The sequence below is a fragment of the Mustela lutreola genome, chromosome 8 (assembly GCF_030435805.1).
Source record: "Mustela lutreola isolate mMusLut2 chromosome 8, mMusLut2.pri, whole genome shotgun sequence".
Classification (NCBI taxonomy): domain Eukaryota; kingdom Metazoa; phylum Chordata; class Mammalia; order Carnivora; family Mustelidae; genus Mustela; species Mustela lutreola.
Genome location: NC_081297.1, coordinates 12,229,627 through 12,332,069, shown reverse-complemented (window position 1 = coordinate 12,332,069; position 102,443 = coordinate 12,229,627). Strand labels below are relative to the sequence as shown.

Here is a 102,443-nt window from a genome sequence, read left to right as displayed (position 1 = left end):
AGGGACAGAAAGATTCCCAAGTAGGCTTCATGCTCACCATGAAGCCCAACATGAGGCTTAATCTCCCAACCCTGAGATCATGAACTGAACTGAAATCAACAGTCAGTTGCTTGACTGACTGATCCATATAGATTCCCCCTCAGTGAGATTATTTTAAGTGTTTTGACCTTAAATACATTTATTATTGAATACCAGCTATGTACCAGGCTGTACAAGTTGAGGGGTTAGGCTGTAGTGGTTGAAGCAGAAAAATGAGGAAACAACAACGCACTGTAAGTCACTGTTAGTGGTTCATATAAAGAAAATGGAAATGTTAGGTTAGGGAATTGTGGGGGAGTTTGCAGTTAGAATGGGGATGAGAACACGTATGGAATTTTGTTGGTCAGAAACAATCTCTTTGAGTGTGGCAAGAACTGCCAAGTAAAGGATGAGAAGGACCAGTTGTATGAAGGTCTTGGAGACCTTCTAGAAATTCTAGACAGACAGAACCGTGGATCACACGGTTCATCATTTCACTCTAATGTCTTGGAATGCCCAGGAAGCAGGAAGATCCACCCCATTGTCATAACCATTGGTATTATTGTTGTTTGTATAAATGAAAATGGGTATACTAAAATAAGTGCCTGGTACCTTTTAGGTAATTAATAAATAAATGTTCTTATTATTCCCTTATGAAAGCTTATTTTACTTTTTGGAGAGTTTCATACCTATATATAAAACTTTTTGCTATTATTTAAACATAATTTCAAGAAAACTTTTTCTTCCTACTTTGCCATTGCCTTTAACCATTATCCTGTCAATAAAGTTTCCAAGCCTTTGTTTATCCAAATGAAGCAGCAGTTACCAAACTGTACTCTTTATACTCAACATGATCTACTCCAAGGTTTCTTATGTCAAGTGTCCTATTTTAACATGGAAAAAAGTTCTGCTGTTAGGAGAAGTTTAAATTTGTAGCAAATATACTTATTAAAGAATTTATTTAATACATATTTTTAATATCCTTTTATTTTGGTGGGGAATGCAAAGGAGAGTTAGGTGTTTTGTTAGTTCCTGTGGAAATGTACATATAAGTACATATAAGTACATATTTACTCTGGCATTTGATGTTCAGTTTACAGCCATTGGCCAAATGAAGATTAAACATTATATTTAATTTAGAAAGCATATATGAGTTTTTCAAATGTTTGCTTTTCTTATTTGTGAGTCTGATTACTATTACTTATTTTCAAATGTATATGCTTTTCTTATTTGTGAGTCTGATTGCTATTAAAGTAGGAAATTCAGATATTTTCTTAGGAAAGGATTAGGTAATCTTTATGCAACTCATTTTTGTTGTTCATTTTAACAGAGTAATTCTGAGAGTCTTCCAGAAACATACGTTGTTCATTTACCTGTAAATGAACAGAAAGGGGCAAGTACATTAAAACAACAAGTAGAAGGTAAGACTTGTATTTTATTAAAAAGTCATTTGATAAAATACTGATGTAAAATGGGAACACTGATATATTTAAATATCCAAAGAGAATCACCTATTGAATTAGAGATAAAGAGGAGAAAGATTGAAAAGGAGATAAGTTGAAGTCTTATCAGGTGTCAGTGTCAGTAACAGATGAAATTGAGGGTGCCACAAAGGAGATTAATTAGTAGCTCCATTTCAAGATACTCTAAGACCAAAGGAACGTCAGGAAATAAGTGGAAAGGATAAAAAGAGTGACTGATGTGGAAAGAACCAAGATGCCCTTCAACGGATGAATGGATAAGGAAGATGTGGTAATACTCCATAGTGTATAATGCCTCCATCAGAAAGGACGAATACCCAACTTTTGTAGCAACATGGACGGGACTGGAAAAGATTATGCTGAGTGAAGTCAAGCAGAGTCAGTCAATTATCTCATGGTTTCACTTATTGCGGAGCATAAAAATAGCATGGAGGACATGGGAGATAGAGAGGAGAAGGGAGTTGGGGGAAATTGGAAGGGGATGTGAACCATGAGAGCCTATGGACACTGAAAAATAATCTGAGGGTTTTGAAGGGGCGGGGAGTGGGAGGTTGGGGTACCAGGTGGTGGGTATTATAGAGGGCATGGATTGCATGGAGCACTGAGTGTGGTGCAAAAATAATGAATACTGTAATGATGAAAATAAATAAAAAATAAATTTTTAAAAAAGAAAGTCAAGAATACAGGGAGTAAATGAAGGACAATAAGCATCTCTTAATGTGGAAGGTGGTAAAGTAAAACAATTCTTTATTTTTTATTTTCTTTTTAATATTTTTTATTTTTTTATTTACATATAATGTGTTCTTAGCTGCAGGGGTACAGGTCTGTGAATCTCCAGGTTTACACACTGCACAGCATTGACCATAGCACATACCCTCCCAATGCCCATAACCCCACCAAAATAATTCTTTTAAATGAGGAGCAGACTATAGGAATTGCAAGAATAATATCAGGTGAGCTTCCAGTACCAAAACCTGTTAGAGTAGGATACCAAAATTTTCCTGCTCTTACTTCTTTCCTCATGGTTGGGAAGACATTCAGGACTTCCCTGGTTGATGATGCAGAGCTATGTATGTGTGTATCTTAATGGCATAAAAATTGTGGTACTTCATAAATAGTATCATTGAGTGCAAAGAAAGAGTATTGGAAGGAAGAAGGGAGGAGGGTCAGTTCAGGAGAAATCAAGGAAACTTTAGCCATGGTAAAAAGTCCATTAGATAGCTTATGGCTTTTAAGACATTTCCACTTTCGAAGAATTGATAGTGATGCACATAAGGCTTGTTTCTAGAAGGTGAAGTTAAGGTAAAGGAATGTGGTAGCAGACACAGTATGGACTAGAATTTCTCCAACTTTAGTAATCAGAGACCTTACTAAAAATGCAGATTGTGAGCAGCAGGTCTGGGATTCTGCTTCTGACCTCTCAGGTGATGCCAATGTCTGTGGTCCCTGTGTCATGTGCTCTGTAGCAAGGGGTTTCTGTAGAGATATCTGGAAGGGCCAGTGGATAGTTCAGGACACCATGGGATCAAGAAGTATTATTTTGTTTTTATTTGTGAACATGTTTTTAGCTAGAGGGAAGCAAGGAGATGCAGAAAGAGAGATTATAGATGTGAGATACTAGTGCTAAATAAAGAGGAAAGAAATGGTGAAGATGAACCCTAGTAAAATGGGTGTAAAAGCAGAACAATCAAGACCATAGATCCAGAAATAATTCTGTTTTAAGGATTTCTTTCTTTATTTATTTTAGGGAGAGAGAATGAGAGAGACAGTGAGTGATTAGGGGGATGGGCAAAGGGAGAGGGAGAGAGCTGCCTCAAACAGGTTCACTTCTGAGACTAGAGCCCGATGCGGGGCTCAATCCCAAGACGGTGCCATCATGACTTGAGCCGAAATCAACAGTTGGATGGCAAATCCGCTGCCACCCAGGCACCCCCAGAATTACTTTTGGAGAAGAGGGACAGTGACAGGAATGATGGAAAAAGGAAGGGCACATTAGCTGGGAAATTTTGGAGTTGAGGAGGAAACTCCAGAGAATTCACTTGAGCCGGCTTGAGGGTATTTGCTCTAAACAGATTAAATCACAGAAGCTCTACAGAGAATACTGAAAGCAGATGGAGTGCTAGACATGGGGTAAATCATAGCCACGTATTCATCCTCCTCAGTTCTACTGGACATCAAAGATATATGTTAGATTGATATTCATTATTTAAATGAGATACAGAAGCTATAGGTTTTTATTTTTTTAACATAGGTAATTTATTGATATTATTGCTGATTGAAAACCCCTGCAAAAACTGACATTATCTGTTCATATCTTCTGCCCATTTTTTTATATGATTGTCTGTTTGTGTGTGTTGAGTTTGAGGAGTTTTTATAGATCCTGGATATCAACCTTTTGTCTGTACTGTCATTTGCAAATATCTTCTTCCATTCTGTGGGTTGCCTCTCTGTTTTGCTGAATGTATCCTTTGCTGTGCAGAAGCTTTTGATCTTGACGAAGTCCCCAAAGTTCATTTTCACTTTTATTTCCTTTGCCTTTGGAGACATATCTTGAAAGAAATTGCTGTGGCTGATATTGAAGAGGTTACTGCCTATGTTCTCCTCTAGGATTCTGATGGATTCCTGTCTCACATTGAGGTCTTTTATGCATTTTGAGTTTACCTTTGTGTACGGTGTAAGAGAATGGTCAAGTTTCATTATTCTACATATAGCTGTCCAGTTTTCCCAGCACCTTTTATTGAAGAGACTGTCTTTTTATCAATGTATATTTTTACCTGTTTTGTGGAAGATTATTTGACCATAGAGTTGAGGGTCCATATCAGGGCTCTCTACTCTGTTCCACTGGTCTATGTGTCTGTTATTATGCCAGTACCATGCTGTAATATAAAAAAAATGGGCAGAAAATATGACCAGACCCTTCTCCAATGAAGACATACAAATGGTTATCAGACACATGAAAAAATGTTCATCATCACAGGCCATCAGGGAGTTTCAAATTAAAACCATATCGAGATACCACCTTACACCAGTTAGAATTGCCAAAATTAGCAAGACTAGAAGCAACATGTGTTGTAGAGGATGTGGAGAAAGGGGAACCCTCTTACACTGTTGGTGGGAATGCAAGTTGGTGCAGCCACTTTGGAGAACATTGTGGAGATTCCTCAAGAAATTAAAAATAGAGCTTCCCTATGACCTTTCAATTGCACTCCTGGGTATTTACCCCATAGATACAGATGTAGTGAAAAGAAGGGCCATCTATACCCCAGTGTTTATAGAAGCAATGGCCACGGTCACCAAACTGTTGAAAGAACCAAGATGCCCTTCAACGGATGAATGGATAAAGAAGATGTGGTCCATATACACTATGGAGCATTATGCCTCCATCAGAAAGGATGAATACCCACCTTTTGTAGCAACATGGATGGGACTGGAAGAGATTCTGCTGAGTGAAATAAGTCAAGCAGAGAGAGTCAATTATCGTATGGTTTCACTTAGTTGTGGAGCATAACAAATATCATGGAGGACAAGGGGAGATGGAGTGGAGAAGGGAGATGAGGGAAATTGAAAGGGGAGGTGAACCGTGAGAGACGATGCAAAACAACCTTCTGAAAAACAGTCTGAGGGTTTTGAAGGTGTAGGGGGTGGGAGGTTGGGGGAACCAGGTGGTGGGTATTATAGAGGGCACGGATTGCATGGAGCACTGGGTGTGGTGCAAAAACAATGAATACTGTTACTCTGAAAAGAAATAAAAAATTAAGAAAAAAATCCTGACATTGTCTACCAAATCAAACTACTTTTGGAAACAAAAGTACTTATAGGGTTGGTTCCCTACATGCTAAAATTGCTAGTATCAGTAAATATGACACTGATTCTGAAATACAAAAGATTTTCAGTGCCTAAGTATTCTGTGGCAATTAAATAGCATTCTTCCATTTTGATAGTCATATTTCCATATTGAAAGCTTATTGTACATTGTTTCGTAGATGTGTTTTATATACCTTCTTGCATGAGTGGATCAAGAAACTTTAAGATGGGGACACCTGGGTGGCTCAGTGGGTTAAAGGCTCTGCCTTCAGCTCAGGTCATGATCTCAGGGTCCTGGGTTTGAGCCCCGCATCTGGCTGTCTGCTCCGCAGGGAGCCTGATTCCACCTCTCTCTCCGCCTGCCTCTCTGGAGGAGACCAGCTTCCAAGCCTGGAGGCAGATGTGAGACTCTATCCAGGGACCTTTCAATCATGATGGGAGCTGAAATCAAGAGCCGGATGTGCAATCCAAGGCTCCGTTCATGTGTTCCCAGAAATTACTTTTTTTTCTTTTTTTCAGTAATTACTTTTGAGGAAGGGGACAGTGATGGGAACAAGGGGAAAAAGAACGGCTCGTTAGCTGAGAATTTTGGAGTTGAGCAGGAAACTCCAGAGAATTCACTTAAGATGGTTTGAGGGTATATGCACTAGAACAGATTTAATCACAGCAGCGCCACAAAGAATACTGAAGGCAGATGGAGTGCTATACATGGGGTAAACCATAGCCACATATTCATCCTCCTCAGGTCTATTGGACATCAAAGATACAGGTTATATTGGTATTTATTATTCAAATGAGATACGGAAGCTATGGCATTTTTTGGTAAAGATATTTAATTTTTTGATTTGATAGCTGTTTCCAAAAACCCTTAAAAGATCGATATGATCTCCCAAATCAAACTCCTTTTGGAAATTATAGAATTACAGGATTGGTTCCCTACATGTTAAAATTTTTATTATCAGTAAGTGTGACACTAATTCTGAAATACATATTTTTTAAATTTTAATAAATAGAATCTTTTTAAAAAAAAGAATTAGGAGAAAATAATTTCTTTTAGGCTTTTTTTAGCATTTACTTTAGAGTGGGTGGCAGGATTATATTTAGATGCTTGTGCCCAGCTGGGAATACTAGGTAGAGGTCTAAAGATTGCTTATTGAAAACAAAGTTTCTTAGCCTTATTTTTATAGCTTTAAATTCACAAGTATTGGTCAAATTATATTCAATGTAACTAGAAAAAGCAGCTTCCCAAGCCAAATATTAGAATATTTCCTATATTCTCTATGACTTTATTTTAGCGTTGGCTTTCCCAGCCATAATGGCAATCACTGAGAATTTACTATATAGTACCGTCTTCTCAATTATGTACACATTGTCTATCTCCTTGTTTTATTATTTTTATTTTTTCTTAGAGAGCAAGAAAGTGGGGAGGGTGGGAGGGAAGGCAGGAGAGGGAGGGAGAGAACCCTAAGCAGCAGGCTTCACGCTTAGCATGGTGTCTGATGTGGGGCTCAATCTCATGACCATGAGATCATGACCTGAGCTGACATCCAGACTCAGACACTTAACTCACTGACCCACCCAGATGCCCCTTTATTATTATCATTATTATTATTGTTATTATTACTTAATGATTTTATTTATTTGAGAGAGATTGAGAGAAAAAGTGGGAGGAGGGGCAGAGGGAGAAACAGACTACCCACTGACCTGGGAGCCCGATGCAGGACTCCATCCCAGGACCCAGTCATGACCTGAGCTGAAAGCAGCCGTTTAACTGACTGAGCCACCCAGGCGCCCCCCTTCATTAATTTTGATGAATAGGTGGAATATTGGTTTTCAGGAGTACTATATCATTTAAAAATAATATTCTCCTGATACTCAGTCTATTGATTAACCATTTCTAATTTGTGCTCTACTTAATGTACCAGTTAACTCAGGGCCTTTCATCAGTCATATGATCAGATTGGTACTAATAAATTGTACAGTACTTTTTTCACCCCTGTAGTTTTATGTTCTTTCTTTCCTTGTAGAACTAACGCTATATTTTCAAAAGATTTTCAATTAATCTCCTAGAGTAGTGAATACAGACAATAAATTCAAAGTTATTTACCTATACAAGTGATTTGCTCCTGTTACTTCCTCATGAGCTTGGTGGATCCAAGAAGCAGGACTTTTAAAACAAAGCACCGGGCGCCTGGGTGGCTCAGTGGGTTAAGCCGCTGCCTTCGGCTCAGGTCATGATCTCAGGGTCCTGGGATCGAGTCCCACATCGGGCTCTCTGCTCAGCAGGGGGCCTGCTTCCCTTCCTCTCTCCTACTGTGATCTCTCTCTGTCAAATAAATAAATAAAATCTTTAAAAAAAATAAAAAAAATAAAACAAAGCACCTACAGGTTCCTGTAACACAGGAAGATATGGAACAGAAAAATTATAAAATAAATACATGCAACTTAAAACAGTTCATGTAGAATAATTCCCACTTGATTCCTTTTGTAAAGTAATGAGCAGAGTTGGTTGCTAAGGACCCAAGATTGTGTGTTTATTCATTTTGTATAGATTTATTCTGTACTGGCCCTGATAATTTTATATCCTCAATATTTCTAGAACGAGTCTGTCAGTTCAGGTGTGCTTCATCTTTATTTTGCATCAGTGCCTTCTCATTCATCTCCCATCTTATATTAAAATGCCCCTCAAATTCATCCCTCCCCACAGCATTGAGAGTGACCTGCCTCAAATGCAAATATTACTGTGAACCATTGCTGAAAATATGTTTGTGTCCAGGTATCTTAAAATTACATATAAAGCTTTCATAATTTTGAGTTGTGCTAAACTCTCCAACCCTTTCTACTGTCTGCCCTTTTCTCTGCCATTCTGAACTGCTGGTGATGTCTTCCTCTTTGATTCCTGTATTTTAGATATTTACCCTGTTGTGTGCTTCTCTCCCTTGTCTTATTACTGGCTTTTATACTCCCCCCATTTTCCGCCTTCTAGCCCCTTTGAGATGTTTGTATGCCTTTAACCTAGTGACATTTAGTATTTCCCAAATGGTTTCCTGAAATTTTTGTTAATTAAAAGTATTTCTTAAATTAAATTTTCATCTAAAGATTAAGTTTAATTTAAACTCTTAATTGATAAGATATTGTTTTCTATCTTTATGAAGGTTATAGCTTTTATCTAACCATTCTAATTTGTCCATTTTACTAAAATATATAGATTTTTCTGGAGAACTAGACTTAGAAATGACAACAGAAAAAGAGGAAGAAAGTTGTAATGAAAGTGAAAATAAACACCTGCAGGTATATACAAATTTAAATTTAAATTTCCAATTTTATATTGTTTTCCCTGCTTTAAGAACGTAACATAGTTCAATTGAAATTATCTTCTGAACAGAGCGTATTGAAGTTGATAGATTATAATTTAATATTTAGTTTTTATAAACTTTTACAAGTTACCAAATTTAAAATATTGTTAGAATTTATAGTCGCTTATAGTTAAACTTTATCCTTGCAATTGGACCGAAAAAAAATCCTGAATATTATTTGCTTCTTCCATTTTTGTAAGTTTTTACATGCTAAAAAGGTAACATCAAATACTGAACCATATGTTTAAGCAGTTGAAATTATGAGCAGTATAACAATGATGACTACTGACTTAGACTCATGTAGAAGGAGTGGTTCTTGGTGGTTCTTAATGTGCAGTTCTCAGTGGTTCAAAATGTGCAGTTCTGTATTGCCTGTCACTAATGCCAAGATTAAAGATTTATTTTGCCTTGTGATCTCTGTGTAGTTGACTTCAGAGAGTAGGGTCATAAAATCAACACAATTGCCTATTGTAGAATCACACCTTCCAGGATGGGACCTTTGTAGTTGGGTAATAAACAGGCACATTTTCAGTTATTTCATTTCAGTATAGGGAATCTGTAAATATTATTAACATTTTTTCTTACCTACTCTCAGAGGACATTACAATAGCTGCATACAGGCAGATAATTTATAGTGATGTATAATACTATCATAGTATATAATTTGAATTAAAATTTAGGAATTTATTTTTCTTTTCTGATTGATGTTTATTGATTTCAGTTCCTAATAATAAGTTTGCCTATTCTCTAGTTATTAATCTTTAAAAAACATCATCAAATGCACTATTGGGGCTCACTGTTTAAGGTATGGTAAGATAAAATGTTTTTAAGTTTGTAACATTGAAAATCATGTAATTCATTTTTTGGTAGATGTAACATGTGATGAATTGTTTAGCTTAAAAAACTGACAAAATTAAGTTTATGGATTTGTGTTTTTCTTCTATTTCAGGCTAGGGCAACTTATTTTTCGCTTCTTAGTTACAATCCAGTGACTTGGGAGCATCTTAACATAGATTAAGGAATTTAACAGTTAAATTTTAATTATTTTCTAATTTTTCCTTTGTCCATACTCGATTACTTAAGGATAAAGTTATTTTATAAACATGTATGCTAACAGAAGGGACATCTGAAAATGAAATACAGCACTTTCACTTTCCATTTTTGTATCTGTCAAAAATGGCCCAAGAACCAGGAATGAAGAAGGAATGTGATAGAGAGGATGATATATTTTTATATTCAGAACATCCCTCTGTTCAAAATTGTGAGGACATGTGGACCAAACAAGACAACTTAGAGTGGAAAAATAAGTTAAAACTCATCACCAGAGAGTTAAAGCAGAAGTTTGGTGAAATTTGTGAAAAACAAAAACAAAAACAAAAACAACATTACTGCTTATCCTAAGGAAGAATCCCTACATGGTCCCTTTACAGAAGGAGCAAACTTAACGGAATAACCTTCTAATTTGACAAATGATAGATTTGATTGCGAGAAAAAAGATGCATTTGCAGTGCCTGTCTTTGTCACACTTCGGGCATCACCTGAACAGAAAGAGTCTAGACTCGAAAATGTCGTTCTTTCTCATTCATCCTCGGATTGTAGTTGCCGGTCATCTTCTGATCTTTCCTTAAGTGAAAATAAATCAGACTCTGAAAATGATAACAAATCAGACTCTGAGCATATTTTTAACAAAAATGAGTTTTGATAGTGACAGAGAATATAAAAAAGTAAGGAACCCACGGGTTACATTTGAAGTGAAAGAAGACCAAGAGTTTGACATGCAAATGGCAAAAAAGTATAAATCAAACTAGTTATTTTAAAGATTTTATTTATTTGTCGGAGAGAGACTGAGAGATAGAGAGAGCAAGACAGCATGTTCACACAAGCAGGGGGAAGTACTGGCAGAAGAAGGAGGCCTGAACTCTGTCCCAGGACTCTGGGATCATGACCTGAGCCCAAGGCAGATACTTAACCAACGAGGTACCTATGCGTCCCAATTCCTCTCTTTTTATTGAAACAGAAATGAAGCAGAATTTATAAATATTGCAGTTACTTGTAATGATAAACATAAAATATTTTTATCAATTAAAATTATGACAAACTAAGAGTCAAATGATATAATTAATGAAAAAAGTTCTGGGATGCCTGGGTGGCTCAGTAAGTTAAGAGTCTACTTTTGGCTTGGGTCATGATCCCAGGATCCTGGGATGGGGTCCTGCATTAGGCTCCCTGCTCAGTAGGGAGCCTGCTTCTCCCACTGCTGGCACCTCCTCCTCCTTGTGCTCTCTCTCACTCTGATGAATAAATAAATGAAATCTTTAAAACATGTATAATTGATAAAAAAAAAAGTTCATTTTAATGAATAAACTAGTAACAATTATCCTTCGTATCAAACTTCTGTTAAAGGTTGAAGAAATGGAGAAGCACCAAAATGATGAAACGGCAGTATTAGAAAGCATATATTCTGCTGCTGCTGCTGGACTAATGCATCCAATAGGGAGTGGAAAAACTGATAACAACCTATGTCCTATTACGGAAAATGAAGAATCTCATGGGTAAGCCTATAGCAATATTTAAATAGTAGGTAATTATTATTTTCCTATAAAACAAATTCTAGTTGGAGCTAACATTCATGATTAACAAATTTTATATTTTTTAGTAAGACTATTTCATCTTGGGTACTAATCAGAAAAATTTAAATACTGAGATACCATTTTTTGCAATCATAATGATAAATATTTTATTAAGAAATTAACAGCAAATGTGAAGAAAAGGGCATTCTTATACACTGTTGTTAAATAAAATTGGTAAACCTTTTCTGAAGAGTTTAAATTAGCCCTCAGGGAGATTCAAATTAAAACCACATTGAGATATCACCTTACACCAGTTAGAATGGCCCAAATTATCAAAACAGGAAACAACATGTGTTGGCGAGGATGTGGAGAAAGGGGAACCCTCTTCCACTGTTGGTGGGAATGCAAGTTGGTGCAGCCTCTTTGGAGAACAGTGTGGAGATTCCTCAAGAAATTAAAAATAGAGCTTTCCTATTACCCTGCAATTGCACTCCTGGGTATTTACCCCAAGGGTACAGATGTCGTGAAAAGAATGGCCATCTGTACCCCAATGTTTATAGCAGCAATGGCCATGGTCGCCAAACTATGGAAAGAACCAAGATGCCCTTCAACAGACGAATGGATAAGGAAGATGTGATCCATATACACTATGGAGTATTATGCCTCCATCAGAAAGGATGAATACCCAACTTTTGTAGCAACATGGGTGGGACTGGAAGAGATTATGCTGAGTGAAATAAGTCAAGCAGAGAGAGTCAATTATCATATGGTTTCACTTATTTGTGGAGCATAACAAATATCATGGAGGACAAGGGGTGTTAGAGAGGAGAAGGGAGTTGGGTAAATTGGAAGGGGAGGTGAATCATGAGAGTCTATGGACTCTGAAAAACAATCTGAGGGGTTTGAAGTGGCGGGGGTGTGGGAGGTTGGGGTACCAGGTGGCAGGTATTATAGAGGGCATGGATTGCATGGAGCACTGGGTGTGGTGAAAAAATAATGAATACTGTTTTTCTGAAAATAAATAAATTGAAAAAATTAAAAATAAAAGTTTTAAATATTCTGACCCCTTATCCCAAGAACTTCATTGCCAGGACTAGATCCTACGGGAAAATGTGACTTGTGTCAACACACACACACACACACACACACACACACATAAGGACATTTATTATACATTTTATTTATATAAAATATGACATATGTTAAGGATATTTATTATAGCATTATTTTCATATTAAAAAGTTAGAGATAGTCTTAAGTATCTGTCAATAGGGAAGGAAATTTTTACCCCTGTAAAACAATGTAGTATGTGACTGTTGGAAAAAATGAGTTTAAGTCTACAAGGAACTGATTGTTTAACAAAGTATATTTAAAGTTTTTGGTTTGATGTCATGTTTTATGCAAATTTTAGAATACTTTTATTTACTTATTTATTTTTCTATCCCAGCATTTCTTCTTCTTTCTTTCTTCTTCTTCTTCTTTTTTTTTTTTTTTTTTATTATGGTATGGTAGTCACCATACAATACATCATTAGTTTTTGATGTAGTGTTCTGTGATTTGTTGTTTGTGTATAACACCCAGGGCTCCATGCAACACATTCCCTACTTAATACTCATCATTGGGCTCACTCAACTCTCCAACCTCATTACCCTTTAAAATCCTCAGTTTGATTCCCAGAGTCCATAGTCTCTCATGGTTCATCTCCCCCTCTGATTTTCCCCCCTTCATTTTCCCCTTCCTTCTAATTCCTCCATGCTATTCCTTTATTTTTTTATTAACATATAATGTATTAGTAGCCCCGGGGGTACAGGTCTGTGAATCGCCAGGTTTACACATTTCACAGCATTCACTATAGCATATACCTTCCCCAATGTCCATAACCCAACCACCCTCTCCCTACCCCCCCTCCAGCAACCCTCAGTTTGTTTTGTGATATTAAGAGTCTCCTATGGTTTGTCTCCCTTCTGATCCCATCTTGTTTCATTTATTTCTTTGCTACCCCTCAAGTCCCCCATGTTGCCTCTCAACTTTCTCATCTCAGGGAGATCATACAATCATTGTCTTTCTCTGATTGACTTATTTTGCTCAGCATAATACCCTCTAGTTCTATCCATGTCATCGAAAATGGCAAGATTTCATTTCTTTTGATGGCTGCATAGTAGTCCATCGTATGTATGTATGTGTGTGTGTGTGTGTGTGTGTGTATCACATCTTCTTTATATATTCATCTGTTGATATCCATTCATTCATCTAGAAAGAGCATGTAGGTTCTTTCCATCGTTCGGCTATTGTAGATATTGCTGCTATAAACATTCAGGTGCCTGTGCCCCTCCGATCACTACTTTTGTATCTTTAGGGTAAATACCCCGTAGTGCGATTGCTGGGTCATAGGGTAGCTCTATTTTTCACTTTTTGAAGAATCTCCATGCTATTTTCCAGAGTGGTTGCACCAGCTTGCATTCCCATCAACAGTGTAGGAGGGTTCCCTTTTCTTCGCATGCTCACCAGGATTTGTCATTTCCTGACTTGTTAATTTTAGCCATTCTGACTGGTGTGAGGTGGTATCTCATTATGGTTTTGATTTGTATTTCCCTTATATGGAGTGATGTGGAGCACTTTTTCATGACTCTGTTGTTCACATTTTTTGACTTGATTATTTGTTTTTTGGGTGTGGAGTTTGGGAAGTACTTTATAGATCTTGGATACCAGCCCTTTATCTGTAGTGTCAGTTGTGAATATCTTCTCCATTCTGTTGGTTGTTCTTTGTTTTGTTGACTGTTTCCTTTGCTGTGCAGAAGCTTTTTATCTTGAAGTCCAAAAGTTCATTTTCACTTTTTTTTCCTTTGCTTTTGGAGACATGTTCTGAAAGAAGTTGCTGTGGCTGATGTGGAAGAGGTTACTACCTATGGGCTACTCTAGGATTTTGATGGATTCCTTTCTCACATTGAGGTCTTTCATCCATTTAGAATTTATCTTTGTGTATGGTGTAGGATAATGGTTGAGTTTTGTGAAAAACAGAATACTTTTAAAATCTGATGTGTTGCAAAAGGAAGTTACCTGCTATACTGGCACTCTTATTACCAACAAAATTGCTAGTCACTAGGTTTTGGTTTTGGTTCCTAGCGCATGAGTGCTCAAATGTTGGACCCTCAAATTGATCTGAATATTACCAAGAGATTTCATATGGCAACTTGTCCCATGTTCTATACAAACATTTCATTTGATCCCTGTGCTATAAACTAAGATGTTGCTAATGTGTTGAATCTTCTTAAGGTATCATGCATGCATGCTATTATCCTTCCTTTTTAAAGAGAATCTATTTCTACATGCACCCCACCAAAATTTTCAATAGTAACTTCATATTATAGAATTTATGAGAATTCAATTTACAAAGTAGGAATATTTTCTACATTCTAAACCCCTTGTACTTTCCTTAGAGAATTTTAATCTGACTAATGATTTTGTATAGTAGAAGATATCCTAGAGTTAGATGATTTTTATCAAGCATGAAATACTGCTGTTGGAACTTAGAGTTTTTCTGTGGTCTTTCTAAGCATGAGAAAAATGATAATCAGGTTATATAATATATATATAGAAAATTTTTAAGGAGTCTTTTGCTTGTATAATTTCATGAATTATTTAATGCCTTGGTCTGGCTTTTTAAAAAGATTTTATTTGTTTATATTAGAAAGAGAGTTGGGTTTGAGGTGCGGTGGTGGGGAGAGGGATAAGCTGGCTTGGCACTGAGAGCAGAGCCCTGTGCAGGGCTTGATCTCACAACCCTGAGATCATGGCTTGAGCCAAACCAAGAATCAGAGACTTAACCAACTAAGCCTCTCAGGCGTACCCTTGGTCAGGCACTTAAAAAAAAATAGTGCTACATGTATGCAATTTAAAAAAATTCAAGATATTACAAAAATACTACGTCATCATTATGTAAGGATTGAACTAAACAAGAAAATTAAGTCATCTATAATCATTCCACTTAGCTATGAAATCCTTAAAAGAACCATGTACACTCAGTGATCCTTATTTCCATCCCATTCACTATTGAATTATCACTAGTAATTTTCACTCCCATTACTCCAGAATTGATCTTTCAAAGGTTACCACTGATTTTCATTTTAATAAATCTAGACATAATTTCTTAGATCTCATTTTATTTAACCTATCAGCAATCTTTCACCCATTGGAAAACTCTCTTCTCCAAAATTCTGTCTTCATTTAGCTTTCAGAATATCACTCACTCACCTGGTTCCCCCCCCCCGCCTTTCTAGTCTGTACATCTCAGCCCGATTTGCTTCTTTCTCTTCATTCTCCATGTCTTCCACATTGAAGTCTTCCAGGAATCAGTCCTTGATCTTCCTTCTCTTGACTTTTACTATCTTGTATATTCTTGTATATTCTAATGATCCTCAAGGTTGTATCTCCAGCCCACATCTCTCTGTGGAATTCCAGACCTACATATGAAACTGCCTATTTGATATTTCTTTGGGATAGTTATTGGGTATTGCAAACTTAACATGTCCAAAATTGAACTACTGATACTCTTTCTTATACCTTCCCTTCTTGTCTTTCCCAATTAAGTTAATGACAATTCTTCTAGTTGCTCTGCCAAAAAAAACTTGGTATCATCTTTGACTCCTGTCTTTTTCTTTTTCATACATATCCCATCTACTCTGTCAGCAAATCTTGTCAGGTCTTCCTTCAAAATATATCCAGAAGCCAAGCACATCCTCCGTGACCAAGCCACTGTCATCTGTTGTCTGTATAAGTGTAATTATTAACTAATTGGTGGTCTTGTTTGTTTGTTCTTTTGCCTTTTCTTTTTCCATTTATTCTAAACACAGTGGATCTTTTAAAACACAAGTCAGATTATGTCTTTCTCTGCTCAAACCCCAATTGTCTCCGATTTCACTCAGAGTATGTGCCGAAGTTTTTTCTAACACCTACAAGGCCTTGTATGATCTATTCATCTAGGGTCTCTCCCTATTGCTTACCACCTCTCCTTGATTTGAACTCCTATTTTCTGTCCTTTTCACTCTGTTGAGGCACACTGAATGTTTTTCTTTTTTTTTTTCTTTTTTGCTCTCTATAAACACTTTGAGCATACCTCTCTACTTGCTGTTGACTCTGGAGTGCTTTTACCATCAATGCTCTCATATGGCTTGCTTGCTACTTGCTCCTTCCTTTTTTTTTTTTAAGATGTGCTTAAAAATTAAGGCCTTTCGAGGTGCCTGGGTGACTCAGTGGGTTGAATCTCTGCCTTCAGCTCAGGTCATGATGCAGGGGTCCTGGGATGGAGCTCTGCACAGGACTCTCTGTTCAGCAGGGGGCCTGATTCCCCCTCTCTCTCTGCCTGTCTCTCTGCCTACTTGTGATCTCTTACTCTGTCAAATAAATAAATAAAATCTTAAAAAAAATTAAGGCCTGATACGCTCTAGTTCCATCCATGTTGTTGCAAATGGCAAGATTTCATTTCTTTTGATGGCTGCATAGTATTCCATTGTGTATATATACCACATCTTCTTGAGCGTATCATGCTTAGCGAAATAAGTCAAGCAGAGAAAGACAACTATCATATGATCTCCCTGATATGAGGAAATGGTGATGCAACATGGAGGCTTAAGTGGGTAGAAGAATAAATGAAACAAGATGGGATTGGGAGGGAGACAAACCATAAGTGACTCTTAATCTCACAAAACAAACTGAGGGTTGCCGGGGGGAGGGGGTTGGGGAGAAGGGGGTGGGATTATGGACATTGGGGAGGGTATGTGATTTGGTGAGTGCTGTGAAGTGTGTAAACCTGGTGATTCACAGACCTGGGGATAAAAATATATGTATATAAAAAATATATGTTTATAAAAAATAAAAAATTAAAAAAAAAAATTAAGGCCTTTCTTGGTTATCCTATATTTCAGGAAATATCCTGATTTCTTAGTTATCCTATAGCACATCAAAATTTGATTTCTCTGCTTTAGTTTTTCTCCTCTACTATTGGCTATTTCGCCTGTGTAGCTTATTGTTCATTGTATTTACTTCACTCATGAGTAGGATTATAGTTATCTGTTTAACAGTTTTAAAACAATAATTGCTAGCTTTCTTTTTGTTTTCAGTGCTCTTTGGGGCTCATGCTCAATTCCTAAATTAATAATCTCTTGTGGGAAATTTAGTCTTTTTGTGAGTTTATGTAGCTATATGCTAATAATATTCTCTTGCATGCATTTAGTCCATGAAAAAGTAATTATAATTTTGTATTAGTAAGTCTAGCTTTTATATTAGGATTAAATAGTAAGCTAAAAGTATACAAAAGTTACCAAATCATTTTCTTTAAGAAAATTAAAAAGAAATTATTTGTGACGAGAGAGTATGAGCAGGAGGGAGGGGCAAAGGGAGAGGGAGAAGCTCAGTGGGGAGCCTGATTTGGGGTTCGATCCCAGGACCTGGAGATCATGACCTGAGTTGAAGGCAGACCTTATCCGACTGAGCCACCCAGGCACCCCCAAATAATTTTATTTTCAAACAATTTAAGCACATTATTGCTATTTTTGACATCTGAGTATTGTTGAATTTTGTCCAGATTTTTTGAGGTATAATTGACAGATAACTGTGTAAATGTAAGGTATACCTGTATTACTTTAATATACTTTTATATTATAAAATGCTAATAGTGTTAATAGCTCTATCACCTCACATAATTATCATTTCTTTTTTAGCAACTCTTTTAGCAACTTCTAAATATATAACAGTATTATTAACTGTAATCACCATTCTGTACATTAGATCCTCAGATCTTACTCTTCTTGTAACAGGAAGTTTGTACCCTCTAGCCAATATCTACCCATTTCCCTCAGCTTCCTACCCCTGGCAACCACAAATCTATAAATGTGTGTGTGTTTTTTTTTTCAAGATTCCCTGAGTAAGTCAGATCATAGAGTATTTATCTTTTTGCATGACTTCCTTCACTTAGCTTAATTCCCTCAAGGTTCATTCATGTTGTTGCAGAGGACAGGGTTTCCCTCTTTTTTGGTGGCTAAAAATATTCCATTGTAAGTGTATACCACATTTTTAAATCAGTGGATCCACTGATGGGCACATAGGTCGTTTCCGTGTCTTGGCTGCTATAAATAATGCTGCAGTAAATGTAGAGGGACAGATACCTCTTTGAGATACTGATTCATTTCTGTCAGAATGTTCCCAGAAATGGGATTACTGGATATTCTGATAGTTCTATTTTTTCGTTTGTTGAGGAACCTCCACACTGTTTTGCACAGTGGCTGTACCAGTTTACAGTCCTGTAACAGTGTGTAAGGATTCCCTTTTCTGTACATCTTTGCCAGTGGTATCTCTTCCCTTTTTGATGTAAGCCATTTTAACAGGTGTGAAGTGATAGATATATCATTATGGTTTTGATATGCATTTCCCTGATGAATAGTGATGTCGAGCCCATTTTTTGGTCCTGTTGACCATTTGAATATCTTCTGAGGAAAGCTGTCTATTAAGATGCCTTGCCCAGTTTTTAATTGAATTGTTTTTTTGCTGTTGAATTGTATGAATTTTTTATATACTTTACATATTAACCTTTTTTCAGATAGTGTGGTTTACATATATTTTCATCCATTCTGTAGGTTGCATGTTCATTATGTTACTTGTTTCTGCTTTGTTTTTTAGATTTTATTTAAATTCAACTTAGTTAACATATATTGTATTATTAGTTTCAGGGGTAGACTTTAGTGATTCATCACTTGCATGTAACACCCAGTGCTCCTCACAAGTGATGAGCCCACCACACAGTTAGACCATCTTCTAATGCCCACCACACATTTAGACCATCTTCCCGCCCACCTCCCCTCCAGCAGCTCTGTTTCTTTTCTCTAGTTAAGAGTCCCTTACGGTTTGCTTCCATCACTGTTTTTATCTTATTTTTTCCTTTCCTTACCCTATATATTCAACGTAAATGGAACTAGAGCGTTGCTCATTTCTTTTGCCGTGCAGAAACATTGCTTGTTCCACTGTTTTTGCTTTTGTTGGTTGTACTTTTGATATCACATCCAAAATCATTGCCAACAATGTTGGCAATATCAGGGAGATTTCCCCCTGTTTTCTTGTAGGAGTTTTATGGTTTAAGGTTATATATTTAAGTCTTTAACCCAGTTTTGGTTAATTTTTATGAGTGGTGTAAGTTAGGGGTCCGGTTTCATTCTCTGCATGTGAATATCCAGTTTTCTCAGGATCATTTATTGAAGAGATTATCGTTTCTTCCTTGAGTGTGCTCAGCTCCCTCATCAAATTTTAGTTGACTACATCCATGGGTTTATTGTCCAGTTCTTGATTCTTTTTCTTTGGGTTTTGTGTTTTTTTTTTCTTTTTTTTTTAATGAACGGTCATCCTATTTTGATTTTTATACCTTTGTAACAGTTTGAAAACAGGAAGTGTGATGCTTCCAGCTTTGTTCTTTCCCAGGAATTATTTGCTTATTTGGGGTGTTTTTTGTTCTATATAAATTTAAGGATTCTTTTTACCTATTTCTCTGAAAAATGTCCCTGGAATTTTGACAAGGATTGCCTTGAATCTACAGATGGCTTTGAGTCATGTGGATATTTAATGTTGATTTTTCTAAGCTATAAATAATGAGTTATCTTCCTATTTGTGTGTCTGATGTTTCTTTGATCAAAGTCTCAGTTTTTAGTGTACATATTTTTCACCTCGTTGGTTAAGTTTATTCCTAAGTATTTTGTTCTTTTTGATGCTTTTGTGAATGGTAGTTTTAAATTTCTTTTTCAGATTTTTTGGGTTAATGTATAGAAATGTAATGGATTTGTATATGTGGATATTGCATCCTTCATCTTTGCTAGTTCCAACAGCTTTTTGGTGGTGTCTTCAAAATTTTCTATATGTAATATCATATCCTCTGCAGACAAAGACAATTTGATTTCTTCTTTTCTGATCTGGATGCCTTTCTTTATCTAGTCTGATGTTGAATACGAGTGGTAAGGTGAGTGCCTTTGTCTTATTCTTGAACTTAGAGGAAAAACTTTCAGTGTTTTGCCACTGAGTATGATGTTAGCTGTGGGTTTTTCCTATGTGGTCTTAATTATGTTCAGGTATGATACTTTGGTACCCACTTTATTGAAAGTGTTTATCATGAAAAGATGTTGAATTTTGTCAAATGCTTTTTCTGCACATATTGAGATGATCAAGTAATTTTTTTCATTCTGTTAATGTGTATCAAACTTACTGATTTGATTTGATTGATTTCTATAGGATAATTTTTCTCAGTAAAGTATTCTTGGTTGGCAGTTCTTTTCTCTCAGCAGTTTTTTTAAAGATTTTATTTATTTGACACAGAGAGAGGGATCACAAGTAGGCAGAACAGCAGGCTGAAGAGAGGGCGAAGCAGGCTCCCCCCAAGCAGACAGCCCAATGTGGGGCTCAATCCCAGGACCCAGAGATCATGACCTGACCTGAAGGCGGAGGCCCAGCACGTTGAGCCACCCAGGCACCCCTCTCTCAGCATTTTGAATATACAATCCTATTCTTCTCCTGGCATATAAGGTTTCTGCTGAGAAACTGCTAATAGCCTTATGAGGGCTCACTCGTAGGTGACAAGCTTCTTTTCTCTTGCTGCTTTTATGATTCTCTCTTTGATTTTGATTTTCGATGGTTTTATTATAATGTGTTTTGGAGAAAATCTCTTTAATTAGTTTTTTTGATGACTGAGCTTCATAAACTTGGATTCCAAATGTTTCCCCAGGTTTGAGAGTTCTCACCCATGACTTCTTTAAGCTTTATGTCTTTTTCTCCCTTTTCCTCCTTCTGGAACTGCAGTAATTTACATGTTGTTTCTTTTAGTGGTATCCCACAATCACATAGGCTTTTCTCATTCTTTTCTTTCTTTTTTCTTTGTTCTCCACTGATTGGATAACTTGAAAGTTCTAAAATTTGAAAACTTTAAATTCACAAGATTTTTTTTGATCCATTTTCCTCTCAGTGATTTCTTTTTTCTCTCTCTTTTTAAAAAGATTTTATTTTTATTTATTTGACAGAGAAAGATCACAAGTAGGCAGAGAAGCAGGCAGAGAGAGAGTGGGAAGCAGGCTCCCTGCAGGGAGCCTGATGCCAGGCTGGATCCAAGAACCCTGAAATCATGACGGGAGCTGAAGGCAGACGCTTAACCAACTGAGCTACCCAGGCGCCCCTTGTCAGTGATTTCTATTGCTTTTTTCTATTTCATTCACTATATTATTCAGCTCCAGAATTTTTTAGTTATTTTTTTAACTATTTCCAGCTCTTTTAAAAAATATATATTTTATTTATTTATTGAGAGAGAAAGTGAAAGAGATCAGGTTGGGAGTGGGACAGAGAGAGGGAGAGAGAATGTCAAGCAGACCTGGGGCTCAATCCCACAATCCTGAGGCCATGATCTGAGCTAAAACCAAGAGGCAGACACCTAACTGACTGAGCCACCCAGGTGCCCTTCCAACTCTTTATTAAACTTCTCATTTAGTTCTTCTAGTATTTTTCTCATCTTATTGAACTGGGGTTTTTTTTGTTTTTGTTTTTTAAGATTTTATTTATTTATTTATTTATTTATTTATTTTAGAGAGAACATGTGTGTGAGCCAGGTGAGTGGGGGAAGGAGAGGGACATGCAGACTGCACTGAGCATAAGTCCGATGCAGGGGTGCATCTCATGACCTTGCGACCATGACCTGAAACAGAATCAAAGGTCAGGCGCTTAACAGACTGAGCCACCCAGGCACTCCTGAACTGGCTTTTTGTGTTTTCTTGTAGCTCACTGAATTTACTTAAAATTGCTATTTTGAATTCTTTTTTGGATAAACTACTGATCTTCATGTGTTTGAGATCAATTATTGGAAGACTATTGTGATCGTTTCGTGGTATAATATTTCCTTGACTTTTTATATTCTTTGAAGTTTTACATTGCTGTCTTTGCATTTGAAGTAGTCTTTAATGACTACCTTTCCAGTGTATCCAAACCTGTTTTGCTTTGTTTTTTCTCTAGTGGTGTGCTGGAACTTTACTGTAAGAAATTTAGTTTTCCAAAAAGGCTCTCTCTTCAATGGGTGAATATCTAAGTGTGTTCCAAGGGCTCCCAGATGTGGTTGAGAGGAAGGGGCTGGAGCCAGTCTGTGGACTATTGCTGGCTCTATAGCTGGGACTTTAGTAAGTGTGTCTGTTATCTGATGCATGGGTAGGTAAGAGTTTTCCTAGGTCCCTTGGTTTATGATGCTTGGTTCCACAGCTCCTACAAAGAGGTCCACAGCTGTTTTGTTGCCACAAAGACATTGTATTGTAATTGTATATTTATCAATCTTTGAAGCAAGGGATGTGCTTATATATGGTTGGACTTCATAACTGTTCTGTGAACTAATAAATGAATTGAGATGGCTATCAGAATTTTACAAAAAACTGGTTTTTTATTCTTTACCAGTAAAATTATTAGAAAACATCAGTTTATTAAATCTTTTAAAAATATTTTAAAGGATTTTTTAGAATTTAATTTTTTCTCAGTGCTCCAATATTTATTGATTATGGACCACACCCAGCACTCCATGCAATTTGTGCCCTCCTTAATACCCACCACCAGGCTCAACCAACCCCCCACGCCAACCCCTCCAAAACCCTCAGTTTGTTTCTCAGAGTACACCACTCTCATGGTTTGTCTCCCCCTCCGATTTCCTCCAACTCACTTTTCCTCTCTATCTCCCAATGTGCTCCATGTTATTACTTGCTCCACAAATAAGTGAAACCATATGATAATTAACTCTCTCTGCATGACCTAGTTCACTCAGCATGATCTCCTCCAGTCCCGTCCATGTTGATACAAAAGTTGGGTATTCACCCTTTCTGCTGGAGGCATAATATTCCATTGTATATATGGACCATATCTTCTTTATCCATTTGTCTGTTGAAGGGCATCTTGGCTTTTTCCACAGTTTGGGGATTGTGACCATTGCTGCTATGAACATTGGGGTACAGATGGCTCTTCTTTTCACTACATCTGTATCTTTGGGGTAAATCCCAGTAGTGCAATTACAGGGTCATAGGGAAGCTCTATTTTTAATTTCTTAAGGAATCTCTGCACTGTTCTCCAAAGTGGCTGTACCAACTTGCATTCCCACCAATAGTGTAAGAGGGTTCCCCTTTCTCCACATCTTCTCCAACACTTGTTGTTTACTGTCTTGTTGATTTTGGCCATTCTAACTGGTGTAAGGTAGTATCTCAATGTGGTTTTGGTTTGAATATCCCTGATGGCTAGTGAAGATGACCATTTTTTCATGTGTCCATTAGCCATTTGTATGTCTTATTTGAAGAAGTGTCTGTTCATGTCTCTGCCCATTTTTTGATGCGATTTTCTGTTTTTTTGTGTGTTAAGTTTGAGGAGTTCTTTATTAGATCTTGGATATCAGCCTTCTGTCCATAGTGTCATTTGCAAATATTTTCTCCTATTCCATGGATTGTATATTTGTTTTGTTGATTGTTTCATTTGTTGAAACTATTTTTTCTTGAGGAGGTCCCAAAAAGTTCATTTTCACTTTTGTTTCCTTTGCCTTTGGAGACATGTCTTGAAAGAAGCTGCTGTGGCCTATGTCGAAGAGATTACTGCCTATGTTCTCCCCTAGGATTTTGATAGATTCCTGCCTCACATTGAGGTCTTTGATCCATTTCGAGTTTATCTTTGTGTATGGTATAAGAGAAATGTCGAGCATTTATTTAAGAGAGAGGGATAGAGAGTAAGAGACAGCATAAGAGGTGAGAAGGCCACTGAGCCAAAGGCAGTGGCTTAACCAACTGAGCCACCCAGGCTCCCAAAAATATTAGCTTTGTTTTTTTAAAGATTTTATTTGTTTATTTGACAGAGAGAGAGAGAGAGATCACAAGTAGGCAGAGAGAGAGAGGAAAGAAAGCAGGCTCACTGCTGAGCAGAGAGCCCAATGCAGGACCTGATCCCAGGACCCTGGGGTCATGACCTGAGCTGAAGGCAGAGGCTTTAACCCACTGAGTCACCCAGGCACCCCCATTCCTTGATAATTTTAGATATTCAGTGCCTTTGATAGTATCATGAATGGTTATGGATTTATTAGGGACTTTGAATTATCTGGTTATATTTACTTAATATTTGTTTAGATTCTGGGGGAAGGGGGAAGATTTTATTTATCAATCTATCATAGATTATTACTTTTGGCTTATAAAGTTCTAAATTACAAAAGCTGAAGATTCCTGTACCAACAGTGTCATTGACACATATATAGTATACTCAATAAGTGTCTGTTTGGGAATAAACAGTTGAATGAATAAATGAATGCCCATTGATCAGCTTCTGTAGAAGAAGCAAATCTTGAGTTGTTTGAAAGTAGATTTTCAATATTGCCTACATATGTAGTCTTTTTATTTAAAAAATGGTTAAGATTTATGAATTATTATTACAATTATAGCTAAAATTGGAATACTAATAGATTCACTTGCTATCCGATTACTTAAAAACACTTAAACATTACTTTCGCCATATGTTGTAAAACACGTGTTTTGAAGGCACATTTCCTGGATTTGAATTCTGGGTCTACTCCTGACCACCTGTACTAGCTTTGGGAAGTTACATTTTTCTGTGCCTCATTTTCTTCCTGTGTAAAATACCTAATATAATTACCTAGGTTTTGTAAGATTGTTGTGAGGCTTAAAATAGCTTTAAAACATGTGAAGTTTTCATAAAAATGCATAGTATTTACACAATAGATCCTCAAAATACTAATATCATGATTATTTAAAAAGGGTTTCTTCCATATCAGAATGTAACTTGAAGTTTCCAAATAGTTTTTAGAACCAGTAAAAGCTTTATTTATTGAAAATGACAACAAAAAATGTGGTATATTTCTTCGTATCAAATAATGCAAGTTATGTTATGATTTTCCTTTGCTCAGTTTGATCTGAATTTAGTGCTTTGTTAACATTATTAATAATATAGTTTAGATATGATTTAGATATTCCTTATATTTTAAGTATTTAATATTTGCCTGAAAAGAATTGTTTTTTTTTTAGATATTCAAAGAAAACTTCTAGTGACAAGGAAGAGGTAAATACATATATAGAAAATTTATTAATTTATTAATTTTTAAATTTTTATTTTATTATGTTATTTTGATAATGTTTATCAGGAATATTATTCCATGATATAAAATTACTTTAGGAAAGGTATAGTGAAAAAAGAGAAAATCTGCCTTTGTTGTACAGACATATACTTTGAAAAAGTTGTTCAGAAACACTAGCTATTGATAAAGGTCATTTTGATAAAAATCAGTCCTTTTGAAAGTACCTTTTTTTTTTGCTCTTATAAAGAGATATGTGTATTTATCATCTCTCTACACTCAGTATATTTTATCAATATTCAGGGAACATTTTGAAGTAGTATTATTTATTTATAGGTCAAAGAAACAATTGATTCTATGGATGACTTCAATGACTTAGCTTTGTCATCTGAAAGAATTTCGGAGGTTTTCCACATGCCTGACTGTCATCATATGGCTTGCATGTTGCTAATTGAACAGCATGGTATGTATTGTAAAGGTCAGACCATTGTGTAAATATGAAGCCTTTGTATGTACATTACTATAGTAATATGTGCACTTCTTGTCTAGTGCTGTACCATACAACACTGATGTGTTATAGAGCTACTCATCTCAGAAATACATTTTATATGAAAATAGAGAAATGTTGAATACTCTTAGCAAAGAGCCATAATTTCCACTATACTTTTCATCATGGGAATGGCACACCTGATGTGTGTTAACTCTCCTCTTCTGTGCCTTCACCCAAGGTCAGGTTACCACTATATTTGTCCTAGAATACTGAAACAACCTCGGGACTGTTTTCCTTGTCATGCCTCCTCCCAGAATCTTGGTCTACTCTGCAACCATAGTTACCATATATTTTTAAAAAAATTATATTTCATCACGTGACCCCCTTGCTTAAAGCTTAGCTATTACTCTCATCGTTCTGGGATGAAAGACCACAGTTCTCAGCCTCATCTTGGATTGTTTCATATCCTTCTGTCCATATCTCAGCCACTGTTTTAGATATTTTTCCTTACAATAGAGCTTTTTTCCCCTCAACAGCTTAAGTTAGGACAACTGCACATGTATAAAGTGTATAATTTGATAGTTTTGACATATGTATATGCATATGAAACCATAACTGTAATTCGGGCAGGTAAATAACCCTTAAGTCTCGTGTCTCTTTGTAATCTCCCATTATGAAACTGCCGAATGTTTTTCTAAAGTAGTTGCAACATTTTCAGTTCCCACCAGCAATGTCTGAGAGTTCTGATTTCTCCCTGTATATTCATAACACTTAGTATTGTCAGTTTTTTAAATCTCAGATGTTCTGATGGGACTGTAGTATATGTATCGTTATGGTTTTAGTATACATTTCCCTAAGAACTTATAATGTTGAGCATATATTTGTGGGCTTATTTGCCATTTGTATATCTTCTTTGAACTGTCCAAATCCTTTGTCATTTTAGAAATTGGGTTTTCTTACCTGTTGAGTTTTGAGAATTCTTTGTATATTCTAGATATAGTTCCTTTATCACCTGTATTTTTTTTTTTTGCAAAGATTTTCTCCCAGTCTGTGACTTTTCATTCTCTCAGCAATATCTTTTGAAGAACAGTTTTTCTTTTTTGATGAAGTTCAGTTTATACTTTGTTCTTTTATGAATTTTTGCTTTTGGTGTTCCTATATGAGAACTCTTTGCCTAGCACAAGGTCAGAGATTTTCTCTCTGCTTTCTTTTAGAAGTTTTGCAGTTGAATAACAAAGTTTTATAGTTTTAGGTCTTACATTTCGGTCTGTGATCCATGAGATCTAGTTTGTATTCTTTTTTTAAAGATTCTATTTGTTTATTTATTTATTTGACAGAGAAAGAGAGCATGAGCAGAGGGAATGGCAGGCTGAGGGAGATGGAGAAACAGTCTCCCAGCTGAGCAGAGGGCTGGACATGGGGCTTGATCCCAGGACGCGTGAATCATGACCTGAGCTGAAGGCAGCCACTTAACTGACTGAGCCATGCAAGCACTCCCATTTTGAATTCTTTTTTATTTATGATACAGGGTATGGGTCCAGGTTTATTCTTGAACTTAGTAAGTTTACTTATTAGTTTTAGTAGCTTTTTAAAAAATTCTGTCAGATTTTTCTACATAACCAAAGTATATCAAACTTTTTTTTAACTACTATTTTACTAATTTCTTAAGGTGGAGCCAAAGGTCATCAGTTTGAGGCTTTTCTTCTTTTTTAGTACATACATTCAGTGCTATAAATGTTCATGTGAGTGCTGCTACTGCAGGATTCCAGAAATTCTTATGTGTTATATGTTCACTTCCATTCAGTTCAGAATATTTTCTAATTTCTTTTTTCTTTACTTCTTTGACCCAGGGGTTATTTAAAATTTTATTTATTTGAGAGAGAGAGAGAGAAAGAGAGAGCATGAGCTGGGAGGGGGGAAGAAGACTCCCCTCTAAGCAGGGAGCCCAGTGTGGGGCTTGATCCCAGGACCCTGAGATCATGACCTGAGCCGAAGGAAGACATTTAACTGACTGAACCACCCAGGTGCCCTGACCCAGGTTTTATTTAGATGTGTGTTAATTAGTTTTCAAATATTTGAGTATTCTCCAGAGATATTTTTATTCTTGATTTCTAATTTGATTTCTTTGTGGTCATAAAACACACTCTTATGACTTCAGTTCTTTTGACTTACTTCTCCTATTATAATTTATTTTATGATCCAGAATATCGTCTCTTTCGGTAAGTGTTCCATGGATGCTTGAGAAGAACAGTTGTGTTCAAGTCTACTATGTCCTTGCTGATTTTCTGCCTACTGAAATCTCAGACTATAATTGTGAATTTGCTTGTTCCTCTGAAGTTCTGTCAATTTTACTTTATGTATTTTGAACCTGTTAATAAATGCATAAACATTTAGGTTTATTATGCTTCCTTTAGTTGACTGTTTTATCATTATTAAATGAACTTATTTACTGCTGCTAATGTTTTTTTGTTTTGAAATCTATTTTGTGTGGTATTAATGTAACCGCTCAGGCTCAGCTTTCTTTTGCCCAGTGTTAGTGTGGTCTGTCATGTTTCTGGCCTCTTAACACATTTGTAGTTTTTACATTTAAAATGCATTTTTTTAATAGCTGGAAGATAGCTGGGTCTTCCTTTTTTATCCATTTTGATGTCTGCCATTTCCTTGAGGCTTTTAGACCATTTTCATTTAATGTGATTATTGATGTAGTCGATTTGAATCTGTCATCATGTTGTTTGACTTCAATTTGTCCTTTCCGATCTTCATTGCATTCTCTTCTTTTCTGATTTCTTTCAGATTGAGCAAGTAATTTTTATGAGTTAGTTTTATTTATGTGTGTGTGGGTATGTGTATGTATGTATTTTTCTTACTAGCTGTAACTCTGTAGTTTTGCTATTTTGGTGATTAGAGCCTAAAGTATATGACCTAAGCATCATAGTCCTCCATCTAGTAATGTTATAACAGATCATATGTCGTTTAAGAAATTATAAAGGTTTACTTCCTTTTCTTCACTCCTAGCCAGATCCTTCTGAATCTGTGGGTTTGTAGTTTTCATTAAGTTTAGAAAGGTTTTGGCCATGTTTTCTTTTCTTTTTTAAAAAAATATTGTATTCATTTATTTGAGAGAGAGAAGGAGAAAGAGGGAGAGTGCACGAGCCAGGGAGGAGTGGCAGAAGGAGGGGGAGAATCAGACTCCCCTCTAATCAGGGAGTCTAACACCGGGCTTGATCCTAGGACCCTGAGATCATGAGATCATGACCTGAGCTGAAGGTGGACACCCACTGACGAATCCACTCAGATGCCTCCATCGTTTTTTCTTCAAATATTTTTTTCTTGTTCCTTTCCTCTACCTCTTTGGGAAACTGTATATTAGTTACTTGAAGTTTTCTCAGTTTTCCTATGTCAAATTTCAGTCTTTTATTTTGAGCTGTCTAATATGTGTTTATTCCAATCCAGTGTGTTTTTCATGTCTGACATAATTTACATCTCTGTAAGTGCTATTTGGTTTTTCAAAAATTAGCTTCTACGCCTCCACTTACCTTTTTATGCTTTATTTGGAGTTCTACCTCAGTTAATGACAAACAGTTCGATCCTTTCCCATCCTGCTCTTATGAATTGTTAGGTGAATCCAGAGTAGTGTTCAGCCTAGAGCTCATAATTCCCCACTGCTGAGGCATGACCTACTTAACTCTATTAATTGTGCTGCGGGTTATGAGTTTTTCCAGCATGGCTAATGGGGATAGATACTGCCCCTGGTGCCATGTGAGCTCCAGGAATGGTTTCCTCTGCTCTTTCTAGATGGATCTTTCCCCCAGTGGCAGGAGATTTCCTTACGGCCATGCATTGGTTATTACTCTTCTGATCTCTAGGGTTCTTTCTTGGTTTGGTTTCTCCTCACCAGGGGCTTTGACCTCTGATCTCATCTGTCTTGGTTTCACCAGACTCAGTTTCATCACCTCAACTCAGGGAGTCTGGTGGAGTCTATCGGTTTTTTCTCCTATGTCATGGCCTGGAAATTGTCCCAAGGCAGTGAGCTCAGGTATGTGTTAGGCTAACTTCCTGTGTTTTCAGGGATCATTGTCCTTCATTGCCTGAATTCCTTTTCCTTGAAAATGATTTTAAAGTGTATTTTACCTGTTTTTGTTTGGCTTTTTTCAGGTAGGAAGATAAATCAGTACCTGTTACTCCAACTTGGCCAGAAGCAGATTGCAATAGAACTTTGGCACATGCTGTAGACTGTCTTTAATGCTTTCCTTCCTCATTGCTCACATGCTTCCTGCTCCTCCTTCATTTCTCAGAATAGTTCCTCAGGGAAATCTTCCCTTCTTACTATAGATCAAGTTATGTTATGTGATCATAGAACTCTTTTATTAGAGGAACTATCTGAATTTATAATTGTGTTCTCCTTCCCTAGACTTTAAGCTAAATAAAAGCCAGAGATCTGCAGAGCTTAGTGTAATATGTTTTGCTTTTTAAAAAAATTTTATTTATTTAAGAGACAGAGTGCATAAACAGGGGGAGGGGCAGGGACAGTGGGAGAAGCAGACTCTCCACTGAGTAGGGAGCCCAATGTAGAGCTTGATCCCAGGACCCTGGGATCATGACCTGAGTTGAAGGCAGATGCTTAACCAACTGAGACACCCAGGCATCCCAGTACTATATTTGATATTGAAATCATTCAATATATATTTGTTTAATGTATGAATGAGTGAATGTGAAAGCATACAGTCTTTTATATGCAAAAAGTACTCATATGTTTTATTTATTTTTCTTTTTTTATATTTAATTAATTTATTTGAGAACAAACATGACTGGGGGTGTGGGAAAGAACAGAGCAGGAGGGAGAAAGGGTGGATAGAATCTCAAGCAGACTCTGTGCTGAGTGGAGCCCAATGCAGGGCTCGATACGACGACTCTGGGATTATGTATGAGACCTGAGCTGAAACCAAGAGTCAGATGCTTAGCCAGCTGAGCCACCCAGGTGCCCTATATATTTTATTTGTTTTTGTTTTTTCTCTGATGTAGATTTTGCCAGTTTATTGAAAACCCAGAATGCGGTTCTTTCAAATGAAAGACAAATAGAACGTAAAAAAGATCAATGTGAACAACTTAAAAGAAAAAATAAAGAAATGGAAAATATGGCTAAGGGACTACAAAAGAATCTATCAAAAACAAAAGAAATAATATCTAAGTTGGAGCTTCAAAAAATAAAATGGGAGGATGAACTCTGCAGTTTGAGGTATGATATCTTGGTTTTAAGGAAATACTTGTACTATTTACCTTGTGTGTGTGTGTGTGTGTGTGTTTTTAATAGGCTCCACACCCAATATATTTAGGGCTTGAAGTCAAGAGTGATATCAAGAGTCACATGCTCTACCAGTTGAGCCAATGAGGCACGCCTTGTATTATTTGCTTTTATCTAGAGATGCATAGATGTTTTGAAATTGCTAACTTACCTTGGATTTTATAGGGAAGAAAACTTCTTTAGTACTGTGAAGTATGAGATTCTTCAAAATAATATAGCAAGTTCTTAACAGTGAATACTTTTAATAATTTAATGAATATTCCAAAACATAATTTTAATGACCATATAGAAATCCACCATGTGGAAACCTCATTATTTACCAAATTGAATTTTGGGTTTTTTACCCCCATTTTTCTATACTTTAATTAATGCTGTAAGGAATGTTTTTTATATAAATCTGTTTCTACATTTCTGGTTACTCAGAATAAATTCTTCAATGTAGTGTTGTTAAAGTATAAAAATTTTTAAAGAACATCTTTGATCCTATTTTTAAATTGTTCTCAGGAAATTTTATATTAATTTATATGCCCATCAACAGAGTAGAAAATGGCCATTTTTCTCAAGACAGAAAAAATTTTAAGAACTAGTTTTAAACATATGCGTGATTAAAAGGTGAAATAGAAAATGATTACTGCTAAATTTTTCAGCATCTCTCTTATATGTTGATGAAATTAATTCAAAAGTCTATGCTGCAAGCACATATCACTCTTTATTATTTACTTAATATAGACCCTGTGTTATAAAAAGAGTTTTCAAATGATTTATTAAATGGATAATAGGGGAAACCAATAATACATTATATGTTATGCTGAGTGAAATAAGTCAAGCAGAGAGAGTCAGTTATCATATGGTTTCACTTATTTGTGGAGCATAACAAATAGCATGGAGGACATGGGGAGATAGAGAGGAGAAGGGAGTTGGGGGAAATTGGAAGGGGAGGTGAACCATGGGAGACTATGGACTCTGAAAAACAATCTGAGGGTTTGGAAGGGGCGGGGGGTGGGAGGTCGGGGTACCTGGTGGTGGATATTATAGAGGGCACAGATTGCATGGAGCACTGGGTGTGGTGCAAAAATAATGAATACTGTTATGCTGAAAATAAATAAAAAATAAATTTAAAAAAGAAAAAAAATGTATAAATGTGTAATTTGAGTGTCACCTGTGATGAGAATTGGCAAGCTGTATATTTGAGTATTCTGTTATCTAAAACTGAAAATTTGCTATAGACTATTTTCTCAAAAATAATCCATATGTTTATGTTATAGAGCTACAGTCCAAATTTGCATGTATAATCTTCAACAGAAGGCTTTTCACATACATTTTTAAATTAATTTGTTTTTTAAAATTTTTTATATTTTTAATTTATTTTTTATTTATTTTCAGCATAACAGTATTCATTATTTTTGCACCACACCCAGTGCTCCATGCAATCCATGCCCTCGATAATACCCACCACCTGCTACACTGACCTCCCATACCCCACCACTTCAAACCCCTCAGATTGTTTTTCAGAGTCCATAGACTCTCGTGATGCACCTCCCCTTCCAATTTACCCCAAGTCCCTTCTTCTCTCTAACACCCCTTGTCCTCCATGCTATTTGTTATGCTCCACAAATAAGTGAAACCATATGATAATTGACTCTCTCTGCTTGACTTATTTCACTCAGCATAATCTCTTCCAGTCCCGCCCATGTTGCTACAAAAGTTGGGTATTCATCCTTTCTGATGGAGGCATAATACTCCATAGTGTATATGGACCACGTCTTCCTTATCCATTCCTCCGTTGAAGGGCATCTTGATTCTTTCCACAGTTTGGCGACCGTGGCCATTGCTGCTATAAACACTGGGGTACAGATGGCCCTTCTTTTCACGACATCTGTATTTTTGGGGTTAATACCCAGTAGTACAGTTGCAGGGTCATAGGGAAGTTGTATTTTTAATTTCTTGAGGAATCTCTACACTGTTCTCCAAAGTGGCTGCACTAACTTGCATTCCCACCAACAGTGGAAGAGAGTTCCCCTTTCTCCACATCCCCTCCAACACATGTTGTTTCCTGTCTTGCTAATTTTGGCCATTCTAGCTGGTGTAAGGTGGTATCTCAATGTGCTTTTAATTTGAATCTCCCTGTTGGCTAGTGATGATGAACATTTTTCCATGTGTCTGATAGCCTTTTGTTTGTCTTCATTGGAGAAGTGTCTGTTCATATCTTCTGCCCATTTTTTGTTATGATTGTCTCTTTTGTGTGTGTTGAGTATGAGGAGTTCTTTATAGATCCTGGATATCAACCTTTTGTGTGTACTGTCATTTGCAAATATCTTCTCCCATTCTGTGGGTTGCCTCTTTGTTTTCATGACTGTTTCCTTTGCTGTGCAGAAGCTTTTGATTTTGATGAAGTCCCAAAATTTCATTTTCACGTTTGTTTCCTTTGCCTTTGGAGACATATCTTGAAAGAATTTGCTGTGGCTTATATCGAAGAGATTACATAGTTGCCTTTGGAGACATATCTTGAAAGAATTTGCTGTGGCTTATATTGAAGAGATTACTGCCTATGTTCTCCTCTAGTATTATGATGGAGTCCTGTCTCACATTGAGGTCTTTTATCCATGTAGAAGAATGAAACTCGACCATCCTCTTACACAATACACAAAGATAAACTCAAAATGGATAAAAGACCTCCATGCGAGACAGGAACTTCTCTTTTTAAATATTAACTAAATTATCTTTTCTAATGGAGGAGTAATTACGAGTATGTGGAAAAAACAATAATTTTCCATTCTTTCTTGAATAATATCAAAATTCCTTTCCCTAATGTATCTTCCAGAGATGTCTCCCAGAGATACTAGTACTAAGCAGCATAATGCTTTTTCATTGCTTCTTTTCAACTATATATATCTTTTGGAAGAGTTTGAAGTGAGAAATTACAAACATGAGCCTTAGAAAGGAAAATAATTGAGAACATAGAAATTTCATTTGGATAATAAACCAGCATATGTGGCACCAGATCATAACATGAGCTTTTTATTGTTTACAAAACAAATTTTAAAATAAGTACATTTATTTGCAGATTTACTCTAAAACAAGAAAAACAAAAAAGAATAAATGCTGAAAGCTTATATGGAAAGATTCAGGAGGAACTAACAAAAAGAGAAGAGCAGTATAAGAAAGAAGTTGAAATGAAACAAGAACTTGAATTTAATCTTAGAGCACTAGATATGGAATTGAGGACTCTAAGAAATCATGTCAATCAGGTAAGTCTTTGATAAAAATTGCATATTTCCATCACTATTATTTATAATATCCCTTTGATTTAATGTGTATTACTTAGGTATAAAATAGATAAAAAATTTAGTTTTATATTAATAGGAACTATGATATTTATAGCTAAAATCATTAATTTATTGGAATTCTTGGCTTCTCATATAAACCCTATGTGTATTTTCTGAATGAAGGGATGGAGGGTAAATTGAAATAAATATGCATGTTGGCTATTTTTTAAAAAATATTTCATTTATTTTTAGAGAGAGAGAGCATGAGTAGGGGATGTGTAGAGGGGGTGGGAAAAGGAGGGATAAGAATCTCAAGCAGACTCTGAGTGCAGAGCCTGACTCAGGGTTGGATCTTAAAACCTTGAGATCATGACCCGAGCTGAAACCAAAAATAGGACACTTAACCAACTGAGCTACCCAGGCACCCCAGTTTTGGATCTTTTATATTAAAATATAGGCTAAATCACCTTGAGACTATGATGGAATTAGTTAAGTGTTTTGTAAAGAAATTTTATTTCACATACTATATCTACCTGTATATCTATGACAAATTTAGCTGTCATTTTTATTAAAATTTGTGTTATTCATATAGGATAAAAATCCTTGTATTTAAAAAGGCTACTTCTTTTGAACATTTTTTTAAGTTCTCTTAAACTTTTACTTTGTTAATATATATTTATAAAATATAAAATTAAAAAATATATATTATATATAAAATATAGTATATATATGTTTATATATGTATATATGTATATATGTATATATATGTGTTTGTATATATATATTTTCTCCATGTATATATGTATATATATTTTAAAAGCCAACACTGCAAACATAGAGGATTTTTAAAGCATGCATATTTTGAAATTGAGATTCAATTAAGTGGATTAACTTGACAGCTCCAGATTTCCCAAGTGAACTGAATAAAAAGTACAGTATCTCAGTACTTTTTATACATATATACAAGTATATATTTATAAGTATAAATATATGTATATATGTATATACATATATACTTTAATATATGTATACATTTATGCAAACTATACATAGTACCTTTATATACATTTTAGGTTGGCTCGATTTTATTCTTATTTATATAAATTTGAATTTTTAGTCTGAAATCGTGTATCCTTATGACCTTTTAATCCTTTGAAGGCCCTTCCTTTTCATTAAATCATAATTTGGGGCAATTGTGATGAGCTTTAGCAAAACTATATTTGATTTAATCTTCCCACTGCTATTTATAATTTTTTAAGCAATTTTACAAAAAATTTTCTCATTTCAAATCTCAGTTACTATCATTTGGGCCTAAGTTTATCCAACAGAAAGAGAATTGTATCTCTGTAATTTATTAATTGGGCATTGGATCTCCATTTTCAGATTAATGAGGGGTGGCAGAATTCTTGTGTAGCAGGAATGGAGGTCAGAGAGAGAGGTGAAAGCCAGGTCATCTAGGGTCTTGAAGGCCATTAGAATGACTTCACTTATGTTCTGAGATAGTTATCTATTAAAAGGATTTGAGCAGAGGATTGAACATGTGAGGAACTCTGACATTAATTGAAGCCTCTAATAAAAAAGAAGGAAAACATTTCATACTGTAGAATTTACCAATGCTAGTCCCACCTATATACCCATTTCTTTTTGAGACTTCAGTCGATTGGGAAGCTTTGGGAAAATTCACCTACAAGGAAAGGATAGTGGGGCTGAATTAATTAACTAAGTAACATAATACTGACTAGGCAGATAACATCTTTTTGTGTATTTAACCAAATTCATTAAACAGCCATAATGTGTACATGTTAGGAAAAGGAGATGAATCGATGTTTGTAGTGAAATTTTCCAGGTACATAGGTTAAAGTTATATATTGTTAACATATCTTAATAGTAAGATGATTTATAAAACCAGTAACAGAAATGTCTTATTAGGTTTCTATGAGACAACTTCAAGAAGAACTGGCCAATACCCTAAAAACACTGTCTATGTCAGAGGCTTCACTGGAGGTGAAATCACGTTGTTGTACGAATTTAGAAGATGAGGTAAAAGACTTAAAGGAAAAACTGGCTCAGAGTAAGAATCAGGTATGTATGAAATGTAACATGTCAAGTTAATCTGTAGTTGGTTAAATAATATGAAGTGTTTTAGGATGCTTATTTCCATGGACCACTTCCTTCTCTTTTTCATTATAATTAATTTAGTATAATTTTAGTATCTTCACAATATACTTATTTCTTAAACTTTGACTTTCATTCTGTTACTTGTTTTATACATTTTTTTCTTATGGTAGTTACCCTTAGGAAAGTTAAATCTTATACATTATTCTTCACAGAAATTGGGACTTTTTTTCCTACTAAATAATAATTTTTAAAGACTTATTTATTCATTTATGGTGGGGGTGGTTGGAGAGACATAGGGAGATGGAGAGAATTTCAAGCAGACCCCTGCCCAGCAGAGAGCCCCAAGCTGGCTTGATTCCATGACCCATAAGATCATGACCTGAGATAAAATCCTGAGTTGGATGCTTGACCAACTGAGCCACCCAGGTGTGCTAAATAATGTTTTTTTTTAATGATCTCTCTGTTACCATCATGAGCTAAGCCATGTAAAAGCAGAAGATAATGTTTAATAGAATGTTTCAGAAAATTATCTTATTTCTCATCTTCATTTTTTTGAATGGATACAGAATCTGTACTGATTTCAGGATAACTTGTGCAGAAAAGTGATTTCACAAACCAGTTGAACTTAGGCATTTCCTTCATTTTCTTTTCCTTTTCAATATATAATAAATGCACAGAAATATTTAGATCATGTATACTATATATACCCAAAAGAGAGAATTAAGAAAATTATCTTGGCCTTGCCATTGGATTTTTTTAAAGCTGTATTGAGATGGAATGCACATTCCATACAATTCACCCATTTAATATTTGTAGTTCAATGTTTGGGTATATTGTTAGAGTTGGGCAACCATTACTGCCATCAAGTAGAACATTTTAATTACCCTGAAAAGAAACCCTTAATCTTTGCCCCCAGGCTCAGGCAACAACCAGTCTACTTTCTGCCTCTATAGAGTTGCCCATTCTGAATATTTCATATATGAAGAATCACACAATGTGTGGTCCTTTGTGACTAGCTTTCTTCGCTTAATGTTTTTGGGGTTCATCTGTCTCATAGCATATATCAGTGCTTCATTCCTTATTATCAAATGGTACTCCATTATGAGAAAAAACCCTTGTTCATTCATCATTTGATGCACCTTTGGGTTGTTTCCACTTTTGGGCCATTAATAATGCTGCTGTGAACGTTCATTTAGTTATTGTCTGGACATATCTTTTTATTTTCCTGCCATCACATTTTATCCTCTCAGTTAATTGGGTTGATTTCACCATCTCTCAGTCCTTTTTTTTTTTTTTTTTTTTGCTAGCAGATGACATAAATGGCTTTTCTAACACAGAGAAGCTGGTAGAGACTTAGATAAGATGAGAAAACATAGGAATTTATCTTAAATGAAAGAACAGGATAAAGCGATGGGTCCAGAGATTGAAGTGAGACAGATGTAAATATCACGGCTGATGGAGGATTTAAAGCAGTGATCATAGGGACACTCACTGGACTTGAGAAAAGAACAACAACATCATTGAGACCCTTACAACAGAGATGTAAGAGTTAAAAAAGAATCATAGTTGAAGAGTGGAATAAATCAGTTAAGAAACACACCTAATGCAATGAACAGCAGGCTGGAAAAAACAGAGGAACAAATTAACAACTAAGAAGTCAAAGTAAGGGAAAGCAATGAAGCCAAAGAAGGGGGAGAAAGAAAAATTATGCAAAATGAGACCAGACCTAGGGAACTCAGTGACTCCATCAAATGTAATAACATTCATGTTATAGGATTCCCAGTAGAAGAAGAGAGAAAAAAGGTGTAAGAAAACTTGTTTCTAGAAATATAGCTGAAAATGTCCCTAATCTAGGGAAGGCAACAGACATCAAGATCCAGGAGACACAGAAAACTATCAAAATCAACAATAGTGGGCTAACACCAAAACCTATTGTAATTGAATTTGCAAAATATACTGATAAAGAAAACATCTTAAAAGCACGAAAGCAAGTCAGTAACTTCCAGGGGAAACCCCTTAAGGCTAGCAGGAACTTTTTCAGCAGAAACTTTGCAAGCCAGAAGAGAGTGGTATTATCTATTCAACGTGGTGAATGGGAAAAATCTGTAGGCAAGAATACTCTATCCAGCAAGCCTATTACTCAGAATAGGAGAGATAGAGTTTCCCAGATAAAAACTAAACGAGTTTGTGACTACTAAACTAGCCCCACAAGAAATATTAAAGGGGACTCTTTGAGTGGAAAGAAGAGACCAAATGTGACACTATAAAGGCAGGAAACACAAAAGTAGTAAAAATGAACATTTATATAAAAAATAAGTTTAGGAACTCAGGAAAAAATGATATAAAATGTAATACTTTACCTAAAGCATGGGGAGAAGAAGAGAAAAGAATGGGCTCAAACTTAAAGACCAGCAGCTTAATATAGACTGCTATATGCAGAAGAGGTTATATACAAATTATATATCAAAACCCACTAATAGTGGTGCCTGTGTGGCTTAGTTGGTTAAACATCTGACTTGATTTCAGCTCAGGTCATAATCTCAGGATTGTGAGATTGAATCCTGCACTGCACTCTATTCTGGCCATGGAGTCTGCTTAAGGTTCCCTTTCCCTCTCCCCACTCCACTCAAGCCCTCTCAAAAAAAACAAAACAAACAAACAAACAAAAAAAAAAACACACTGATAAACACTCAAAGAGGAGAAAGAAATCCAAATATATCACTGAAGAAAACCAGTAAAACATCGAAGACACAAAAATGATCAGAGAAAATATCCAGAAACAACCACAAAGCAAGTAGTAAAATGACAAATACATATCTATCAATAATTACTTTGGATATAAATGGGGTAAGTGCTCCAATCAAATTACATAGGATGTCAGAGTGGATTAAAAAAAAGAAGAAGAAGAAAAAACAAAACAAGACCCATGGTATAAGCCACTTGCAAGAGTTTTATTTTTATCATAAGGACACCTGCAGATTGGAAGTCAGGGGATGGAAAAAACATGTATCCTGCAAATGGATATAAAAAGAAAGCTAGAATAGTAATACTTACATTGGACAAAATAGAGTCTAAAAGAACGACTGCAGTAAGAGACAAGAGCACTATATCATAATGAAGAGGACAATCTGACAGGAAGAAGAACTATCTATTGTAAATATTTATGCACCCAACATGGGATCACCCATGTACATAAAACAATTAATGACTAACATAATTGATAATAATACAATAATACTAGGGTCCTTTAATTTTATTATATATGTTTTAAATGAAATTCATTTCTTTTATTCCCACTTGCAAAAGTATCCATGAAGACAATGTACAATTCGGATATTTTAGGAAGGAATAGAAATAATCAATAGTTGGGTACTTTAACTCACCACTTACATCAATGGACAGATCAGAAAGTCAACAAAGAAACAGTGGCTTTATATGATGCACTGGACTAGATGGACTAAGGAGATATATTCAAAATATTCCATCCTTAAACAACAGAATACACATTCTGGAACATTCTGTAGAATAGATCACATGTTAGGCAACAAAACAAGTCTTTTTTTATTAATTTAATTTTTTTTCAGTGTTCCCAAATTCTTTGTTTATGTACCACACCCAGCGCTCCATGCAATACAATGCCCTCCATAATACCCACAAAACTGGTCTTAATAAATACAAGAAGACTTAAGTCATACCATGCACCTTTTCTGATCACAATACTATTTAAATTAGAAGTCAGCCATAGGAAACAATCTGAAAGACCACAAATACATGTTGGTTAAGTAACATTCTACTAAACAATGAATGGACCAATGAGGAAATAAGAGAATAAATTTTTTAAAATACATGGAAGCATCACCACTTCCTCATATCAGGGAGATCATATGATAGTTGTCTTTCTCTGCTTGACTTATTTCGCTAAGCATGATACGCTCTAGTTCCATCCATGTTGTTGCAAATGGCAAGATTTCATTTCTTTTGATGGCTGCATAGTATTCCATTGTGTATATATACCACATCTTCTTGATAGAAGAATAAATGAAACAAGATGGGATTGGGAGGGAGACAAACCATAAGTGACTCTTAATCTCACAAAACAAACTGAGGGTTGCCGGGGGGAGGGGGTTGGGGAGAAGGGGGTGGGATTATGGACATTGGGGAGGGTATGTGATTTGGTGAGTGCTGTGAAGTGTGTAAACCTGGTGATTCACAGACCTGGGGATAAAAATATATGTATATAAAAAATATATGTTTATAAAAAAAAAAAAAAAAAAAAAGAACATAACAAAAAAAAAAAAATAAAAAAAAAATAAAATACATGGAAGCAAATTAAATTGAAAACACAATTGCCCAAACTTTTGAGATACAGTAAATATGGTTCTAAGAGGGAAGTATATAGCAATGCAGGCCTACCTCAAGAAATAAGAAAAATCTACAACAACCTAACCATAAACTAAAGAAGCTAGAAAAAGAACAACAAATGAAGCCTAAAGGCAGCAAAAGGAAGGAGATAATAAAAATTAGAGCAGTAGTAGTAGTAGGTAGCTCAGTTGGTTAAGCAGCAGACTCTTGATTTCAGCTCAGGTCACGATCTCAGAGACCTGGAATTGAACCCTGCTTTTGGCTCTGTGCTCAGCAGGGAGTCTACTCGAGGATTCTATCACTCCCTCTCCATTTGACCCTCTCCCCGCTTTCTCTCTCTCTCAAATACATTTTTTTTAAACTAGAGCAGAAGTAAACACTATAGAAACCTTAAAAAGACAAAAAATAGGAGAGATCAATGAAACCAGGAGCTGGTTCCTTGAAAAAATTAATAAAACCGATAAGGCTTTAGCCAGAGTTATCAGAAAGAAGAGAAAAAGGACCCCAATAAAATCACAGATGAGAGAGGAGAAATAACAATCAACACCACATAAATGCAAACAATTATAAAAGAATATTATGAATGACTATATGCCAATAATTTGGATGATGTAGAAGAAATGGATAAATTCCTAGAAACATATAAATTACCAGAACTGAAACAAGAATAGAAAATTTGAACAGACTGACAACCAGCAAAGAAATGGAATCATTAATCCAAAAACTATGAACAAACACAAGTCCAGGACCAGAGGCAAATTCTACTGAGCATTTTAAAGGAAGAGTTAGTACCTATTCTCAAACTATTCCAAAAAACAGAAAAGTAATCTGAGGGGTTTGAAGTGGTGGGGGGCGTAGGAGGTTGGGGTACCAGGGGGTGGGTATTATAGAGGGCACGTATTGCATGGAGCACTGGGTGTGGTGAAAAAATAATGAATACTGGTTTTCTGAAAATAAATTAATTAAAAAAAACCTTCAAAAAGTAGGTTTAGAAGGAATATACTTCAACATAATAAAGGTCATATATAAAAAATGCACGGGTAATGACATCCTAAATGGGGGAAAACGGAAAGAAAACTTCTTAGGTCTTGCTTCTAGTTATGGGCTTCTTCTCATTAGCACTGTTTGTCATTATTAAATTAATCTTAGGGGCACCTGAGTGACTAAGATGGTTAAGTGTCTGCCTTCGGCTCAGGTCATGATCTCCAGGTCCTGGGATCGAGTCCCATTTCAGGCTCCCAGCTCAGCAGGGAGTCTGCTTCTCCCTCTCCTCTGCCACTCCCCCTGTTTGTTCTCTGTCTCTCTGTATCTCTCCCAAATGAATAAATATTTTAAAATTTAAAAAAAAATTAATCTTAACCTTTTCTACTTCCCACTTAAATGGAGACCAATTTCTAATATATAAATTATGTATCTTATTAACTCTTTTTGCATTCCATTTTTATATCTGTTTGTTTTTTCTTAACAAACTCCCCAAAGTTTAGTGGCTTAAATAAATAACATTTATTTTGTTCACAAATCTACTGTTAGGAAAAGTGTGGCTAGGACAACTTGTTCTCTTCCCCTAGCTTCAGGTGGGGCAGCTGAAAGGCTTGGGGCTGGAACTGTTTAAAGATTTGTTCACTCACATCTGGTGGTGTTGATGCTGGCTATTGTCTAGGACTATAGTTGGGGCAGGCAGCCAAAACACTTACACGGGCACACCTAGACACTTTGTGGCCTGAATTTTCTTACAGGATGAGGGGCTAAATTCCAATCCAAAAAAGCTGCCTGAGCTGCAGAGCAAGGCAGAAGCTCTATTGTCTTTTGTAACCTACCCTTGGAATACACAGAGCATCACATTCACCATATTCTGTTAGGAGAAAGTCACAAAGGTAGGCCCATGGTCTTTTTTTTTTTTTTTTTTAAATGGGATGAATATTTAAAAACCTATGGACACATTTTAAAAGCAGCATGATTTAACCACTGGCCACAATTTTTTGTAATCCTCCCACATGAAAAATACACTCGCCTCCCCCCTCCCATACCTCCCACAAATCTCAGTTCTCCATTGAGTTTGGGCTATCTTAATCAGGTACAGCAGGGATAAGGTGCCTGAAGTATAGTCCCTTGAGTGCAAGTCCCCTCCATCTGAACACTTGGGAATTAAGGAAGACAGTTCTCTACCACTCAAAATGGAACACTCTGGTAACCTGTTAAGGACTCTCCCATTGAAAGAAAATGGGTGGCACACTAGTCCATAGCAGTTTTGAAACACAGCCTGCAGCATGCTGTCAGTTCTTCAGTGAGGACTTAGTCCTAACCATGGGAATGCTTCTCCATGTTGTTTGCTTTACTTTTTGAGCTCTTGGTTCTGTCCTTTTCATGAGGAATGACCTGTATTTGTAGCTGCTTTTTCAGCCTGCTTCCTCCTGGTGGGAATTCTAAGACTCAAAGGCCCATTTTTAGTTTGTACTATCTTGGTCTCTTTTAGTCCAAGCTCGCAAACAGTGTTTTTGCTACGATAATTCTCTTAGTTTTTGAGTTTTCCATGATTATGGTTTGATTTCATGCCATTAGAAAGGCCATTCTCCTGGGTCTTTTGAAATAAGCTTTCACCTCAGGTTTCCTGTGCAGCTCTCATTTGACAATGCCTTTCAAATTCTCACACTCTTAAGATCCTTAAAGAAATTTGAGGCACACCTTAAGTCCTTCTCCAGTCTTAATAAAGGGTTTATAGTTTTGGTTTCATCTATAGGCCATGTCTCCCTGGATTTGCTTTTAACTCAGAAGCCATTTCTTTATTTTAGCATTATTTGAGAATATAGCATGTGGAGAGGCTATAAATGAGGAACAGATAGATGAACCCAGTAAGTCCTGGTTCCTTCATATTGAATAGTCTTTCTTTAGCTTATCTCTCTTACCAGTTTTACTTTCATGTGGTTTGTGGCACGAGTTCCTTTTCCGTCTAGTGTCATTTTCTTCACTTGTATAGAAGCCTTTTCTGTAAGCCCCTTCAAGGGACATCAGGTTTCCACTCACAGTCTCTTGGAAGCCCTTTTGGTTTTCATTCTTACTCTTCTCTACTTCTCACTCTTACTCTTCTTTCAGGTTCCACCCACCTCCTGGTTCAAAGAAGGTTTAGTTTCAGTTTTTTGGTTTTCTTTTTTAATGGCAGCACCCCATTTTAATGTCAGTATCTGTGCCAGTTATTTATTGCCGTATAATAAACCATCTCAAAACCTAGTGGCTGAAAACAACATTTATCTTGTTTACAAATCTTTGGACAAGGCTGAGTCAGACCAACTCATTTCTTCTTCATTTGGCATCACCTGGGATGACTGGAAGCTGGGAACTAGAATCATCTAAAACCTTGTTCATGCACATGTTTGGCTGTTGAGGCTGGCTTTTGGCTAGGATGTTAGCTAGGGCAGTCTCAGCTGGAATATTTGCATGAAGACTCTCTAGGTACCCTGGGCTTTCCCACAACAGCTGGATTCTAAGGGTGAGGTTTCCTAGAAGAAGAAAGTCAGATGGAAGCTATATCACATTTTCTAACCTCACCTTAAAAATCACACCGCAGCTCTGCCATATTCTGTTCACTAGGAACCAGTTACTAAGGCCAACACATATGAAGGGGAGGGATTGTCATGGTTTATAAACCCACCATATCCACTTGTCTTTCCAGTCATATTTAAAGGAAAGGAGTTCTTCCCAACTCAGCATCACTGAAACTCCAGCAAGTTTTTTGGTTGTTTTCATTGCTTAGTATATTCTCTTATTTTGTGGGAAGTAACAAAGGATTGTAACACTATCAGGTTAAAGTATTTTTTTTTTATCCAAAAATATATGAATCATCTCACTAAATTTTTCCCTACTACTATTTTTCTTTTTTACTGAGAGATGTGATTTCTTAATCTTGTGAATCATTTCTCCTCAGACTGAAATTCAAATTAGCATAAGACATTTGTAATTCAGAAAAAGGCTTATGGCAATAGAATCAGCATTTATAGATTCATTAATTAGAGTCTTATTTTCAATGTCTTATTTTGGTAAGAATTTATTGGCTCAGACCTACATAAGTCAATATGGTATTCCTAAAACTTCTTTAAAAATTATGGAGTACATGGGCACCTGGGTGGCTCAGTTAAGTGCCTTTGGCTTGGGTCGTGATCCTGGGATGCTGGGATTGAGCCACATGCTTGGCTTCCTGATCAGTGGGGTGTCTGCTTCTCCCTCTCCCTACTCTTGTGCTCTTGCTCTCTTGCTCTCTCTCCCTCTCAAATACAGAAATAAAATTTTTAAAAATATTATGGAGTGTTAAGATGAGGGAAGGGTTAAGAGTCTTTCTACTAAGATGTGACTTACAGTTATGGAGGAAAAATCTGAAACAATCAGAAAAATAAAAGTATAAAAATTAAATACAAATGTGTGGCAAAGAGGATGACAGCAGAGATCAATTTTAGCAACTCTTAGTGGTTTGAATTTTGTTCTTCATTTTCTGAGTTATTTGAGGTTCCGCATTCCAAGACTGTACTACAATATAGATAACGTTTTGTTGAAAATGAACTTATTTTAAGATTTGAACACCTGCCTGGAGCAGTCAGTAATGTATGTGACTCTTGATCTTGGGGGTGTGAGTTCAAGCCCCATATTTGGTGCAGAGATTTAAAATCTTTGAAAAAATTTTGGGGTCTTAGTTTTGCATTAGACTCTTTTCACTTTACTTCCAAGCTGTATTATTTTATTCATGCAGGTTGATGACCTTACTGCAAAACTGGAAACTGTTTCTTCAAGAAACCAAGTTCTTATTCAGGAATTATCATCTATGAAAGAATTACAAAGGAAATGTGAAAAGCTAGAGAAGACTAAAAAGAAGTTGGAACAACAAGTAGTAAAGCTCAGAAGTTCTGTAGAAGTCAACATGTTAGAATATAGTAAAATGGAACAATATAAACGGGATTTTGAAGAAACTATAAGATTGAACGTAGCAGAAAAATTAAAAGAAGTTGATCTATTTTTAGAGGTTAATTTATTTATCTATAAAATGTTTTAATTCATTTCACTGCAAATTACATTTTGGTTATATGCAGTGTAGAGTTTTCCTCTACTTCCTTTATAGCAATTTGGTAAATTTCTGGAAGCATTTGTTCCTTCCCTTTAAAAATTTCAGTTTTCATTATTATTCACACTAGTCGATCTTTCAGAATGATTCACAGTAGAAAGTAATTTTATTTTTTAAGACCAATTAGTATAAAACAAGGCTATTGAGAGGAAAAGAAAAAACTGTGCTTTAAAATTTTTGATCATGGGGTACATGGGTGGCTCAGTCAGTTGCTTGTTTGGGCTCCATTCTGGGCATTCCTACATAAAAGAAATGGTACCATACTTGGATTATTCCTTTTTTAAATATTAAATATCTTTATTTATTTGGAAAACACGAGTGGGGGATGGACAGGTAGAGAGAAAATTCTAGGCATACTTCATGCTGAGTAGGACACAGGGCTTTATCCCAGCACCCTGAGAACACTATCTGAGCAGAAACTAAGAGTGAGGCACTCAGATGACTGAGTCAGCCAGGCACTCCAGGTACCTCAATTATTCTTAAGAAAGAAATATACTGTAATTACCCAGGTTGTAACAATTTTAAAACTATGCTTTTGATTTGCTTTAGATGCAAGTAGCATTTCAAGACAGCTTAGCACAGGTAAAAGAAAATAATTATGCTTCAGTAAGAAGTCAAATGGAACTCAGAATTAAAGAGCTGGAATTTGAATTATCCAAAATGAAAAAAACTCAAGATGTTACTAAAACAGAATTGGACAGATACAAGCACCTCTACCTAGAAGAAGTACGACATCGAATATCATTGAAAAATGAACTGAACAAGTAAGTTAAAACAATCGTAGAAAGTAGAGTTAGCTTATTAATTTGCCTCTAACCCATAATTTTTATGGAGCCACGTTCATGAGATCAGTAGTAAGTGAAAGCCAACTAGATAGTATAATTTTGAAAAATGATGTTTGTAAATGAACTTATTGTCAAAATGCTAGTCCAAGTCAGTTTGCATTTCTCATTTTTTTGTTGTTTTAAATGATTTTATTTTTTTCCCTTGCATATTTTCAGTTAATCTGATCTCCTAGTCTTTAAATTAATTGTTGGAAGGTTTATAATTTAGACAGCATATTATTATAAAATTGTAAGAATTAACCTAAATAGAAATGAGTTTATTAATATTTATTTATTAATGTTAGTTTATTTTTGGAAGAGTACATCTTTAACCCAAAATGTCAAGATGGAAGTGGTAGATTCCACCCCCAGTACCCTGGTATCTGTGTTATAACCTAATTGCCTCTGGAGCTGTTTCAGTTCTTTCTGATCACAACTCTGCCATCTACTTGTCCTCTACCAATTGTTCGTCTAAATTTTTCCTCAGTGCCAAATGCTCAATCTCTCTGAGGTAATGTGTGAAACGTACAAGAATGGTGAAAGCCAATGCTTGAAAAATGTCTTTGAGGGATTTTTAAAATTTTTATTTTCCTTTAAAGATTTTACATATTTATTTGACAGAGAGAGAGAGAGCGAGAGAGCAAGTGAGCACAAGCAGAGGGGAGCAACAGGCAGAGGGTGAGGGAGAAGCAGGCTTCCCTCAAGCAGGGAGCCCAGTGTGGGGCTCAATTCCAGGACTGTGGGGTCCTGACCTGAGTTGAAGGCAGATGGTTAACTGACCGAGCCACCCAGACCCCCAGGATGGCTTATTTTTGCAGCTCTAAACTGGTTTACTAAATATAAGTATGTATCATGGCATCCCCAAGAATCTTTTAAGTACAACCATTCCAAAAGGCAGCAGGTATAACCTGTTAGGCCATGGACATCACTGATAGCCATTTCTCTCCCTCCTTAATTTGAATTACTTGTTATTTAGGAACCCTAGAAATATATGTACTTCTTTAGAACAGTTTTAAACCTATAATTATACATAGTGGGTCTTCTCTGTCACATTTACCATGTTAAAACACTATTTAATGGCACATTCTGTTTACTATTATGGAAACTTAAAAAATGCAAGTAATTTAGGACTAATTTGGGGAGAAATGAAATACTAAGCATTGTGTTTTGTTATCTGAACAGGACTAGTGCGGCCAATATGAGGCCAGCCCCATATCTGCCTTATGGTATAAATGTTAATAATAATAGCTCGCTATTCAATAGAGATGTTTCTCTAAGAGAAAACATGGTGATTCGTACCTCAAACTCAAGGCGTTCAAGTAATGACATCGATACTTACATCACCAAGGTTAGTTATATTATTTTTCCTTTTTTTCCTTGGGTTTCAGATTCCTGATATAATTTTTGTTTTTAATTTGGTAAAATTCTGAGTTGTTTAGCTAACTAATACACACTAAGTAAAAGTCATAATTATTTGTGCTAATAAAGAAATGAGACAGAAATTTTGATTTTTTTTCTTAGATCCTGGAACTCTTACTTTCAAGAGATACCTATTATAACCTTTATCAATAAATATAACTAAACTGACATATTTTATTTTTTTTTCAAGATTTTATTTATTTTAGAGAGTGTACAAGAGGGGGAGAGAGTGTGAGATTCTCAAGCAGACTTCCTGCTGAGTGTGGAACCCTACATGGGGCCCAGTCTCACAATCCTAAGATCATAACCTAAGCCAAAAACAAGAGTCAGACACTTGACAAAGTTACCCCGGCACCCCAAAATGGACACATTTTAAATTTCTTAAAAACCTACATCTAAATTCGATTTTAGAAAGTAACTATAATTGCTCACTAATGAAATGTATACTTAGATGCTTTGACTCAATTCCTGGTTGGCAATGGTTCATAACAATTTTAAAGTTCGCTATTACCCATTTTTCCCACCCCTATGTATAAGTGAACAATAAGAATCCAAACACTAATCACATATGGATATTTATTATTTAAAAGAGCCTATGATAAGTCCTTTTTATGAATTAAATAAACTTGTAATTCTAAAGAGATTAATTTTACTTTTTCAGTTGTGATTGCTGTCATTTTCTCACCTGAGAGTACATCCTTAATAGTTGTGTTACTTGGAGCATTTTTTAAAACTTATAACACTTCTATTTCAATTTTTACAAAATGTCCTGCTGAGCAATTGGTAGAGCATTTTCTAAATTGCTAAATCAAATCAAACAGATACAGGATTCTTCTTCTTCTTTTTTTTTTAGAGAGAGTGAGAGGGTGAGAGAGAGTATGTGCAAGCTGGCAGTGGGGGGTGAGGTGCAGAGGGTAAGCAGGCTACATACTCAGTGCAGAGCCTGATGCAGGGCTCAGTCTCAACAATCCCGAGATCATGACCTGAACCAAAGTCAAGATCAGATCCTTAACTGACTGAGCTACCCAGGTGCCCCACAACTGGAATTTTTAAAATTAAGTTCACATATATCTACCTTGCCATCACTTGAATGATTGATGACTAAGATGGGAATAATAGGGAGTCTTTAAGTAGCAGCTGGTTTCCATTGTGTATCATTGTTATTAAAATATCCATTTCAATCAATGTACATAGGTTTATGGTTTTGAAAGTATATTCATGGTCTTCCTAATGTAGACAAAAGTAGCATAGACTCATGGTAAGTGAGGCCTCAATCTTGTTCTTTCATTTGGTTTCCTTTGCTTTCCTTTCCTTTCATTTGCTCTCTTCCCTCCTAATTTGAGGACTTTCTTTAGTGTTATGCTTGGTTGCCTTTCTTTTCCTTTTTTGTATATTATAGATTTTTGTGATCACAATGAAGTTCATATATAACATCCCATGCATATAGAAGTCTATTTTAAGTTGATGGTTACTTAAGTTCAAACACATTTTTAAAACACTACATTTTTCCACCCCACCTTGTTTTATGTATTTGATGTCTTAGTTTACATATTTTTATTTTGTGTATCTCTGAACTAATTACTGTAGATACAATTGTTGTTACTACTTTTGTCTTTTAACATTCATACTGACTTTATAAAACTGATCTATTACTTTTATTGTATGTTTGGTTTTACTAATAAAACTCTTTCTTTCATAATTTTCTTATTTCTAGTTATGGCCTTGTCTTTCTTCTTTCTTTCTTTTAATCTATTTTTGAGAGCAAGCAAGAGAGAACACAGATGGGAGGGGAGGGCCACAGAAAGAGGGAGAAGCAGACTCCCTGAGCATGGGGCCTGGTGTGGGGCTTGATCCTAGGAGGTCCCTTAACCTGTCCTCATTTTAAAAATTTTCTTGTCTTTTTGTTTTTTGGCTTGGATGGCTTCTGCTGCCCTGTCCCATAGATCACTGATCTGTTCATCTGAAGCTTTGAATCTGCTGTTAATTCCCTCTGGTGTATTTTTCTTTTCAGTTATTGTATTTTTCAGCTCTGATTGGTTCTTCATTATATTTTCTCATTGTTGAAGTTCTCACTGAATCCATTCATTCTTATCCCAAGTTTGCTGAGCATTTTTGTGACCATTACTTTGAACTCTTTATCAGGGAGATTAGTTATCTCTGTTTCATTAGTTATTTTTCTGAAGCATTGTATTGTTCTTTCATTTGGAACATATTCCTCTATCTCTTCATTTTGTCTGACTTTCTGTGTTTATTTCTGAAATTGTTCTTTTCAGCTTTTTTCCCTCTTTAAAGTACGTTGCTTTGAATAATGAATGTTAAGTATAAAGTCAAGGAAGCAGAAACCATTTCTAAGTATTGTCTGATCATTTTTCTTGTTGAAACTATGGTGGAGTAGGTGGCAGATGACATTGCTCTTCTTTTTCTGAGTTGAGAACACAGGAGTCAGGCAGCTGGAGATAAGCTTAGTGACTTGAATACATACTAACAACTTGGAGGATGTGGCTTAGGTATGTAGCCACATCGAACTTCCTAATACTTTATTTCAAATTAGGCACTTCCACACAGAGTTGTAAACGGAAGGAACAGATGTTTGATGCCCATCCCACAAAGATGAAAGCAGACCTCAATTCATGTTACTATGGCAGGCATAGTTTTGCAAAACAGAGATTTGGAAGCACATAGGCACTGCTTAGTCCCTTCTCCCAAATTCACCCACTAGGTAAATCTCCTTTCCTGTCATGAAGAAGGTAGAGAAGTGTTCTCACATGGAAATGAAGGTTTACCTATAATTTCTGAGTGGATTTAATTTATAATTAAAGTTAATTGTGTCTTTTGTACATATGAACTAATGGAGAAGCTAGATGGCAAAGAGAAATCTGTTCAGTGTTTTAAATTTTGCTATAAATAACTCACAACATAGGTAACACATTTGTTGATTGATTTTGATAAACCAAGTTTTATTTGAAGGAAATGAATAACTCTTTCAAGGGAGAATTTCCTTGGTTTCAGGTTCTTTGGTTCAATTAAAAATTTTCTTCTTCAAGTTCTCTGTCCCTTCAAGTTAAAAATGTTTGTGTTTATAGGGCACCTGGGTGTCTCAGTGGGTTAATCCTCTGCCTTCGACTCAGGTCATGATCCCGGGTCCTGGGATCGAGTCCCACATTGGGCTGGCTGCTCAGCAGGGAGTCTGCTTCCTCCTCTCTCTCTGCCTGCCTCTCTGCCTACTTGGGATTTCTCTCTTTGTGTGTCAAATAAATAAAAATCTTTAAAAAAAATTTATGCTTATAAATTGAATATATTGACTGTTACTAATAGGAGTTAAGATAACTTCCTTCCTTTATTTCTGTTTATGACTGTAAAAATTATAGTTAGAAAGCTGTTTTCTGCCTAATGCCTTAACTTTATTGATCCACATGACAAAGGTTTATGTATTCATTTTCTTGGAGTTCTAGTTAAAAATGCATGTATTTTTCCTGCATATGAGGAAGTAACTCTCATAAAACACTAGGCTCAGTAAGACCTAAAACACATGCCTGGCTTGCAATGAGGTGGTTTTTTGACTTCAGGCAAACTACAATCTTTCTGAAGCCTTTTTGTCTCTTATGTAAAATTAGGGACTTTGACTAAGTTAGTGACTTTTATACCTCTGGGGGGAAAATTTTTTTTTAAAAAAATTTTATTTATTTTTTTGACAGAGAGAGATCACAAGTAGGCAGAGAGGCAGGCAGAGAGAGAGAGGAAGAAGAGCATGCCCCCTGCTGAGCAGAGAGCCCAATGCAGAACTCAATCCCAGGACCCCGAGATCATGACCTGAGCCCAAGGCAGTGGCTTAAACCACTGAGCCACCCAGGTGCCCTGGGGAAAATTTTTTTTCCAAAGAATAGAACTTAGCTTTTTTTTTTAATTTTTTTTATTTCCTTTCAGCATAACAGTATTGTTTTTACACCACACCCAGTGCTCCACGAAATCTGTGCCCTCTCTAATTAATACCCACCACCTGGTTCCCCCAACCTCCTACCCCCCCACCCCTTCAGAACCATCAGATTGATTTTCAGAGTCCATAGTCTGGGTATTTACCTTAAAGATACAGATATAGTGAAAAGAAGGGCCATCTGCACCCCAATGTTTATAGCAGCAATGGCCACGGTCACCAAACTGTGGAAAGAACCAAGATGCCCTTCAATGGACGAATGGATAAGGAAGACACGGTCCATATACACTATGGAGTATTATGCCTCCATCAGAAGGATGAATACCCAACTTTTGTAGCAACATAGACGGGACTGGAAGAGATTATGCTGAGTGAAATAAGTCAAGCAGAGAGAGTCAATTGTCATATGGTTTCACTTAGTTGTGGAGCATAACAAATAGCATGGAGGACAAGGGGAGATGGAGAGAAGAAGGGAGTTGAGGGAAATTGGAAGGGGAGGTGAACCATTTTGCATTAAACTTTATTATATGAAACAGAGACAAGTAGAGCTGTTTAGCTAAAGGAGAAAGGAGACTACACCTATAGACTTCCTTGTCCCTCAATCCTGTTATGTCCCATTGGACCCTTAGATTTCTATGAGCCATAGTTTGAAAACTAACAGTTATGAGAAAATCCTTCTAGTTGATAATTCTTTGAATTAAAAATTGCTGATACATTGAACATTGTTTTTCTGTGTATAATTTTCTTACCCTCCTATTTTTTTGATAAATGGAAAAGTATAAATAAAATTGCAAATGCGTTCTCCTTATTAGTGGACTTCAAGCTATTTCTACATCTAAACACAGTTCTCTCCTGGAAATAAAGGTCACAGAAGTAAATATTTAGTAAATTATGGGGGAAAAGATAGTAACATTACATTGGTAATTCCTTAAGTCATGTCATATAAAAATATTTTATATTTTACATAGTATTTATTAATGGTATTATAAAATTGCTTCAATAAAAGTTTTTCCCATCAAGTGGTATTGAGTTATTAGCTTTAAAAGGCTGTCTAGTAGTATTGTCAGATTATTAATTTTATAAGGCCTGAATAGTATGGTAATAGAATGGTATTCTCAAAAAATGTTATGATTTCTCAAAAAAAATAAAAATAGAAATGCAGTACAATTCAGTGATTCCACTACTGGGTATTTACCCAAAGAAAATGAAAACAATAATTTGAAAAGTTATATGCACCCCTATGTTTTTTGAAACATTATTTACAATAACCAAATTATGGAAGCAACCTGTGTCCATCAATAGATGAATAAAGATGTGATTGATGTATATATATATAATATATATATATAATGTATATATATATATTATATATATATATATTCAGCTATAAAAAAGAATGGGATCTTGCCATTTGTGACAACATTGATAGACCTAGTATTATGCTAAGTGAAATAATGCAGAGAAAGGCATATACCATATGATTTGGCTTCTGCATGGAATCTAAAATCTAAACTACTAATAGCCTACTGGTGACTGGAAGCCTTTCTTATAATATAAATAGTTCATCAACACAGGTTTTGTACATTTATATTATATACTATATTCTCATAATAAAGCTAGAGAAAAAATGTTAATGAGAAAAACACAAGAGAAAATACATTAAAATACAGTATCAAAAAAAGTCTATGTGTAAGTAGACCTGCACCATTCAAACCCATGTTGGTCAAGGGTCAGCTGTATATTATAAGTATTCCCATTTAAAATTTTCTTACTCTTCCTGACTTGTTGATTTTAGCCATTCTGACTGGTGTGAGGTGATATCGCATTGTGGTTTTGATTTGTATTTCCCTGATGCCGAGTGATATGGAGCACTTTTTCATGTGTCTGTTGGCCATCTGGATGTCTTCTTTGCAGAAATGTCTGTTCATGTCCTCTGCCCATTTCTTGATTGGATTATTTGTTCTTTGGGTGTTGAGTTTGCTAAGTTCTTTATAGATTCTGGACACTAGTCCTTTATCTGATATGTCGTTTGCAAATATCTTCTCCCATTCTGTCAGTTGTCTTTTGGTTTTGTTAACTGTTTCCTTTGCTGTGCAAAAGCTTTTGATCTTGATGAAATCCCAGTAGTTCATTTTTTCCCTTGCTTCCCTTGCCTTTTGCGTTGTTCCTAGGAAGATGTTGCTGCGGCAGAGGTCGAAGAGGTTGCTGCCCGTGTTCTCCTCAAGGATTTTGATGGATTCCTTTCGTACATTGAGGTCCTTCATCCATTTTGAGTCTATTTTTGTGTGTGGTGTAAGGGAATGGTCCAATTTCATTTTTCTGCATGTGGCTGTCCAATTTTCCCAGCACCATTTATTGAAAAGGCTGTCTTTTTTCCATTGGACATTCTTTCCTGCTTTGTCGAAGATTAGTTGACCATAGATTTGAGGGTCTATTTCTGGGCTCTCTATTCTGTTCCATTGATCTATGTGTCTGTTTTTGTGCCAGTACCATGCTGTCTTGATGATGACAGCTTTGTAATAGAGCCTGAAGTCCGGAATTCTGATGCCACCAACGTTGGCTTTCTTTTTCAATATCCCTTTGGCTATTCGAGGTCTTTTCTGGTTCCATATAAATTTTAGCATTATTTGTTCCATTTCTTTGAAAAAGATGGATGGTACTTTGATAGGAATTGCATTAAATGTGTAGATTGCTTTAGGTAGCATAGACATTTTCACAATATTTATTCTTCCAATCCAGGAGTCAGGAAATGACAGATGCTGGCGAGGATGCGGAGAAAGGGGAACCCTCCTACACTGTTGGTGGGAATGCAAGCTGGTGCAGCCACTCTGGAAAACAGCATGGAGGTTCCTCAAAATGTTGAAAATAGAACTGCCCTATGACCCAGCAATTGCACTATTGGGTATTTACCCTAAAGATACAAATGTAGTGATCCAAAGGGGCACATGCACCCGAATGTTTATAGCAGCAATGTCCACAATAGCCAAACTATGGAAAGAACCTAGATGTCCATCAACAGATGAATGGATCAAGAAGATGTGGTATATATACACAATGGAATACTATGCAGCCATCAAAAGAAATGAAATCTTGCCATTTGCAACAACATGGATGGAACTAGAGCGTATCATGCTTAGCGAAATAAGTCAAGCAGAGAAAGACAACTATCATATGATCTCCCTGATATGAGGAAGTGGTGATACAACATGGAGGCTTAAGTGGGTAGAAGAAGAATAAATGAAACAAGATGGGATTGGGAGGGAGACAAACCATAAGTGACTCTTAATCTCACAAAACAAACTGAGGGTTGCCGGGGGGAGGGGGTTTGGGAGAAGGGGGTGGGATTATGGACATTGGGGAGGGTATGTGATTTGGTGAGTGCTGTGAAGTGTGTAAACCTGGTGATTCACAGACCTGTACCCCTGGGGATAAAAATATATGTTTATAAAAAATAAAAAATTAAAAAAAAATTTTTTCTTACTCTTGAAAGGTATCCTCTCACTGAATGCCCAAAATGGGGTCTAATGTAGGGTACCAAGTGTTGCCTGGGTGGCTTAGTTGGTTAAGTGACTGTTTTCAGCTTAGCTCATGATTCCTCGGTTCTGGGATAGAGCCCCACTTCAGGCTGTCTGCTAAGTGGGGAGTCTGCTACTTCCTCCCCCTCTGCCTCTTCCCCCACTCATGCTCTCTATCTCTCATTTTGTCTCAAATAAATAAATAAATAAATAAATAAATAAAATTGCTGGCATAAACATTGGTGTTCAGGTGCCCCTTTGGATCAATATATTTATATCTTTGAGATCAACCCATAGTAGTGCAATTGCTGTGTCGTTGGGTATCTCTATTTTCAGCTCTTTGAGGAACCACCATACTGTTTTCCAGAGTGGCTGTAACAGCTTATATTCCCACCAACAGTGTAAGCGGTTTCTGCTTTCTCTTCATGCCTGACAACATCTGTTGTTTCCTGACTTGTTCATTTTAGCCATTCTGACAGGTGTGAGATGATATCTCATTGTGCTTTTGATTTGTATTAATTTCCCTGATGCCAAGTGATGTTGAGCATTTTTTTCATGTCTGTTGCCCATTTGTGTGTCTTCTTTGGAGAAATGTCTGTTCATTTCTTCTACCCATTTCTTGACTGGATTGTTTGTTTTTTGGGTGTTGAGTTTCATAAGTTCTTTATAGATTTTGGATACAAGCCCCTCATCTGATATGTTCAATTGCAAATATCATTTTCCATTCTGTATGTCATCTTTTTGTGTTGTCAGGTGCTTCCTTTGCTATGCAAAACCTTTTTATCTTGATGAAGTCTTTGTTTCCCTTGCCTTTGGAGATGTTTGTAGCAAGAAGTTGCTTTGTCCAGAGTCAGAGAGAATACAACCTGTGTTCTCTTTTAGGATTTATTTTAATTTTTTCAATTTATTTATTTTCAGAAAAACATTATTCATTATTTTTTCACCACACCCAGTGCTCCATGCAATCTGTGCCCTCTATAATACCCAACACCTGGTACCCCAACCTCCCACACTGCCGCCACTTCAAACCCCTCAGATTGTTTTTCAGAGTCCATAGTCTCTCATGATTCACCTCCCCTTCCAATTTACCCCAACTCCTGTCTCACATGTACGTCTTACATTCATTTTGAAACTTATTTTTGTGTGTGGTGTAAGAAGATGGTCCAGTTTCATTCTTCTGCTTGTGGCTGTCCAGTTTTCCCAACACCATTTGTTGGAATGACTGTCTTTTGTTCCATTGGACATTCTTTCCTGCTTTGTCACAGATTAGTTGACCATAGAGTTGAAGGTCCATTTCTGGGCTCTCTATTCTGTTCCATTGACCTGTGTGTCTGTTTTTGTGCCTGTACCATACTGTCTTGATGATGACAGCTTTGTCATAGAGCTTGAAGTCCGGAATTGTGATGCCACCAGCTTTGGTTTCCTTTTTTGACATTCCTTTGTCTATTTGACGTGTTTCCTGGTTCCATACAAATCTTATTTATTTGTACCAGCTCTGAAAAAAATGCTGATGGTATTCTGATAGGGATTGTGTTGAACGTATAGATTGCTCTGGGAAGCATAGACATTTTAACAGTATTTGTTCTTCCAATCCATGAGCATGGAAGGTTTTTCCATTTCTTTGTGTCTTCCTCGGTTTCTTTCGTGAGTGTTTGATAGTTTATTGAAGAGGCAAGTACAGATCCCTTGCCTCTTTGGTTGGGTTTATTCCTAGGTATCTTAATGGTTTTTGGTGCAATTGTAAATGGCTTTGACTCCTTAATTTCTCTTTCTTCTATCTCATTGTTGGTGTATAGAAATGTAACTGATTTCTGTGCATTAATTTTATATCCTGCCACTTTGCTGAATTCCTGTAGGACTTCTAACAATTTTAGGGTGGAGTCTTTGTGGTTTTCCACATAGAGTATCACATCATCTGCGAAGAGTGAGAGTTTGACTTCTTGCTGATCCAGATGCCTTTATTTCTTTTTGTTGCCTGATTGCTGAGGCTAGGGCTTCCAGTACTATGCTGAACAACAGTGGTGAGAGTAACCATCCCTGCCATGTTCCTGACCTTAGGAGTGAAGCTCTCAGTTTTTCCCCATTGAAAAATGATACTCGCTGTGGGCTTTTTGTAGATGGCTTTATGATTTTGAGGTATGTTCCCTCTATCCCTGCACCATGAAGAGTTTTAATCAAGAAGGGATGCTGTACTTTGTCACGTGGTTTTTCTGCAACTATTGAGAGTATCATATGGTTCTTGTTCTTTCTTTTATTAACATATTGTGTCACATTGATTGAGTTGCGGATGTTGAACCACCCTTGCAGACCAGGAACAAATCCCACATAGTCATGGTGAATAATCCTTTTGATGTACTGTTGGATCCTGCTGGCTAGTATCTTGGTGAGAATTTTTGCATCCGTGTTCATCATTATTGGTTTGTAATTCTCCTTTTTGGTGGGGTCTTTGTGTGGTTTTGGGATCAAGGTAATGCTGGCCTCATAGAGTTTAGAGGTTTTCTGTCCATTTTTATTTTTTGAGACAGCTTCAGAAGAATAGGTGTTAATTCCTCTTTAAATGTTTGGTCGAACTCTCCAGGGAAGCCATCTGTCCCTGGAGTTTTCTTTGTTGGGAGATTTTTGATGACTGCTTCAGTTTCCTTGCTGGTTATGGGTCTGTTCAGGTTTTTCTGTTACTCTTTCTTCCAGATTGCCTAATTTGTTGGCAAATAGTTGTTCATTATAGGTTCTCAAAATTGTTTGTATTTCCTTGGTGTTGGTTGTGATCTCTCTTCTTTCATTCGTGATTTTGTTAATTTGGGTACTTTCTCTATTCTTTTTGCAAAGTCTGGCCAGGGGTTTATCGATCCTATTACTTCTTTCAAAGAGCCATCTCCTAATTTTGTTGCTGTGTTTTACTGTACTTTCCATTTCTATTTCATTGATTTCTGCTCTGGTTGTTATTAATTCGCATCTCCTGTGGGATTTAGGCTTTCTTTGCTGTTGCTTTTCCAGGTCCTTTAGGGGGAAGGTTAGGGTGTGTATTTAGGACCTTTCTTGGTTCTTGAGAAAGGTTTGTATTGCTCTATACTTCCCTCTTCAGGACTTCCTTGGCTGCATCCCAAAGATTGTGAATGGTTGTGTTTTCAAATTCCTTTATTCAATGAATTCTTTTACTTGTTCTTTAACTTCCTGGTTGACCCATTCATTCTTTAGTCGGATGCACTTTAACCTCTGTGTATTTGAGTTCTTCCCAAATTTCCTCTCGTGACTGAGTCAAGCTTGAAGTGACTGTGGTCTGGAAATATGCAGGGAATGATTCCAAACTTTTGGTACTAGTTGAGACCTGATTTGTGACCCAATATGTGATCTCTACTAAAGAAAGTTCCCTGTGCACTGGAGAAGAATATGTATTCTGTGGCTTTGGGATAGAGTGCTCTGAATTTATCTGTGAAGTCCATCTGGTCCAAAGTGTCATTCAAACCCCTTGTGTCCTTGTTTATCTTCTGCTTAGATGACCTGTTCATTGCAGTGAGTGAAGTGTAAAAGTCCCCTACTATGTATTGTATCATGCTCGATGTGTTTAATTTTGTTATTAGTTGGCTTATGTAATTGGCTGCTCCCATGTTAGGAGCATAAACCTTGACAATCATTAGATCTTCTTTTTGGAGAGACCCTTTAATTATGATAGTGTCTTTCCAAATCTCTTATGATGGCCTTTGGCTTAAAATCTAATTTATCTGATAGAAGGATTGCCACCCTGGCTTTCTTTTGATGTCAACTAGCATGGTAAATGGTTTTCCACCCCCTCGCTTTCAATCTGGAGGTGTCCTTGGTTCTAAAATGAGTCTCTTGCAGATAGCATATTGATGGGTCTTGCTTTTTTATCCAATCTGATACCCTATGTCTTTTGATTGGGGAATGTGGCCCATTGACTTTCAGGGTAATTATCGAATGATATGAATTGAGTGCCATTGTATTACCTGTAATGTCATTGTTTCTGTATATTGTTTCCTTTCTGGTCTATCTCACTTTGAGGCTCTCTCTTTGCTTAAAGGATCCGCTTTAGTATTTCTTGCAGGGATGGTTTGGTGGTCACAGATTTTTTAGTTTCTGTTTGTCCTGGGAACTCTTTATCTTTCCTTCTATTTTGAATGAGAACCTTGCTGAATAAAGTATTCTTGGCTGCATATTGTTCTGGTTTAGCACGATGACTATACCTTGCCAGTCTTTTCTGGCATGTCCTGAGCTGCTTTCTGGATTTTCTCTTTGTCTCTGAAATTTGCAAGCTTCACTACTATATGTCGAAGTGTTGGCCAATTCTTATTGATGTTGAAGGGGGTTCTCTGTGCCTCCTGGATTTGAATGCCTTTTTCCTTCCCTGGATTATGGAGGTTCTCTGCTATAATTTCTCAGATATACCTTCTGCCACACCTCCTTTCCTCCTCTTCTGGGATCCCAGTTATTCTAATATTGTTTTGATTTATGGTGTCACTTATTTCTTGAATTCTCCCCTCGTGATCCAGTAATTGTTTATCTATCTTTTTTCTCAACTTCTTTATTCTTCATCATTTTGTTTTCTATCTCACTACTTCTTCTTTCTGTTTTGTTTATCCTACCCGTTAGAGCCTCCAATTTTTAAAATTTGAAATAGTTAATATTTATTAGTTAATTATAGCTCAGTAAGTCTATAAAAGATAAGAAGTGTTTTATTTCACCATTACCCATTATGTATGTGATGAATTTTTTAAAATTTCTATTCAATTAGCTGATACATGATATATCAGTTTCAGATATAATGTTCAGTTAACCATCAGTTGTATATAATATCCAGTGATCTACACATCACCTGCCCTCCTTTATGCCCATCACCCAATTACCTACCCCATCCTACCTCCTCTTCAGCAAACATCTGTTTTTTTCCTATAGTTAAAAGACACTCATGATTTGTCTCCCTATTTGATTTCTTCTATTTAGTGTTCCCTTCCTTCCCTTATGATTCTATGCACTGTTTCTTATATTCCCCATATGTATGAAACAATAAGATAATTGTCTTTCTGTTATTGACTTATTTCTCTCAGTATAGTGACCTACATTTCCATCCACATCAATGTAAATTGTAAGAGTTCATCCTTTTTGATGGCTTTGTAATATTCCATTGTATTTATATACACACAACATCTTCTTTATCCATTCATCTGTTGATGGACATTTGGGCTCTTTCCACAGTTTGGCTATTGTGGAGATTGCTTCTATAAACATTGGTGTCCAGGTGCCCCTTCAGATCAGTATGTTTTCATCTTTGGGGTAAATACATTGCAGTACAATTACTGGGTCATAGTTTTAACTTCTTGAGGAAACTCCATACTGTTTCTGGAGGCAGAGGCTCCATTTTTTTATTATATCTCCTTAATAACCTTTTGATTTCAACTTGGTAATATTTTTGTTCTTTTATTTCTGCAGAAAGGGATTCTCCAGTGTCTTTTGTGCTTTGTTCAAGCCCAGCTAGTATTTTCATAGTTGTTATTCCAAGCTCTAATTCTGTCATCTTACTTATATCCATACTGATTAGGTCCCTGACAGTCAGTAGTACCTCCTGTTCTCTTATTTCAGGTGAGTTTTTCCATCTAGTCATTCTGTCTAGAGAAGAACAGAAAATGAGAGAACAAAATACTAAAATAACAACAACCTCAGAGAAATATAATTTTAAACCATTCAGAAGAGACCAGAAACCAAAATAAATAAAAAATAAAATAAAAATTTTAAAAGAGAGAGAATATAATCAGGTGATGAAAACAGAACAATACACTAGATTCTGTGTATATTTTGGTCTGTTTGCTGAAGGAACATACATCCCAAAATTGTAAAGAAAGGAAAATATATATATATAATCAAAAATAAAGTTAAACACTATGAAAGGATAGAATGTAACTATAAAAATTGAAATAAAAAAATTTAAAAACCCGAGTTGATAAAATGAGAAATTAGTTGAAATGGGGGAAAAAAAGAAAATTAAACTAGAAAGATTAAGGAGCCATGAGTCCTAGAGAGTATTTTCCCCCAGCACTAGAGTTTTGCAGTTCTCTGTGATTGGTTAAAGTTGATCCTAGCGCTAAGTTCTTGCTGATTTTCTGGGGGAGGTGCCTTTGTGCTTTAGCTGATTCTTCACCCTGGTGGTATTGCACTGCCATTGCCAGGGGGGCAGGCTAAGTAAGGGCTTCCAGATTCCTCTTTGTGGCTTTTGTTCCCTGACGGTTTTCCACACCACTTGAGAGGATTAAAATGAAAATGTGAGCCTCCCAGTGTCCGGCCCTAGAGCTGAAAGTGGGCACATTCCACTCTTCAGTGTGCCCTCACAGAAAATCTGTCAATCACTCTTGTCTCCCTGGTTTCTGTATGCACTCTCTGCATGCTCAACCTTTGAGCATTTTTATCTCAGCCATGCTACCCCCTTTGGAGTTTCCAAACTTTGCAGTCTCCTGTGGCAAGCATTCATGCTGCTCCTCCAGGGGAAGGGAGGGATGTTTTGCCCTGGCTTTTCTGTGTGTTGGGCCATTACTCTAAGAGCAGTTACCCAACGAGATGGGGTTTGTGGTTAATGGCAACACTGAGCTGAAAGCCCCCTCCTCTGCTCTTTGATTGCAGCTGGCTTCCCTGCTGAAACTCCTGGGAACTCTCCCATACTCAGGCACCCCATTCTTTCTGTGACCCTGGGGATCCTGAGATCAGGCAGTTCTACCGAGGATTCCGACCTACTTCTCCACCTGAGTGCTTTTCATATTGGGATGTCTCTCATCAGATTAGACTTATAAAAGTTTCAGTTTGCACGCCACTGCTATATCACTTTCTGATAGGTGGTTTATGCACCCCACCCCACCAACAGTTTATCTTCCCATGTATCACCTTGGATTCACTTCTCCATGCCACACCTCCTACCTTGGAGAACATGGTCACTTTTCTATTTGTAGAATTATAACAGTTCTTTTCTTAGATCTCAGGTTGAGTTCACAGGTGTTCAGAATGATTTGAAAACTCTAGCTGAATTCCAGGGACTGGACAAAACTATGGTCCCCTACGCCTCTGCCATATTCCTCCTCTTCCAGAAATTTTGTATATTTAATAGACCAATATTAATTGTACTTTTTATCAGATTTATCTAAATAGCATTACTTGTATTTCTTCTGTTACCTAAGATTAAAATAAGTAGGGGTTTATTTTATTTATGTGATTATCTTTCTATTTAAGCAATCCCTAACTTAGTCTCTAGTAGTGGTTTTTTTATATTAAAAATTTTTATTAATTTCTTTTCAGTGTAACAGAATTCATTGTTTATTCACCACACCCAATGCTCCATGCAATCCATGCCCTCCATAATACCCACCACCTGGCTCCCCCAACCTCCCACCCCCAGCCCTTCAAAACTGTCAGATTGTTTTTCAGAGTCCATAGTCTCTGATGGTTCATCCCCCCTTCCAATTTCCCTCAACTCCCTTTTCCTCTTGAGAGTCAATTATCATATGGTTTCACTTATTTGTGGAGCAGAACAACATGGAGGACATAATAGTGTTATTTTAAGTTCACATTTCATAAGATATATATAATTCATACAGTAAAGTCTCTTGTTTAACTTGAACATTATAAATAATATTTGACTAATTTCAGGCGCTGCAGGAGTTTGAAGAAACTCTATCTAGAGCAGCAAAGGAAGGTATGTTGCCAAATTTCTGAATTAAGGTGGTCATTGATTTCTGAAGTAAACTATGAATACTAAATGGCATTGCTTTCTATTGTTTGGATAATGGTACTATGTTAAAATTTTTAATATATATCTAATAAAATGTAAAACATAAACATAATGAAATATATACTTATTCCTCATTTAGTCATTGTTTCAGACTTAAAAAAAAAATCTCCAAATGCCTATTTATCTGTTATTTCAAGCTGTAATCTTCCTTCACTTCGGCCATCCCTCTGGAACTGTAAACCTAAATATGTGGGCTTTCTCAAATCCTTGTTTCTGCTAATGATATAAACATCCTCCCCCCCCCAAAAAAAAAAAGAAGTCTTGTCTTAGGTAATAGTTAAGCAATTATAGTTCAAATAGCTGTCACTTGACAGGTGACATTTAAATCTCCAGTCATTGATTTTGTCATTGATTTATCATTTGCCATTGGGTAAAACTCCAAGCTCCATACATGGAATAAAAACACCCAAATCAGTTTGGTTCTTGCCAGATTTTTCAGCCTTCTCTATTTCTAACATTTACCCTACTCTGCGGCTTTGCTCTCCCACCTCTTCAGCATCAACTACTTGCAGTTCCACAAGTGTTCTTTCTCACTCTCTGTGTACATTCTTTGTATATGCATCTTCCCTCTACCTACATGCTTCTTCCCTGTCCTTCAGGTATCAGCTTACATATCCCCTCCACCAAAAAGCAGACAATATTGATAGAAAACTAGGATTTTCCTTCTGTGAGTTCTTATGTTCAACGCTGAAACTTGCCTGCTTGATTTTTCAGTCTGTCCTATATGATCTGCTCTGTTATCATCTTGTAATGAGAAAAACAGAAGCTCTGATATTTATCCACAATAGTAATTACCTCAGTGGGCAACTGTGAGCAAAATATATTTAAAAGTGATCTTGTAGAAGCAATCAGGTGGCTTGTTGGTCTGGAAGGTTCCCCTCTCTTCCTAAAGACAAGAGACTTTTCTGCTGGTCATGACCATAAAAATCCAATGGGTCCTGCCATACTTGACCACAGAGATAAGAATAGATGAATGAGGTAAGCAGGATGGCTGGGAAGTAGGAGTAGGCGCCGTTTCAACCTGTATCCTAAAGTGAGCTGATTACCTTCCAAAGAACTCCAATCACCCACAAAATCAGCCTATATATGAATTATACACATCTGGATCTCTACTGGAGCAGAAGACGCCAGTGGGCAGTCTTTTTGTTTATCTGTTTTTGTTTGTATACTTCATCAATCTTACCTTGGGGCCCATTTGGGCTGAACCTTCTTTTTTATCTTCCCTTTCTTCCCTGTCTCTCATTCTCTCTCTTTTTTTTCTTTTCTTTTCTTTTTTATCTCATTTGGGTGGGGAATCCTGATTGCTCAGAAGTGTTCCCGGGTGCACCTTGACTGCACCACGGTTGATTCATCCAGCTACATCCATTCAGCCATCTCTCACCAAGATGACTAGGAGGAGGGATGCCCAACAGAAGAAAAATACAGAGGATGAGCCTTTTGCAACAGAGCTAACAGCTATCAACATAGACAATATGTCAGAAAGAGAATTCAGGCTAACAATTATCCAGGCATAGTTAGGTTGGAGAAAGCCATGAATGATCAAATGGAACTGATTAGGGCTGAATTGAAAGCAAAGAGAGATCATGTTTTCAATGTTAGGGAAGAGCTGAAAGCTACCAGGAATGAGCTTCACAATGCTCTCAATGAGTTCCAATCTAATCTAAATTCTCTCTAAAGCTAGGGTAACTGAGACAGAAGATGGAATTAGTGATCTGGAGGACAAACATAGAGAAAGAGTCAGGAGGAAGCCTGGAACAAACAGCTTAGAAGCTACGAAAACAGAATCAGGGAAATAAAGGATGCCATGAAACATTTCAATGTCAGAATTATTGGAATCCCTGAAGGGGAGGAGAAAGAAAGAAGTCTGGAAGATATAGTGGAACAAGTTCTTCATCAAAATTTTCCCAATCATGCTAATGGAACCAGCATTCATGTACTAGAGGCTGAACGGTCTCTACCCGACTATAGATTCCAGAAAAACATCAAGGCACCTGATAGTCAAATTGAGGAATCATAATTGTAGATATAATCTCTTGAAAGCCGCTAGGTCAAAGAGGCTCCTTACGTACAAAGGAAAGCCCATCAGAAAACGTCAGACCTGTCCACAGAGACCTGGCAAGCCAGAAAGGGCTGGAAAGATATATTCAGGGCACTAAGTGAGAAGAACATGCAGCCAAGTATACTTTATCCAGCAAGAGTGACATTCAAAATGGATGGAGAGATAAAGAGTTTCCAAGACCGGCAAGTCTTAAAAGACTATGCAACCACCAAGCCAACACTGCAGGAAATATTAAGGGGGTTCTATAAAAGCAGAATGAACCTAAGAATAGCATTGAACAGAAATATAGAGACGATCTACAGAAAGAAAGGCTTCAAAGGTAACACAATGTCAATAAAAATGTATCTATGAATAATCACTCTCAATGTGAATGGCCTAAATGCACCCATAAAATGACACAGGGTTGCAGATTGGATAAAACAACAGGACCCATCCATATGTTGTCTACAAGAGACCCATTTTGAACCTAGAGATACACCCAGACTGAAAGGGAAGGGATGGAGAAGCATCTTTCATGCGAAAGGGCCTCAAAAGAAGGCCGGGGTAGTGATTCTCATATAAGACAAATTAGATTATAAACTAAAGACTGTAGTCAGAGATACAGAAGGACACTACATCATTCTAAAGGGACTATCCACCAAGATGATCTAACAATTGGAAATATCTATGTCCCCAACACGAGAGCAGCCAATTACATAAGAAAACTGTTAATCAAGATAGTCATTGATATGAATACACTGATCGTAGGAGATCTTAACATGCCTCTCTCAGAAATAGATCATCAAAGTGGAAAATCATTAAAGAAAAAAGAGCATTGAATGACACATTGGACCAGATAGACCTCATAGATATATACAAAACATTCCACCCTAAAACAACAGAATACACATTCTTCTCAAGTGCACATGGAACCTTCTCCAGAATAAACCACATACTGGGTCGGTCACAAATCAGGATTCAACCGATACCAAAAGACTGAGATGATTCCCTGAACATTCTCAGATCACAGTGCTTTGAAACTGGAGCTCAATCACAAGGAAAAGTTCAGAAGGAACTCAAACACCTGGAAGCTAAAGACCACCTTGTTTAAGAATGCTTGGATCAACTAGGAGATCAAAGAAGAACTGAAACAATTCATGGAAACCAATGAGAATGAAGACACTTCGCTCCAAAACCTATGGGATACAGCAAAGGAGGTCCTAAGGGGGAAATACATAGCCATCCAAGCCTCCCTCAAAAAAATTGAAAAATCCAGAACACAGCAGCTGTCTCTACACCTCAAAGAACTGGAGAATCAACAACAAATCAAACCAACTCCACACATAAGAAGGGAAATCATCAAGATTAGAGCTAAAATCACTGAGGTAGAAACCAGAGATGCAGTAGAAAGTATCAATGAAACTAGAAGCTGTTTTTTTGAAAGAGTCAATAAGATCAATAAACCACTGGCCACACTAATCCAAAAGAAAAGAGAGAAAGCTCAAATTCATAAAATTATGAATGAAAAGGGAGAGATCACAATGAATACCAAGAAAGTAGAAACAATCTTCAGAAGTTATTAGCAACAGTTATATGCCAATAACCTAAGCAACCTAGATGAAATGGATGCATTCCTAGAAAAATATAAACTCCCAAAATTGAACCAGGAAGAAATTGAGAACCTGAACCTGTTCTTTCTATGAAGCCAGCATTACCTTGATCCCCAAACCAGGCAAAGACCCTACCAAAAAGGAGAATTTCAGACCAATATCACTGATGAATATGGATGCTAAGATTCTCAACAAGATTCTCAACAAGGATCCAACAGCACATTAAAAAGATTATCCACCATGACCAGGTGGGATTCATACCTGGGCTACAAGGATGGTTCAACATTCTCAAATCAATCAATGTGATAGAACAAATTAATAAGAGAAAAGAGAAGAACCACAAGGTCCTCCCAATTGATGCAGAAAAAGCATTTGACAAAATCCGGCATCCGTTCCTGATTAAAATGCTTCAAAGTATAGGGATAGAGGGAACATTCCTGAACTTCATAAAATCTATCTATGAAAGACCCACAGCAAATATCATCCTCAATGGGAAAAAGCTTGCAGCCTTCCCTTTGAGATCAGGAACACAACAAGGATGCCCACTCTCACCACTCATGTTCAACATAGTATTAGAAGTCCTAGCAACAGCAATCGGACAACAAAGAGAAAAAAAAAATGCATCCAAATTGGCAATGAAGAAGTCAAACTCTCTCTCTCTTTGCAAATAACAAGACTCTTTATATGGAAAACCCAAAAGACACCACCCCCAAACTACTTGAACTCATACAACAATTCAGCAATGTGGCAGGATACAAAGTCAATGTACAGAAATCAGTGGCTTTCTTATACACTAACAATGAAAATACAGGAAGAAAAATTAGAGAATCGATTCCATTTACTATAGCACCAAGAACCATAAGATTCCTGGGAATAAACCTAAGCAAAGAGGTAAAGGATCTGTACTCGAGGAACTACAGAACACTCATGAAAGAACTCAAAGAAGACATAAAAAGATGGAAGACCATTCCATGCTCTTGGATCAGAAGAATAAACATTGTTAAAATGTCTATACTGCCTAGACCAATCTATACTTTTAATGCCATTCCGATCAAAATTCCACTAGTATTTTTCATAGAGCTGGAGCAAATAATCCGAAAATTTGTATGGAATCAGAAAAGACCCTGAATCGCTAAGGAAATGTTGAAAAACAAAAATAAAACTGGGGGCATCACATTACCTGATTTCAAGCTTTACTACAAAGCTGTGATCACCAAGACAGCATGGTACTGGCATAAAAACAGACACATAGACCAGTGGAACAGAGTAGAGAGCCCAGATATGGACCCTCAATTCTTTGGTCAAATAATCTTTGACAAAGAATGAAAAAGTATCCAGTGGGAAGAAGACAGTCTCTTCAATAAATGGTGCTGGGGAACCTGGGCAGCAATATGTAGAAGAATGAAACTCGACCATTCTCTTACACCGTACACAAAAATAAACTCAAAAAGGATAAAAGACCCCAACGTGAGACAGGAATCCATCAGAATTCCTAGAGGAGAACATACGCAGAAACCTCTTCGATATCAGCCACAGAAACTTCTTTCAAGATAAGTCTCCAAGGGCAAAGGAAACAAAAGTGGAGATGAAGTTTTGGGACTTCGTCAAGATCAAAAGATTCTGCACAGCAAAGGAAACACTCAACAAAACAAAGAGGGTTCTCAGAATGGAAGAACATATTTGCAAATGACAGTACAGACAAAAAGTTGATATCCAGGATCTATAAAGAACTCAACACACACAAAACAAACAATCATATGAAAAAATGGGCAGATGATATGAACAGACACTTCTGCAATGAAGACATACAAATCACTATCAGACACATGAAAAAATGTTCATCATCACTAGCCATCAGGGAAATTCAAATTAAAACCACATTGAGATACCACCTTACACCAGTTAGAATGGCCAAAATTAACTAGAGAGGAAACAACATGTGTTGGAGGGGATGTGGAGAAAGGGGAACCCTCCTACACTGCTGGTGGGAATGCAAGTTGGTGCAGTCATTTTGGAGAACAGTGTGGAGATTCCTCAAATTAAAAATAGAGCTTCCCTATGACCCTGCAATTGCACTGGGTATTTACCCCAAAGACACAGATGTTGTGAAAAGAAGGGCCATCTGTGCCCCAATGTTTCTAGCAGCAATGGCCACAGTCGCCAAACTGTGGAAAGAACCAAGATGCCTTTCAATGGAAGAATGGATAAAGATGTTGTCCATATACACTATGGAGTGTTATGCCTCCATCAGAAAAGATGAATACCCAACTTTTGTACCAACATGGACGGGACTGGAAGAGATTATGCTGAGTGAAATAAGTCAAGCAGAGAGAGTCAATTATCATATGGTTTCACTTATTTGTTGAGCATAACAAATAGCATGGAGGACAAGGGGAGATGGAGAGGAGAAGAGAGTTGAGGGAAATTGGGAGGGGAGGTGAACCATGATAGACTATGGACTTTGAAAAACTATCCGAGGGTTTTGAAGGGTTGGGGTTGGGAGGTTGGGGGAACCAGGTGGTGGGTATTGGAGAGGGCACAGATTGCATGGAGCACTGGGTGTGGTGCAAAAACAATGAATACTTGGGCGCCTGGGTGGCTCAGTGAGTTAAGCTGGGAACTTGGGCTCAGGTCATGATCTCAGGGTCCTGGGATTGAGTCCCGCATCAGGCTCTCTGCTCAGCAAGGAGCCTGCTTCCTCCTCTCTCTCTCTCTGCCTGCTTCTCTGCCTACTTGTGATTTCTCTCTGTCAAATAAATAAATAAAATCTTTTTAAAAAAATAAATACTGTTATGCTGAAAAAAATTATTAAAAAAAGTATGCAGGAAAAAATAAAAATAAAAGTGATCTTGTATTTTATATTGTAGTTGTATTAGACATTTTTCATTCTTCATAACACTCATTAGGCTTCAATTTTTTTTTTAGTAACTTTTAATTAAAAATGAATTATTATAGATAAAGACTGTAATTCTTTTTCTTTTCAGCTGCTACTGAATTTGACTTAGGCTTACCTGGTGAGGCCACCTCTTTAGAATCTACTTTTGAAAGACATACAGATTGTGACGACGTAACAAAAGCATACAGAGAGTACTCAGAGTTTCTGAAGCAAAAGTATAGCATCTAAAAGATAAATAGTAAAAATTTATTTACTGGATGTTTACACAACATTTTAATTGTTTCCTATTAAATGTATGATATGCAAAAATCTTTAATAAAGGAAAATATTTCTGGACCATGTGTGTAATGAAAGTTTATATAATATTTTAAGCTATGTTTCTCGGCAGCTAATTAACTTTTAAGCAGATTTTTTATGTGGAAATCAGCCTTATGGGTTTTACATGCTCCAGGCTGCCCAAATACAAGCTTTCTAAACAGCACCCAACCAACCAAGTTTTCATGAATACTTCAGTCATGTTAATTGATAACTTCTTGGTATTTTCCAATTTTTATTACTCCATATGAACGTAGAGATTTAGACAAACATTACTTTGATATATTGCTGCTAAGTTTAATGTCAATGTTTACACGTATTCTAATTTTTATAGTGCCATAATACCTATGTATAATTTTAATTTTAAATACTGATTCTGGGTTGCTTGGGTGGCTCAGTGGGTTGGGCTTCTGCCTTCAGCTACGATCATGGTCCCATGATCCTGGGATCGAACCCCACATCAGGCGCTCTGCTCAGCGGGGAGCCTGCTTCCATCTCTCTCTCTATCTATCTCTCTGCCTACTTGTGATCTCTCTCTCTCTGTCAAATAAAAAAATAAAATCTTTTAAAAATTTTTAAAAATAGATAAATAAATAAATACTGATTCATAGCTCTTCCCTCACGTTAAATAAGTTTTGCCTAAGGCTTTTCACCTTTTCTGTTTATTTTTTACTTTTATAGAACAGTCTTAAGATTAGAAGAAAAAAAAAGGAACTTTTACCCCAGAACCATTTGCAAGACAATTGTTAAATTATGTCTGATTACCATAGCATTTATATCCTACAAGTCAGTACATTCTGCATAACTACTGTACCACCTTGACAATCAGATAATTAATTCTAATACAGTTGACCCTTGAATAATGCAGGGGTTAAGGTCACCGACCCTTTGCAGTCAGAAATATGTGAATAACTTTTGACTCCCCAAGCACTTGAGTACTAATAATCTGCTGTTGACCAGGAAACTTACATGTTCAAAAACAGTTACTTAACCTGTGTTTTGTGTTATATGTATTCCATACTATATTTTTACAATAAAGTAAGTTATACAAAAGAAAATGTTATTAAAATCATAAGGAAGAAGTTCCAAAAGTTCATTTTCGCTTTTGTTTCCTTTGCCTTTGGAGACATCTTGAAAGAAGTTGCTGTGGCTGATATGGAAGAGGTTATTGCCTATGTTCTCCATTGATATATGTGTCTGTTTTTGTGCCAGTACTACACTGTCTTGATGATGACAGCTTGGTAATAGAGCTTGAAATCTGGAATTGTGATGCCACCAACTTTGGCTTTCTTTTTCAATATTCTTTTGGCTATTTGTGGTCTTTTCTGGTTCCATAAAAAATTTAGGATTATTTGTTCCATTTCTTTGAAAAAAAAATGAATGGGATTTTGATAGGGATTGCATTAAATGTGTAGATTGCTTGAGGTAGCATAAACATTTTCACAATATTTGTTCTTCCAATCCATGAGCATGAAACATTTTTCCATTTCTTTGTGTCTTCCTCAATTTCTTTCATGCCTACTTTATAGTTTTCTGGGTTTATATTCTTCATCTCTTTGGCTAGGTTTATTCCTAGGTATCTTATGGTTTTTGGTGCAATTGTAAGTGGGATTGACTCCTTAATTTATCTTTCTTCTGTCTTGTTGTTGGTGTAAAGAAATGCAACTGATTTCTGTGCATTGAATTTATATCCTGACACTTTACTGAACTCCTGTACAAGTTATAGCAGATTTGGAGTGGAGTCTTTTGGGTTTTTCACATATAGTATCATATCATCTGCACAGAGTGATAGTTTGACTTCTTTGCCAACTTGGATGCCTTTAATTTCTTATTGTTGTCTGATTGCTAAGACTAGAACTTCTAGTACTATGTTGAATAGCAGTGGTGATAATAGACATCCCTGCCATGTTCCCGACCTTAGCAGAAAAGTTCTCAGTTTTTCTCCACTGAGAATGATATTTGTTGTGGGTTTTTCATAGATGGCTTTGATGATATTTAGGTATGTACCCCCTATCCCTACACTTTGAAGTGTTTTGATCAGGAAGGGATACTGTACTTTGACAAATGCCTTTTCCACATCTATTTAGAGTATTATATGTTTCTTGTCCTTTCTTTTATTAATGTATTGTATCACATTGATTGATTTGCAGATGTTGAACCAAACTTGCAGCCCTGGAATAAATCCCATTTGGTTGTGGTGAATAATCCTTTTAATGAACTGCTGGATCCTATTGGCTAGTATTTTGGTGAGAATTTTCGCATCTGTATTCATCAAGGATATTGGTCTGTAATTCTCTTTTTTGATGGGATCCTTGTCTGGTTTTGCAATCAAGGTGATGCTGGCCTCATAAAATGAGTTTGGAAGTTTTCCTTCCATTTCTATTTTTTGGATTAGTTTCAGGAGAATAGGAATTAATTCTTCTTTAAATGTTTGGTAGAATTCCCCTGGGAAGCCGTCTGGCCCTGGGCTTTTGTTTGTTTGGAGATTTTTGGTGACTGTTTCAATCTCCTGGCTGATTATGGGTCTGTTCAGTTTTCTATTACTTCCTGGTTCAGTTGTGATAGTTTGTATGTCTCTAGGAATGCATCCATTTCTTCCAGATTATCAAATTTGTGGGTGTAGAGTTGCTCATAATATGTACTTATAATTGTTTGAATTTCTTTGGTATTGGTTGTGATCTCTCCTCTTTCTTTCATGATTTTATTTATTTGGGTCCTTTCTCTTTTCTTTTTGATAAGTCTGGCCAGGGGTTTATCAATTTTATTTATTCTTTCAAAGAACCAGCTCCTAGTTTCGTTGATTTGTTCTATTATTGTTTAGTTTCTATTTCATTTCTGCTCTGATTTTTAATGTTTCTCTTCTCCTGCTGGGACTAGGTTTTCTTTGTTGTTTTCCCTCCAGCTCCTTTAGGTGTACAGTTAGGTTGTGTATTTAAGACCTTTCTTATTTCTTGAGAAAGGCTTGTATCGCTATATATTTTCCTCTAGGACTGCCTTTGCCGTGTCCCACAGATTTTGAACCATTGTGTTTTCATTATCATTTGTTTCCTTGAATTTTTCAGTTCTTCTTTAATTTACTTATTGACCCATTCATTCTTTAGAATGGTACTGTTTAGTCTCCATGTATTTAGATTCTTTCCAAATTTCCTCTTGTGATTGAGTTTTAGCTTAAGAGCATTTTGGTATGAAAATGTGCAGGGAATGGTCCCAATCTTTTGATATGGGTTGAGACCTGATTTATGACCCAGGATGGAATCCATTCTGGAGAATGTTCCATGTGCACTAGAGAAGAATGTGTATTCTGTTGCTTTGGGATGCAATGTTCTGAATATATGTGTGATGTCCATCTGGTCCAGTGTGTCATTTAAAGCCTTTATTTCCTTGTTGATTTTTTGCTTGGATGATCTGTCCATTTCAGTGAGGGGGTGTTAAATATTGTATTATTGTCCCCTATTATTATTGTATTATGGTCTATGTGTTTCTTTGAATTTATTATTAATTGTTTTACATAGTTGGCTGCTCCCATGTTAGGGGCATAGATATTTAAAATTGTTAGATCTTCTTGTTGGACAGACCCTTTGAGCATGATATAGCGTCCTTCCTCATCTCTTATTATAGTCTTTGGCCTAAAATCTACTTGATCTGATATAAGGATTGTCACCCCAGCTTTGATGTCCATTAGTATGGTAAATTGTTTTCCACCTGGGACAAGGAGTCTTAAGCAGACTCTGCATTGAGTGCAGAACATGATGCAGGGCTCCATCTCATGACCCTGATCATGACCTAAGCCAAAACCCAAATCTGCATGCTCTACCAACTGTGCCAGCCAGGCGCCCCTGTCTTCAGATCTAGTAGCATTTGCTTAATATATTTCGGTGCTCTCGTGTTGGATGCATATATGTATTTATGATTGTTGTATCTTCTTGATCAGTTGACTCTTGCATCATTCTATAATGGCCTTCTTTGTCTTTTGTTACTATTTTTGGCTTAAAGTCTCTTTTGTCTAATGTAAATAAAGCTACATCAATTGCTCTTTTTCGGTTTCCACTTGCATGGAATATCTTTTTCCATCCATTCACTTTTAGCCTATATGTATTAAAGCTGAGGTGAGTCTTTTGTAGAAAGCATATATGTGGGTCTTATATATTTTATCTGTTCAGCCACTCTGTGTTTTTTTCCTGGGAGAAATTAGTGCATTTTCATTTACAGTAATTATGGATAGATAAAGATTTACTTATGCCATCTCATTGTTTCCTAGCTGTTTTATAGTTCCCTTATACCTTTCTTCCTCTTTGACTGCCTTCCGTTCTGAATTGATGATTTTCTGTAGTGGTATGCTTTGATTCTCTTCCACGTATCATTTGTGAATCTATTGTAGGTTTCTGCTTTTTGGTTACCATGAGGCTTACATGAAACATCTTATATGTATAGCGGTCTATTTCATACTGATAATAATGAAACTTCAATCACATGAAAACTCTACCCTTTTACTCCCTTTTATATTTTTATATTATAAATATAAATATATATATATAAATATGATATATTTTGTATTATATACTATATGTTATATAGTATATATATATATATTTTATATTATATACTACCCTTTTATATTTTTGATGTCACAGTTTACTTCTTTTTATATTGCATACCTATTAATAAATCATTGTAGCTGTAGTTTTTATTTTATTTTACTTTTTTTCAGTGTTCCAAAATTCATTGTCTATGCACCATACCCAGTGCTCCAGGTGATACGTAGCTATAGTTATTTTTAAAAAGTTTTGTCCTTTAACTGTGAAACTAGAGTTAAATGGTTAGCATACCAGTGTTGTGTATTTTCATGTGTTTTCATGTTTCTAATTATCATCCTTTCATTTCAGTTTCAAGTACTCCTTTCAGCATTTCTTTTAAGGCAGTTCTAGTGGTAGTGAGCTCCATCATCTTCCTTTTTTGGGGGGGAAAGTCTTCATTTTGCCTTCCTTTCTGAAGGCAGCTTTGCCAGGTTAAGTATTCTTGGTTGGCAGTTTCTTTCTCACAGGATTTTGAAAATATCATTCTATTCTTTCCTGGCCTGCAAGGTCCCTGCTCAGAAATCTGCTGTAGCCTTATGGAGCTTACCTTGTATGAGAGAGTTTTTTTCTCTTGTTGCTTTTGAAATTCTTTCTTTGTCTTTGATTTAGTGAGTTACATTACAATACATCTTCTAGAAGATCATTTGGGGTTAAAATTTTGTGGTGACTTATTACCTTCATTAACTTAGTTAACATTAACTTCCAAATATCTCCCCCAGGTTTGGGAAGTTCTCGGCCATTATTTCTTTAACTAAGCTCTTCACCACATTTTTCTCTCCTCTTTCTGGGACTCCAGTGATCCTTACATTGTTTTTTGTTTTCTTTTGTTTAGTTTTGATGGTGCCTCATAATTTTCATAAGTTTTCTTTATTCTTTTTCATTCTTTTTCCTTCTAGCTCCCCTATTTGGATAATTTCAGTTAATCTCTCTTTTACATCACTGATTCTTTATTCTGCTTTGTCAAGTCTGATATTGAAGCCCTCTATTGAACTATTCAGTTACTGTATTCTTCAGGTCCAAAATTTCCGTCTGGTATTTTTAAAGAATGTTTTCTCTTGGTTGAACTTTTCATTTTTCTTCTGTATTGTCTTCCTGATTTTGTTAAGTTGTTTATATGTTTTTTTTTTAATAGTTTCCTGAACATCTTTAGAATAACTGTTTTGAATTATTTGTTGAGCAATTCTTGGATCTCCATTTCTTTGGGGCCAGGTACTAGAGGTTTACTCTATTCCTTTGGTGGAGTCATGTTTTCCTAATTCTTTGTGATTCCAATAGCCTTTTGTAGATCTATGCATCTGAAGTAGTCACCTGAACTTTATGGCCTGACTTGGGTAATATAAGACTTTGATCTCAGAGTGGGGGCATGCTGATGCAGGGCACCAAGTGTGGGGTGTGGGTGGCATGGTTCTCTTTGGCTAGGGCCACTAGGGTTCACAGCATTGACAACACTGTTGTCCTTGGTAAGCATTCAAGGGATCCACAGTGTCTTCAAGGGTAGTTGGGGTCCTCAGTGACACTTCCAGGTACAATGGCTAGGGACAAGGCATGTAGTGATGGTGGTCAGAGCTCACGGTGGCATACTTGGCTTCAGTCTAGCTGCAAGTGCCTGTGTCATGTCATGTCAGTTGGCCACATCATGCAGTGGTGGGGTCATGGAAGGCAGCAAAGGGCAGGCCCAGCTACAGGCTCACTGGCATGCACTACTGTAGCTGTTGGGTATTGCCATGTGTGTATAGTAGAGTAGACCATTGACAGGATTCAAACCTGGAATGTGTGGGTACACAGTTAGTGGTGCTAGTGACAGAATCCAGGGCCTAATCCAGGCCCACAAGCAATTACAGAATCCCTGGCTGTTGGTGTGCTCTTCTACGCCTCCACAATCTTACTCCAAGGCCTGCACACTTCAGCAGAGGCCAGTGACAATTGTCAGGCTTGCCAGGCCTGCAGTGTGCAAGTGCGCAGGTAGTTGGGCTAGCCCCAAGTGCACACATGGTGGTGGGGTAAGTGTCGGGGGTCTAGACTGGCATCTTATGCTTGTGCAACAACAGAGGACTGGGCTAGCTGCTGGTGCAGTTTCCAGGCTCTTTTTGCAGCCAGAGAGGGGAATTAGAGGGAAGAGACCCCGACAACGGGTGTCAGCAAATGCCAATACATGAAAGCTGGTGAAAACTGCAGGTTTTCATCTTAGTGAAATTTAGTGAAACTTACTTCCATGGAGGCTAAGTTGGCGGTTGATTTCTTCACTGACAAAACCTGCTGGGCTTCACTGCAGTGGGTCCTGCTATGTGGCTGCTATTAGTAGCTATTGTGTTTCTTGTTGTTCCTAGCCATCTATGCATATCTCACTTTTTTTGGTCTCTGGGTGGGGTAAAACTGAAGTGGGACCTTTTTGCAGTATCCTGAAAGCCTGGAGAAGCTGGTCCCTCACTCTGCTTTTCCTCTTCTGGTAAGTGGAACTCTTTCTGGCTGGGGACTCTTGGCACTGAGCAGTGCCAGCTTGAAGGGTGAGATGATGCAGGCAAAATGAAACATTTTTCCCTTCTTCTGCAATTATTCTCAATTATTTTGTTTCACTGTGTTGCTAAGATTTCTTAAGAGGACTCCTAAGCTCTTCCAGAGCCATTTTTGTTCACGGATAGCTTTCTGATTATTGATCTTTGTGAAGGGATGGAGGTCTCCTACATCATTATTTTGGTGATGTCACTCCCACCTTTCCCAGATTTTTAAATGAACTCCAAAATTTGTGAATAATTGTGCAAGATAGTAAAGGAGGGAGAAGTCAAGAACCATGTTTTATTGATCCCAGGTCAGCACAATTCCTTATATTGACAATCATTAAAAATTTATCTTATTTACTCATCACTGTTACCCTTAGAATTAATTTTGGATTTAAAAGCTATAACATTTTTATTATTTTCTTTATCAAGCTCTAGAAGGCCATCCCACAGTCTGGGGAGTCATCAGTGCCATCGCTGTCCATCAAAGTCAGCTACTTTCATCACTAGACCATCTCAGAAGAGTGGAAGAGGTCCCTACAGAGCATCTATTTGACTCATGTTGACCCATTAAGAGTACAGTACAAGACTCACCATGGGAATGTCTGCTGGAGATCCCACTAAAGTGGAGACCTTGGCAAATACCATTGGAAGAAATAAGCAACAGGGGACTCCTGCTCTGAAGGTTGGTCAGTGAAAGGCAGCAGTGGCCACACTGAATCTGCAGGGGGAATAATGGGCCTCATTAAGCAGCACTATGTAGAGATCCTTCCATATTTGCACTATTTAGATAGTGTAAACTGCATAAACACTAATAATTTGAATCTGTCCATTGCAACAAGCCTGAAGGCTTGCAAAGAGTCCCAAAAATTTATCAGGGGAGCTAGGGTTAACAATTTCGGATTTGGGGGGAACCAATGTTCATGTTGTCATTAGTTGTCATTAATTCATGGGTTGAAGCAGTAACCCCAGAATCTTAGGAGTCTAAATGAAACATTTCTATAGGCTACAGGTTCCAGGAAGTCCCTACAGCTCCCAATGGAAGACATGGCTTATTATCTGGGCCAAAGAATTTGGATGCATCCTTAATTGGCCATACTTTTATGGAGGTTTGAAACAACTCCAACAAATTATCTAAAATATTGGTTTGATCAAAAGAATCTTAAGACTTATTTAAAAAGTCTTCAGTTTATCACAAAAGTAAAAGGGGAAAGTGCAAAGTTCTGAGGTAACAAAGAAATAAAAAAATATCAAATATATGGATATATAGTAGAAGATGAAATTGTAAACTAGATCATACAGGGTGCTTTGTAGACTATCTTTAAAAATGTGTGTTTTAAGTATGACAGGACATCACTGAAAGATTTCTTTTTAAGATTTTATTTATTTATTTGAAAGAGAGAGAGAGAGAGAGAGTGAGAGCACAAGCAGAGAGGAGAGGGATTGTTTTATTTATTTTTTTGGCTGTTATGCATAATGTTATGAACATTTTTTTCAAAGATTTCATTTATTTATTTGAGAGAGAGAAAGAAAGATTTAGAGAGAGAGAGAAAGTCTGAAAGGAGAGGTCAGCGGGAGAAGCAGACTCCTCACCAAGAAGTGATCCTGATTCAGGACTCAATCCTAAGGTTCCAGGATCATGACCTGAGCCGAATGCAGTCACCCAACAAATAGCTACCCATGTGCGCTGCTATGGACATTCTTGGGCAATCCTAACTGGTTTTTGGGGTCATGATCATGGGCCCCAGACAAGCAACATATGTTGACTAGTAAAGTTGAAAAAATATTTTCCAGATACTTTTGAGTTTCTACTATGACTTTTGATGACACTAAGTGCTGAGATTTGGAATATAATTATGTTTGGGTTAACTATCCTAAGATTTGGGGATTGTTTTATTTTTGTTAATGTGTAGGTGTGAAAAACAATTGCTATGCAATTTTATATGCTGTATATCCTTCATAGTGAGGCTGCTGAGCTGTGTGGCAAGCAAACAGACACAAAATCTGAGGTCCTGAACTGCAGCCAGACTAGAGAAAGTCAGTCCAGGCTGCAGCTGCATAAAGAATGAAGACATGGGGTGCCTGGGTGGCTCAGTGGGTTAAAGCCTCTGCCTTCAGCTCAGGTCATGATCTCAGGGTTCTGGGATCGAGTCCCATATCAGACTCCCTGCTCAGCAGGGAGCCTGCTTCCCTCTATCTCTCTGCCTGCCTCTCTGCCTACTTGTGATCTCTCTCTGTGTGTCAAAAAAAAAATAAATATTAAAAAAAAAAAGAATGAAGACATGGAAAATTCATTTAACTGAAATTGAGCAGAATGAGCAGTTGAGGAAAATGATTATTTAGACTTTAAACTGGAATTGGGGACTTTAATTTCTTGGATTCATAATGCACAGGGAGAGCAGAATTTTTTCACGCTTTAGCCCTTTGGGACTTCAGCTAAAAGATTTTGCATTTTAATTTCTTAAGATTTATATATTTTAATTATGCCACTAGGAAATTAACAATGGGAGGGGTTTTTAATTGATTTTAGGACTATCAAAGTATGTTGATATATGATTCTTGGAATATTTTAATTTAATTTGGAAGATTTAATTTCATTTTAATGTTTTAGTGTTGTTATTTAGCCTCATTGCAGAAACTCTGAGAGGCTAAGTTGGGCAATATAGCTGGACAAAATTTGGAATAGGAACTAGAACAGAAGTGAACGTTCATCTTTAAATTCAGAATGGCCACTGAGATCATTCAATTAATATACCATTCTGTCCCATTTCAGAGCTTAGAGCAAAATCTAATTCTATTAGCAGTAAAAAAGGTTCTAGAAAGTCCTAGAGAGATCCACAAATGAGTATGGAAGCGCCATTATTTTCTTATAGCAAATATTTTCTTCACTATGGTAAATGCATATTAATTCTATGCTAATAATGCCTCATGGACTGATTTTTAGAAGATATCTAAAAAAAAACAGTCATAAACTCACATTTAGGATAAAATTTTTTAAAAACACCCCACAAGATAAGTCTTCTATGCAAAGGTAAAGGAAAATACAAGGAATGATGATTGTATTATCACTTACTCTTCCATCTGGGAGATGGAAAATTTCTTTTGTTGTAGATTTTTTAAGCAGTTAGATGACAGAGACATTCAAATGTGAAAAAAAAAATAGTTCTGGATTTTCCTTTCTTACCTGAATCACTGCTACTTTCACTGCCAGGAATGTAAAAATGGTGATTGCACTTCGGCCCCTTAGCTTTTTCTCCTTGGGCCAAAGTGGAAGATAAATTTGACCATTCTTCCAAGTGTGGGCCTTGAGCCCTTTTTTGCCATCTTGGGAAAGAGGCTAGCAACCAGCTATGCTCTTTCTGCTCCTGACCTGTCAGCACTGTGGGTTTTCCAGAATTTTCCCACTTGCTAGTATTTTGCATATTTTTCTCTGGAAAGGAAGTCCCTTTTCAATTCCTGGCATTATATCTTAATTTGGTGCAAGGTTGTGTTATAAGATTGGACCTTTTGTTGGTTTGTTTGTTTCATCATGAAAGATCTGTTCTTTACTGTTTTTATTTTTTAAGTTCATGTCATTCACTTTCAAGAGTGATTTCAAAAGGGATTTCAAGAAGGCCACCTGGGTGGCTCAGCTGGTTAAGCATCTGACTCTTGATTTTGGCTCAGGTGGTCATTGCATGGGTCGTGATCTCATGGGTTGTGGAACTGGTCCCCATGTCAGGCTCCATGCTCAGTGGGAAGTCTGCTTGAGATTCTCTCTCTCCTTCCCTCTCCTTCTGCCCCCACCCCCTTGCATGCATGCTTGCTCTTTCTCTCTCTCTCTTTATTTATTATTAAATAAATAAATCTTTAAAGAAAGAGATTTCAAAAATTTGTGCATATATGGCCATTTTATCCTGACTTTAAGATACTTAAAAATGTTTCACTATCTCCTTTAAAAAAAAAGTCTGGAATATTTGTTTAGTTAATGTATGGACACCATGCGAGGTTCTGAAGCAGAATGTCCTATACATTAAAAGCCATCTCTGGAATTTTGAAGTTAGAGAAAAATTCTGCAAAATATCCCATCTAGCTATCTAATTCTAGTAGTGTTAGAAGCTTACCTACTTTTTTTTCTTTTTCAAAGATGATTAAATATTACACAGTCAGAACTTCACATTTTACCTGGCATATGATGAGTGTTCAACAAATGCTTTTATTATTACTACTCTTTAATTTGCTCAACAACATGTGGTCATCACACAACATTTTACCCTATGCTTATGTAATACCTTTTTACTCTCCTTCTCTCTTCCCTCCCTGGCTCTTCCATTCTTCACTTTTTTTCTTTTCTTCTTGCTCTGTTAAGCTCCACAATCATCCTCTAAGTCTGCTACTATTTCTATTCTCATTGTTTCTATCAATAACTCCCATCAGGCAAATAGTGCAAATTCTTATGTTTACTTAAAAAAAAAAAGATTCTATTTATTTATTTGAGAAAGAGAAAGAGAGCACATGAGTTCTAGGGCGTTGGGACAAGGGAGAGAGAGAAGCAGGCTCCTGGTTGAGCAGGGAGCCTGACATAGGGCTAGATCCTAGGACCCTGAGATCATGACCTGAGCTAAAGGCAGATGCTTAACTAACTGAGCCACGCAGGCTCTCTTGTATATTTACTTTCTAGTACTATAAAGTACAAATGTGTTTCTTCTTTTTTTTAAGATTTTATTCATTCATTCATTAATTCATTCATTCATTTGACTGAGAGAGACAGCAAGAGCAGGAACACAAGCAGGCAAAGTGGGAGAGGGAGAAGCAGGCTTCCCAAAGAGCAGGGAGCCTAAAGAGGGGCTCCATCCCAGGACCCTGAATTCATGACCTGAGCCAAAGGCTTAATGACTGACTGAGCCACCTAGGTGCCCACAAACATGTTTCTTATTGAGGTATATTGTTAAATTTAAACATAAATTATTTAAATTACTGTATCAACTTATACTAGGAGGTCCTATATGTTAGTATAAATGCAGAACACCCAAATATTATTACTTATGGGGATATCCTTTTAGTTTTCATGGACTGATGTGAAGTATAGGAATGCCTTTATAATGCAGAAGAAGGTCTGCTTCTGGTTGGCACCATTTTGTATTCAAAGTAAGGATGCTTGTTAGTTCATGGCATTGTCCTTTAGTCTATAAGATGTGCAGCATTTGGGAGGACATTTAACTCATGCTCATCTTATGTCTTTGGTCACTCCAGACAATTCTGGGAAGAAGGATTTTAACACTTTTCATAGCGTTACATTTTCTGGAATTCAACCTATACTTTCATGGACTCTTAAAAAATCCAGTCATATGTTGTTTCCAGTGCTTGAAATCATCTCTCAAAGACATTTGCTGATTATCATGTTAATGCCTAAAACATGTCTTAGAGCTCTTTTCCATGAATGCATTACCTTAGCATTCATAATTAAGATCTGTTTCTGATTCAAAAATCAAAGTATAATCATGGAAACTATTTTTTCAAGAAATTAGATTTTCCTCGCTGAGATAGCAATAAGTCTGATTGACAAGGAAAACTCTCCACATGAACAATATTCTAAAGTAGGAATAAAAGGTTTTATCTGGGAATTTCAGAACACTGAGAGAAACAATTGTTTAAGGTGGGCCTGATTTTGGCAATGATTCTTTAATATATTGAAAAAGTGAGATAAAATTTTTATTTTTACTTCTTTGTAACCACCAGATGGCACCAATTTCCTATTTTTAAACGTTTGGCGCTGCTATTTTTCATTTTTTATGTTTTTTAAAGATTACAAGCTGTTTAGGGACATTTGGTTATAACTTTCCCTCAAATATGGGCTCATAGACTATAAGGCTAGAGTTACGGTATTAAATAAGAATTTGTAGGTGGAATAAGATCTATAATATGCATCGCACATGCACGGGATTAATTGGTTTAAATGGTTGGAATCTCAGCCCAAGGGAAAGGAGTTTCTCTGGGGGTGTTGTAAGTGAAAGGGCATTGGGCAACTTAAACTGGGATACATCACGAGAAGTCAGAGGTGAAGTGGTCTTGGCCCGGAGTTACCTGTCTGGTTCAAGGGTATGAGTTGGCTGAGAATATAGGCAGGAGAAGAAGGAGGGTAAGAATGTCAGCTGTGCTGAGAGTTGAACTCTCCTAGAAATGATATTTTGATATCAACCTTTGGTCTGTACTGTCATTTGCAAATATCTTCTCCCATTCCGTGGGTTGCCTCTTTGTTTTCTTGACTGTTTCCTCAAACTCAACACACACAAAACAGATAATCATATCAAAAAATGGGCAGAAGATATGAACAGACACTTCTCCAATCAAGACATACAAATGGCTATCAGACACATGAAAAAATGTTCATCATCACTATCCCTCAGGGAGATTCAAATTAAAAGCACATTGAGATATCACCTTATACCAGTTAGAATGGCCAAAATTAACAAAACAGGAAACAACATGTGTTGGAGAGAATGTGGAGAAAGGGGAACCCTCTTACACTGTTGGTGGGAATGCAAGTTGGTGCAGCCTCTTTGGAGAACAGTGTGGAGACTCCTCAAGAAATTAAAAATAGAACTTCCCTATGACCCAGCAATTGCACTACTGGGTATTTATCCTAAAGATACAAACGTAGTGATCCAAAGGGGCACGTGCACCTGAATTTTTATAGCAGCAATGTCCACAATACCAAACTATGGAAAGAATCTAGATGTCCATCAACAGATGAATGGATAAAGAAGATGTTGTATATATACACAATGGAATACTATGCAGCCATCAAAAGAAATGAAATCTTGCCATTTGCGACAACATGGATGGAACTAGAGTGTATCATGCTTAGCAAAATAAGTCAAGCAGAGAAAGACAACTATCATATGATCTCCCTGATATGAGGAAGTGGTGATGCAACATGGGGGCTTAAGTGGGTAGGAGAAGAATCAATGAAGCAAGATGGGATTGGGAGGGAGACAAACCATAAGTGACTCTTAATCTCACAAAACAAACTGAGGGTTGCTGGGTGGAGGGGGGTTGGGAGAAGGGGGGTGGGGTTATGGACATTGGGGAGGGTATGTGCTTTGGTGAGTGCTATGAAGTGTGTAAACCTGGTGATTCACAGAACTGTACCCCTGGGGATAAAAATATATGTTTATAAAAAATAAAAAATTAGAAAAAAAACACATTGAGATATCACCTTATACCAGTTAGAATGGCCAAAATTAACAAAACAGGAAACAACATGTGTTGGAGAGAATGTGGAGAAATGGGAACCCTCTTACACTGTTGGTGGAAATGCAAGTTGGTGCAGCCTCTTTGGAGAACAGTGTGGAGATTCCTCAAGAAATTAAAAATAGAAATTCCCTATGACCCTGCAATTGCACTCCTGGGTATTTACCCCAAATTTACAGATGTCGTGAAAAGAAGAGCCATCTGTACCCCAGTGTTTATAGCAGCAATGGCCACAGTCGCCAAACTATGGAAAGAACCAAGATGCCCTTCAACGGACGAATGGATAAGGAAGATGTGGTCCATATACACTATGGAGTATTGTGCCTCCATCAGAAAGGACGAATACCCAACTTTTGTAGCAACATGGACAGGACTGGAAGAGATTCTGGTGAGTGAAATAAGTCAAGCAGAGAGAGTCAATTATCATATGGTTTCACTTATTTGTGGAGCATAACAAATATCATGGAGGAGGGTGTTAAAGAGGAGAAGGGAGTTGGGGTAAATTAGAAGGGGAGGTGAATCATGAGAGACTATGGATTCTGAAAAACAATCTGAGGGGTTTGAAGTGGTGGGGGTGGGAGGTTGGGGTACCAGGTGGTGGGTATTATAGAGGGCACGGATTGCATGGAGCACTGGGTGTGGTGAAAAAATAATGAATACCATTTTTCTGAAAATAAATAAATTTAAAAAAAAAAACTACATTGAGATATAACGTTACACCAGTTAGAATGGCCAAAATTAGCAAGACTGGAAACAACATGTGTTGGAGAGAATGTGGAGAAAGGGGAACCCTCTTACACTGTTGGTGGGAATGCAAGTTGGTGCAGCCACTTTGGAGAACAGTGTGGAGATTCCTCAAGAAATTAAAAATAGAACTTCCCTATGACCCTGCTATTGCACTGCTGTGTATTTACCCCAAAGATACAGATGTAGTGAAAAGAAGGGCCATCTGTACCCCAGTGTTTATAGCAGCAATGGCCATGGTCGCCAATCTTGGAAAGAACGAAGATGCTCTTCAATGGATGAATGGATAAGGAAGATGTGGTCCATATACACTATGGAGTATTATGCCTCCATCAGAAAGGACGAATACCCAACTTTTGTAGCAACATGGATGGGATGGTAAGAGATTATGCTGAGTGAAATAAGTCAAGCAGAGAGAGTCAATTATCATATGGTTTCACTTATTTGTGGAGCATAACAGAAAGCATGGAGGACATGGGGAGTTAGAGAGGGGTTGGGGTAAATTGGAAGGGGTGGTGACTCATGAGAGACTTTGGACTCTGAAAAACAATCTGAGCGGTTTGATGTGGCGGGGGGGTGGGAGGTCGGGCTACCAGGTTGTGGGTATTATAGAGGGCATGGATTGCATAGAGCACTGAGTGTGGTAAAAAAAATAATGATACTGTTATGCTGAAAATAAATAAATAAATAAATAAAAATAAATGATATTTTGAAGTGAGGGGAGTACTGAAGCTGTGTCTAAAGAAGGAGAAGGAAGAGATCGGTGTGCCTAAGCGTGCCTAAAGCAGAAGCAAAAAGTAGAAGGCAATTCCACCCACTTCTCAGTTCTGACCTAACTCTGTTAACATATTCTGGTTTAGCAAACTGTGTTGGCCTACAAAAGACAAATGAAGTGGAGACAAGATGGCGGGGAAGTAGGAGGAGGCGCCCTTTCAACCTGTACCCTAAAGTGAGCTGATTACCTTCCAAAGAACTCTGATCACCCACAAAATCAGCCTGAGATCAAAATTATACAAGTCTGGATCTCTACCAGAGCAGAAGACGCCAGTGGACAGGTAAAGTGGAGTGGGAAAGTCAGACTGACATTGGAAGATAAACAAAAGGGGGAAGGAGCCACCAGAGGTGACCCATTGGAAAGTAATATCCCACTACGAGAGTGCCCTGCCTCTGGGGACCAGCATTAACTTGGGAGTCTGGTAGAAAGCACTCAAAAAGAGCAAAGGATCATGGTGTGTGTGTGGGGGGGGTGGGAATCAGGGTGTTAGGGACAGGGGCTTAAGTCCCCAGACCCAGGACAGCCACCCCTGGTGCAGAGCCAGAGAGAGTGCGCAGAGGAACCAGGTCTTGGTCCAGGAGCCACTAGCGTGCCTGAGAGCTCCTGGGGCCTGGCTCCGGTGAGGGGTTGGGAGCCTCACCAGCCAACCGAAGCACAACCTTTTTGCAGTCCCCACTCAAGTGCCCTGCGTGCTATCAGAGTCCAAGTGCCTTCCCTTGAGAGAGGTGTGCACAGGCGCCAGCCTGGTGCTCTCTGACTGGAAAGACCAGGCACTCCCAGCCCCCAGCTGGGGCGAGTGGGAAAATCTCAGTATGTGATCACTGCTTGGAACTTTTCTGGCAGTCTGGAGCTGCCCAGACAGCCGCCTCTGCCATGGATTTGGGTACAAGCAAAAAATCCTGTGTCCCCAGGGACCGCCACTGGGAACCGGTTCTGCCAGCAGCCAAGGGGGGATTTATTTGGGCTCTGCAGCCAGACTGAGGCTTCTCTGAGAGGGAGGTCAGGGTGCATTTTGCTTTCCTCTAAACCTAAGAAAACTATCAAAAGCGGTCAAGGTGAGAGAGAAAAACAAAAGTGAACAAAGGGAGGGCATGTGCTTTGGTGAGTGCTGTGAAGTGTGTAAACCTGGTGATTCACAGACCTATACCCCTGGGGATAAAAATATATGTTTATAAAAAATAAAAAATTAAAAAAAAAAAACCTCCAGAGAACAAAAGCCTGAAAAAACCAGTTTCCTCAGAGCCCTCCGTCTTGAGGGGGGTGGGAGGACTTAACTCAGAGAACCTCATTGACTGAAAAATCACATGGCAGGACCCTCCCCCAGAAAACCAACCAGGAAAGGAAAAAAAAAAAAAGATGACAAGAGAACAACCACCACTACTTCATAGAACAACTTATATTTTTAATTCGTTCCCACTATTCTGGCTCATTTTTTTTAATATAGATAATTTTTTAACCTATTTACCAGCACAGTGAGATGTCCAGTACATCAAATTCCATAATAACCTTCTAACCTGAACTTTTTGTTACATACACCTGTGTTTTACTCTTGCATTTCTATTTTTTAAATTTTTTTTTAACTTTAGTTTAGTCTAGTTTATTCCTTTTTTTTATTTTCTTTTTTTTAGTTTATTTTTAATTTATTTTCAGCATAACAGTATTCATTATTTTTGCACCACACCCAGTGCTCCATGCAATCTGTGCCCTCTATAATACCCACCACATGATACCCTGACCCCCCAACCCCCACCCCTTCAAACCCCTCAGATTGTTTTTCAGAGTCCATAGTCTCCCATGGTTCACCTCCCCTTCCAATTTCCCTCTACTCCCCTCTCCTCTCCATCCCCATGTCCTCCATGCTATTTGTTATGCTCCACAAATAAGTGAAACCATATGATAATTGACTCTCTCTGCTTGACCTATTTCACTCAGCATAATCTCTTCCAGTCCCATCCATATTGCTACAAAAGTTGGGTATTTTCTAATATTCATATAGAGTTAAATTTTAAGGTATTCCCCTTTCCCCAATCAATGCTACCCCTATAGGTAAACGAATTTTTAATTCCCCTTTATCTTAGGGTAGTTGAGTCCTTTAACAAAAATATCAAGATACATCCAGGAAGAATCAAAACAAACTTCCTTGCCCACACTGAGCATTTATAACCACTCTCCCATCTTTTTCTTCCACCAGTGTTTCTGTTTTTGTGTTTGTCCTGATAGTATATAAATCTTACACTTGGGGTTCTTTTTGACAAGGTACTTCCTTTATTTGCTTATATATATAATTTTTACTCTTGTCATATACCTTTATCAGTATTTTTGTTTGTCTGTTTTTGTTTGTTTACTTCATAAATCTTACCTTGGGGGCCATTTGGGCTGAACCTTCTCTTTTATCTTCCCTTTCTTTCCTCTTTCTCTCTTTTTCTTTTTCTTTTCCCTTTTCTCTCATTTGGGTGGGGAACCCTGATTGCTCAGAAGCATTCCAGGGTGCACCTTGACTACACCATGGTTGATACATCCAGCTACATCTGTTCAGCCATCTCTCACCAAGATGACTAGGAGGAGGAATGCCCAACAGAAGAAAAATACAGAGCATGGACCTTCTGCAACAGAGCTAACGTCTATCAACATAGACAATATGTTGGAAAGAGAATTCAGGCTAACAATTGTTCAGGCAATAGCTAGGTTGGAGAAAGCCATGAATGACCAGAACTGATTAAGGCTGAACTGAAAGCGACCAGAGATCATGTTTTCAATGTTAGGGAAGAGCTGAAAGCTACCAGGGATGAGCTTCACAATGCTCTCAATGAGTTCCAAACTAATCTAAATTCTCTCAAAACTAAGGTAACTGAGACAGAAGATAGAATTAATGATCTGGAGAACAAACAGATAGAGAGAAAGGATCAGGAGGAAGCCTGGAACAAACAGCTTAGAAGCCACGAAAACAGAATCAGGGAAATAAAGGATGCCATGAAACATTTCAAAGTCAGAATTATTGGAAACCCTGAAGGGGAGGAGAAAGAAAGAAGTCTAGAAGATATAGTGGAACAGGTTCTTCATGAAAATTTTCCCAATCTCGTGAACGGAACCAGTGTTCATGTACTAGAGGCCGAATGGTCTCCACCCAAGACTATAGATTCCAGAAAAACATCAAGGCACCTGATAGTCAAATTGAGGAATTATAATTGTAGATATAATCTCTTGAAAGCCGCTAGGCCAAAGAGGCTCCTTATGTACAGAGGAAAGCCCATCAGAATAACGTCAGACCTGTCCACAGAGACCTGGCAAGCCAGAAAGAGCTGGCAAGATATATTCAGGGCACTGAGTGAGGAGAACATGCAGCCAAGAATACTTTATCCAGCAAGAATGACATTCAAAATGGATGGAGAGATAAAGAGTTTCCAAGACCGGCAAGGCTTAAAAGAAAGCCTTCAAAGGTAGCACGATGTCAATAAAAATGTATCTATCAATAATCACTCTCAATGTGAATGGCCTAAATGCGCCCATAAAATGGCATAGGGTTGCAGATTGGATAAAATGACATGACCAATCCATATGTTATCTACAAGAGACCCATTTTGAACGTAAAGATACACCCAGACTGAAAGGGAAGGGATGGAGAAGCATCTTACATGCCAATGGGCCTCAAAAGAAGGCAGGGTAGCAATTCTCATATCAGATAAATTAGATTTTAAACTAAGACTGTAGTCAGAGATAAAGAGGGACACTATATAATTCTTAAAGGGACTATCCACCAAGATGATCTAACAATTGTAAACATCTATGCCCCCAATATGAGAGCAGTCAATTACATAAGAAAACTGTTAATCAAGATAAAGAGTCATATTGATATAAATACACTAAAACTAGGAGATCTTAACATGCCTCTTTCAGAAATACACAGATCATCGAAGCAGAAAATCAATAAAGAAACAAGAGCATTGAATGACACATTGGACCAGACGGACCTCATATAGATACAGAACATTCCACCCTAAAACAACAGAATACTCATTCTTCTTAAGTGCACATGGAACCTTCTCCAGAATAGACCACGACTGGGTCACAAATCAGGACCCAAACGATACCAAAAGACTGAGATTATTTCCTGCATATTCTCAGATCACAATGCTTTGAAACTGGAGCTCAATCACAAGGAAAAGTTCAGAAGGAACTCAAACACCTGGAAGCTAAAGACCACCTTGCTTAAGAATGCTTGGATCAACCTGGAGATCAAAGAAGAACTGAAACAATTCATGGAAACCAATGAGAATGAGGACACTTCGGTCTAAAAGCTATGGGATACAGCAAAGGCGGTCCTAAAGGGAAAATACATAGCCATCCAAGCCTCCCTCAAAAAAACTGAAAATCCAGAACACAGCAGCTGTCTCTACACCTCAAAGAACTGGAGAATCAACAACAAATTAAACCAACTCCACACAGAAGAAGGGAAGTAATCAAGATCAGAGCTGAGATCAATGAGGTAGAAACCACAGATACAGTAGAACATATCAATGAAACTAGAAGCTGTTTTTTTTTTTGAAAGAATCAATAAGATCGATAAACCATTGGCCACACAAATCCAAAAGAAAAGAGAGAAAGCCCAAATTCTTAAAATTATGAATGAAAAGAGAGAGATCACAACGAACACCAAGGAAGTAGAAACAATCATCAGAAGTTATCAAAAGATATATGACAATAAGCTAAGCAACCTAGATGAAATGGATGCATTCCTGGAAAACTATAAACTCCAAAAAATGAACCAGGAAGAGATCAACAACCTGAATAGACCGATATCTAGTGACGAGATTGAAGCAGTGATCAAAAACCTCCCAAAAAACAAGAGCCCAGGACCTGATGGATTCTCTGGAGAATTCTACCAAACTTTCAAAGAAGAAATAACACCTATTCTTTTGAAGCTGCTTGAAAAAATTGAAGCAGAAGGGAAATTTCCAGACTCTTTCTATGAAGCCAGCATTACCTTGATCCCCAAACCAAGCAAAGACCCTACCAAAAAGGAGAATTTCAGACCAATATCACTGATGAATATGGATGCTAAGATTCTCAACAAGATTCTCAACAAGGATCCAACAGCACATTAAAAAGATTATCTACCATGACCAGGTGGGATTCATCCCTGGGCTGCAAGGATGGTTCAACATTCTCAAATCAATCAGTGTGATAGAACAAATTAATAAGAGAAGAGAGAAGAACCACATGGTCCTCTCAATTGATGCAGAAAAAGCATTTGACAAAATCCAGCATCCGTTCCTGATTAAAACGCTTCAAAGTATAGGGATAGAGGGAACATTCCTGAACTTCATCAAATCTACCTATGAAAGACCCACAGCAAATATCATCCTCAATGGGAAAAAGTTTGCAGTCTTTCCTATGAGATCAGGAACATGACAAGGAGGCCCACTCTCACAACTCTTGTTCAACATAGTATTAGAAGTCCTAGCAACAGCAATCAGACAACAAAGAGAAATAAAAAGTATCCAAATTGGCAGTGAAGAAGTCAAACTCTCTCTCTTTGCAGATGACATGATATTTCATGGAAAACCCAAAAGACTCCACCCCCAAACTACTTGAACTCATACAACAATTCAGCAATGTGGCAGGATACAAAGTCAATGTACAGAAATCAGTGGCTTTCTTATACACTAGCAATGAAAATACAGAAAGGGAAATTAGAGAATCGATTCCATTTATTATAGCACCAAGAACCATAAGATACCTGGGAATAAACCTAAGCAAAGAGGTAAAGGATCTGTACTTGAGGAACTACATAACACTCATGAAAGAAATTGAAGAAGACACAAAAAGATGGAAGACCATTCCATGCTCTTGGATCAGAAGAATAAACATTGTTAAAATGTCTATACTGCCTAGAGCAATCTATACTTTTAATGCCATTCCGATCAAAATTCCACCAGTATTTTTCAAAGAGCTTGAGCAAATAATCCAAAAATTTGTATGGAATCAGAAGAGACCCCGAATCACTAAGGAAATGTTGAAAAAAAAAAAAAAGAAAATGGGGGGCATCACGTTACCTGATTTCAAGCTTTACTACAAAGCTGTGATCACCAAGACAGCATGGTACTGGCATAAGAAGACACATAGACCAGTGGAACCGAGTAGAGAGCCCAGATATAGACCCTCAACTCTATGGTCAATTAATCTTCGACAAAACAGGAAAAAATATACAGTGGAAGAAAGTCTCTTCCATAAATAGTGCTGGGAAAACTGGGCAGCTATATGTAGAAGAATGAAACTCGACCATTCTCTTACACCGTACACAAAGATAAACTCGAAATGGATAAAAGACCTCAACATGAGACAGGATTCCATCACAACACTAGAGGAGAACATAGGCAGTAACATCTTCGATATAAGCTGCAGCAACTTCTTTCAAGATATGTCTCCAAAGGCAAAGGAAACAAAAGCGAAGATGAACTTTTGGGAATTCATCAAGATCAACAGCTTCTGCATAGCAAAGGAAACACTCAACAAAACAAAGAGGCAACCCACGGAATGGGAGAAGATATTTGCAAATGACAGTACAGACAAAAGGTTGATATCCAGGATCTATAAAGAACTCCTCAAACTCAACACACATAAAACAGACAATCATGTCAAAAAATGGGCAGAAGATATGAACAGACACTTCTCTAATGAAGACATACAAATGGGTGTCAGACACATGAAAAAATGTTCATCATCACTAGCCATGAGGGAAATGCAAATTAAAACCACATTGAGATACCACCTTACACCAGTTAGTATGGCCAAAATTAACAAGACAGGAAACAACATGTGTTGGAGTGGATGTGGAGAAAGGGGAGCCCTCCTACACTGTTGGTGGGAAAGCAAGTTGGTACAGCCACTTTGGAAAACAATGTGGAGATTCCTCAAGAAATTAAAAATAGAGCTTCCCTATTATCTTGCAATTGTGTTACTGGGTATTTACCCCAATGTTACAGATGTAGTGAAAAGAAGGGCCATCTGTACCCCAATGTTTATAGCAGCAATGGCCACGGTCGCCAAACTGTGGAAAGAACCAAGATTCCATTCAACAGATGAATGTATAAAGAAGATGTGGTCCATATACACTATGGAGTATTATGCCTCCATCAGAAAGGATGAATACCCAACTTTTGTTGCAGCATGGACAGGACTGGAAGAGCTTCTGCTGAGTGAAATAAGTCAAGCAGAGAGAGTCAATTATCATATGGTTTCACTTATTTGTGGATATAACCAGTAGCATGGAGGATAATGGGAGATGGATAGGAGAAGGGAGTTGTGGGAAATTGGAAGGCGAGGTGAACCATGAGAGAATATGGACTCTGAAAAACAATCTGAGGGTTTTGAAGGGGTTGGGGCGGCGGGAGGTTGGGGGAACCTGGTGGTGGGTATTAGAGAGAGCACAGATTGCATGGAGCACTGGGTGTGATGCAAAAACAATGAATACTGCTATGCTGAAGAAAATAAATATTTTTTTAAAAGACAAATGATGGGAACCAAGGGGGAACCAGCCACTTTCCTGTCATAAATGCTGTGGTAAGGCTGTTGTCTAGCTATAGTTCTAATATCTTCCTGTCCTCACCGTCCCTTCATTCCCTGTTTTCCTTCTCTTCATCAGTCCAATTCTTTTTGGTTATAAGTAGTAGAAACCCAGTGCAAAGTAGCTTAAACACAAGGGAATTTATCCACACATGAGACTTAAAAGTTCAGGGTTTGAATAACTTCAAACAGCTGCATGTAGATGTTCTACTCTCAGTTCTGTTGTTGTTGTTGCTGTTTTCCCCCTGTTGTCTTCATTCTTGCTCACATATGTCCAGGTTGCAGGATAGACTGTCCCAGCTGCACTAGACATTCACAATTTTCATAGCCATCAATCTCAGAAGCCATTAGTTTCTCTCCCAGTATTCCTACAAAGACCCTCATTGATGGGTCTGGGTAGTGTGTCCACTTGGCATAAGAATTATATGGGCTACACAAGGTGCAGTACTCAAAAGAAAAGGTTTCTGGACAGATTTTAAATGTAACCCATGTCCATTATATCTTCCTAAGAAAGTATCTGGATAGTAACATGGCCCTAGGCCAAAGTTCCCAATGCAGTAAGAACTAATCTCTTAATGCAGGGAAAATGCACAGCTTATAATTATGGATAAGGACTAGATCTAAGTTTGGAGATCTTCAACCTAGGAGGAAAGTCTCTTAGAGAGAATTAAAGCTTTGATCTGCTGTTACCCTCTAGTATTTCCCATTCTTTTTAGCCATTTACTTATATGGGTAAGCATTATGGTGGGCAGATTGACTCGAGAAGAATTTCTGGTCTCAGAGTCTCCTGAACTAAAATCAGTCTTTTTCCCTCTCCCTCCTTCTATCCCTCCTTCTGTACCTTCCCACCCCATCACCAAATGTGATTGGATTTCCTTTGACCCATTGTATGTAGGACTCATTCGGAATCCTGAAATGAGACATCCAACAGAAATCTTGAGACTAAAATTTTTGTGTTCAAAGTGGGGAACTGGAGATGTTTCCTTATACTGATGTGTGGTCATGTAATTGTGTCAAGAATGAAAGCTCTAGATGTAGTTACTTTCATTAATTTCCATCTCACAAAGGTAATAAGTGTTCTGTAGTGAGTGCCTGGGAAGATGGCTCTTGGCAAATCTGGAGAATATAAGAAAAGAAGAGTTCTTCTGGGTAAACGTTCTTGGTACCAGGTATTAGAAGCTTTTGTAGAGCTCAAACGCATACTAAGAAATTTAATTATATACTCCTATATTTTAGGTATAGTTTATTTTATAAAGGGTCAAACCATTATATTAGCATGATGACTGTGTTTTTCTTGTGGAAAATTTGGAAACAGACTAATAATAAAATGTCCTCCTGCCCTGCACTATCAAAACTAGATTGATTTAGTTTGAGAGAGTTGATCATAGTCTTACAATGACAGTTTCAACACTATTTTACACAGCATTCTCAGAGTATTTAACATTTACTTTGACAGCAAAGCTGTGGAAAGAAAATTTCTGAGTGGTTATGAATGAAAAACCAGGTAAGAAGCTTGACTTAAAGGAATAATTTGTATCCTGTTAATTGTCCTATGGGTCTTAAAGAAATGAGATAGACAATAATCAATTCTTAGTGGGCTAATGAGGCACAACATCTGAAAAGTTGGCACGTATATTGGAAGTTCCTTGATGATGAATGATGCTGAACATCTTTTCAAGTACCTGTTGGCCATCTGTATGTCTTCTTTGGAAAAATGTCTATTCAGAGCCTCTACTCATTGTAAAATCAGACTGTGTTTTGTTTTGTTTGGCTATTGAGTTGTATGAGATCTTCATGTATTTTTTTATTTTTATTTTTTCCAGCATAACAGTATTCACTGTTTTTGTACCACACCCAGTGCTCCATGCAACCCGTGCCCTCTCTAATACCCACCACCTGGTTCCCCCAACCTCCCACCCCCCACCCCTTCAAAACCCTCAAATTGTTTTTCAGAGTCCATAGTCTCTCATGGTTCACCTCCCCTTCCAATTTCCCTCAACTCCCTTCTCTCTAATTCCCCTTGTCCTCCATGCTATTTTTTCTGCTCCAAAATTAAGTGAAGCCACATGATAATTGACTCTCTCTGCTTGACTTATCTCACTCAGCATAATCTCTTCCAGTCCCATTCATGTTGCTGCAAAAGTTGGGTATTCATTCTTTCTGATGGAGGCATAATATTCCATAGTGTATATGGACCACATCTTCCTTATCCATTTGTCCGTTGAAGGGGATGTTGTTTCTTTCCACAGTTTCGTGGCCATGGCCATTGCTGCTATAAACACGGGGGTAGAGATGGCCCTTTTTTTTTTATTTCTTTCTTCCTTTTTTTTTTTTTTTTTTTTTTTTTTACAAATGGCCCTTCTTTTCACTACATCTGTATCTTTGGGGTAAATACCCAGGAGTACAATTGCAGGGTCATAGGGAAGCTTTGATATCTGCTCTACTCCAAGTCCTATTTCTATGTTCCCTTTTAATTGACTGGCACCAACATTCATTTGGACAGGTTATTTTATCTCTCATCCTATCGACCACTGAATTCTGAAATTTTTTACCTTCAAAACATCTTTTGAATTCTTCTGTAAGTTTCTGCTATAATCTGAACAACATTTTTTTAAAATGTGGAATACTGCATTATTAGTCTGAAAAATGGCTTTCTTGTATGCAATCTGACCTTCACCCTGGAAGAATAACCCTTTAAAATATGAATCTGTTGATACCACCGTTTAGACAAGTCACTTCAGAAATTCCCCTTTACATTGAAAATAAAGACTCTATTAATAAACATAAGTTTCCAGTGCCTGTATGATCTGGCCCCTCCCTTAGACTCTGGCTTTCATGTGCACCACCTCCCTCATTCCTCTAGGCTCTGACCTCTCTGGCCATGTTCTCTCTTGCCACAGAGTCTTCTCACATGAGGCTCCCTCTGTCTGGATCACTCTTCTACCTCTCCACTACTTACCAGGTGGACTCCTAACTTCCCGCAATATAAGCTCAAGCTTTAGCTTCTCAAGTCTGCCTTCGTGGACCTGACTTGGAGCTCTTTCTTGGCACTTATCACTGATAATTTTGCATTTGCTTCTATTGTTATTGTTAGCCAATAATGCCTGTCTTTCTTATTGGAATCAAGCTCTACAAGGTCACGATTTATGTCTGGCAATCATTAATTCTGTAGTCCCAGGCAAGAGAATGTAATAGGAGTTCAATAAATAGTTGTTAGATGAAAGATTGCTTATATTGCTTTACAACTTACTTTTCTATCTAAAAGAAAGCGGTGTGCGATTACTGTTAGGTTTGGGCTGTCTTGAGCATTGTTGTGAAGTGGCCAGCAGAACCTTCAATGGCATACATGAAAGGGATGTTGCAGGCTACTGTGTATGTTGTTCCAGAGGAGGTTGTGGATAGAGTAGCCCAATTTCTCAGAAGAAATAGATGTTGCTCTCACCTTATTTCCTCTCTAGCCATGCAAAAAGCAGACTAAATGGAGCAAGTTAATTTAGCACATTTTCAGATGAAGTCTCACACTATTCCTGGGATGGGATAGCATTATAGGATAGTCAAGGTCGTCTGAGATTGGCTATGGACAGTTGCAATTGGTGTTCTTCCATACACGTTGGGAAGCATGTAGAAGTTTCCAGAAGTGTTACCCAAGATAAAAATCTTGTTTGCTACTGAAAAGCTGTTCCCACCTTTTCTGGGTATGTAGAGCCTTTATTGCATCCCAGTGTGTAACCCTAACTCATGCACCTTGAGAAAGATACAGTATCCAGACCCCAGCAAGAAATTCTAATGGATCTAAGCCAATCATTGTGACCCGGTCTCCTTGTCAGTTATTGAATCTGATGCGGACATGCCACTGCATGTGAGAGGCCTTCGTGTTCTTGGAGAAAAGGCTCTTCTCTTGTTATCAGAGGCACATAGATAAGCAGTCCCCCTCCTTCTGCTCAATGCTGTCTTGTCTGAATGGGGTCCTGAGAAGGCTGCAGCCAGCTTGTGACATGGGAACTAATCTGCAGATGAGAGATATGCTGAGCATGGCAGAGAGGCTAAGGTAGAAAGCTCTGAGCTGCAGGCTAGTTCTCCTCACTGATATGGCTGGGTAAGCATGCACAATTACCTGGACACACACACACACACACACACACACACACGTTTGTATGTGTGCAGCAAAGAATTTGGCAAAACATCATGTGCTTCGATTTCCTTCTGCTGTTGCATGTATATACGTAAAAGTTATCTCCATCATGGGGCAGAATTTTGTTGTGCTGTGTTTCAGGAATAAAATTGAAAATTAACCACTTTCACCAATTTCATTTAGAGGTGAAATAAAAACTGTGGAATGGAAAACACTGAGAAATTTCCCAGTCTCTACCACTTTTAAGAGCTTGGAGAGTACGCTGGCCCCACTTGGATAACCCATGATCTGCTCCCTGTCTCAAGGTCGGCTGATTAGCAATCTTAGCACAACTTTAATTCTCTTTTGGTACATAACAAAGCATAGTCATGAGTTCTGGGGAATAGGATGCAGACATATTTGAGTGTCATTCACATCCTTGCCATCTTAGTATTTCTTTCATTGTAAGTTGATTCAAAAATTTATCCATTTGGTAAACTTTGGGGCACTTGCTTTGGAAATGTGAGAAATGGTCCCTGCATTTAAAGAGGTGGTAATTTAGTGATGTCTTGATCATAAAAAGTTTTAATTTCTAGCATTCAATTTAATGATAAAGGAGATATTGTTCTAAATAGTCTAGCCATCCTGTTTCAGATATTCTAGAGGTTATGTGTATATGTATGTTTTTCATTTTCTAGTGGAGCAACAAGAAGTTATACTGAAGTAAATCTACTTTTATCCAGAGGCGCAGCTGGAAGGACATGGAGACAGTGTGCAAATTGTTATTTCCTTGCTTGTCTGGTGGTTTTCCCTCTGCGTTAATGGCTGCATTATGTATGAAGAATTCAGGTCTTGTTTTTGTTTTATGATAACTTACAGACCTGAAAAGCAAAATAAGAATGCAGCTTTCCCTGTTTTCACAGAATTTCAGCTGAGAACAGTGGGTGGTAGACTCTTCCTTGCATCCATAAAGTTCAGTGGTGGCCATTTCCAACAGTCTAAAAGGAATAAAGAGTTCTTGAAGTTTTCTTTGACATACATAAGGAAAACATACATATGTGAGTGCACGTGAGTCTGTGAGTGGCTTTTCCTCTCTCCTCCTCCTTGTGGAGAGACTTGCAGACTCTTGCCTTGAGAATTCTGAAGTTAGGACTTTGGCAGGAGTTAGCCATTAGCACGGCAAGGAGGAAGGGCAGCAGAAAAACATGCCACTTAGAAAGTAAGGATATGTGATTTTGTGGATCAATGGATATTGCATAGAGGGAGCTGCACTTGAGTGAACAGATGTGTCCCTCTCTGAAGAGCAGGGGACCTCAGCAGGAGTTTGTGTGGCGTGAACCACAAAAGGGATTTTAAGAGGAGTCAGCTGGAAGAGTATCTGCACTGGGGAAGGCAAAGACCCCACCAATGAGATCCAAGATAATGGGCACAAACTGTCACATTTATGGTTTGAAATAAATACCCTCAGCTCGAGGAGACTCTTTACCTGTCAAAAAAAATGTCACATGCATGGGAAGGAGTATGTCAAGATCTGTGTTTCATAATTGTGAATAAACATAGTATGAACCTTCGCTTTGGGTTTTGCCATTTTGTCCTTGGGAGTTGTTGCACAGGGCCAAAGTGGAGCTGGTCTCTGATCTTTAGGAGGTGGAACAGGGTCACTGAGCAGTAGATAAGATAATTTCTTGTTAAGTGATGGGCACTGTCTCTGTGGTTCATGGTGGGAGATGGCCAGGAGAGGAGGTGACTGAAAGGGTGGAAGGCCCTTGTGATCCTCCTTGAGTAGGATGACTACCTCTGCTCTTTTCAAAAGGCACAGACAGGGTTATCATCTCTGCATTTCTGAAGGGGTACATGGAAATCTAGGTGCCTTCAAACTTTACTTCTAAGTATACCCAACTGCTTCCAGAATAAATGTGGTAAAGTAATGTGCAGCACAACACCTCCTCAGTTGATCTTGGGTCTTCATATATGTACCCTCTGGTCCTGCCAGCCCTCAGTGATTTGAAGATTCTTCCTTTGGTCAGAGGGGGACGCCTTAGCCAAATTGAGGCAAGTAGCCATTGTTGATTAGAAACTTCAAAATCACCTAGTCCCTCTAACCAATGGCAATGGGGACAAAGTGGAGAAAAACTAGCCTCTGAGAAGTAGAGCTCTACCCTATAAAAAAGTCTGCTGAAAAGTTTATGGTCTCAAAATGTTAATATAGGAGGAATCAACTAGGAGCACAATTCATATGAAGAAAATAATGAAGCTTTTTCTCAGGGAATGGGCAAAGTATTTCTCAACATTCCTGAAGTCACCTGAAACTGTAATGCATTTCACCACATTTCAGTAAGATAATAAAAAAGTGCTGTGGGAATAATAACTTGCCTTGTACACATTTGTCTGAGATGAAATAAGCCACCAGGAGTGTATAAAATCTGTAAGTATTGTTGAAAAGGGTATTCAAATTATAGATTATATTTACTCATTCCTTACTGGCAAAGGAACTGTGCAACACACTAGCTTTTATTCATTTTAGTACTAACAAATTTTTGGCAAACGGCCTCGATAATGTATTTCCTTTAAAACACCAGAGAAAGTATTGAAATAAAAGTAAGCTATTGCTTATTTTTAAAGTTACCAAATTTCTATTCTTGAAATAGTACGACCTTTATTTTTAAATGGTATAGATAATGTAGGAAATGAACTATATTTCTTGGTCAACAATCTGAAAAATTCATAAAACTCTGTCCCCTCTTTGACTCTTGAACCGAGCAGCAGTAGTGTGCTCCCAGAATTTCCATTAGAGTTGATGCAAGACACAGGTGTGCTTTTAGAGGGAACAATATCTGGTGTCCTGTTATTTGAATAACATTATAAAAGACTGCTTTAGAGATAGAACCAGTATGGGTAGGATACAAAAACTGAGAAAAAAAGTCTGTGTTTCTTTACGTGGGTGAATATTGGTGAAATTTCATTAGTTGCCTAGAGAATAGAGAGTATCTATTGAAAAAAATAATTGTGGAAAGAGAAGAATGGAAAGGAAAACCTTAGAGGATTAATGTATTTTGGAATCTGTTTGCAATCTTCTGTGTGTGACAGAGAGGGAGAAAGAAAGGGAGGGAGGGAGAAAGAGACAGAGGAGAGAGAGATTAAGGGAAAGAGGAGAGGGAGAGAGAGAAAGAGGGGAAGAAAGTAAGAGGGATTAGTGACTGCTATCTCTATTGGTAATATCTATTCAAAAGCTATGCATACCTACTAAGGGTGTTTTAGGCTCCACTATCTCTATGCCATATATCCGTTTCTGCAATAAATGACTTTTAAAAAAAACCTCAATACACCTATCATGGCTTGCAATTGATTCTTGGCTCAAGATTTAGTTGGCTTTAGGTTTTTATTGATGAGCTACGTGTTATTCTTATTAACAATTCTTTTATGATTTCCATAGCAGTTTAACACCTGGAATATAGTTTTTATTTTGGAGGAAGAAAACTTATTTATTTCATTTTATTTTTTTTCAAGGTCTTCTAACATCATGACCTTGATGATTTTCCTAATTGGGTTGTTGATGATAGTTATTATTTGAATGAATTAACTGTCATATGGGCTTAATCAACCTGAAACTTTAAGTGTGTGGGTTTTATTTTGTTGGACCAACATCATAACAGAGGATTAAAAAAAAAAAATGGTACCCTTGTGAATCCCTGAAGACAGGCTCTAGACATCTGACATGCCTGTACAAAACATAATCACTTATTTTGCCTGAAAGCACATGCCAACCCCATTTGCTATGTTTCTATGTTGCTAGATACTGGGTTTTGTATATCCCTGAAGTCAGTTTACCTCTACGTGCCTTGTTGTGTCTGATAGGCTGATTCTCCTCAACTGTTTAGGGCACAGATACCACACCAGACTTGATTTTGTTGTGTCACATTATGGAATTCCTTTTTCTCTTCTACTTTCAAAAAGGTAGTATTCCATAGAACACATTTCATGATTCTTGCATTTTGAAGATTATCCTTCAACATTCCAGAGTGTGGTGAAGATCTGGAGGGCTTGGCTCGAGTGTCCAGTGAGTGAAGACTTTTGTTATGACAAAATAATAAGGTGTGGGCTTTTTATTGTGAAGTCTCCCTGGAATGTTAGTGCTATTTTTTTAATTTTTTTTTTTACTTACTAAAAACCTTACAGTGAACACTTAAATCTAATACATTTGGTTAAAATGAAGTACATGATTTATAATTCACAGTCAGTTTCCTGTTGATACCCAGAAAACTGATGCTGATTCCAAGCCATTTTAGAAAAGCAAATAAAATTGTAATCACGATTGATAATGTGTAGGGGAATTGCACTTCCTTTACCTAAATTTTCTTTCCAGTTTAATGTATGTTAATATACTTATAAGAATAAACTTTCACCCCCCCCCCCAGTTTTGTCATCAACCGCTATGGCAATTTCCTGCCCTGCCCACCAACGCATGTGGACCCATGCAGAGACAGTAACTTGAGCGTACATGTACACGCACACTCTTACTCAGGGATGAGGTCTCACTTTGTCTTGTTGGACTTCTTGGTAATTGCTGTTAGGTCTCTCCCTGACAATCATCACCTCCTAACTTACTTACTTATCTTGTGTGTTTTCTTCTTCAGCTGCT

The 102,443-nt window shown here is 37.2% G+C and overlaps 1 protein-coding gene across 1 annotated transcript; it reads left to right on the top strand.

Moving 5' to 3' along the window:
• The first annotated feature begins 1,381 nt into the window (after window positions 1-1,381).
• On the top strand, window positions 1,382-46,746 carry LOC131838329 (ankyrin repeat domain-containing protein 26-like). The gene is made up of 10 exons (XM_059184287.1): window positions 1,382-1,439; window positions 8,512-8,594; window positions 11,063-11,211; window positions 25,290-25,323; window positions 25,673-25,799; window positions 30,849-31,062; window positions 34,193-34,376; window positions 36,324-36,476; window positions 45,610-45,879; window positions 46,528-46,746. The coding sequence occupies exons 2-10, from the start codon at window positions 8,538-8,540 to the stop codon at window positions 46,744-46,746; spliced, it is 1,407 nt and encodes a 468-aa protein (XP_059040270.1). The 5' UTR covers window positions 1,382-1,439; window positions 8,512-8,537.
• The last annotated feature ends 55,697 nt before the right edge of the window (window positions 46,747-102,443 follow it).

Bases quoted from the DNA above. Each gene is read 5' to 3' on its own strand.
- LOC131838329 (XM_059184287.1), top strand. From the start codon at position 8,538: ATGACAACAGAAAAAGAGGAAGAAAGTTGTAATGAAAGTGAAAATAAA. The intron at 8,595-11,062 runs GTATATACAAAT...CTTCTGTTAAAG, and splicing joins GTGAAAATAAACACCTGCAG to GTTGAAGAAATGGAGAAGCA. The intron at 31,063-34,192 runs GTATGATATCTT...ATTTATTTGCAG, and splicing joins GATGAACTCTGCAGTTTGAG to ATTTACTCTAAAACAAGAAA.